The following is a 129616-nucleotide window of genomic DNA, read 5'->3' as shown; positions in this document are numbered from 1 at the left end:
TGTTTTTCTGGAATTGAGCTGCAGGAGTTGCTTGTATATTTTTGAGATTAATCCTTTGTTGCTTCGTTTGCTATTATTTTCTCCCATTTTGAAGGCTGTCTTTTCACCTTGCTTATAGGTTCCTTTGTTGTGCAAAAGCTTTTAAGTTTAATTAGGTCCCATTTGTGTATATTTGCTTTTATTTCCAATATTCTGGGAGGTGGGTCATAGAGGATCCTGCTGTGATTTATGTCGGAGAGTGTTTGCCTATGTTCTCCTCTAGGAGTTTTATAGTTTCTGGTCTTACATTTAGATCTTTAATCCATTTTGAGTTTATTTTTGTGTATGGTGTTAGAAAGTGTTCTAGTTTCATTCTTTTACAAGTGGTTGACCAGCTTTCCCAGCACCACTTGTTAAAGAGGTTGTCTTTTTCCATTGTATATCCTTGCCTCCTTTGTCAAAGATAAGGTGTCCATAGGTTCGTAGATTTATCTCTGGGCTTTCTATTCTGTTCCATTGATCTATATTTCTGTCTTTGTGCCAGTACCATACTGTCTTGATGACTGTGGCTTTGTAGTATAGTCTGAAGTCAGGCAGGTTGATTCCTCCAGTTCCATTCTTCTTTCTCAAGATTACTTTGGCTATTCGAGGTTTTTTGTAGGGAAATCTGATTTTTAAATGACGGCCACTAATTATGTCAACAAAATGCCGCAGGCTGTGTTTCACAGGGCCTGGGAGCCTCCAACCTGCCACGTCTAAAGGCAGCCAGCAGGCCTTTGGGGGCCAAGCCTACGGCAGTCAGGGTGAGCACCCTGGAGGCTCCTATAGCACCGGGGGCTCCTGACTCCCACGGGGATGTCAGCTAAGATTCCAATGACCTCTGCACTTACTCCTCCTCTTCAAAAGAAGAAGGGGCTGAGCCCAAGGCCAGCTGTTCTCCAGAAGGTTCTCACCTGTGCCTTTTAGATGCCGAGCTCTCCTGGCGACCGAACCCGTGGCATTTAAGAATTAGATGTGATCCCATGGCACTTCCAAACCTGACTGTTCCAGAAGACAAGACTCTGGGGAATCTCTTACACCATTTTCTTTTGGTCAAGCCACATGGCATGTGGGTCCTTGGTTCCCTGAACCGGGATCAAACCTGTGCCCCCTGCAGTGGAAACACAGAGTCTTAACCACTAGATCGCCAGGGAAGTCCCCCTCTGATACCTCTTTTTGCCTTACACATTATTGAGGATTTAATTGTCTTAACATAATTTCGTCCCCTTCACCCAAAGATGCATGCATTGCATGCTCAGTTGCTAAATCCTGTCAACTCCATGGACGGTAGCAACTCCATGGACTGTAGCCCACCAAGCTCCTCTGTCCATGGAATGTCCCAGGCAAGAATGCTGGAGTGAGTACTTCCCAGGTGTTGCAGTGGATAAGAAAATGCCTGCCAATGCAGAGGACACGGGTTCAAGCCCTGGTCCCGGAAGATTCCACACGAGCGGAGCAACTAAGCCCATGTGCCACAACTACTGAAATCTGTGTGCTTTAGGGCCTGCAACAAAGAGTGGCCCCCACTCTCCGCAACTAGAGAAAGCACTCACACACCAGTGAAGACCCAGCACAGCCGTAAATAGATAAAATTATTAAAAAAAAAAAAAAAAGAATGCTGGAGTGGGTTGCCATTTCCTCCTCCAGGGGATCTTCCCAACCCAGGGATCAAACCCGAGTCTCCTGCTTGGAGGCAGATTCTTTACCGCTGAGCCACCTGGGAAGCCCTTCACCCAAAGATAAATGAATCCTTTTCCAATGTCCTTTGAGGGCAGAGACCATTTTTATATCCCCAAGAGCACCTGGCTTTAAGATTCTCAGCAAATATTTGTTGTGTTGAACCTTGTAATCCAGTCCCTTCAGGCTTACTTGGGAACATCTGTCTTTTGTGTAGAAAATACAGACTTAAAAGGTGTACAGAGGCCCAAGTGTTCACTAATCCAGGGTGAAACCTGGAAGTTATGCCTTCGAATAAATCCCCTGCCCACCCACTGTTTTTCTTTTTCTGACTGTGGTTTCCTGAAATAAAATGCAGAAAAAATTCCACTTGTTGGAAGGTTCTGCTTATTTAATTGAGTTCTGGTTAACTGACTGTTTCCTTAACTTGAAGGGATGAGATCATTATTGTTGTCGCCGCTGTGTTTTAAGTATCCAAACCAAGCCCAAAGCAAGCAGAAAAGGACGCCTGTTGTACTTTCAAATAATGCTTTAATCCTGTTTTATGTGGGCTGTTCTCTGGACAACCCTCCAAACCCTCACCCCATCTCCCTGCAGTCTGCCTAGCCTGGGCCCCCGCCCACCCCTCTCCCTCCGCTAACACGAATGTGAGCTCAGAGATCAGCTTTCTAATTCTGAGAGTTTGGAAGGCCATAGTTTGAGCCTGCCCACCCTTCCCTGATATGGGGTCCCCTGTGCCCTCAGCCTTCTCTCTGGCCACCTTTTCAGCCTTGGAGCACACATGAGCCAACAGTTACCTCCAGCTCTCAACGCCACCAGCTCCCAACTCCCTCATCCCAGGCACCCACCTGATGACCGCCTTGAGAGGCAAACAGCACGGAAGTGCCCGACTGCCAGGGTCCAAATCCTGGCTCCAGCCTCTGAGCGGCTCCGCAGCCGTCCCTAAGCTACAGAACTTCTCATAGCCTCAGTCTCTGCTTATGTAAAATGGGAGGGCCCACGGGAGCCCCTGCAGAGATTATTCGCTTAAAAAGATCAAGTGAAGGTGGCAGGTATTCAGTGCCTGAAACACACACCATGCTGTCATTGTGAACAGCTGACAATCCCACACGTGCTCAAAACCATTACACGTCCAAGGAGCCAAACTGTAAAATTCCCCCTCTGACCACAACTTTCTCTCACTCCCCAGGGGCTGACTTTTCATCTCTGCAGGGATCCCCCAAGACTCCTGATCTCCCCCATAATGCCCCAGCCCCTCCGCTTTCACCAAGGAAACTTCCTCATCCTCAACTTTGTGTGGTCTGTCCTGTTCGACTCTTTGTGACCCCATGGACTACAGTCCACCAGGCTCCTCTGTCCATGGGATTTTCCAGCAAGAATACTGGAGTGCGTCGTCATACCCTCTTCCAGGGGATCTTCCCAAGCCAGGGATCAAATCCACATCTCCTGCATTGGCAGGTGTGCTCTTTACTGCTTTTACAGAAGTATTTTCTGATCAGTATCCATCCTGCCCCCTCCATCCCAGGACAGAAGCCTGTTATCTCAAGAGGAGGAGGAGGAGAGAATGATAGGTGGTAAAAGGGGAAATAAAATTACTTAAGTCAAGGTCAGAAGGGTCTAACTGGGCTTTTGTTTAAATTCAAAGCCACTTTCACAGTTCTGGGCCCAGCTCACATCTTGTCTCCCCCTGTGGAGGGAAACCCAGTAGGTTTGCATGGTATGTGCTTGAAAGTTACCTGAGGAGGTCTTAAAATGCTCAGAAGGCTGCCCTGGTCCCATGACATGTGGGTTTAGATTTGGAGTGGGGCCTGGACATGATTCAGGTTGTGGTGCTGGAGAAGACTCTTGAGAGTCCCTTGAACTGCAAGGAAATCCAACCAGTCGGTCTTAAAGGAAATCACCGCTAAATATTCACTGGAAGGACTGATGCTGAAGCTGACGCTCCAATATTTTGGCCACCTGATGCGAAGAACCAACTCATTGGAAAAGACCCTGGTGCCGGGAAAAACTGAAGGCAGGAGAAGAGGGCGACAGAGGGTGAGATAGTTGGATGGCATCACCGATTCAATGAACATGAACTTGGGCAAACTCCAGGAGATGGTGAGGGACAGGGAAGCTTGGCATGCTGCAGTCCATGGGGTCACAAAGAGTCAGACACGACTCGGCAACTGAACAATAACAACTGGACGTGAACTTTACAAAGGAAAATCACTGCTCTGCCCTGGTTTGAGGGATTCACTGGTGACTCAGCTGTAAAGAATACGCTGGCCAATGCAGGGGATGCCAGAGATGTGGGTTCGATCCCTGGGTTGGGAAGATCCTCTGGAGTAGGAAATGGAGACCCATTCCAATATTCTTGCCTGGAGAATTCCATGGACAGAGGAGCCTGGTGGGCTACAGTCCATGGGGTGGCAAAGAGTCAGACATGATTTAGCGAATGAGAACATCCTGGATTCATAAACTCCCGCACAAGGGCCAAACCTGGCCCACTTCCTGTTTCTGTAAATAAAGTTTTATTGGAATGCAGCCATGCTCACTCACTCTCTGGCAAAGCTTAGAAAATATTTGCCCAGAACTCATGCCAATCCCTGCTCTAGATAGGCAGGAAGAATTTGATGATGAAATCAGGCTCCATTCAAGACAAACCAAAATGAATCAAACTGCCAGTAATGACCTCTCCCCCCTACTTCACCGCCTACTTCCAAAGCTATAGGACAGGAGCTGCCCGACTGGCAGAAACAATGGATTGTGCTAGAAGGCAGAGCGGTGAAGGTAAGAGGGGCAGTGACTGATACACAAGAGGGCTTGTGATGCTGGAGGCGTCCCACATCTTGATCCGTCACGTGCATCTATATAAAAACTCACCCACCTGCACATTTAGGATGAATGCGATTTACTGTATGTACGCTGCTCTGCTGCTTCGTCACTCGGTCGTGTCCGACTCTGCGGCCCCATGGACCGTAGCCCACCAGGCTCCTCTAACTGGGCAAGAATACTGGAGAGGGTTGCCACGCCCTCCTCCAGGGGGTCTACCCAACCCAGCGAGCAAACCTCTGTCTCTTACATCTCCTGCACTGGCAGGCAGGTTTTTCGCCACCTGGGAAGCCCTTTAGTCGTAACTGCCCCCAGTTGGAAGCACCAAGATGTCCTTCAATAGGTGGATGGATACATCATAGTACATCCACACAAAAGAATGTGGTATTTTCGGCACAAAAAAGAAATGAGCTCTCAAGCCATGAAAAGACATGGAGGAACCTTAATGCACTCTACACGGGGAAAGAAGCCAGGCTGAAAAGACTACATACTGTATGGATCTAACTCTATGACATTTTGGAAAAGCCTCAGCTACGGAGACAGGAAAAAGATCAATGGTTGCCAGCGTTTAGAGACAAGGAGGATGAATAGTTGGAGCCCAGGGGATGTTTAGGGCAGTGAAACTGGTCTGTGTGATACTCTCCTGGTGGATACATGCCATTATACATTTGTCAAAGCCTATAGAAGGCATCAGTGACTCAATCAACATGAGTTTGAGCAAACTCTGGGAGATGGTGAAGGACAGGGGAGCCTGGCATGCAGCAGTGCATGGAGTCACAGAGAGTCAGACACGCTGAGCAACTAAACAACAATGGAAGGTACAACACCAAGGGTGGACCCTGATGGAAGCTATGGACTTCCGCTAACAATGCACTGGTTCATCACAGCAAATGTATGACATTAATGCAAGATGTTAACAATAGGGGGAACTTTGGGGTGGGGAGGGGCTCAGGGGAACTCTCTGTACTTTTTGCTCAGTTTTTCAGTAAACCTAAAACCACTCTTAAAAATGGTCACAGGTTGGGGGTGGTGCTCTGTCTAGCCAGAGTAAAGTCAGGGGTGGGGCTGGAGAGGACCATGTACCCCAGGCACACACATCCCCTTCCCAGCAAACTTCCTTTCTTTTAAAGATTTTTTTTTTAATATAGGCCATTTTTTAAGTCTTTTTTGAATTTGTTATAATACTGCTTGTTTCATGCTTTGGTTTTTTGCGTGAGAGCCGTGTGGGATCTCAGCTTCCCAACCAGGAATCAAACCCACACCCCCTGCAGTGGAAGGTGAAGTCTTAACCACTGGACCGCCAGGGAAGTCCCCCTACAAACTTCTAAAGCACATTCAAATTGGGGGCAAAAGTTTGATTTAATTCTCCATTCCGCAGTAATTTAATAGTCTCTTTAAAAGTTGCCCTTTATTGGTTTAAAATACTTTGAAAACTAATTCTTTATCAAACATCCTATTTTAAATACTGCTATCATCTTTCAAATACTCTGACAAGCCTTCTGCTTTCCACTGTGGCAAAGGTCTGAGGAAAGACAGTATCTTTTCTCCCTCCTTTACTTTGCTACAAAAATAGCATCTGAGATGATGTCTAGAATTTGCTCCAAAATAAGCTGGGGGCGGGGAGTGGGCGGGGGTAAAGATGAAATAGTCTGGCCACGTGTTGATCATGACTGAAGCTGAGCAATGGGAACATCAGGGGCATTGTTCTCTGTACTTTTATGTAAATCTAAATTAAAAAATAGAAAAATAAAGAAATCATCAGAGGTAGATTCGACTTTGCATTGAGGCAAGGCACGTTTCAGAGAAAAAAGAATAAAAGGTCTATAGGTTGCTATTCTGGGGGCCATCTGTGGTCAAAAAAAAAAAAATTCAGACCTAAAAATCCCCAGTTGAGTAATTGGCTGCTACAGCTGGAGGCATGAGGAAAACTCCAGAAAGTAGGTCCTTTCTTCTGGGCTTACCAGTTCCTCTGCAAAAAAAAGAAAGGCCACCCCTCTCTATGGAGTAAAATGCCCACCCACCTCCTAATTGGACAGTCAGTACAGTGAAAGACAGAAAGCTTCGATCCACACTCACGCTCCATCCTTGCTGTGTCCTTGGTCCTGGACAGGGCACTAAACCGCTCAGAGCCTCAGTTTACTCATCTGGAAAATGGGAGAATAGCATTTAACCGCAGATGGCCAAGGCTTCTAGGAGGAAAAACACCTACGGTGCCAGACCAGAGGGGGGCACATTGTTAATATCACTCTACATATTGTTTGACTCATTCATGGTCAAAAGTTTTGAGAACAGGAGAAAGTGAGAAAAAGCCTTGGCTGGTGATGATCTTTTTGGATGCTTTCCATTAGATGCTTTTTCCTCATTGTTGAAAAGCAGCAGGATGCTACTATATATTTCTTCAGCCCTGACACCCACTTAGAGTCAGGCGGCTCTCGCGCTAACAGCAGTGTGTCACCAGGAAGATGTGGCAGGGAAGGGGACCCCAGAAAGTGACGACTAAGACCATATCCACCTGTTCCCTCCCCTCGTGCCCCGGAGCTTGTTAGCAATGCAGGAACAGTGGCCTACCCCAGGCCTTCGGAGCCCAAATCTTCATTTTAATGAGATCTGCATGCTCGTTGCCATCCAGGAGTCCTCCTTTGTTCCATTTTCAAGGTAAACTCAGTCACGAGGACAAAGATGGGGGAAGGAACCCACACTTAAAAAAGCCTTGCTAACCCAGCGGGTGAGCCATGGGGGCTAGACGGACTTTTCTAGATGTAACATTAGCGCCATCACCCTTCAGACTCCAACTTCTTGTTTCAGATGACAGCACCCTTGCCCAACACCTGGGCCAGGAAGGCAGGTCTGGGGCTGCTGGGATGTCTCAACAGATGCTGGTTGCTAAGCGCTCAGAGCTTTGATTCAAAGGTCAGCACCACAGAGGTCTGAGTATGGAAGTGAATAAAAGAACAGACTTCCCTCTGGCCACCACAGTTTTCCCCTCTAGTTTCTGTTCTTTATTTCTTTTTAAAGAGACATCCCATCTTTATCAGCTGGGTATAGCGGTTGAGTCGCTAAGTCGTGTCTGACTCTTGTGATCCCATGGACTGTAGCCCACCAGGCTCCTCTGTCCATGGGATTCTCCAAGCAAGAATACTGGAGTGGGTTGCCATGGCCTTCTCCAATCAGCTGGGTATGCGGAGCTGCAAAATGCTGGGCAAAGGGAACCCCCAGAGATGGGTCAGCGGGCCCCTGGCCGCTCAGCCCTGGCTGGGCCCTCCGTGGGGACCCGCGATTCTCTTCGAGGGGCACCAGGGCTGATTCCTGCCCATGGACCCTAGCTGCTGCCCACTCCCTACCATTACTTGAACCATGGACCAGATTCCTCAGAGACCCAGCATTTTCAAATGAAATGGGAACACAGAAGAGCTGAAAACAGGTCTTCAAACAAAACCTTGCACACGAAGTTTCACGGAGGCAACGTTCACAGTCACCACGAGGCAGAAACGGCCCAAAAGTCCCATCAATGGACTGTCCGTGCGATGGGGCGTCACTCAGCCATGAAAAGGAATGAAGCGCTGAAACCTGCTCCAGTGTGGGCGAACCTCGACAACCTCAGGCTCAGTGAAAGAGGCCAGACGCAAACACATAGATACTGTAAGATTTCACTAAGTAAGCTACCCAGAAGAGGCAAATTGACAGAGACAGAAAGCAGAATATAGGCTCCCGGCGGCTGGAGGGAGGAGGAAATGGGGAGTGATTGCTTCACAGACACAGGCTCTCTGTGTGGGGAGGTGAAGGGGTTGGTTCTAGAGGCGGTTGGTGGTGATGGTGACACAACAGTCTGAACGGACTTCTTGCCACTGGCTTGAGATGCTTAAAATGGTAGATTTTTTTTTGTCATGCATATTTAACCACAACTGAGAAAAAAAAAACATGAAAAAATTATTGGAGTACTGATGCATGCAACAACACGGCGGCACCTTGAAAACATGCCAAGTGAAAGAAGTCAGGCATAAAAGGTCCCAGATTGTAGGATTCCATTCTTGTGAGAAGTCCAGAATAGGCCAACTCATAGAGGCAGAAAGCAGGTAAGTGGTTATCGGAGGCTGGGGACACTGCAGGGAACAGAGAGTGACTGTTTAATAGCTATGGGGTTTCCTTTTGGGGTGATGAAATTATTCTGGAATGAGACAGTTAGGACGGCTGCATAGCACTGTCAACATCCCAAATGCCACCGAATCAATCACTGTATTGCTTTTTTTAATATTTATTTATTTGGCTGTGCCAGGCCTTACCTGTGGCATGTGGGATCCAGTTTCCTGACCATGAATGGAACTCGGGCCTCCTACAGTCAGAGCTCCGACTCAGCCACTGGACCACAAGGGAAGTCCCGAATCGTTCATTCCCAAATGGTTAAAACGGTCAATTTGATGTTATGTGTTATTTTACAATTTAAAAGGGAGACGAAATTGGGGTGGGGAGGAAGAGAGACGCTGCCTTCATTGGCTCTCCTTTGGGGGGCAGGCGAGGTGAGTAGAGAGGGTCCTGGGTACAAATTCAGAGACAGATTCATAGATTCAAACCTCAGCTCCACCCCTGAGGACCTGTGTGACCTTGAGTAAGTGACTTAACCTCTCTGTGAGTCCCAGTGTTCCCATCTGTAAAATGCGATAAGAGTCAGGACTGCTGAATGGCACAGGAGGCGTCATACAATCATTGATGGTGTGAGTCGTGTTCCCTGGAGTAAGAAGTACCAACTGCACGGAGCTGCCAGGAAGATTACGTGAGAATCACAGGCAAAGAAGGACTCAGTATACTGCCTGGTGGGCAATGAGTTCAATACCCGCTGTTATCAGAAATAACTCTGCATTTGCCCTGGAGGCTAATCATTCCTGTTATACTATTGAATGACGCAGTGCTTTTCTACATACACACCACCTGGATCTCTCGCTTTTTTTTTTTTTTTTCCCTTTTCAAGGCTTGTGGGATTTTAGTTCCCTGGCCAGGGACTGAGCCCGGGCCCTCAGCCGTGAAAGCACAGCGTCTTGGTCACTGGACCGCCACCACCTGGCTCACTTGTTAAAGGCAGACTCTGATTCAGGAGGTCTGGGTGGGGCCCAAGAGTCTGCGTTTTAATGAGCACCCAGGTGATGCTGACGCTGCTGGTCCATTGCCCACCCTCAGAGTAGCAGGGAATACAGGAAAGTGCTGTATTTGTTTCCCAGGGCTGCTAGAACAAAACACAGCAAACTGGGCAACACCAAGACCATGTTGTCTTAAAACCCATCATTTCATTGTGCTCAAAAAAAAAAAAAAAACAAGAAAGCAAAGCAAAACAAACACCAAAATCTCTGTGTCTGCAGGCTTGGTTCCTTCTGGGGGCTCCAGGGGAAAACCCATCCCAGGCCCCCTCTCCTATCTTCTGACATCAGCCGGCACCCTCAGGGTTCCTTGGCTTGTATCTACATCACATCAACCTCTGTCTGAGTTGTTGCGTGGCCTCCCTCATGTGTCTGTCTTCACAAAGCTGCCTTCTTTCAAGGACACTAATCATTTGGGACTAGGGCCCCAGCCTACTCCAGGATGACTTCATCTTAGCTAATCACATCTGCAAAGACCCTAATGCCAAGTGAGGTCACATTTTGAGGCCCTGGAGGTGAGGACGTCCACATATACCTCTTGGGAAGAATATAAGTCAACCCACAATACCTGCCTGGGGAAAAATGAGCCCAGAGAACATAAGCGAGGCTGGAAAGGGACAGAAAGCCATTCTGCAGTTAAGGGGTTGGAAGCTCAGGAGGTCTTGAAGTGAATTGCCCCGGGCCTGGAGCAAAGAAGCAGTTGTGCAGGTGATGCCGCTACAAACATACACATGCTCAGCTCTCCAGCTGCAGGCCTTGGAGGAACCATCTGCCCAAGGAAGGGTGGAAGGGTCATCTCTTCTGATTTGCACAAAGGTGCCCTACAGGCTAGCAGCTGCTCTGAGGGGCAGAATCCGCCCAGGTTTCATCACTGTCCCACCTGTCAGCTGTCTCGCAGAGACCCACAGAGCAACTGAAAGGGGACACATGCTTGGTGACAACAAAGACTCCCCAAAATACATCCACTAAGAGATGCTGTTAATATCAGCCCTGCCCGATGCACCCCCTGGTCACAGAGCCGGAGAGCTGGCGCAGGAGACAAACCCAGACTGTGGCTTCTAAACTCCGCTCTCCAAAGGAGCCACAGCTCCCTGGAGAAGTGATGCCTCCAGGCACAGATGGAGAAATGAATATGATAAGAAATGAATACGGGATTGGAACATCCCAGATCACAAGGAAGCTGTCAAAGACTCTGAGAGCCAGGTCAAAACCTCAGAAGCCAACGGGTAGATGCTCCCATTGGCCAAAGATGGGAGAACCTGAACAGCAATAAGAATGTCTGAATCCATGAGTCATGTGATACTTATGCAAAACCCTCAGTGGTCACTTATGGGGGATGCTGGGGAACAAAACTCATCACTTGGAAAGTGGAAAAATGAAGGGCAAGCATGGAGCATTTATTATGCCTTTTTTCTGTATAGTATATCCTGCAATTTATTAGAAGAGGCGGAGTTTCTCTTTCTAGATTACTTCAGCTCACAGATGGAGATGGAATGATAGTATGCTTAGAATGTCACCACGCTGCAGCCCACAATACATTCACTCGCAAGCAGCTGCTGTGAATGGACAGCCAGGCATTGGGAGCCCCTGATGGAAGAACTTGTAGCTCAGCTGGTAAAGAATCCGCCTGCAATGCAGGAGACCCCAGTCCGATTCCTGAGTCGGGAAGATCCCCTGGAGAAGGGATAGGCTACCCACTCCAGTATTCTTGGTCTTCCCTTGTGGCTTAACTGGTAAAGAATCCACCTGAAATGTGGGAGACCTGAGTTCGATCCCTGGGTTGGGAAGATCCCCTAGAGGAGGGCATGGCTACCCACTCCAGTATTCTGGCCTGGAGAATTCCATGGACAGAGGAGCCTGGCAGTCTACAATCCAGGGGGTCACAAAGAGCTGGTCACAACTGAGCCACTCTTCATCATTATTCCTGGCCCAAGAGAGTATGTCAGAGGCTTGGAGTCAGTTGGCTGACTGTTCCTTTGCACTTTGTAAAGTGTTTTACTATCCTAAGGAGAGAGACATCTGTATTGCAATGCTAGGGAAAATGTGAGGATCCATTAACACAATCTGTGGCTGTTTCTGAGTCATTCTGAAAGCCTCCTTACTCCCGTAATGAGTGAGGAGTGAGTCATTGGCTATGGAACACCCAAGGCTGAGCCCCTGTGTGAAGAGAATTTCCTTCAGGCTGGAGTAGGGCCAGCCCCAGGCCATTCCCCTTGGATTCCAACCCAAAGTTATTGAGCCAGTCTTGGTTAAGGAGATGTCAACAGCATCACTTGCCAGACTATGTGGCTGAGCCTTGCATCAACACCTGCTGTTGTTGCTTAGTCGCTCAGTCGTGTCGAACTCTGTTGTGACCCCATGGACGGTGTAGCCCGCCAGGCTCCTCTGTCCCTGGGATTTCCCAGGCAAGAATACTGGAGTGGGTGGCCATTTCCTTCTCCAGGGGGTCTTCTCAACCCAAGGATTGAACCCAACCCACATCTCCCACATTGCAGGTGGATTCTTTACCGCTAAGCCACCAGGGAAGCCCGTTATCAATACCTACCCATACTATAATGAAGGTGAACACACACGCATGCACACACACACACCACTCCCTACTTAATCCAGAAATAGACAACCTAGAAAAATATGCCAAGTCGCTCAGAGCAGAATCACATTGCAGAAGCCCGTCACACCCATCTCAACACCTACTGACTCAGCATCTTTGGGGATGGAGGCCCTGAAGTTTTGGTCCTTTGTTTGCTGAGATCCCTTGGGAATGCAGGCCCAGTGACAGGCGTCTGGGACCTGCTGCCTTCGCCCTTCTCTGTCTAATCTCAGAAGTCCCAGCAGGTGGCAGAATTGGGACAAAGGTCAATTTAAGCCAAGCTCCCATGTGTGTCCCTGGAGTCCAGCCAGTCCGAGCCGGCAGCATCTTTCACCCTGGCCCCTTCACCAGCCTCCTAACATCTCTCTGCTCCCGTTCTTGCCCTACAGGCCACTTGACAGCCACCGGGAGCATTCTCAAGGGTCAGCCAGACCATGCCTCTCCCCTGCTCAAATCCCTCCAAAGACTGCCCATCAAAGCAGAGCAATTCCAATTTCCCATCAGAATTTTCAAAGCCCTAACAAATCTCCAACTGCCTCCTCCTCCCACTTCCCCACTTGCTACACCCTGGCCTGGTTCCAACAATCCCTAGACTATACTCCCACCCCAGGGCCTTTGCACTTGCTGTTCCCTCCGTCAGAAGTCTCTTCCTGTGCATCTTCCCACGCCTGGCTCCTCCTCCACATTTTGGTCTCAGTCCAAATGCACCTTCTCAGGCCTTCTCTGAGCCCTCTAGAATCTAAACGGGTCCCCTGGACCTGGCCCCCTGTTCTCATGGCACTTACCACCCTCTGATATTACTTTGTTTAGATATTTGCCAATACGTTCACTGTCTCTTCCCAATTAAAATGTCAGGTCCATGAGGACAGGGACCATGCCCATCTAGTTTTCTCTGCGGTCCTTAGAACAGTGCTAGGCACACGAAGGTCCTTGAAAGGTGTTCTTGACTTAACGAATAAATGAGTGAGTGAAAGAATAAATCAGTGGCTCTCAAATGGGAGGTGATTTGGGGTCTCTCGCCAGCAGCGTCTGGAAATGTTTTTGGTTGCTGCAACTAGGGGACTTTTCTGGAATCTAGTGGATAGAGGCCAGGGATGCTGCTAAACATCCTAGTGTGCACAGGACAGTCCCTGCAACAATGTCCAGCCCCAAATGTCAATAGTGTCAACCCTGGAATAAATGAATGACGAGTTGAACACTCCTGGTCCACATGGTCAAGCTTGGAACATCAAGGAACCAACGTCTGACCACCACCTCCTCCTGGTCCCCGATGCCTTCCTCCACACATAACTCAATTGTGTGAGTTATGATGGTTCAGGAGAAATGTCCCTTGGGCGACTGTATTGTTGGCATCGCTTATGCAATCAATTTCATGTTAACAAGAAACATAAAGAAGGGGAACTAATGAAGATGGAGATGTAAGGGGTTAATTTCAAAACATGTAATTCCGTGTCCTAATCAAAGAGAACTGAAATTTGTCTAGTTCCTTGATTCTGCGGGTTATTTTCCTTGGTAATCGTGAACCTTCCTTAAAATTAAACAATCAGCCTTTTGTGAGACCTGCTTATGTGTCATTATTTCTAGATTTTTTAAATAGATTTTAGAGTGGGGACGGGCAGCGTGATCTGTCGCACAAAGTCACAGGGTGAGGGGTCCTCACTTATTGAGGCGATCAGACGTTCTCACAACAAAGAAAGAACAAAATTATCCTTCTCATCTGTGTGTTGTAGCACGGTGAGTGTGGAACAATCAGAGATGTCCCTGTGTCGATTTCTGGGAATAATGGACAGCCACTGAGGCATATCTGTACCATCACCTGCCCCCTTCCTTCCTTGCCCCGCCACACCATCAGCTTCTCATGGGCCAATGTCAAACACAGAGGTCTCAAGCATGCTCTGAGTCCCCTTCAATGCAAGTTTAATTTCTCTAAATCCAAACCCCAGAGAGAGCAAGAGAGTAATCTAAACTGCATTCTCAGCCAGGGGCGATTCTGCCCCAAGGGCACATCACTTGGCAGAGTCTGGAGTCCTCTTTGCTTATCACAACTGGGGGCGGGGGGCAGCGTTACTGGCACCAAGTGGGTGGAGTCCAGGGAGGCTGCCAAGGTCCTGCAGCACACAGGGCAGCCCCCACAAAGAATTAGCCAGTCCCAAGTACCCACTCCAGTGTTCTTGCCTGGAAAATCCCATGGACAGAGAAGCCTGCAGGCTACAGTCCTCAGGGTCGCAAGACACGGTTGAGTGACTGAGCACACACATGTATCAGGGCTGAGAAAGCCTGCTCTGCAAACCAGGGGCAATTCCACACTCTCATCTGCACAAGGAAAATATGAAGCACTCCCCGGAGGAAGCAGACAACAGAAGGCCTGAGACTACCGATCCCAGGACAGTGCCTGTCCCCAAGGACTCCCACCTGCCTAAACATCTGCTCCCCAAAGCACAGTCTAACCGAAGATGCCACTCCAGAGCCAGATCTAATGGTTCAAATCCCCACCATGCAGCTGCACCGCTGTGTGACCTCGGGCCAACCCCTCAACTCTTTCCTGCAATTTCTTTCATCTTGAAATTAATTTTTTAAAAAATCACAGTATCGACTTCATAGGTTTGTGAAAAGGTGAAAGTTGCTCATTTGTATCCAACTCTTTGCGACCCCTATGGACTGTAGCCCACCAGGCTCCTCTGTCCATGGAATTCACCAGGTAGGAATAGTGGAGTGGGTTGCCATTTCCTTCTCCAGGGGATCTTCCCAACCCAAGGATCGAACCTGGGTCTCCTGCATTGCAGACAGATTCTTTACCACCTGAGCCACCAGGGAAGCCCTTATAGATTTGTAATACAGCTTAAATGCATATTATGAGTAAAACACTGAGAACAGTGCCCACGTATAGTGAGTGTTTGCTATTATTTTTCATTCAATCTAACTTCCCCTAAAAAGCAGCCAAGAATTTCATCTGGAGCTCATTTTGAGGAACAACTTTGCATGTCTATCATGGAAAGATGAACGGACAGTGGGTAACTTTTTGAAAAACAAAACATTATCCTCCTTGACAGGCTAGGCGCGGATTTTGATTCCACGTGATTTCTGCCTTGGGTCCCAGCCCCACCAAGAGGTGACTCCTAGTGGTGCCTGAGACCACCGGTAGTGTTCCCCTCAATTTAAGGCCCACTGGGATGAACAAGGACCAACCATGGAACACTGACCAAACCTCACCAGCAAACCAGCCCTGACAACTGAGACTATCCTCAGACCCAATAACTCTGCCTGGAGCAAGAGGACATCATCCCACTTCAGATGGGAATCCATTGGAAGTCACAACATTTGGGTCCAAATGAATTTTGTGAAGACAGTGCTTTGAAAGCATAAACCAAACTCTCCATCCGAGGGACAGTCCCCAGCTCCAGGGACAATCCCAGTGTGATATCCTGTTGCAACCGAGGACCTGGCTCCACCCCAGCCCCGCCCAGAGTCAGGACACCAAAGTCACACTTATGATCAGAGAATAGGTACATTTACGAAGGACACACAAGATGTCAGTGGTCCTGCTGGCCTGGTTACATGTTATACTTTCTTCACCCAATTGAGTTCTCCTTACACAACCTGTGATGGAGCTAACCTCATCCCCATTTTACAGATGAGAAAATAGGAGGGAGCTGCAGAGTCCCTCAATGAGATGAAGATACTGTGTCTCTGACTTGTTTCCTTCTAGAGAACCAAGTAAACAGGTATGTGTATGTGTGTGTGTGTGTATGCATGCATGCACACTCAGTTGTGTCAGACTCTTTGTGACCCCATGGACTGTAGCCCTCCAGGCTCCTCTGTCTGTGGAATTTTCCAGGCAAGAATACTGGAGTGGGTTGCCATTTCCTACTTCAGGGGATCTTCCTGACACAGGGCTCAAACCCATGTCTCTTGTATCTCCTGCATTGGCAGACGAATTCTTTATCACTTCGCCACCATATATGAAAGCCCATTTGCATCTTGTGAGGAAACCCACAACCACAGTTGGTTGGCTGGCGAATGGTGTAGCCAGGACCCAATCCTGGGTCTGTCTGAACTTGAGTCCAGGCTCCTCCTGCTCCTCAAGGCTGCTGGCAGCCCAGAATACTCACTAAAAGTTGGTCTGCAACACAGCATGGCTAAAACATAGTTACCATTTGGCCAAGCAGTTTGGCTTCTAGGCTGTTGCCCAAGAGAACTGAAAACATATATTCAAACATAAACGTGTACCTGAATGTTCATATGTGTGTGCGTGTGTGCATGTGTGCACACTCAGTTGTGTCCATCTCTTTATGACCCCCTGGACTGCAGCCTTCCGGGCTCCTCTGTTCATGGGATTCTCCAGGCAAGAATACTGGAGTGGGTTGCAATTTCCTCCTCCAGGGGATCTTCCTGACCCAGGGCTCGAATCCACATCTCCTGTGTTGGCAGGCGGATTCTTTACTGCTGAGGCACCCAGAAGGGGCCCACATGAATGTTCCCACGTGAATAATTCATAAGAACCAAGAGAGCAGAAACAACTCAAATGCCCAACAACTGACGAAGGATAGAGAATATGTACTCTAGCCAGACAATGAAATATGATTCAGTCATAAAAAGTAGTGAAGGACATGCCAAAACATGGATGAACCTTGAAAACATGATGCTCAGTGAAAGAAGCCAGATAAAAGGCCACATACTGTATGATCCCATTTACATGAAATGTCCAAAGTAAGCAAATTCAAAGGGATGGAAAGTAGATTAGTGGTTGCCAGGGGCTGGGGGAGGGGAGAAATGGGAAGTGACTGCTTGAAGGGTCCAGGACTCCCATCCAGGGTGATGAAAAATCCTGGGACGAGACAGTGAGGATGACTGCACAACCCTGTGGATATACCAGAAACCACACTGGATTGTATAAACTGTGAGTTTATGATATGTGAGCATTTCAGTAAAAACATACCACACACACAACATGATACCGAAAGCAAAGACAGCAAAAGTGAAAATCATAAATGGAGCTACATAAAATTTAACAACTTTTGTTCACTGAAGGACACCATCGATAGGTTGGAAAGGTAACCAGTGACATGGGAGGAAACATCTGCAAATCATACATTTCATAAGGGCTTAATATCCAGAATATATTAAAAAAAATTCCAACCACTGGACAACAAAAAAAATCCAATAACCCATTAAAAAACAGGCAAAGGACTTTGGACGGACATTTCTCCTAACATGATGTGCAAGTGGCAAATATGCACACAGGAAGAAGCTCAACATCACTAATCATTAGGGAAAGGCAGTCAAATCTATAAGATACCAGCTCGCATCCATCAAGATGGTTTCTCTGAAAATAAATAAATAAATAAAAATGAAAAAAAACAGAAAATAACAATTGCTGGTGAGGATGTAGAGAAACTGGAAACTTGTGCATTGCTGGTGGGATTGTAAAATGCTTCAAGTGTTATGGAAAATAGTATGAAAGTTCCTCAAAAAGTTAAAACCAGAATTACCATATGACCCAACAAGCCCATTTCTGGGTATCTATCAAGAACTGAAAGCAGGGTCTTGAAGAGATATTTGTACATCCATGTTCATTGCAGTAATATTTACAAGAGCTAAAACATGGAAGCAACCAAAGTGTCCACTGACAGATGAACGGATGAACCAAGTGTGGCCTGTACACACAATGAAATATTCTTCAGCCTTTAAAAGGAAGGAAATTGACATATGATAGAACATGGTGAACATTGAGGACATTATGTTAAGTGAAATAAGCCAGCCACAAAAAGACATATTCTCTATGATTCTATTTACATGAAGTATCTAAAGTTGTTAAATTCAGGGACTTTCCTGGTGGTCCAATGGCTAAAATTCTGTGCTAGCAATGCAGGGTGCCTGGGATGGATCCCTGCTCAGGGAACTTGATCTTACATGCCACAACTAAGAGTTCACTTGCTGCAACTAAAGATCCTGTGTGCCACAACTAAGACCCAGAGCAGCCAAATAAATATATATTAAAAAAAAAAAAAAGACTCCATGCTTCCACGGCAGAGGGTGTGGGTTTGATCCCTGATGGGGTAGCTAAGATCTCTCACATTGCAAGTCATAGCCAAAAAGCAAAAAAAAAAAAATTAAGTTGTCAAATTCAGAAAGACAGAAAGAAGGGGTTGGGGGGAGGAGGGAATAGAGAGTTGGTATTGAAGGGGAAAGAGTCTCAGATTTGTAGATGAAAAAGTCCGGGAGATCCGTTTTACGACAACATAAATATATTTAACAGTACTGAACATTCAGAAATGGTAAATTTTATGTTGTGGGTTTTTTTCCACACTAAACAAAGTAAAAAAGAAAAGAAAAAAAAGCAGCCCGCTGGGGAAAAATACACACAGCATCACTATTAATAACATTTCCTCTACCTGCCCACGTGTGCTGCAGAGAGTCACATCCTTCACTGATTCAGCAAGGTGCTCTCCCCACCACACTGCACTTCACTGACCTGGAACCAGGGACAAGAAGGGAAGGGGCCAAGTCTCCATCCCCAGGGCTTAGCCAGCACCTGTACACAGATGCTGGATAAATATGTACTGAACAAACCGTAGAGCAATCACATAGGGAAGTCAGGTAGGTACAAGTACCCTCTTTTCACAGATGGGTCAATGGCAGCTTAGCAAGGCAAGATGAACACTGTCCAGAATCGCAAAGTCAGCAAGCAGTAAAGGAAGATGTAGCCCTGAAGTCCCAGGCTCCTGCTACAGGGCCCCTTCCATAATCTCACCTCCCTTCAAAGTCAACCGGGAATCCATTTTAACATGGAATTTACAAATAACCATTCTCACCTGATACTAGTGAGCCTTAACTTGTTTGGATCATGGGCCCATTTGATCATGTAATTAAAGTCTGAGTCCCTTTCTTAAAGCAACACACATGTGAAACTTGGATAATAGTTTCCAGAGGGTTCCTGGACCGTGTGAAGCCCATCCACAGGTTCCAGTTAAGAACCCCCTTCTCCATCCTGCTATCTGGGTGATTTTATCTATGCTCATGATTTAGAGCTATCTCTATATTCTTTTTTTTTTTTTTAATTGTAGCTGAGTTTTAGTCAATCCAAAAGGAAATCAGTCCTGAATATTCACTGGAAGGACTGATACTAAAGCTGAAGCTTCAATACTTTGGCCACCTGATGTGAAGAACTGACTCATTGGGAAAGACCCTGATGCTGGAAAAGACTGAAGGCAGGTGAAGAAGGGGGTGACAGAGGATGAGATGGTTGCATGGCATCACTGACTTAACGGACATGACTTTGAGCAAGTCCAGAAGTTGGTGATGGACAGGGAAGCCTGGCATGCTTTAGTCCATGGGGTCGCAAAGAGTCGGACACACCTGAGTGACTGAACTGAAGATAGTTGATTTATAATGTTGTGTTAGCTTCAAGTGTTCATTAAAGTGAATCAGTTATACACATATCCACTCTTCTTTAGATTCTTTTCCCATATAGGCCATTACAGAGTATTAAGTAGAGTTCACTGTGCTATAGAGTAGGTCCTTATTAGTTATCTATTTTATACACGAGTGAGTGAAAGTCGCTCAGTCGTGTCTGACTCTTTGTAACTCCATGGACTGTAGCCCGCCAGGCTTCTCTGTCCATGGAATCCTCCAGGAAAGAACAGTGGAGTGGGTTGCTATTTCCTTCTCCCAGGCATCTTCCCAACCCAGGGTTTGAACCCAGGTGTCCCACATTGCAGGCGGCTTCTTTACCATCTGAGCCACCAGGAAAGCCCTATTTATGATAGTATTTATATTTATATATGTAGTATGTATATGTCAATCCCAATTTTCCAATTTATCCCTACTCCCCCTGGTAACCATGTTTGTTTTCTACATCTGTTACTCTATTTCTGTTTTGTAGATACATTCGTTTGTATCCCCCTTTTTTTTAGATTCCACATGTAAGTGATATCATCTGTATATTCTTGAGTATCAGAATCAACTAGAGATGCCCATCCTGTGGGAATCTGGTTGAGCAGGTCCCGGGCTGGACCAGAAATGTGCATTAGGCACACCAGAGGATTATGGGATTGGAAGGGCTCAGGCACACACAGGTCCATGACCTGCTACCTCCCAGATCGCTGAATGCAGCCCACGTGACCTCCCCCATGCCCAGTCAGATCCAGCCTCCCTGCCCTGCAGCCAGTCAAACCTGGCCATTAGAGCATTCCACCACAAGCCAACAAAGACAACCCTGGACTCAACGTCTTTCCCACATAAGTGCCCTTCCACCTGGGTCCCCAGGTCAGAAGACTGGGCATCACCCTTGACTATACCCATCCACACCCCACACCTTGATTACCACCAAGGCTGGCTGATTCTGCCTGCTCTGTGCCCCTCCACTTCCTTCCACCAGCCCTGCCAGCACCCTGGCCCAAGCTCCCAGCTTCTGTTTGGTGATTCCTTCTGCCTTTCCCACCCACCCTCTATCCTGTAATTCTGATCATGTCACTGCACTGTGTGAATTCCAACTCTAGAATCGCACTGTCCAATACGGTAGCCATGTGTGGCTATTAAAATTAAACATTCACACTTCTGTCCCTCAGTCACAGTAGCCACATATCAAGTGTTCAACAGCCTTGTGGCTGGCAGCTGCCACACCCAGACAGCCTTGATGTAGAGCATTCCCAGACGTTCTAGTGGACAGCGCAGTTCCAGAGCATCCCTTCTGGGTGTGGCCCCAATCTCTGCTCAAATTACTTTCCAGTAAACCAGTCTCAACTCCTTAAACTCTTGCTTTCACCTCTAAGCCTTTGTGTGTGCTCACTCCACGTCTCTTAGTTAACTCCTACCCATCCTTTGGGCTCAGCTTAGCTGTCACTTTCTCCCCTGGCCAGCATAAATGCCCAAGCTTTTGCCAATCACAGCATTTCTTTACTTTTTTATATTTACATGTGTTTATTTTTATTTGGAGGATAACTGCTTTACAATATTGTGTTGGCTTCTGCCATACATCAACATGAATCAGCCACAGGTATACATATGTTCCCTCCCTCTTGAACTTCCCTCTCAACTCGCACTCCATCCTACCCCCCGAGGTTGTCACAGAGCCCCGATCTGAGTTCCCTGCATCACGCGGCAGATTTCCACAGGCTATCTAATTTTACATTTGGTATCGTATATGTGTCAAAGCTATTCCCTCAATTCATCCCACCCTCTCCTTCCCCCTCCGAAATCACAGCATTTAAAACATTGAATCATAACAGCCACGGGCATGCCTATACCCTACACCCCAACACCAATGGTTTCCAACCTGGGGCAAGTTTGCCTCCCAGGGAACACTTGGCACTGTCTGCAGACCTCACTGGTGGGATGCTCCTGGCATCTGGTGAACAGAAGCCAGAAATGCTGCTAAATATCCTAAATGCACAGGACATCCTCACAACCAAGAGGAACCTGGCCCCAAATGTCAGCAGTGGCTGATGTGGTCAGAGGCTGACCATCCCTGCTCCAGACCAGACCACGCCATAGAGGTAGGGGGTGTGTCCTGTACACTACGTGTCCCCAGCCACCAGCCCAGATGTGGGCATACAGGAGGAGCTCAACGGACACTGAGCCAGCTGTAGTGAGGTGAATGAACCTAGAGTCTATTATGCAGAACAAGGTTAAGTCAGAAAGAGAAAAACAAATGTCATATATGCACGCATATACATGGAACTAGGAAATGGTACTGATGAACCTATTTGCAGGACAGAAATAGAGACACAGCCGTAGAAAATACACTTGTGCACACAGCGGGGGAAGGAGAAAGTGGGACGAATTCAGAGAGTACACTGACTTATATACGCTGCCATGTGTAAAACCGACAGAAAGAAACTGCTATATAACACAGGAAGCTCCGCTCGGGGCTCCATGGTGACCTAGAGGGGTGGGCTGGGGCAAAAGGAGGGTGGTCCGAACAGGATGGGGTATATGTATTCCTACAGTTGGGTCATATAGTTGTACAACAAAAACTAGCATGACACTGTAAAGCAATTATCCTCCAATTAAATGTTTTAAAAAGTCACTGAACACATAATGAGTTTAGATGATCTAGAAGATACCCCAGGATTCCAGTTCTCTCACAGCATCTTTCCTTAAAGACAATCATCGGTCATGATGGTAGGTTGAATAATCCCTCAATCCAGGGCCCTAACCGCTGGAAACTGTGAAAGTCACCAAGTTGTTATGGCAAAGGGGCCTCTGTGGGTGTGATCAAATTAAAGATCTTCAGGTGGGAAGATGACTCTGGATTATCCAAGTGGGTCCATAAATGCAACCACAAGTAACCCAGTAAGAGGAAGGCAGAGGGAGAGTGACACGAAGGAAAAGGCGATATGAAATAAAAGTGAGGCTGGAAGATGCTACAATGCTCGTCTTGAGAGGGAGAGGAAGGAGTCACCAGCCAGAAAACCACCGGAAGCAAGAAAAGGCAAGAAACAGATTTTCCCCTAGAACCTCCAGAGAAAGTGTGTCCTGTAGACACTTCAGTTTCAGCCCAGTGAAACGGATTTTGGACTTCAGAACTGTGAGAGAATAAATCTCTGTTGTTTTAAGCCAACACTACATCTGGCTGGGGGCTTCCCAGGTGGCTCAGATGGTAAAGAATCTGCCTGCCAATGCAGGAGATGTGGGTTCGATCTTAGGGTCGGAAAGATCCCCTGGAGAAGGAAAAGGCAACCCACTGCAGTATTCTTGCCTGGGAAACCCCATGGACAGAGGAGCCTGGTGGGCCACGGTCCATGGGATTGCAAAAGAGCCAGATACGACTGAGCGACTAAAACAACACTATCTCACTGGCTAGAGTTGAAAGAGGGACAAGAATAAAAATTCAAGCCCCTGTCCACCTCTCCAGCCTCCTGCCAACCCCTGTCTTCTCCCCCACTACCCTCCAGACACAGTGGCTTTCCTTTGACCTTCTAAACACAGCCCCGGGCCCTTAAACCTGCTTTTTCTTCTTCAAGGAAGGTTTTGGTCAGAGCCTCCCATGACTGGCTGCCTCTCATAACTCAGTTCAGTTCAGTTCAGTTGTTCAGTTGTGTCCGACTCTTTGCAGCCCCGTGGACTGCAGCACGCCAGGCTTCCTTGGCCTTCACTATCTCCCGGAGTTTGCTCAACTCATGTCTATTGAGTCAGTGATGCCATCCAACCATCTCATCCTCTGCTGCCCCCTTCTCCTTTTGCCTTCAACCTTTCCCAGCATTAGGGTCCTTTCCAATGAGTGGGCTCTTCACATCAAGCGGCCAAAGTATTTGAGCTTCAGCATCAGTCCTTCCAATGAATGAATATTCAGGGTTGATTTCCTTTAGGGTTGACTGGTGTGATCTCCTTGCAGTCTAAGGGGCTCTCAAGAGTCTTCTTCAGCATCACAATTAAAAGCACAAGGAAGCTAGCCTCCCCCAGTGACTTTCTCTTTCATCACCCTGTTTTCTTCTCAACTCTTCTCACACTAATTATCTTGTTAACATCTTTGTTCACCTGTTAGTCCCCCTCCCCCCAAGACCACAGACTCCAGGAGGGCAGGGCCTTGTCTGATCTGTCCAGGGTGTGTTGGGAGCCCTATGCCTGGCACACACCAGGTACTCAGCACATCCTGAATGAATGAACGTTAATGAATAAATCTGCAGCACTGAGGGGTGCCTGCCGGGCGACCCGGTCAGAACGCACCTGATCTTGGCTTTCCGAAACGCCAGCTCCTCCTCGTTGCCAAAGTCCAAGGACACATCCTCAGTATCATCCACCAGGGCCTGGGGACATCAATGGCGGGTGACAGGCCCCTCCCAGCGGAGCACAGGCCCTCTGGCCACGACCCTCTCTGCGGGCGGGGCCCCTCCCCTTCTCCACTCTCCCGCCCACTCGGGGTCCAGCGCAGGCCCAAGCCCCGGCTCCCGCATCCCTCCCCCTCCTCCTCCTCTTCCTCCCAGCTTCTCCCAGCCCTCCGGAAGGCTCCCAGCATCCTTGCCATCACCCTCCCATCTCCGGCATCCCCGCGGCCATACCTGCTTCATCCTTCCCAGAGCCCCCACCTGGAGCCCACAACCCAGCCTCCGGCTGCACCTCTCGCTGCGGAAGGGCTGGGATGCCTGGCCGGCAGCAGTGGTGGGCGCGGGGTGGGTCGGAGCCCGAGCCCCCGGGTGCAGCCTCCTCGCAGGTCTCCGGTGGGGGCGGGGCGCGCGGGCCCCAGAGCGCAGTCGCCGGTGGGGGAGGTGGGTTCGGCTGCCCGGGCGGGGGCGGGGCTTGGAGGGGTCCCTCTGCCCCGGGCTCGCAGGGAACACCGCCTAGGAGAGAAAGCTGACTCCCAGTGCGAGGATGGAGAGTGAAGACGGAGCGGCGGCAGGGAGGTGACGATTCCGGCTCAGAGGCGGACTCGGGAACCCAGATCGGTGATCCTGCGAGGAGTAGAGCTGGTGGATCGGTGAACCTGGTGGATGTTCCGTAGATGTCGACCGAGGGAGGGAGCGAGTGCAAGAATGAATGTCCGTGTTGGGCAGCCTCTCTCAAAGCTGGAGAAGGCCCGTGTTTCCCCAAACACTCCATCCCAAAAAATTCCATAGGGCCTTAATTAAAAACAATTTCCCAGGCCAACCAGGGAGACTCATAATGCCTGGAGTGGAGTCCCGGATTCAGCCTTTTAACAGGTGAATCTGCTGCAGCCCTGGCGTGGGCCCCACTGCCGCCCACCGTGATGCTGCCTTCATCCTGGTGCCAGACACACATTGTGGACAAAGAGTCTATTATTAGCAGTAGTATTGTTTCTGCTTCCCTGGTGGCTGGGTAGTAAAGAATCTGCCTGCCAATGCAGGCAAGGCAGGTTCAATCCCTGGTCCAGGAAGCTCGGCTGGAGAAGGAAATGACAACCCACTTGAGCATTCTTGCCTAGAAAATCCCATGGACAGAGGAGCTGGCTACAGTCCATGGGGTCCCATAGAGTCAGACACGATTTAGGGGCTGAACAATAGCAACAACGACAAATGGATACGAAAGCCTTCCCAGTTATCTCCCACAAAGGAAGGCTTTGTCACCACCAAAGCTTTTCCTGGCCTGGGACAGGGTCACTCCCCTCTACTTTCTGCCTTCTCCTCCTCCTGGCCACCCACCTAGGAGCAGAGGTCAAAGAGTCTAGATGCCAAGGCCCCTAGTCCTGCCCTTTGCCCACCCGCCAAGGGCAGTAGGGACCTGTCTTCCATCTCTGGTGACTCCGAAAAGGGCTAGTGGTTTCCAAGGTCCCGACACAGTTCACTCCCCGCTGGTCCCCGCAGGGGTGGGTGGCTGCCAGGAGGGAGGGGTAGGGAGCAGAGGGGCAAGGAGATACCTAAGCTCTGAGCCTTGGGCAGGCACCCCCCCCCCCACTCCATTACCTAAACTGATCCCACGAAGGGTCTGCCAGGTGTGTGGGGAGGGAGGGTACTTCCTCCTGGGATGCCATCTTGGGAGTCAGGGGGTCTGGGTGGGGCCTGAGGGGCTGCGTCGATAACAGCACTCAAGTGATGCTATGATGCTAATGTTGCAGGCCTCTGGACCGCCCTTCGAATTGTAAGGATCTCAACCACCAGAGAGTTTCCTTGGTGGCTCAGCAGTAAAAAAAAAAAAATCCACCTGCAATGTAGGAGATGCTGGGTTCGATCCCTGGGTCAGGAAGATCCCGGAGAAGGATATGACAACCCATTCCAGTATTCTTGTCTGGGAAATCCCGTGGACAGAGGAGCTTGGTGGGCTATAGTCCATGGGGTCCCAAGAGTTGGACACAACTTAGCAACCAAACCACCATCAAAGCCTGGCTTTCTGGAAAAGCCTGTTGGCTCTTCCAGCCCAAAGCCTGCTCCAGGCAAAGAAGAGTGTCACGCTGAGAGGCTAGGGTACCCTAAGCTGCCCTCCCCAGATTGGCTGCAACTGCCTGGGAGGGATAATGGGGGCAGGGGAGACAAGGGTCCACAGCAGAGGGCAGGTGAGGCTGAGAAGCCGTTACAGAACATTTAGGGGCTTTTTCTCTGATTCTGAGAATCACCAGCTGTTGGTGTCTGTTAAGTTGGGGCTCAGAGAGTCCTCAAGGGGGTGAGGATGTAGGAAAGCCCCCTTGGAAGCCCCATTTGGGGTCAAACTGTCATTCTCAGTCATCAGGTTGGGGGTACCTGGAGAAGAGTCTCAGCCCCCACCACGTGGAGGCCACATGCTCCTGAGCTGTCCTCAGGGGGCCACCAGCTGAGAGTGCAGAGGTGGGGGCCAGAACTAGGGGCTCTGGGGAAAGCGCCCTCCCTCTCTTCCTCCCACACCTGGATGATCCTCTGCAGGGTCAGCCTGTGGAGTTTCAGAGTGGGCAGAGAGCCTGAGGATTCTGCAGAAAATTCATCATTGGCTTTGAAACCAGCTGCAGTGGTTTAACCGGGGTCTGCGAGCTCAATCGTGTGTGACTCTTTGTGACCCCATGGATTGTAGCCAGCCAGGCTCCTCTGTCCATGGGATTCCCCAGGCAAAAAACTGGAGTGGGTTGCCATTTCCTCTGGGGGATCTTCCCAAAGCAGGGATCAAACCCAGGTCTCCTATGTCTCCTGCATTGCAGGCAGATTCTTTACCCATTGAGCAACAGGGGAAGCCCAAAATTATTTGAAAGGCTGATAACTGTAGAAATGGTCACATAATATATGATATATAATTATTGTTGTTTAGTTACTAAGTCATGTCCAACTCTTTTGTGACGCCATGGACTGTAGCCCCCCCAGGCTCCTCTGTCCATGGGATTTCCCAGGTAAGAATACTGGAGTGGGTTGCCATTTCCCTCTCCAGGAGATCTGCCTGACCCAGGAATCAAACCCATGTCTCCTGCATTGTAAGTGGAGTAACCTGGGGCTGCAGGTTAAATGCAGTTTCCAGGGCCCCTGAAGCTCTGGGGCCAGTCCCGGGAATCTGCTTTTAATAAGGACAGTGGGGAATCCTTGGGTTCAGAGACTTCTGGGAAACACTGATCGTCTCCCCTCACACTGGCATCACTGAATATGACCACTGAATCCTGCCTCGCGTCACCTCTGCTGGTCTTGGCCCAGGAGAGGCTTAGGGAACAGAGCTTTGAGAAACAGCCCCCAGCTCTGGTCCCTGCAGTGTGGCTTCCAGCACTGAAGCCAGAACAACTGAAGGGAAGGGGCTCCAGGCTCAGGCAGGCACTGGCCTCTGGATGGTTCTTGGAGGTGGACCTGTAGAGTCAGGCAACCCAGCTGGGAACGTGGCTCCACCACTCCCTGGCTGGGTGGCCTGGGGCAGGAGGCTTCAAGTCTCTGGCCTCAGTCTCCACACCTGTGAAATGGGACCACACCTCCCCTCACCTGGCTGGGATGATGCAAGGACTAGAGAAGACACATGTGAAGTGCTTTGCTCAGAGTAGGGATTCAGGACATAGTGGCCCTGGTAATACTGGCTGTGGTCATCAGGAGAGGAACTTGGGGCCCAAGGAACCCCTGTGGGCTGGATAGCTATATGTATAGCTCTTGGTCCCCCCATTAAGGTGGATATCCCTCAGCAGAAGGAATGACTCTGGCCTGAGGCTCAGGCCCTGCATGTGCTGCCCAGCCCAGAGGGCTTCCTTGACCATTCCCCATCTGTGTGTGCCTGGGACAAATTGCAGCCAGAACAGAGTGCCTTGCATGGCCCTGAGACAGGAGCCCACAGGGCTGGACCAGAAGGCAAAGGCTTGGATTGGATTCATATGGCCAAACGTGGGAGCCTGGCTGGGAGAGGTGGGAGGGGTCGGCCTGAGTGGACCATGCTGGGCTCCGAGGCACAGACTTTCTGCTCTTTATTCTGCAGGACACAGGTGGGTGACACGGAGGGTTAGTAGTGAGTACGGGGAGGGTGTGTGTGACCAGGCCTGGGGCTGGCAAAGGCGCTGAGCTGCCCTCATCCCCTCTCAGGCAGGGGGAGCAGCAGCCCCTTCTCACCCTCTCGGCCTGGCATTCCCACTGGTTCCTGAGAGCTTCCCACCTGGCACCTGGCAGCGGTCCTGCTTTCCCCCACGTCAGGTTACCAGATCTAGCAAGTGAGAGTCAGGGGCCTACAAGAGAACACAGCGAAACTTCTTCTGACATAAATCATATCAGAGTTTTCTTAGGTCAGTCTCCCAAAGCAATAGAAACAAAAGCAAAAATAAATGCCTAATCAAACTCATACGCTTTTGCACTGCAAAAGAAACTGAAAACAAACAGAGGAAACAAGCTCCAGAATGGGAGGAAATATTTGCAAACGATGCAACCGACAGGGGTTTAACTTCAAGATAAAGAAGCAGCTCATACAGCTCAAAATAAAAATAAACAAACAGCCCAATCAAAAAATGGGCAGAAGACCTAAATAGACATTTCTCCAAAGAAGACATACAGATGGGCAGCAGGTCCATGAAAAGATGCTCAATATCACTAATTATTAGAGAAATGCAAATCAAAACTACAACGAGGCATCACCTCGCACCGGTCAGAATGGCCACCACCAAAACAAATAATAAACACTGGAGAGGGTGTGCAGAAAAAGGAACCCTCCTACACTGTTGATGGTAATATAAATTGGTGCAGCCACTGTGGAGAACAGTTTTAGAAGTTCCTTAACTGAATGTAGAGTTTCCATATGATCCAGCAATCCCACTCCTGGGCATATATATCTGGACGAAATTCCCATTTAAAAAGATACATGCACCTCAATGTTTGTAGCAGCACTGTTTACAATAGCCAAGACATGGAAGCAACTTACATGTCCATCGACAAATGAATGGATAAAGAAGGTGTGATATATATACTACTCAGTCACAAAAACAAATGAAATAACGCATTCTACACCAATGTGGATGAACCTAAAGATTACCATACTAAGAGAAGTAAGCAAGACAAATATCATATCTTATCACTTATGAGTGGCATCTAAAAAAAAAAAAACAACACCAATGAACTTGTTGACAAGACAGAAACAGACTCACAGACATAGGTTACCAAAGGGGAACTGGAGGAGGGAAAAATTAGGAATTGGGATTAGCAGATACACCCTACTACATATAATATAGATGAAGAACAAGGTCCTATTGTATACACAGAAAATTATATTCGATATCCCGTCATAAACCATAATGGGAAAAAGTGTGTAACTGAATCACTTTCTGTATGCCTGAAACTAACATAATATTGTAAATCAGCTATATTTCAATAAAAATAAATAAATAAGAGTCCTGGTGAAACTGAACTTAAGGTAAACAACTTTTTAGTATAAGTACGTCCCATGAAATTTGGGGGCTGTACTTACACTAAAAAAATTGTCAGTTTTCTCAACTTCAGATTTATCTGGTGTCCTCTATTGCCTCTGGCACCCCGTGGCTCCAGGTCAGAGGGCATCCAGGCCCGTGAAGCCCGGGGCTCCCACCCTAGGGGGCTGCCCAGCTGCCCCTGGGCCTCTGACCTTTCTGCTTCCCCGCAGACGCTGCGCCCACTTCACAGGCCTCCTCGCACCTGACCTGGGCCCCGTCCTTCTCCAGCCACGGCCGGTGCCCGGGAAGGCAGGGCAGAGAGCTGAGGGAGGAGATGGGCCCCTCTTGTGGGCTTTCCTCAGGATCTCCGTCCACCTTGCTGGGGTGACGGCGCCTGTGGTGAGCCCTGGATTTCTACTCACTTGGGGGCCCCAGCTGTGCCCAGGCCTCTGACTCCCCATCTATGAAACGGGCAGAGATTCATCGCCCTGCACACTCCTGGGTCCTTCACTTGCTCAGCCTTCACGTGCTCTGTGCTTGACACGCTGGTCTAGACACAGGGACATAGCACTTGGCAAGACACGAAAGGTGCTTGCCCTCTTTGGGCCAACATTCCAGTTGTAGATGGATGGTGTGGTATTTAGTCTCTGAGTTGTGTCCAACTCTGTGACCCCATGGACTGTAGCCCACCAGGCTTCTCTGTCCGTGGGATTCTCCAGGCAAGAACACTGGAGTGGGTTGCCATGCCCTTCTCCAGGGGATCTTCCTGACCCAGGGATTGAACCCTTGTCTCCTGCATTGCCAGGCGGATTCTTTACCACTGAACTACCAGGGAAACCTGTAGATGGATAAAAGCAACCAAAAAAAAAAAGTCACAAAAGTTGTCTGAAAAGTCCACTCAATGCCCCAAACAAATGTCCCTGTCCAACCTGGGAAGGCACTATGGAGCCGTTGAAATGGGATAAGACCGGATGGAGATGTTCTGTCAGCATCAGATATACACCAGGGTTTGAAGGATTAGTAGGAAAAAAGGATGTAATATATTTTCTCATAATTTTTAAGCTTCTCCCATACTGAAATGATTGTGTTTTGGCTATACTGGGTTAAAGTGCAATTAAAATCAACTTGCCCTGATTTTACTTTTTTAGATGTAGCTAGGAGTACATTTCATATGACCCATATAGCTCGCATTGCATTTCTATTCTAGAGCGTGATCGTCTGGGAATTCAAAAGGAGGACAGGGAAGTCACTCTGAACTGAGCCTCAGCATTGAAAAGAATTTTTATGCCCAGGTTGAAACAAATATAAACAGTGTAATAAACACTCGTGTACTTGTCCTGGTAACAAAATTCTCAAAACAGCTCTTCTTTTCCGTATTGATCCATTCCCTATTTCCTTCTTCCGTATGATTTGTGTGTGTGTGTGTGTGTGCCAGGTGTGTGTTTCAGCAGGAAGGCAGGCTTAGTTGCCCTGCAGCTTGTGGGATCTTAATTCCCTGACCAGGAATTGAACCCATGTCTGCTACATCGGAAGGCAGATTCTTTACCACTAGACCACCAGAGAAAGTCCCCTTCTTCTGTATGAGTTTGAAGCAAACCCCAGTGAAATCTTTCAGTGGATCTATCATTTCACTGTAATACTTTGATGCTTAGCTCTGAAAATGGACTCTTGGAAAAACAAAGTCGCAGCAATGCCGCTCCTAGGTACAGCCCCAAGAGAACCGAAAACATGTTTATAAAGTACCTTGTACAGGAATGTTCAGAGAGGCATCATTCTTAGTAGCCCCAACGTAGAAACAGCCCAGATGTCGGTCAGTTGATGAGGATAAACAAAACTCACACTATCCATATGATGAATAATTTGCAATAAAAAGGAATGAAGTGAAGACTTCCCTGCTGGTCCAGTGGTTAAGAATCCACCTTCCAACGCAGGGGATGTGGGTTTGATCCCTGGTCAGGGAACTAAGATCCCACATGCTGTGGGGCAACTAGACCCCGGCACCGCAACTAGAGAAACCCACGGGCACTGCAATGAAGACCCAGTAAAAAAAAATCGAAACGGAGTGAAGCGCCCATACCTGCTACAGCCGCAATGAAATTTGCAAACGTGATGCTCAGTGAAAGAGGCTGGATGCGCATGTTACCTGATTCTATTTATATGAAATGTCCAGAATTGGCAAATCCATAGAGACAGAAAGCAGGTTAGTGTTTGCCAAGGGCTAGGGGATGACTTTTCATACTGTTCATGGAGTTCTTGGAGCAGAAATACTGGAGTGGTTTGCCATTGCCTCCTCCAGTGGACCACGTTTTATCAGAACTCTCTGCTATAATCTGTTTGTCTTGGGTGGCCCTGCATGGCATGGCTCATAGCTTCATTGAGTTAAGGGAGATTGCCGGGAGAAATACCAACAGCCTCAGATATGCAGATGATACCACTCTAATGGCAGAAAGTGAAGAGGAACTAAAGATGAGGGTGAAAGAGGAGAGTGGAAAAGCCGGCTTAAAACTCAACATTGAAAAACTTAAATCATGGCATCCAGTCCCATCACTTCATGACAGATAGAAGGGGAAAAGTGGAAACAGTGACAGTTTTTATTTTCTTGGGCTCCAGAATCACTGCTGACAGTAACTACAGCCATGAAATTAAAAGACACTTGCTCCTTGGAAAGAAAGCTATGATAAACCTAGATAGCATATTAAAAAGCAGAGATATCATCACTTCGCAGACTAAAGCCCAAAAGCTATGGTTTTTCCAGTAGTCATGTATGGATGTGAGAGTGTGAGAGTTGGACTGTAAAGAAGGCTGAGTGCTGAAGAATTGATACTTTAACAATGTGATGCTGGAGAAGACTCTTGAGAGTCCCTTGGACTGCAAGGAAATCAAACCAGTCAATCCTAAAGGAAATCAACCCTAAATATTCATTGGAAGGACTGATGCTGAAGCTGAAGCTCCAATACTTTGGCCACCTGATGAGAAGAGCTGATTCATTGGAAAAGACCCTGATGCTGGGAAAGATTGAAGGCAGGAGGAGAAGGGGATGACAGAGGATGAGATGGTTAGATGGTATCACTGACTCAATGGACATGAATCTGAGCAAACTCCAGGCGATGGTGAAGGACAAGGAAGCCTGGCATGCTACAGTCCATGGGGCCACAATGAGTTGGACATGACTGAGTAACTGAATAATAAGGGGATGACTGCCTATTAGTACAAAGTTTCTTTTGTGGGTGATGAAAATGTTCCTGAATTAGATAGTAGTGATGATTTCACAGCTTTGGGAATATCCTAAAACTCACTGCATGTTACACTTTAAAAGGATGAATTGTACGTGATTCAAATTTTATGTCCATTTTTAAAAGCTTCAATATCATCACACCTAACTCAATGAATAATAATCCTTTGTGTTAGAGATCGTATCCAAAATCCTGTCAAGGTTCATTTCCTGATTGTCTCAAATATTTTTATTTCCCATAGTTTGTTCCAGTCCCATCCCAAGCAGGGCCACGCCATGCAGGTGAGTAATGCACAAACTTGTTAATTAGTCACTAAATTGTGTCTGACTCTTTGCGACCCCATGGACTGTAGCCTGCCAGGCTCCTCTATCCATGGGGTTTTCCATGCAAGAATACTGGAGTGGGTTGGCTTTCCTCCTCTAGAGGATCTTCCCGACCCGGGAATCGAACCTGCTTCCCCTGCTCGGCAGGCGGGTTCTCTACCATGGAGCCAGCAGGGAAGTCCTCTACACAGATAGATCTCTAAACCAGAAGGTTCCTCTCCCCTCTGTTGTCTTACAATGTGTTCGTGAAGGACCCAGAGTCTTGGTCTTTTGCATCTTCTCATGGTCGGTGTCCTGTGGCTTCCCTGGGGGTGGGGGACCCCACATTCTCAGACTGCTATGTAGGGCATTGCACCCCACCAGCTCTCCCCCAGGGGCAGCTGACTTGCCAAAAAAACACCACTGCAAGGTACGGACCTGCACAGAGCTAAGTGTTCAGTCAGAACACACGGAGTGTGCGGTTCAGTCATGTTCAGCCGCTTGGCGACCCCATGGACTGTAGCCCAGCAGACTCCTTTGTTCATGGAATTCTCTAGGCAAGAATACTGGAGTGGGTTGCCATACCCTTTTCCAGGGGATCTTCCCCACCCAGGAACTGAACCCCAGTCTCCTGCACTGGCAGGCAGATTCTTTACCATCTGAGGCACCAGGGAAGCCTGGGTGCTGGATAAACAGCAAGGACTAGGTCTTATCTACAAACTGTTACAGGAGTCTCATCAGAGCCCCCAGCAAACAAGACTTTTCCCAAGCCCTCTTATCTTTCCGCTTCGCACAGGTTTCACAGGGCTCTCCACCCCTCCCATTTCTGCCGCCAGAGCTGTACCCTGCCCTGTGCAGAGGTGGGAGCAGGAAACCTGGGTCTCCATCCTCAGGGAAGTGGTTCTCACCTTCCTCCTCCCATCAGGTGGACCCCAGACTCCCACGCTAGCTCATACAGCTTTGCAGGGCAGGACAAGCTCCCCTCTTTCAGCTCAGAGGCTCACTTTGCGTCTGCGTGCTGGCCAGATTCCACCAGTCATCACAACATACCCGCGTGGGTCTTTCCTTCCTCAGGGCCTTTGCACAGGCTGTTTTTGGTTTTGTTTTTGTTTTCCTGCATCAGTGTTCCCTCTTGCACACACTGATTTATCATGGTGCTGATAACAAGGAGGCTCCAAGCCTCCCTTCCAGACCCCCAGCCTGATGACCCAACTACTGTCTCTACACCTTTTGCTGTCTCTGTTTTGAGTTCTTGAGGGACTTTTCACATGCCCCCTAATTCATCCCTCCTGCTTGCTGTGTTTGGTCATTGATATTCTCTGAGAACTAGAATCTCAGCTCTGGGAGGGAAGGACCCTGTGTCTAGACTCACACTCGGAGGAAGTGGAAGAGCAAGTGAGTGAAGGCCCCGGGGGTGTGTAGGACAGCGATTCTCTCTCTACCCATCTCACAGATGGGGAAATAGAGACCCAGCCACAGCTGAGGTCCATCTGAATAGAAATCGAGGACTCCATTCCGTGTTCCACCTGCCATCAAGAAGGTGTGTGGGCGCCCCACGGGCAGCCCATGGGAGGAACCCACGTCCCTCCTCGGCTCTCTGCCCTACCTTCCTGGGCACCTGTCGTGGCTGGAGAGGGACAGGGCCCGGGTCAGGTGGGAGGAGGTCTGTGAAGTGGGTACAGCTTCTGTGGGGTAGCAGGAAGGTGAGAGGCACGGGAACAGGTGGGCAGCCTCAGGGGCCTGGAGTCATAGGGTTCCCAGGTGCAATAGAGGACACCGGGTAAACCTGAAGTTGAGATAAATAACCCATAATTTTTTAGCATAGGTGTGTCCCAAATGGGCTTCCCTTGTGGCTCAGACAGTCAAGTATCTGCCCGAAATGTGGGAGACCCATACTCGATCCCTGGGTCAGGAAGAGCCCTGGAGAAGAGAACAGCTTCTCACTCCAATATTCTTGCCCAGAGAATCCCATGGACAGAGGAGCCTGGCGGGCTACGGTCCATGCGGTCGCAGAGTCGGACATGACTGAGTGACTAACACGGTTGGTGCCATGTCCCAAATATTGCATGGGACATACTTATCCTAAGAAGTTGCTTACCTCCAGTTCAATTCCACCAGGCTCTCTTCTTCTTACTTGTTAGATCTGGAGCCCCAACTTGGGATGGGGGTGCAGGGGGACTGCCAGGTGGGCAGATCTTAGGGACCAGCGGGAGTGCCCGGCTGAGTGTGAGAGGGGCTGCTGGCCTGGGAAAGGCAGGCCTGGGGCTGCTGCTTCCTGCCCCTGCTCCTGCCTGGTGGGGGATGGGGGCAGCTCGGGGCCTCTTCCAGCCCCGGGTCTGATCAAACCCCCTCTGCTTGCTGCTTAACCCTCTGGCCAGCCGCCCTTGACCCACAAGATAAAGAGCAGAAAGTCTGCAGTGCTTAGGGCCTGGTGAGGTCTGCGAGTTACTTACCTGCTGTCCTAATGACACGGACCCCTGCCTGGTGGGGAGGTAAGAGAATTAAAGAGCCGGATGCTTTTGCTCCTTCCTGCAGCTGGCTCACTGCCTGTCCTTTCACATGAGCCCTGCTGGCTGCTTAACCATGCAGAGGTCTTCTTCTCTCAAGTCCAGTGATCCTGCCTCATTGTGCCAGGAGCTTGCTCTTTGCTCTGGTCTCTGCTCTCACACGGAATGAGGTGGGAGGCCTTCGCTAGGCCAGCAGGCCACTCCCCAGAGAGGGGAGATTCCAAAGCAGGGGACAAAAGGGACAGGCAAGCTTTGATATGTCCGACCTGGCCTCCCAAGCTATCTGAGATCTCTCCAGGCTGTGGAGGAGTCAGACAACAGGCCAGAGAAGAAGGCCTCTTATCACTCAAGGGCTGGGCCAAGGGCAGAAATGTCAAGTTCACGGCAGGGCTGTTTCAGGGAGAGCGGGTGGAGGTTGGTACTCATCTTGAGCTCTGGCCTCCTCTTGGAGTGCTGGGAGCTTGGCAGGTCCCTCCCACGAGTGCAGTGCTGGGAAGATCACAATGCTGGTCTTTCTCCCAGCAGCTGGAGGTCCAGTTTGTGTCCTGCCCCCGCTGGAGAAGATGATGCAAGTGGACTCTGCTTGATGGGGCCCTACTGATCTTTTCTGTCTCACTCTCCTCCACCCATCATGCTCTGGAACCCTGGGCCAGAGTCTAAGATTTCCAGAAGCACCATTCTTCTTCCTGCCTCAGGGCCTTTGCACCTTCTGTTTCCCCTTCCAAGAGTACCCTATCTCCCCAGATTTTCTTAGGACTGACAATATGATGAGGTCTCTCTTCAAAAAGACTTTGCTGACTCCCAGCCCATGTTCCATCCAATCGCTCACTTTCCTCCCAATCACTCAATTCCTCTCTAGGGTCTGGAATCTAGAAACGTTTTGTCCTCTTTCTAGCACTTTCCATGATGTCTAATTATCTTGGTTTCTTATTCATTAATCTTTCTCCTCCACTGTCCACCACTCAAATATTATCTCCGTAAGAACAGGTGACCCTGGGATGGTGGTCCAGGGGTTAAGACTTCACCTTCCAATGCAGGGGATGCTGGTTTAGTCCCTGGTCAGGAAGCTAAGATCCCACATGCCTCATGGTGAAAAAATAAAAACATAAAACAGAAGCAATATTGTAAGAAATTCAATGAAGACCTTAAAAATGGTGCACATAAAAAAAAAAAGCTTAAAAAATAAAAACAAATGTCCCTTCTGTCCACTTAGTAAAGGGTCAGGCATACTCTGGACGTTGGAACAGTGTCTGGTGAGTAAGCGATGAAGAGATGAGAGACTCTGGGGAATGTGCCAGGCAGCAGATATCTACCCACTGTGCAGAAGATATTTCGGGTCAGGGCAAACAGAGGCCTGGATTCCACTCCCCGCTGGGTGGGTGTGATCTGAATCCAAGTTTTTCTCAGAAACGCATGCATCACGGACACAGATTGGAATGGGACGGGTAGTGGGGCCAGGCAGCCGAACTTCCAGTTCAGAAGCACGGGTCTCGTGGAGGAGAAGCCCACGTGTTGTCTGGCTGCCAGCCCTGGCAGGTCAGAGAGCCAGCAGGCAGAAAGCCACCACTTACGGGAAATGCTCTGATGAGAAGAAAAGGGCTGAGAGTTGTTTGGATCCAGCACTGGCCCTGGTCCAGATGGGATCAGGAAGCCTGCCCCACCGCATCAGCCCAGCTCAGTTCCTCCTGGGAGTGGCTGTCAGCTGAGAGAGTGCCTTAAGAAAAAGCCAAGGGGCCCCACCCCTCCATCCCTGCCTCCCCGCTTGCAAAAGAACGCAATAAAAAGCAGTTTGTAAAATATTTTAGTGAGTCCTGAGAGGCAGCCAAGTGTGGTGGCTGAGAACACAGACTCACAGCTTGACCGAATTCAAAGCTCAGCTCCTCTGCTTATCAGCCAGGAGATCTTGGGCAAGTTATTAAATCTCCCAGCCTCAGTTTTCTTGCCTGTAAATGAGGATACTTGTGGCATCTCCTTCTGAGCACTGATGGGGAGAGTGAAAGAGTTAATATTTTACTATGTGCTCAGAACATTGCTGGTCTATCCTGTATGCTGAATAAATTATGTCAATCTGTCCTATGACCACGCCAGGAGACAAGCTGGACTGTGTCCATTCTATGGATGGGGAGACTGAGGCTCAGAGAGGGTTTTTAGAGCAGGGGCAGAGCAAACACGTTGTAAAACCCCGAACAGATCTCAACTCTCCTGCCTCTTGATCAGAGTTCTGCTCGTCATGTAATGCTGGGCTCTACAGCCAAGCTCTTGACCCAAGGTTGCATGGCATTGGCCAGAGTGCTGAGTTTTGTCTCCAGGCGTGTTTGGGTCAGACCCGAGTCACTTAAAAGAGCCAACAGATGGAGTCTATGGAATTAATTGCCAATATTTAAAAATCAGATGTCACCTTCTTTTTTTTTTTTTTAATCCTTATTTCTGGTTTCTCTTGAGAAATTGGGCACCCAGGCAATGTAGAGTCTGCCATCCCCCATGGCAGAGCTAAGTGGGGGCTGTCCCCCTCTAAATGAGGTCCCCTATAGCCAGCAAACAGTTTGTTCATTTCTGTTCGCTGTCTGCTCCCGGTAGGTTTGCTTCTGCTTAAAACCCACTGTCTTGGAACTTCCCTGGTGGTTCAGTGGTTAAGAATCCACCTGCCAATGACGCGGGCACGGGTTTGATCCCTGGTCCAGGAAGGTCGCATATGCCGTGGGATGCTAAGCCAGCATGCTGCAACTGCTGAAGCCTGCGTGCCCTGGAGTCCGTGCCCTGCAACGAAAGAAGTCACTGCAGTGAGACGCCCATGCACAGCAACAGAGGCCCAGTGCAGCCAAACAAAACACAAAGCAACAACCATAACAGAAATTAAAACAAAGAAAAAACCCACCGTCTAAGGTGGGACTCCCCAGAAGCAGACCCTACCCACTGACAAGGATTCATATGAGCGTGAGGTTTTAGAGCAGAGGGAAGAAGACAAGGCAGACGTGAGATGTTAGGTAAAGTCCCACAGAAGGTGTATTATCTTCCTGTTGTTGTTCAGTCGCTCAGTTGTGTCTGACTCTTTGCAACCCCATGGACTGCTGCGTGCCAGGCTTCCCTGTCCTTCACCATCTCCTGGAGTTTGCTTAAACTCATGTCCATTGAATTGGTGATGCCATCCAACCATCTCATCCTCTGTCATCCCCTTCTCCTCCTGTCCTCAATCTTTCCCAGCATCAGGGTCTTTTCCAATGAGTCAGTTCTTCGGGTCAGGTGGCCAAGTATTAGAGTTTCAGCTTCAGCATCAGTCCTTCCAATGAACATTCAGGACTGATTTCCTTTAGGATGGACTGGTTGGATCTCCAGGGGATTCTCAAGAGCCTTCTGCAGCACCACACTTTGAAAGCATGAATTCTTTGGCACTCAGCCTTCTTTATGGTCCAGCCCTCACATCCATACATGACTACTGGAAAAACCATAGCTTTGACTATACAGACCTTTGTTGGCAAAGTGTTGTCTCTGCTTTTCAATATGCTGCCTAGATTCATCATAGCTTTCCTTCCAAGGAGCAAGTGTCTTTTAGTTTCATTAATTTAGTTAATTTCCTACGGCTGCCACAATGAAGTACCACAAATTGGGCAGCTTAAACAACAGATTTTTTTGTCTCTCAGTCTGGAGGCCAGAAGTCCAAGGTCAAGATTGTCCATAGGGCCAGGCCCCCTATGAAGGCACCAGGGAGGGGTCTGTCCGGGCCCCTCTCCCGGCTGCTAGTGGTTCCTAGGCTTGTGGCGGCATGACTCCATCCTTCTCATGGTATTCGCCCTGTGTGCGTGCTTCCCCTTTTTAGAGGGATACCAGTCATGCCGGATTGAAGGCCCACCCTACCCCAGTGTGACCTCATCTTAAATATTTACATCGGCCATGGTGATTTTACTTCCAGACAAGGTCTCATTCTGAGGGACTAGGGGCTGGGACTTTAACATATATGAATGTGGGGAGGGAGGGAACAAGGCAGCCCAGAAGGTAACTGTGGCTCACTCAGAGTCTCCACGAGGGGGAAAGGAGTGGAAATATTTGTACCCGCCCCTACCCGCCACCACCACGGTCCCCTGCCATGCATCAGCCAGCCATTGGATAAGGGCTGCCCCCAGCAGGGTCAGGAATTCCTGGGCACTTGCAGCTCCGGCCACACAAAGGCAAAGCAGGTTCCAGCAGCAGGAAGGTCGTCCTCCAGGAAAGAGGAGTGGGTGGTGCTGTTGGGAGTGAAAGTTCACAGGGGGCTGCTGGGCATGAAGGTGGGAAGGGATCTGAAAGCTGTGAGCCTCTGCTGTGCTCACCATCCATGGGATACACTGAAAACAGAGCCTTCAGCCCACATCTGCCACCCACGTGCGTGGTGTGGATTGGTCTCTCAGGGTATTCCTTTATCCATATGCGGACCACGTTAGCTGGACTGGAGCTGCCGGGGTGGGCGTGAACTGTACACATCCGCCCCCAATCCATGGGTCCCCTGACCCGGCTGGTACTCAAGGACAGGTCGCAGGTGGCTGTGCAGAGCCCTCATACCTGCCAGCCTCACCTACAGAGGGGCTGAGGAGCCCTGGGACAAATGGGACTCCCAGCTCGGAAACCACAGCTCAAGAAATGTAGCATCTGTAGGCAGGAAGTGCAGTGTGGATGCTCAGTCATGTCTGACTTTTTGCGACCCCATGGACCATAGCCTGCCAGGTTCCTCCATCCTTGGGATTTTCCAGGCAAGAATACTGGAGTTAGGTTGCCATTCCCTTCTCCGGGGTGTCTTCCCATACTGGGCTCAAACCTGGGTCTCCTGCATTGAAGGCATATTCTTTACCTCTGAGTCACCTGGGAAGCAGGAAGGGACACCAGAAATGAGGATAACTTTGGGCTTCCCTGGTGGCTCAGATGGTAAAGAATATGCCTGCAATGCAGGAGATCCAGGTTTGATCCCTGGGTGGGGAAGACACCCCGGAGAAAGGAATGGCAACCCACTCCAATATTCTTGCCTGGAGAATCCCAAGGACGGAGGAGCCTGGAGGATTATGGTCCATGGGGTCGCACAGAGTCAGACATGACTGAGCTACTTTCACTTTCATGAGGAAATGTGGTCCTCAAGTGGTGAATTTGATTCAGCGCTGAAGGAGGGGACAGAAAGGAGTGGTGCTATGGTTGCATGTGCAAAGGTGATAAAAGTGGTCCCCACCCCAGTCATCTGAACACTTAAGATGCTTATGTGCGGGTGGCTGGGGGTCCAGGCAGCCTTGCTGTGGATCACCTGCTGGGAGGATGTCTCGAAGAAGAAGGCAGCGGTGTGGTCTGGGAGATGCTCACAGACACCGACCCCAGGGAGGAACTGTGCCGTGGTGGCAGGTGGCAGCCTTGACCTTTGAGAACCTCAAGGTTTGAACTAGAAATCCCAGCTTGACCAACAGCACTAGCCGGTCTATCTGTGCCCTGTGCAGCTCCATGGGTTCATGGTGGCAGCTGTGAGACGGCCCCAATCCCACCCTCTGCACCCCTGACACTAAACCTGCTAGCAGCTGAGGGTGGTTGAGGCCAGCAGACATGGAAGAATGAACTGAAGCTTGGTGCGTGGGGGTGTCGCTGCTTGTAGGGCCAACCTCGAGGCCGCACACCAGAGCACATCACAGCTGATACCCCTGGAGTCTGACAATCTGGTTCCTGTCCCAGCTCTGCCACAGCTCTGAGCATTGGGCCTTAGCCTGGGCTAGGCTGTTTGAACAAACAGACCTTACATTTTCTGAGCCTTAACATGATAGAAATTCTCTCCTGCTCCCTTAGTAGCCCTGAGTTGATGTTCAGGCTGGCAGGGTAGTTCTCCACTTCAAAGAACCCAAGCTATTTCTGGGCTCCTCTGGGGGCTCAGAGGGTAAAGAACCTGCCTGCAATGCAGGAGACCCAGGTTCGATCCCTGGGTGGGGAAGATCCCCTGGAGAAGGGAATGACAACCCACACCAGTATTCTTTACTGGAGAATTTCATGGACAGAGGAGCCTGGCTGCCGACAGTCCGTGGGGTCACAAAGAGCAGATACAACTGAGCAACCAGCACACACACAGGCTCTTTCTGTCCCGTGGCTCCATTGCCCTTGGACCTTGTTGTCTTCCACACCCAGAAATGGAAGGGGAAAGAGAACACGGGGGAGGGAGACCCACTCTCTTAAAGGACCCAGGAGCGGCAGAGATGCCACTGGAGCGAACTTGGTCACATGACCACACACAAATGCAAGGGAGGCTGGGAAATGTGGTCCAGCTGTGTGCCTGGCTACAATCTTACTTTTTTTTTTTCCAGTCAAGTTTTTTAAGTTATTTATTTTTAACTGAAGGGTAATTGCTTTACAATATTGGTTTCATTTCTACCAGACATCAACATGAACTAGCCGTAAGTGTACCTATGTCCTCTCCCTCTTGAATCCTATGTTTATAGAGAATTGAGAAGACAGCTTTTGATGGATATTTATCAGCGTCTTCCCCAAGGTGAGTTAATGCCTCTGGGGTCCCATCTTCTTGACTAAAAAATAAGAATGACAGCCCTCCCTCATGAAAAGTGCTTAACGCTGTGCCTGGCATATGACAAACCCCTGAAAAATGAGCATCCAGCATTACCAGGTACCTGTCGCCACCACGGGGGTTCTTGGATCTGCTGGGGGAGAGGAATGATAGACAAGGCTGGACCTCCTGGTAGGCAGGAGGGGTCGGGCAGATTGAGATTTGGGGCATTAACTGCAACATGACTACACTTGGACTCCATCTGGGGAAACCCAAATGTCTATAATTACTCAGCTTCCCTCAGAATTCAGCGCAACACTTTGCACGTTCAGGTGTGAATGTTGAGTAAGTGCGATATTGCCAGTTTCAGAGAATAATCAACATTAGCTCCTGTCTTTCAGAGCCCCGAACGAGGTGAGCAGCCAACCCCCAGGCTGGCTGGACGTGGCCAAGGGACATCAAAGACTCAATCTTCACTTCTCAGACTCACTTGGTCTTCATGCCTCTAAGACACGGCCTCAATTCATAGTTTTAACTAAGTTCGCTTTTGGAAAAACCCCAGCCACCCAGCAGAGACCTTGAGAAAGGCCCCACCTTGAAGCTGATTGACCACTTCTGCCTGAGGGGCTGTGTCAAGGGCCCCCTACTGTCCCCAGCACAGCCACGAGGTCCTCCCCCAGCTGTGCTCAGGGCGCTTCTGCTCCCGGGACCTCAGCAGCATCCCCAGACGTCCTCCTCCAACCAACAGGACTCAGCTTGTGGCCTTCATTTTTCTGATGGAAGCTCACACCCGGGGAAGGGAAGGCATTGGCCTGGGGCCACGCTGCTGGACAAGAAAGAGCCGGACCCCGATTCACTCAGTCTCTCCGCTTTCTCTCCTTCTCCCCCTCCTGCAACACACCTTCTGGCCCTCACTCAAGGTGAGAGTGTTGTCAAACTGTAACTGGATCTTGTTGGACTCCCGCTTCAGACTCTCCAAAGGCTTCCCATCCACATAATCCGATCTCAGCTCTGGGCTCTGTGTGATGCCCCCAGGAGATGCCTCCACCCGCTCCTGCCGCCCCCCACCCGCTCCCCAGGCAACTTCCATCAGCTGTACTTCCTCCCCAGCTGTACTTCCATCCTTGTTCTCTGGGCTCAGAGAACTTACCTCTGCCTGGGGGGTGTGGGGGCGGAGGGGGAAGTTGCTCTTTCTTCTGTGCCTGATGTGTCCCCAACATGTCCTGACGTGCTTATCACAGACCAACAGTGTCACATCCTTCAGGTGGCTCCTCAAATGTCACCACCTGGAACAGCCACAGTTGGTGCCCACCCCCCACCCCGCACCTCTGGGCGCTTGTGGTTCCCAGCCTGCAAACACCTGCCATTCTTTGCTGGGGGCTTTCTCTGTCTTCCAAAAGCCATCAGGCCCAGCAGTGGGGCAGTAAACCCCTAGGAGCTCCCTGCACCAATGACTTTCAAGAGCTGGTGTCTAAATGCCTCAATACCCTCATCCCTGGGTGGATGGGTGTCTCTGACGCTCTGGTTCTGTGCAGCCTCCTGGGAGCCCCAGTGGGATGGATGCCCGCTGTTCAAGGTCTCTCTTCCCTGCCTCCCAGCAGCACTTCCTGCCACCCCACCCCACCCCCCCATTCCTTGGGGTCAGCTTCTGGAACACTTCACACCCAGACACACTCTTAGAGGCCTTCCTTGCCCAAAATATCTGTAGGAAGTTGACTTGCAGCCCCAGAGAAGATCTGTCCACATCTTAACCCCTGGAATCTGAGAATGTGACTTTATTTGGAATAAGTGTCTTTGCAGATATAATTAAGGATCTGGAAATAAGATCATCTTCCTGGATTACCGATGGGGGACTGCTGGGGGAAGGAGGGCTAAATCCAGCAACTGGTGTCCTTTTAAGAAGAAGAGAGGACACACACACACACAGAAGAAAGTCTTGTCAAGACACAGACACGGAGGAAAAGGCCATGTGCGGATGGAAGCAGAGACTGGAAAGATGCCTTCACAAGCCAAGGAACATCAGTGGCCCCCAGAAGTTAGGAGAGAGGTGTGGGGCAGATTACCCTCTAGAGCAGGGTTCCCAGACTCCAGACCATGTACCAGTACCTCCCGTCAGTTCCGCAGCAGCATTAGATTAGAAGTAAAGTGCACAAAAAATGTAAAGGGCTTGAATCATCCCCAAACCATCCCCTCAACCCCCCTACCCCCTGTCCATGGAAAAATTGTCTTCCATTAAATCAGTGCCTGATGCCCAAAAGGTTGAGGACTGCTGCCCTAGACCCTCCAGAGGGAACCAATTCTGCCAACACCTTGATCTCAGACTTCTGGCCTCTGGAACTGTGAAGGAATGCATTCCTGTTGTTTTAAGCCACCCATCTGGTGGTCCCTGATGCTGGGAAAGATTGAGGGCATAAGGAGAAGGGGGCGACAGAGGATGAGATGGTTGGATGGCATCACTGACTCAATGGATATGACTTTGAGCAAACTCCAGGAGATAGTGAAGGACAGGGAAGCCTGGCGTGTTGCAGTCTATGGGGTCGCAAAGAGTAGGACACGACTTAGCGACTGAACAACAGCAACAAGTTAGTGGTCCTGTTACAGTAGTCCCAGGAAGCTAAGACAGTATCTGAGTTGCTCTGCACCCCACAGACCCCAGTAATCAACACATCACTCAACTGAACATTGCCATCAGAAAGCACTCAGGCGACCTCTCTGCTTACTGTCTGTGTCCCCCACTGGAATGAAAGCAGGTCCTAACTGTCCTCTTTGCCCCACCCTGTATCTCAGCCCCGACACGTCACCTGACCCGCAATAGGCCCTCAGTCCAGAGCTGGTGAATGAATGGATGAGCCAGTGACCTCAGCCAGGTCCTTGTCCACTCCTCCTCAGCTCCCACCTGATCTAGAAGACCAATATCCACCCCCAGCTAAACTTGGCCTCATTCTCTCATGGCCTGGAGCTCTCAATCCAGCAGCATGTTTAGAGTCCCCTGGAGATTTTTTCACAAGACCCTGGCCCACAAGATCCCTGAGACTCTGGACTGGTCTGAAGTAGGACCAGGAGCATTTTTCTTAAAAAAAAATGAGCTTGTTGCCTTACCCTTTTTTTTTTTTTTTTTTGGTTTATTTATTTTTGGTTGCTCTGGGTCTTCATTGCTGTCTGGGCTTTTCTCCAGTTGTGGCGTGCGGGCTTCTCACTGCAGTGGCTTCTCTTATTGCAGCGCACGGGGTCCAGGGCGTGTGGGCTTCAGGAGTTGCCGCACATAGGCTCAGTAGTTGTGGCTCCTGGGCTTTGGAGCTCAGGCTCAGTCGTTGCACTGCACGACTTTGGTTGCTTCACGCCATGTGGGATCTTCCCAGATCAGGGATCAAACCCATGTCTCCTGCATCGGCAGGCAGATTCTTGACCCACTGGGCCACCAGGGAAGCCCAGCGGCCGTTTTTTAAAAAGTCCTCCAGGTGATGCCAATGGGAAACCAAGGTTAAGAAGCACTGGTTTAGTTGGGGGCAGGTGGTGGAGAAACAAACCAGGGTCAGAGCTCTGAGGTGACACCCCCACCCCAGTTTTCCTGGTCAGAGGGAGTTCCAGAAATGCAGGACTTGCAGCCCCAATCAGGATGAGTTGGTCTAAGTGTTGAATGATATTCCAAGTAGCAAGCCACACCCCATCCTGTTGCTTTTAGAGGAAGGAAACGTTACCATCGAGAACAGAAGCCGGTAGGTATCTGCTCAAGCCATAAGGACGTCAGAAAAGAGGGGCAGGGCCAACGGTGGGACAGTGTGGGGGAAGGGTGGGAGCTGGGGCTCAGGCAGCCCATGCTGATGACAGATAGGCAGCCCCCCACACCCCCCGGCAGGCACGATTCTAATAGAAGCATTTTCTGGTAAGGATTCTAACAGAAAGACTTTCCCATGTGGTTTGTGGGCACTGCAGACTCATTATGAGAGTCTTTTGGGGTCAAGTTGGGTTTGTTTCCTCCTCGGGGTCCCCTACTAGGGCCTGGAACATAGTAGGTGCTCAGTAAACAGAGGTTGCATGAATAAAGGCATGTGAGAGACAGATTAAAAGGCAGAGACATCACTTTGTCGACAAAGGTCTGTCTAGTCAAAGCTATGGCTATTCCAGTGGTCATGTATGGATGTGAGAGTTGGACTATAAAGAAAGCTGAGCACCAAAGAATTAATGCTTTTGAACTGTGGCATTGGAGAAGACTCTTGAGAGTCCCTTGGACTGCAAGGAGATCAAATCAGTCAATCCTAAAGGAAATCAACCCTGAATATTCATTGGAAGGACTGATGCTGCAGCTGAAGCTCCAATACTTTGGCCACATGATGTGAAGAACTGACTTATTAGAAAAGACCCTGTTGGTGGCAAAGATTGAAGGCAGGAGGAGAAGGGGACGACAGAGGATGAGATGGTTGGATGGCATCACCGACTCAATGGACATGAGTTTGAGCAAACTCTGGGAGATGGTGAAGGACAGGGAAGCTTGACGCGCTGCAGTCCATGGGGTTGCAGAGTCAGACACAACCGAGCGACTGGACAACAACAAGAGATAGATAATCATGTCTGCTGGGAACAACTAGGCCTTTCCCGACTTCCTCCTGCCCCAGGAGCAGCCCTGCAGTGGAGGGTAAACACCCAGCTCCCTCGCCATGAGGTGACCTTTCCTCCTTGGAATAGCTTCGCAAATAAACATTCCCACCCATATCCTTTTTTCATGGTTCCTTTCTGGGGAGCATACTGGTTGGGCCCCCTTTTGTTTCCGTTTCCTGCATTCAAGATCGTAGAACCAGTTTGTGATCTGAAGTCTTCCTGGGCCTGAGAAACCAACAGACACTCCTGTTTGCCCAGCAGCTGGGGTCATCTGGTAGGCACCAGTGTAGCCCTATGGATGTGCCTGTCTGGTGTTCATTCTGATGGCCTGGTACTCTTTCTAATGCTCTGCCCTCCCGAATTATTAGACCAGACTTACTGAGGTGTTATTCCTATACTATAGGACTGATTTACTTAAAATATGCAATTCAATGGCTCTTAGTATATGAACTGCGATGTCTAACCGTCACCGTAGTCAACCTTAGAACATTTCCAATGGTCCAAGTTACACTGTATACCCAATTCACTATCCCCCCAAATCTTCTTCCTCCCCAGCCCAAGGCACCTGCTAATCTATTTTGTCTCCATGAATTTGCCTATTTGGACATTTCATATAAATGGAATCATACAATATGTGGTGTCTGGCTTTGTCCTTCCGCTCTGGCTACTTTCACTTAGCATGGTATTTTCAAGGTTCGTTCATGTTGTAGCATATATCAATGCTTCACTCCTTTTGAAGGGCAAATAATATTTGATTATATGGGAGTTGTTGTTGTTGCATGGGTAGATCACACTTGATTTAGCCATTTGGGTTGTTTCCAGTTTTTGGCTCTTCTGAATAAACTGTTATGAACATTCCTGTATACATTTTAGTGTGGAAAGATTTTTTATTCAATTCTATTGGGTATATACCTAGGAGTGGGATTGCTAGGTTTATATATCTTTCGAGAAACTGCCAGATTCTTCTCCAAAGCCATATTGAATAAAAAAAAAAAAAAATTTTTAAGGGGCTTCTCCGGTGGTCCACACTTCTAATGCAGGGGGCGTGGGTTCAATCCTTGGTCAGGGAATTAAGAACCCACATGCCTCATGGCATGGCCAGGAAAAACTAATTAAAAAAAATTTTTGATGGAAGTCGAACCTAACAATACATACAGAAAAGTGCAGAATCATAAGTGTACAACTTCATGTGTTTTCACAAGCAGAGCAGCCCCATGTCGCCAGCTCCCAGAATCAAGATGCATGCTGTTTCCAGCCCCCAATGCCCTCCCGCAAGGGGAACCACTGTTTTGCCTTTTCATAGCACAAGTTCATGTTCCTTTCTGGATGTAAAATATCCTCCACCCTGGTGACCCATCTTCATAACCAGGACTCCCTGCCTCCCTGCAGCACAGAGGAGTCCTCTTCTCTCCCTGCTCCCCTCCCACCAGGTCAGAGCACTGCCTTCTCTGTACATCAGAGAAGGGCCAGACCAGCTTCGAGAAGGAAGCAGATTGCCTCATCTCTCAGGAATCCTTTATTCTGCTTCCATGTCTCGCAAGAGGAGGCAAGAAGGCCCAAGAAGGAGACTGGTGACCTCAGGCTGCTAAAACACCCCCCAAATCTGGAGCAAGGGAGGCTAGCAGTGGGGCTTCATGCAGCTTCCAAGCCTCTCCCCTCACCCCACCTCCACCCCCAAGCCAACCGACCTCTGGGACTTTTAGGGGGTTTCCTGAAAGTTGCAGAACCAGGAGACGTTTCCTTGATCTCAGCTTGGCCTTGACCTCCCACACTCAGCCTGAAACCGAGAGCTGGGGTTGGTCTGAGCTGTGACTTCTCCTCCGGGATTTGGATGCAGGCCAGACACAGGAACTTCAAAGCCAGAACTTGTGTGGCCTGAGGGCATGGATGGAGCCTCTTCCTCTGTTTGACACCCTGGAGAGCTGGGATGGCTTAGCCTGGCTGAGACACACAGTGGATGGGAAGGGGGTCTGTCACATGGATCACAATCTCCAGGGGCCGGGGCAGGTTAATGGGGTGGAGGGGGGTCATTTCAAGATGGTGCTGCTGAAGCAAAGCCATGACATGACTGCTAGGCTGCAGTGAGAGGACCCCAGAGGAGGCAGAGTGTGCCCGCTGTTGCCCTCTGCACGGACCCTTCTGCCTTCATCACCTCCCACACTTGCTCTGCACAGGGCTCTGACCCTTAAGGACCATGTCAGCAGGCAGGCTCTGAGCCCCCCAGCTTCCATTGGCCAATCTGGGACCCCAGCAGGAGATCAGAAGATGGAGAGACCGAGCTCGCCCCATCAAAAATCAACAAAGCGGGACATGAGTTAAAGCGGCACACGAGTTAAGGCGGTGAGGATGGGTTTTATTCAGCAATGCTCTCGTAATAAGGAAGAAGGATACTGTAGGATGGGAAGGGCTTTGTTCATGGGATTAGGTCCCCTGAATTTGTTAATGGATGTCTGTCTGGAGGAGAAAGCTGAGCAGGTAAATAAGACAGGTGGACCTCTTACCTGTTCTCTTTCTAGAGAGGTCTCTATGAACAGGTTTCATCAGTATAATATATACAGGAATGGATTTTTAAAAAAAGAGAGAATAGTGGAAGGAAGATATGGAAGAGGAGATAAAAGTGGATGTGGGAAATCCATGCATTTTTGGCGGGTTAAAGATGGTGAGTCTCACCTCTGCAAAACGGAAATGGAGTGCTAGCCAAATCCATCAGGCAAGAAAAGAAATTGGAAAGGAAGAAGTAAAATTACCTCTGTTCACAAATGATATGGTCTGATATGTGAAAGTGAAAGTGAAGTCGCTCAGTTGTGTCTGACTCTTCAAGACAACACCATGGACTGCAGCATACAAGGCTCCTTCATCCATGGAATTTTCCAGGGAGGAGTACCGGAGTGGGTTGCCATTTCCTTAGAAAACTCTAAATAGTCCATGCCAAAAAATGGTTAGAATTAATAAATGAATTCAGCAAAGTAGCAGGACACAAAACCAACACAGAAGTCAGTGGCATTTCCATATACTAACAATGAATGATCCAGAAAGGAAATTAAGAATACAATAGCATCAAAAGGAATAAAATACTTAGGAATTAATTTGACCAAGGAGGTGAAAGACTTGTACAAGCAAAACTTCAAAACATTGCTGAAAGAAATCAGAGAAGACATAAATAAATGGAAATACAATGTGTCCTATATTCATTAACTGGAAAACAATATTGTTAAGCTGTCAGTATTTCCCAAATCAATCCACAGAGTCAATGCAATCCCTATCAAAATCCCCATGACCTTTTTGCAGAAATAGAAAAATCCGTACATATGGAATCTCAGGGATTCCAAATAGCCAAGATAATCCTCAAAAAAAACAAAGCTGGAGGACTCACACTTCCTGATTCCAAAACTTCCTACGAAGCCACAGTAAGCAAAAGTGTGGTGCTGACAGAAACACAGATACGCACACCAAGAGGATAGAATAAAGCACGTAGACTTGAACCCTCATGTATGGTCTTCCCTGTTAGCTCCAACAGTAAAGAATCCATCTGCAACTCAGGAGACCCAGCTTCTATCCCTGGGTCAGAAAGATCCCCTGGAGAAGGAAATGGGAACCCACTTCAATATTCTTGCCTGGGAAACGCCATGGACAGAGGAGCCTGGCGGGCTACAGTCCATGGGCTCACAAGGAGTCAGACACGACTGAGCAACTAAGCGTGCACACATATATTTGGTCAAAGGTTTTCAACAGGGGAGCCAGGACCATTCAATTGGGGAAAGTCAGTGTTTTCAACAAAGGGTGCTAAAAAAACCCTGAAAGAAAAAACCTGCCAAAGAGTGAAGTTAGACCTCTACCTAACACTATATATAAAATTAACTCAAAATGTATCAAAGACCTGGAACTAGTTTTAACTCCTGTAAGAAAACATAGGGCAAAGGTTCGCAACACTGGATTTGGCAATCATTTCTTGGATATGACACCAAAGGCACGGGCAACGACCACCAAACTATAGACAAACTGATGTGAACGAGAAAAGTGTAAATTGTGCCTCCAAAGGCCACTATCAACAGAGTAAAAAGTAATCCACAGAATGAAAGACAATTTGCAAATCATGTGTCTGATAAGGGATTAATAACCAGATTATTTGCAAATCATGTAACTGATAAAGGATTAATATCCCGATTATATAGAAAATTCCTAAAATGCAACAATCAAAAACCCAAACAACCCAATACAAAATGGGCAAAGAACTCAGTCATTTATCTGAAGAGTATAGGCCAATAAATGCATGAAAGGGAGCTCAGCATTAGTGATCTTTGCTGTGGCTGCTGCTGCTGCTAAGTCGCTTCAGTCATGTCCGACTCTGTGCAACCCCGTAGACGGCAGCCCACCAGGCTCCCCTGTCCCTGGGATTCTCCAGGCAAGAACACTAGAGTGGGTTTAGTGATCATTAAGGAAATGCAAATCAAGACTGTGAGAGGGACTTCCCTGGTGGCCCAGTGGTTAAGATCTCACCTTCCGGTGCAAGGGGTGTGTGTTCGATCCATATTTGGGAAACTAAGATCCCAGATGTCTCACAGTCAAAAAAAAAAAAAAAAAACACACACACAAAACAGAAATAATATTGTAACAAATTCAATAAAGATTTTTTAAATGGTCCACATCAGAAAAATCCTTTAAGAAGAAAAGCCTGCAATAAGGTGTCACTTTATACTCACTGCATGGCTACTATTTTAAAAGAAAAAAAAACGGTTGCTAAGGATGTGGAGAAATTAGAACCCTTGTGAATTGTTGGTAGGAATGCAAAGCGGTACAGCCACTGTGGAAAATGGTAAAGCAGTTCCTCTAAGAATTAAAAATAGAGCTACCAGATGATCCAGCAATCCCACTTCTGGTTATATACCCAAAAGAACAGAAAGCAAAGTCTCAAAGTGACATTTGTACACCCAGATTCACAGCAGCATTATTCACAATAGCTAAAGCATGGAGGCAACCTGTGTCCTGTGAATGAGTAAATCAGCAAAACGTGATACCTACCTACAACAGAATATTATTCAGTCTTAAAGAGGAAGGAAATTCTGACCCATGCTAGAACATGGGTGAAACTTCACAGCACGATGCTAAGTGAAATAAGCCAGTCACAAAAAAGACAAATCCTGGATGATTCAACATGCTTGTTGATTCAAGAATGGTGGACATTTCTTCCTAGATGGGAGCAACCAGACGTTGCTGAAATTGGGGTGATCTTTGTCCACTGCCCTGTCAGATTTGAAGAAGCAGAATCATGCATTTACTTGGAAAGGAGAACTCACCCCTGTGGTTTCTCCATCTTGGGAGGAAGTTCCATGAAAACAAACCAAAACTTGTTTTTGAAACACTTTCTCCAAAAATATGTTGGATACTTAGAATTACCACTCGCTTCCCTGAGGATGCCTGGAGGGTCACTGCCAAGCCTGGCTTGGGGATGAGGAATTTCCAGGGTTGTATGAGTTTAAGCAGCAGCTCAGCCACCCGCCCTTCTCAGAGTCTCCATAGCTGGCCATCAACGCACGTTTATTAACACCCATTCCGAAGGTGGCAGCTTCAGATAAACACTAACTGGGCGCCTGTGAATGCTGAATATTTTGGTGGTGGGGAGAGGGGAGACAAAGTATGTGAAAGGCAAATTCTGGGCTAGTTCCAATGAAGACGTTTTCACTTTTTGTCATGAGATCACGAGCAAGTGGCTTTGCCTCTCTGAGCTTCAGTTTTCCTGCCCTCAGCCTTGTGCCTTACCCGCCTTGTGGGGTTGCTGGGTGACTCAAATGAGAAAGCCTAGGTGAGTGTGCCTTCAAAAGTCAGGAAGGCCCAGGAAGCATGGGGCGTTGTCATTTCTGTTGGGGGAAACTCAAAGTCGCAATGATACACACGCCAATGAGCGTCAAGTGAAGTATCAGAAACGGATCCCCAAAAAGATGTGGTGGAATGGAGCGGAGAGGCCGGAAGCTGGGTTTCAGTTCGTTATTGTGAGTTTCACAGATTTTCCACCCCCGTGCTTCTTGGTTTCCTTTTCTGTAAAATGGAGATCAAAGTATCTACATTTGGGGCCATTTTGAGATCATAGTAATCAGTACGAACCTGGGCTGGACCCTTACTCTGTGCTGGGCTCAAGTGTTTCGTTCACCATGCCTCATGGCAGCTCCAAGGGGTAGGGACTTACTTTGACTTCCATGACACAGATGAAGCTCAGAGAAGTCAATCAACTTGCCCAGAGTCACACAGCTTGGGAGAGGTTTACCAGGCTCCCCAACGTGTGCTAGTCAATGTGTGAAAATGCTTGTAAAATGTCAAGCTTCGAACAAAGCTGCAATGTTGTCACTGATTGCAAGGGGACAGGGAGTGGAGGTGAAGAGAACATAGAAGTGGTGAGTGGTGAGTGGGTTAATCTGAGGGGCCTTCCTGGAGGAAGCAGATGTGGTCAGGTCTAGAAGTAGATAATGGCTATTGACAAGTAGAGAGAAGGGTGAGGGAATTCCAGGTGGGTGGATTGACAGGGGCAAAGGCAGGGAGGGGGAATTACTAAGCTCTGTGCGTGGGGTGAGAAAGAAGCTTGTCTCTGACTGGAGATTACTGACAAGAGGGCTGAGATGAATTGAGTGTGGTTAAAACAGTACGTGGGAGGACATTAAAACTGTGTTATAACCACAATTGTGTTAGTATTACTCGAAGGCTTGCTTGGTACTGGGTATTCTGACCAGCACTTAGCTCAAACTTCAGTTTTCTCATCTGAAAACAGGTTAAATACTTGTCTATCTCTCAGGGCTGTTATGAGCATTCTATGAAAGTGTGAAGTGAAGTAAAAGTTGCTCAGTGCTTCTGACTCTTTGTGACCCCATGGACTATAGCCTGCCAGGCTCCTCTGTCTGTGGGGATTCTCCAGGCAAGAACACTGGAGTGGGTTGTCATGCCCTCCTCCAGGGGATCTTTTCAGCCCACAGATTGAACCCAGGTCTCCCGCATTGCAGGCAGATTCTTTACTGTCTGAGCTACCAGGGAAGCCCAAGAATACTGGAGTAGGTAGCCTGTCCCTTCTCGAGGGGATCTTCCTGGCCCAGGAATTGAACCAGGGTCTCCTGCATTGTAGGCGGATTCTTTACCTGGCAGAATAGGTGTCCAACTCTTGTAAGCCTAGAAACATATTCCATACCTGCGGCTTCCCGGCCCCCCAGACTCTTGGGGCACACCCTGGGTACGCTTCATTCATTCATGCATTCTACAGCATTTCCTGAGTGCCCAGGGCTTCCCAGATAGCTTGGCTGGAGGGTCTGCACAGGACAGGGAGGCCACTCAAACCACCCACCTCTTCTCCCGGCCAGTGTGGTCTCCCCGCCCCACCCTCGCCTCGGCATCCCACCCGGGCTTGGCTCTAACTAAACCTTTGTACAGTCAGTAACAATTATAGTAGCTATGCCAGATGTCATTCCCACTGTCCCCACAAGGTTCTTAGGAGACCGAAAGTAGGACAAAAATAGTTACGTGATCTCCTGGTGAAGTCAGGTTCTCTCTTCCCTGGATGGGAAGCGTCATCATCACGGAAAACAGGATTTCCTTTTTCTCTTAAAAGACTTCGGCTTTATGGCCTTGCACTGTAGCTGAGAGTGTGAACAAAGACTCAACCTTTGGGAGGCTAGATCAATACTTACCAGCAGTGTCTAGGCACTTAAAGGTGTTATGAGCCTTGCAGTGTTGTAGGTAAAGAAAACCAAAGTTACATCACTGTCCATTCTTAAGAGGAGCTGGTTAGGTCAACAATGAAACATTGTACACATTTTGTACAATATGATAGCTCTATCAAAAACAAGGAAAGAGGGCTTCCCTACTGGCTCAATGGTAAAGAATCCGCCTGCCAGTATGGGGGACATGATTAGATCCCTGATCTAAGAGGATCCCACATGCTGAGGACAAACTAAGCCCATGCCCACAGCTATTGAGCCAGTGCTCTAAAGCCTGTCAGCCACCAACTTCTGAAACCTACGTGCCTAGATCCCGCGGTCTGCAACAAGAGAAGCCACTGCAATGAGAAGCCCGTGCACCTCAGGTAGAGAGTAGCTCCCACTCGCCGCAACTAGAGAAAAGCTCACGAAAATCAGCAACGAAGACCCAGCACAGCCATAAATAAATAAAGATAAATCTTTTTTTTTTTTTTAAAGGAAGGAGATTTGCAGGCAGGGAAATTGAAAAATATCCAAAATACATTAAATGAAAACTTCGAAAATCTAGCTGCTTAACAGTATGTGTGGTGTGATATTAGAAAACCTCCCTTGATTGTCTCTTGGGAGAAGGACAAGCGTGGCTAGCAGGATTTATTTTTTATCATTTTGGAGAAAAGAAAGGGCTTCCCAGGTGGCGCAGTGGTAAAGAATCCACCTGTCAGCACAGGAGATGCAAGAGACTCAGGTTTGATTCCTTGGAAGGGAAGATCCCCTGGAGGAGGAAATTGTAACCCACTCCAATATTCTTGTCTGGAAAGTTCCATGAATAAAGGAGCCTGGTGGGCTACGGTCCACAGTGTCACAAACAGTCGGACATGACTGAGCACACACACACAGGAAAAAGAAAGAAGTAAAGACAGTGTAGGAATTGATCCTTGACTTTGAGGATGGAGTGTTGAGTACCCAGGGTTTGAACCCAGGTCTCCCACATTGCAGGAGTACACAAATCCCTAACCACCTCTCCTTACCAAACCTGAGGCTGAGCTGTATGGGAAAGAGGTGATTCTTAGCTACAGGGCACTTTCCAGGGGGCAGTGAAGATGGCTTTACCCAAACTAGGCTTTCCCAAACATACCACTTCTGAAATTCCCCCAGCCCTCCTTACTGATTACAGGGCAGCAGGAGAGCTGTGTGAGCAAATACCATCTGCTTGCATCACTAAGAGCAAGCAGAGTAAATCCTACAAGCAGGCTTCCCATCACCTGTGGCAACTACAGTTACATCGGAAACTCCAACCAAGCCACCTCTCAGTTCAGTTCAGTCACTCAGTCGTGTCTGACTCTTTGCGACCACATAGACTGCAGTACACCAGGCTTCCCTGTCCATCACCAACTCCCGGAGTTTACTCAAACTCACATCTGTTGAGTCGGTGATACCATCCAACCATCTCATCCTCTGTCGTCCCATTCTCCTCCTGCCCTCAATCTTTCCCAGCATCAGGGTCTTTTCCAGAGTCAGTTCTTCTCATTAGGTGGGCAAAGTATTAGAGCTTCAGCTTCAGCATCAGTCCTTCCAATGAAAATTCAGGATGATTTCCTTTAGGATGGACTGGTAGGATCTCTTTGCAGTCCAAGGGACTCTCAAGAGTCTTCTCCAACACCACAGTTCAAAAGCATCAATTCTTTGGCACTCAGCTTTCTTTATGGTCCAACTCTCACATGACTCTCTCCAAACATGACTACTGGAAAAACCATAGCTTTGACTAGATGGACCTTTGTTGGCAAAGTAATGGCTCTGCTTTTTAATATGCTGTGTAGGTTGGTCATAACTTTTCTTCCAAGTAGCAAGCATCTTTTAATTTCATGGCTGCAGTCACCATCTACAGTGATTTTGGAGCCTCCCAAAGCAAAGTCTCTCACTGTTTCCATTGTTTCCCCACCTATTTGCCATGAAGTGATGGGACCTGGTGCCATGATCTTAGTTTTCTGAATGTTGAGTTTTAAGTCAGCTTTTAAACTCTCCTCTTTCACTTTTATCTAGAGGCTCTTTAGTTCTTCTTTGCTTTCTGCCATAAGGGTGGTGGCATCTGCATATCCAAGGTTATTGATATCTCTCTAAGCAATCTTGATTCCAGTTTGTGCTTCATCCAGCCCAGCATTTCACATGATGTACTCTGCGTATGAGTTAAATAAGCACCACCTCTAGAAGAAACCAACATGGCACTGCCCTTCTCAGGGCTTAGCTATGCCAAGACCAAATTAGAAGCCTAGTCTTCTAATCCCCTTGTTCACATCTTCAGTCATTTATTCACTCACTAGGTTTTTATCAAAGGCTTAATTTATGCTAGCTCTTATGATGGACCTTGGAAATAAAAAGATGAATGAGATCCATTCTCAGCCTTGAAGGAGCTCACAGACCAATGGGAGAAGGTAGGCAGTTAAGTAAATAATTATAATTTTATGAAAGAAGTTAGTGAAAACCCAAATATTTTGTGAAAATCCCTACTCCCCAACTGGTGATGCTCAGGAAAACAGTAGGCATCATCACAAGAAAATTTTAATGAAATGTCTGGCCCTTTATAAGTTTAATTGATAAGTTTAGTTCTCATGCATTTAGTCTGTGTTTCCTTAGGCTTCCTCTTGGCTGTGAATTATTTTTCTATTAGTAACTTTTTATTCTGAAATAATTATAGATTCATAAATTGTTGCAAAAATAATATTAAGCAGTGTGCTGTATCCTGTATCCAGCTCCCCCCGTGGGCAACTTCTCACATAACTAAAGTGCTTAGTAGACCCAGGAAACTGACACTGGCTTGATAGAATTAATCAGACTACAGCCCTCCTCTTGCCCACATGAATGCAGCATCTGGCCCTGCCCATAACCCTCTTTCTTGGGTGCTGATCAGTCTGTCTGAGTGTTTGTCACTGTTGGCAAAATCAAACTGCCATTCTTGCAAAGTTACAAAATTCCAGAAGTTGATCTAAATGATACTAGAGAACCATTCAAAGCATCACCAAAGACATTGACAAATGAGCATATGGCCAATGACATTCTTAGACCAAGACACCACTATAGAAGGGGAAATGATGAGAAGAAAACAGAACAGGTGCTTGAAAAGAGGACAACTTCATTATGAAAAGACTAAGAAAGGCCTTCCGGGAAACTCAGAGCATCTAGTAAAATTTTTGCAGATATGACTTTCTGTATGATCTGGTCTGAAACTTGTAGTAAAGGATGTCATATCACACTTTCAATCAAAATTTTTTCAGGAAATTATGCCTAAAAGAAAAAGAAATATCAGCCCTGACTTCATCTATTTAGTCTAAGAATTAGTACAGAATTACAATTGTAATTTTGTTGACTAAAGATAGAATAATGCCTGTAAATTTTAGTTTCATTTAGTTTTCATTTCTAAAGGTGGAATTTCAATCAAATTCTTTTTTTCCTCTTGACATTTACCATGACATTTTAGTTTCATTCTAACTAGATTTGCTTTTACTTTACTTTTTATGGTACAAATGATCCTCAAAAGTGAAAAGTTTCCTGAGAAGTTACTCAAGGGCAAAGGACACAGTGACTATTTCTTCCTGGGAGTGGTCAGGAAGTTCTTCCACTAGGTAACTTTTGAGATGGGTATTGAAGGATGTGTAGGAGTTCACCAAGTTAAGGAATGGAGAAAGTGTATATAGTTAGAGAATAGTGTGAGTAGAAGTCAATGAAGGATGGAAGAGCATGGCTTCCCTTCAGATACTGTGAGTGGGCCACTATGACTACTGCAGAGAGGGATGGGATCAGGAGTGTTCTTTGTCATAGGAGGTGAAGCCGTGGAGGCGGCATACATGAGCCTTATTGAAGAGCTGATGCTTAATGCCAAGGCAGTGGGGAGCCGCTGAAGGGTTCTGAGCTGAGGCAGAATGTGATCAGTGTTGCAATTTAGAAGGACCCCCTTGCCACTGTGAATTAGTGGTGGTGAGGCTGAAGGTAAGAAACAATTTTTGTTCTTTTTTTGGCCACACCATGGGGCTCGTAGGATCTTAGTTCCCTGACCAGGGATTAAACCCAAGCCCTCAGCAGTGAAAGTTCAGAGTCCTAAGCACTGGGCCAGGAAAACAAAGTTAGAGAGTGGTGGCTAAGACATAGGTCTAGATTAGGCCACTGCGTAGAGTCAGGCTCCACCCCTGACTAGCCCTGGGACCCTTCCTTAACCATTACCAGCCTCAGCTTCTTCATCTGTATAATGGAAATTTAACATTCCCCATCTCATAGGATTATCAGGAAGATTAATTGCCAAATAATCTGCTATCAGATAAGGACCACCCTGGAGGCTAGTTGATGAGAGATGATGGTTATATTAAGTGTTATAATTTAGGCTTGATAGAGATGAAGGACATGAAGTTGAGCAAACTCCACGAGACAGTGGAGGACAGTGAAGTCTGGTGTGCTATAGTCTATGGGTCGCAAAGAATCAGACTCGACTTAGCAACTGAACAGTAGCAACAAGAGATGAAGGATGAAAGTGGATGAGAAACTCCAGAAACACATTGGTCATGTCATCCAATGACCCGAAACAGATTTTGCAGGTAGGGGAAGGACGTGGTTCAGGAGGAACATGGACTCCGGGTCTTGGACCTGGCTGCCCGGGATTGGCGAGCATCGTTCTCTGACTCAGGGAACAAAAGAGGAGGAGCGGCTTTTGAGTTCAGAGTCAGTGGGTTTGGTGTTGAGCATGGGTAGAAAGATGAGATGCCCTCTCCTAGTTAGGGAGTTTTCTCTCTGTTTATCTTTAATTTAATGCGAGTTTGTTATAAATAGTTCCATAAAGAACTGGAGCAGCCATGGCGGCTCTGTCAACCACTAGAAGTTACGCCAAATGTTTATAGTTGGAAGAACAACAGACTTTGTTCAAAGAGGGAGAGGACAAAGAACAAAATTCTATGGAACTTCACACATCTTGAACTCATTTGTGTCAGAAGTAACAGAGGGGATTCCCTGGTGGTCCAGTGGTTAGGACTCTGTACTCTCACTGCGGAGGGTCTGGGTTCATTCCGGGGTCAGGGAACTAGAAAAATCCCACAAGCCACACAGGTTGGCCAAAAACAACAGCAACAAAAATATTTTGACGTGTTAGGGGTCAGGAACACCCTTCAGTCTGTAGTAAAACGTCATTATTTAAAAAAAAAAAAAAAAAACAAACTAATAGAGAGACGCCTAATTCTAGCTCTATGGAGGAATAGATTCCCTAATATTCCACCCACTGAAACAGCTGAAGTGCTGCATAAAATGCTTGAATGCATCTTTTAAACATTTTGCTGATCTAGCATCAAGGTAAGAAATCCACGAAGTCCCCAGAGACATGAAGTTAGGCATACCGGGTGGTGAGCATCCATTAAAGACCAGCTTTTTCCCAAGGGTTTGTTTCAAACCCTGGAGAACCTGAGCTTCAACTTTAAAGGTTGCAGTGGGTAAAAGGGCAAGAGATAGTCTAGAGGACCCCTCAATTGAGAATTTTACAGTAGATTCATAAGAGAGCTGAACCCCAAAGGATTAAACACTCTCTAAGAGGATGAGTTATCAGTCCTGGGTGTTCATTGGAAGGACTGATGCTGAAGCTGAAACTCCAGTACTTTGGCCACCTCATTCGAAGAGTTGACTCATTGGGAAAGACCCTAATGCTGGGAGGGATTGGGGGCAGGAGGAGAAGGGGACAACAGAGGATGAGATGGCTGGGTGGCATCACTGAATCGATGGACATGAGTTTGAGTAAACTCTGGGAGTTAGTGATGGACGGGGAGGCCTGGTGTGCTGCAGTCCATGGGGTCACAGAGTCGGACACGACTGAGTGACTGAACTGAACTGAAGAGGATGAGTGAGAAATATACCCTGCCAGACAGAAGAGAGAGCTACTAATACAAAACTTGTCTGTCTCAATCATGGGGGGAGTACGACAGAAAAAAAATGTCACCTGAGAATTTGTCATTACAAGAGGGTCCTCACTCAGGCTTGTAACCCAAAGTATGAAAGTAGTTAAAAAAAAAAAACACTCAAGCAAATAATGTAATTTAAAGACAGTCACAAGTTGAAAGGAGTGTGTGTCCCCAGGGATTAGCAGAAGTGACGTTGACTACTCACTAATGGAACTTAACTTTACAACAGAACTCAAACGTCACCTACAACAAAGTTCTAAAAAAATATGAATAGCTCACAGTCAAAAAAAAAAAATCATACACGGGGGAAGGAAGAACAGCACCATTAGTAGAAATGTACATGGATCAAACTCTCCTGTCAAAAGACAAAGATTTTTTAGACCAGATGTATTACATATAAGAGGTATGTTTAAAGCTTAAGAATTCTGTCGAGATTAAAAGTCAAATCAGAATTTCCCTGGCAGTCCAGTGGTTAGGATTTGATGCTTATGCTGCCGTATTCAGGTTCAATCTCTGGTTGGGGAACTAAAATCCTAAAGCCATGAAATATAGTCAAAAAATAAATAAAAAAGTCAAATGTTATGGGGAAAATAAAGTAAAACAAAGTAAAGTAGAAAGTCAACTGAAAGTGTTAATCGCTCAGCCGTGTCTGACTTTTTGCAACCCCATGGCCTGTAGACTTCCAGGCTCCTCAGTCCATGGAATTCTCCAGGCCAGAATGCTGGAGTGCGTAGCCATTCTTTTCTCCAAGGGATCTTCCCAACCCAGAGACCAAACCCAAGTTTCCTGCATTGCAGGCAGATTCTTTATCATCTAAGCCATATACAAAAATTGAAATGCTTATATTCGTGCCAGATAAATATAATCAAAATACAGTTAGTGTCACTCTATTAGTATAAGTCAAATAGACTTTAAGATAAAAAGATTACCAGAGGTCAAGAGAGTCATTACATAATGATAACAAATTCAACAAGCAGATGTAACAATTCTAGTTCTGTTCTTATATTTTTCCCTTTTTGAAGGAGAGGCTTATCTTACTTGGTTTTAATAGCTTTTCAGATATTTCAGATTTCAGTTCAGTTCAGTTGCTCAGTCGTGTCCGACTCTTTGTGACCCCATGGACTGCAGCACGCCAGGCCTCCCTGTCCATCACCAACTAACAGAGTTTACTCAAACTCATGTCCATCGATTCAGTGATACCATCCAGCCATCTCATCCTCTGTCGTCCCCTTCTCCTCCTGCCCCCAATCCCTCCCAGCATTAGGGTCTTTCCCAATGAGTCAGCTCTTCTCATCAGGTGGCCAAAGTATTGGAGTTTCAGCTTCAGCATCAGTCCTTCCAATGAGTATTCAGGACTGATTTCTTTTAGGATGGACTGGTTGGATCTCCTTGCAGTCCAAGGGACTTTCAAGAGTCTTCAAAATTCAATTTTGAAGCACAACTTAAAAGCATCAATTCTTTGGTGCTCAGCTTTCTTTATGGTCCAACTCTCACAGCCATACATGACTACTGGAAAAACCGTAGCTTTGACTAGACTGTCCTTTGCTGAAAAAATAATGTCTCTGCTTTTTAATATGCTGTCTAAGTTGGTCATAAAAATTTTCAGATTTAGCTTAAACTAATAAGACTAAGTTCCACGAGAGTAGGAATTTTTGTCTTTTTTTGTTCATTTTTATTTTCCCAATGCCTAGTAAACTTAGGGCCACACGAGGGTCAGGCACTCTGTAAATGAAACACTGTGTTGGAGGCTTACTGTGTGTCAAGTCAAGTATATTGTGACATCCAGTCCCATCACTTCATGGGAAATAGCCAATTCCAGCACCCCACTGGACCCAGGTCTCCTGACTCCAGCTTCTGACCCTCAGGAGTCTGGGCAAGTCATGACATCATCCTGTAAGCTACGTGTCGGTTCTCACCCCACTCTGCAGTCAGTCACAAGCCAGGGGAAAACCCAAGAAGCAAAAGCAGCCATCTATAGGTTCCCCAGTGGTGGTCAAGGTGACTCAGGCCAAGATGCAGCATTGCCCGGGTCTGCGGGCAGACATGTGGCAGCCACAGGGCCCGGTCCTGCCATGGGTGCGGGGCCCCGTGCACCCAGGAAGCTGCTCTCCTGGCCTCTCAGGAGGAAGCAGCCAGGACCTCTTCTTTCACAAGCTAGATTCCACCTCAGGATCCTGCTCAGTTTCTGCGATTTCACATCTCTGAGCCACATCTGTAAAATGAGATGGCAATGCCCACCTTGCACTGCCTTTGGTGATGACGAGATCGTACACAGAAAGTGCCTAGCTCCCCACTACTCTTCCTCAGGATATGACATCTGAATACTTTAATAAGTCATCATTACCAGCGGCGATCTCCAAGTCAAGGAGGAGGAAATAGTAAGAAGTTCACTGCCTCTTGCTCAGCAGGTAGACGTCCCCGGTGGCTCAGATGGTAAAGAATCTGCCTGCAAGGCAGGAGATCAGGGTTCCATCCCTGGCTTGGGAAGATTCTCTGGAGAAGGGAATAGCCACCCACTCTAGTATCCTTGCCTGGAGAATTCCACGGGCAGAGGAACCTGGCAGGCTACAGTTCATGGGGTCGCAAAGAGTCGGACACGGTTGAACAGCTATCTCTTTCACTTTTAGCAGGTAGATGACCTCGAGGACTGCCTGAGCCCTGAGCCTTGGGCATAAACACCTTGCATGTGACTCCTCTTTGCACTGCCTCCTCTCTGCAGACCCCAGGGTACCCTCTCACTCTCCCCCCTTCTAGTCTCCCACCACAAGTTTCTCATCCCCAAGGCTGGACCACAGGTCTAGTTTATAACAGAACTGTGACAACATTCACTAAATCAGTGCTTCCCATATGTGGTTCCTGCACCACCCTGATGGTAACCAGATAACAGGGGTGGAGGGATTCATCTGTAGGCTTTCAGTGACTGAATCACGTGGCAAGAGAGTTCCCTTTCAGCTCTTTCATAATCGCCATCATCAAGAAACTGATCATACCAGAGGATGTAGCTCTAGCTTTGAGCAGACAAATATCAGCAAGGTCACATGACTCAACCTAGCTGGATATTTTAGACATACAAAAAGTTATAAAGAATAAGAATAGGAAGAGCTATGCAATTGCAACTCTGCTAATGAAATAAAAACTTTGAAAGTGTTATCTACATGTATTCCCCATCCTGATCCCCCCTCCATGGCTGATTCAAGTCAATGTATGACAAAACCCACTACAATATTGTAAAGTAATTAGCCTCCAACTAATAAAAATAAATGAAAAAAAAAGTGTTACCTAAGTCCCCTGCGTCCCCCTCATCCCTCTCACGAACACATCACTTTGCTCAAGAAATAACCAGTCTCCTGAACTGACAGCTTATAATTTTCATGCACATCCTCCCCTCCTAGGTACCTCATCCCTAGATGGTACTTTGCAGGCTGTAGTTGGTTTTATACTTGTTATGTTGTTAAACTTGAAATGTTAACATATGTAGCCTTAGTTCATGTATTTTAACTACTGTGTGAGATTCCATTGTAGCATTATGCGGCCACTTATCTATCCAGTCTACTTTGGAAGAATATTTACATTGTTTCTAGGTTCTTAAGGTGATTTTTTTAATGGGTCAATGAAATGACTACCTTCTTTCATTGATTTTTGTTTATGCATGTTAAGTTTCAAGCTTGAATAATAAAATTCAACAGCTTTGATTCTATAATTGTAAAACCTTGCTTTATAGATCATTTTTACATCTCTAAAATCTATAGGTCCGTGCTAAGTCACTTCAGTCATGTCCGACTCTGTGGGACCCTATGGACTATGACCCGCCAGGCTCCTCTGTCCATATGATTCTCCAGGCAAGAGTACTGGAGTGGGTTGTCATGACCTCCTCCAAGGATCTTCCCGACCCAGGGGTGGAACCCGTGTCTCTTATGTCACCTCTCTACAGCCACTCGAAACATCATAAGGGCTAATTGACTCTACATTTGCTTCCATCACACAGGACAGAGCTAATTAAGTAAGTCACAAACACTCAAAGATGAAATTACAGATATGCACAGCATATTTGTCACCATTCATAAATATTGCAATGCCTTCCTCTCTGAGATAGACATTCTTCAGCCTTAGACATAATGCATAGAAATTTGTGATTAAATTAGCATTATTTATCATTATTAACATTAAACAATCCAAATTTGTAACAATAATCAAATAATCTTAAGAAACCCAGAATACAATCCTAATTGGAGATGGAATTTAGACTCTCTAAATAGCTGGCTTCCACTGGGCAAGTTTCATGTGGTCAGTTTTCCACTGTGGAATTGTAAAACAGAATCCACTTGAAGACATTATCCTTCAATATGCACATAAGGATGAACAGCACTTTTCTTTAAAATTATCGTTTTTTCATGGGAGTGCTGTCAGATAGACTTCCTGACACATAATCTGTGATGATTCTAAAAGGAATTATGGATGGGCAATCGTGAATGACCAATACCACAAAAGGTGTAGTGATTATACCATTAGCTGATCTCGTGAGAAGATTCTGGAATGCCTGTATCAGAATTCAGAGCCCTTAATAACCTGTTTTAAGGTTCTTTTCTTAGAAATATAACACCCTCGTGGATTTAGCAGCTTATGGACTCACTTTTATGCGTAACATCATACTATCCTGCAACAGAAGGAGACAAAATTGTAAAGACTCAACCATTAAGCCTTTAAAACTTACACGATACTCCAAAGTGTAACTGATTTGACTGACTCCATTTTTTTTAAAAATTACATTTATTTGGCTGCCCTGGGACTTAGTAGCAGCAGGCGGGGTCTTCTATCTTCATCGCTCCATGAGGGATCTTTAGCTGGGGTATGTGGAATCTGGTTCCCTGACCAGGGTTGGAACCCAGATCTCCTGCATTGAGAGAGCGGAGTCTTAGCCAGTGGACCACCAGGGAAACCCCGTCACCAAGTCCATTTTTAACAAACACTAAATTCCTTCACTCTGATTGGATCCATTGTGTTCAATCTGTTAAAGTCACATGTGTTCCAAGATCCTTAGAAAAGGCATTCATGTCTATTCTGTGTTGATTGTTATCTCTTAGGTTTTTTGGCCATCACAAATAATGTTGCTTTGTATATCATAATGCACATGTTTAAGACTTTTCCTGGGTTATGTAGTTAGGAGTGGAAATACTGGGTATGTGCCGCTCCCATTTCAATAGTTATTGCTCAAATGTTAACCTTAGGTGATGAAAGTATTCTAAGTGGTCTCTGGCCAAGTAGGAGAGTTCTTGTTTTTCTACATCCTTTGTTGTTATTGTTCAGTTGCTCAGTCACATCCGACTGTTTGAGACCCCGAAGAGTCTCAAAGACTGCAGAGACTGCAGCACGCCAGGCTTCCCTGTCCTCCACTGTCTCCCAGAGTTTGCTCGAACACAAGTCCATTGAGTCAGTGATGCCATCCAGCCATCTCGTCCTCTGTCATCCCCTTCTCCTCCTGTCTTTAGTCTTTCCCAGCATCATGGTCTACATCCTTCCCAGTAACTTTCAAAATTTCTACTACTTTTCTGATGCAGATAGCTTCGGCTAGGTATCGGTCTACCTTTAACTCCTCTGAAACACTTGCAAAGCATGCTTTGTCACCAAGAGACATTGGATCTCAGGATCAGAAACTTCCATAAGCAGAAGAATATAAACAACATTTTACTTCCCACCTGCTCGCCACTATTCTTAGGCAAGTGACACGAATTTCCGACTGAGATAAGAATGTGGAATTTCCTTTTATGACAAATAATACAGAGAAAATAAAAGAGGGGAATAATAACACATGTTGCATGTGATAATTGTAAGACAAAAATTTTACAGGGGGAGTTGGCTGACTGTAGACAGAGGTAATGGTATGCTCGTGACTAATCACGAGGGAACACTCTGAGACCAGCGGCTTCTGCAGCAAGCTAACACCTACCTGAAAACAGTAGCGTTACAGAAATGAAAGAAGTTCCAGGGATGGTATAATCTGACCTATGTTTCACATGTGATGAAACAGTGGGCCAGAGAGAGGAAATAAATTGCCTGTGGTGGCACAGTGAGTCAGGGACCAGGTGGAAGCTGGCATTCAGGTTTTCCTGACTAAGCATGTGACGCGGTACTAGACTGGGTTGGCAGGAAAGAGGAAGGTAGCCTTGGAAAGGGCTAGGAAAAGCTGCTCTACTTCCTGGTTCTGTGCCCCCAGTGGTTGCAGTTTAATCAGCCATTACCCCCACCTTGGGGTGTTAGATGGAGTCTCATGGCCTGCTCTTGATCCCCATCTCGGGGTGTTTGATGGAGACTCATGGCCTGCTTCTCCTCTCCATCTTGGACTCGTGGGGATGGATTCTCAGGCCCGGTGCTCTCTCTCAGGTGTCTCAGAGGTGAGGTACTTACGAACATGGTTTCCTTATTCCCCACAGCAACTGACCCACCTGCCATCTTCTCCACAACCATGGCTGATGATTACACACCAACTCTTCCTTCTGTTAAAATTCTCTTTTGCCCCCCACCCCCAGCCTTCTTTTCTAACTAATAAGTTTGAAGTTCTCAGACCTCCTCTTTTTCTCTCAGGGATAACTGATGGGCATTACCATCTTGTCCAAAGAATTGATGCTTTCGAACTGTGGTGTTAGAGAAGACGCTTGAGAACCCCTTGGACTGTGAGGAAATCAAACCAGTCAGTCCTAATGGAAATCAACCCTGAATATTCATTGGAAACATTGATGCTGAAGCTGAAGCTCTGATACTTTGGTCACCTGATGCAAAGAGCTGACCCACTGGAAAAGACCCTGATGCTGGGGAAGATTGAGGGCAGGAGGAGAAGAGGGCAGCAGAGGATAAGATGGTTACATAGCATCACCAACTCAATGGACATGAATTTGAGCAAACTCAAATCAATTTGAGCAAAAAATAGTGGAGGACAGGGGAGCCTGGCATGCTGTAATCTATGGGGTCATGACTAGCAACTGAATAGCAATAACCACCACCTTGTCCAAGAAACACTGTGGTCTTCCAACTGCTGGGAAGAGAAATTTCAGAAAGAAAGCGGAAGTGGGGGTCAAAGTTTCCTCTTTCTCCCTAACTACAGTAAAGCAGACACTGCTCTGCATCACAAAGTTAGTTCTGATGAAGTTGAAAACTTTTGTACAGGTATCTCGTCATTCTCTTGTCATGGGGAAGACCTGTGTAAAGCTGTAAAACTTTGTTTTGTGGTTGTAGAATTATTTTTATAAGTATAGGGTTGGTCAAAAAGTTCGTTCGAGTTTTTCTGTTATACTTTATGGAAAGACCTGAACCGACTTTTTGGCCAACTCAATATTAAATTTTTGGGCTTCCCTGCTGGCTCAGACAGTAAAGAATCTGCAATGCAGGAGATCCAGGTTCCATCCCTGGGTCAGGAAGATCCCCTGGAGAAGGAAATGGCAACCCACTCCAGTATCCTTGCCTGGAGAACTCCATGAACAGGGGAGCCTGGTGGGCTATAGTCCTTGAGGTTGAAAAGAATCGGACACAACTGAGCACTAACACTTCACTTCACTTCAGTATTCAATTTGTACAAAGAAGTACAAAATACCCAGCCTGCAAAAATTATTGATTTGCCCTGTGAATTATGCTTGAAGGCCTAAAAAGTATGCAATTTTGATCATCTTAATTGATAATTAGTTGCCCAGAGGGTATTTACCTCTACATCTCTGTTTGCTGCAAAGTATACTTTGTTAGGTAAGAAGAGCTTTAGAGTTTCTATCTTCTACCTCTCGGCCTTTATACATAACATTTATAATGTCATAGTCTTGTTGGACTGCTTATTCAAGCCCAGGGTTGAGTCTATCTCTTTTAAAATTCTGTAGTAATTCAAATTGCTGTTTAGCTTATGCCTTTTTGCGATATGTTTTAGTGGTTCTTCGAGGGCTATTTTTTAAGAGACACTTTGGATTTTTTTTTTAATTTTATTTATTTAATTTTGGCTGAGCTGAATTTTCATTGCTGCACAGGCTTTTCTCCAGTTGTGGTGCTCGGGTCTCTCATTGCGGTGGCCTCTCCTGTTGCAGAGCATGGACTCTAGAGCCTGAGGGCTCAGTAGCTGTGGCTCCCAGACTCTAGGGCACAAGCTAATAGTTGTGGCACATGGGCTTAGAGGCTCTTCAGCATGTGGGATCCTCCCGGGTCAGGGATCGAACCTGTGACTCCTGCATTGGCAGGTGGATTCTTTACCACTGAGCCACCAGGGAAGCCCCTCAAAGGCTTTTAATATATATTTTCCACTCTCTTAACCAACACAAAGGAAACATTATACCACTTAATATAAAGTACAGATTGCCACCATATGGGTCCAATAATCATGCTTTATGCTACACCATCCTTTATGTTGTATCCATCATATGTATTATATCTACATGTATTTAAAAATCACAAGATAATACCATACCTTTTGCTTTAAGCAGTTATGTTTTTAAATAAATTAAGAGAAACAAACAAACAATCTTTCAGGACTTCCCTGGCGGTCCAGTGGCTAAGACTCTGTACTCCCAATGCAGGGGACCCAGGATTCAATCCCTGGTCAGGGAACCATGTGTTGCAACTAAAAGATCCTGTGTGCCACAAATAAGATCTAGCACAGCCAAATAAATAAATTTTTAAAAAATAAATTAAAAAACGTTTATACTTACCTAAAGATTATTATTTCTGACACTCTTTAGTTCTTCCCACCTGGTATGTAACTGAGTTTCTAACTGGTATCATTTTCCTTCCATCTAAAGAACTTACATAAAGATTATTATTTCTGACACTCTTCAGTTCTTCCCAACTGGTATCTAACTGAGTTTCTAACTGGTATCATTTTCCTTCCATCTAAAGAACTTATTTTAGCATTTCTTAAAATGCAGGACTACTGCAACACCCTTTTTTCGTTTTTTAAGTCTAAAAATATCTATTTTTCCCACATACTTAAGGGATAGTTTCACTGTATTTAGAAATCTGGGTTGACCATTTTTTTCTTTTCAGTTCTTCCAATATACTGTTCCACTGTCTTCTGGTGTCCATAATGTCTATTGAGAAGTCAGTGATGATTCATGTGCCTCCTGTAATGTGTTCTTGTTTTGTTTTTTTATCTTTTGGCTGTGCTGTGTGGCATGTGGGATCTTAGATCCCTGATCAGGGATTAAACCTGCACCCCCTGCATTGGCAGTATAGAGTCTTAACCGCTGGGCCACCAGGGAAGTCCCTGTAATGTGTTCTTTTGATCTGGCTCCTTTCACAGATTTCTCCTTATCTTCAGTTTTCAGTTGTTTGACTATGATGTGCCTACGTGTGGATTTCCTTGTATTTGTCTTGCTGAGCTTCATGGTTTTCATGCTGTTTATTTTTCACCAAAGTGAGAAATGTGGGGCTTTATTTCTTCAAACTTTTTTCTACCCCATTCTCTCACTTCTTCTGTCATTCTAAGTATGTATAGGTTGGACCTTTTGACACTGTCCCACAGATCCTTGAAGCTCTTTTCTTTTTCAATCTTTTTCTCTCTGTTCTTCAGATCAAATAATCTCTATTGTGACAGTTTAAGGTTTCTTCTGTTATCCCCTTTTTGCCATTAATCCAATCCAAAGACTTTTAAATTTTCATACATTGTAATTTTCACTTTGATCATTTCCATTTGGTAATTTTCAGTAGTTTCTGTTTTTCTGCCGAAAGTTTCTGTTTTTTTATTTTCATGAGCATGTTTTCCTTGGCACCCTTTATGTCTATTTCATTCATGGTTAGAGTCATTGCTTTAACAAATCCTTGTCTTAGGACTTCCCTCGCAGCCCAGTGGTTTAAGATACCGCCTTTCAATGCATGGGGTACAAATTCAATCCCTGGTCAGGGAGCAATGCCTCAGGGCCCAAAAAACCACATGCCTTGGGGCCCAAAAAACCAAAACATAAAACAGAAGCAATATTGTACCAAAGTCAGTAAAGACTTGAAAAATAGAAAGATTTTTAAAAGTAAAAATAAAAAGATTTTTTAAAAATCCTTGTCTGCTAATTTCAACATCTGGGTCATCTGGGGGTCAATTTCCATTGATTGTCCTTTTCTCCTGAGAATGGGTCCCTTTTTCCTATCCCTTTATAGTCAGGTAATTTTGGATATGTACAGCCCATCACAATATGTGGTAAATGAAGGAAAGTTACACAGCTCAAAATAGCCTGGAGTTAAAACTCCCCTCTGGGTCCTCCCCACCATTCTATGCAAAACAAAGAACTCTCTCACCTGAAGAAGAAAAATGGACATTAAGGTTGATTACACCCAGTCCCAGCCAGTCCCACCCTTTGGCTGATCTCCAGAATTCCTTGCCCCAGCCGTTTAAGAGATAACTACTCCGAACAACCTTGGAGAAGAACAGGCCCCCTTAAGACAGTAGATTTCCACGTATATGCCTGTATATACTTGCTCTTTTCCCGGGTTAGGGCAGCAGCTCACTAATCTGACTGCTGCCCCTTCTTGCCTCATTAAAGGTGATCTGTTCCTGTAAAGTGCTGCTCTCGTTCTTTTCCTGAACCTCGCCTTCTCTAACTGCGTACCCTACAGTAAACACTCTGGATTGCGTTATAATCTGAACAGGGTTAATTTTGTTGTTGCTGCTGTTTCAGCAGGCTCCTATCTCTCCCGCCCTCAACACAACCCCCATGGTAGGTTACAACTCAAGTTTCAGCCCAGTTCCTTTAGCCTTAGTTGAGCTGTTTGGAGTCACCCGTGAATGCATGAATGAACAAGAACTTGAATGAGCCGTGAATGCAGGGTTCAGAGGTCAACCACACATTTGGACAGTTTATACCCAGAATTTGGAGCAGCTTCTCTCTATCTCTCTCCTTCTTGGAATGTCTACTCCCACTTTCTAGCAACTATTGTTATCTCAAATTTTGTCCTCTGGTTATTCGGGGCAGTAAAACTTTTTTTTTTCCAAACAGAATTTTACTTGCCCGCAGAGCACAAACTGAGACCTCCTTGAGCTAAACTCATGAGCTGGGAATTCACCACTGATATTCTTGTCTTCCACATATTAACTCCTGTCCGGGGTCTGCCTGCTCTGAATGCTCCCCGGGGCCTTCAGGTAGTTGTTTTTTATACTTTCCTCTGCCTCCCACCATCAGAGTTTATAGTTGTCATTGTGCTAGTGTTGGTCAGATAGGAACTCTTACCCATACTGGAAGTGGAAATCCCTATTTGTCTCATTGAAATGAACAATGCAAATGGTCCCATCTGAGAGATGGTAAAATGAGACCAGGAAAGGAAACAAAGTCACAGTGTGTTTCTAGAAGAGCAATCAGCTATGATATAAGAAAGCGTGGGTTGAGGTTTTTCAGGGTAGAATCCTACAATAGACTGGCTTGTATGCAAAGCTTGCTTTCCTTGTTATTAATTGGGGATAATATTAGAATATAGTCAATTTTCATGAAGTGCTCATTAGGATCAGCACTAAGCCCCTTATACATACTATCTCTTTTAATCCTCAAGAAAACTTGATGAGATTGAATTACTTTTACCGGGAGATTTTTCAGAGGAAGGGACTGAGGTTTAATGAGGCTGAGCCCAAGGTGACACAACTGTTTACATGATTAATCAATAATCATAATGGTTCATATTTATCAAATTCAAATTTATTGAATTATTATCAAGTTGTGGACGATGTGCTAGGTACTCTCTAGGCGTTATCTCACTTATTCCCCCCTACAACTCTAAGATGTAAATACTATTATTATCACTCCATGTTTTTTGTAACAGGGAAGAGTCAATTTTGACTTTTCCATGCAAGATCTCTTTAGCTGCTTTTGTTATCATAATGACACATAATGGCCTGCCTCAGAGAATCCTGTCCCTCTGCCTGTTAAACTAAAATGCCTTTGTTCAGAACCCTGTCCACCTGTAGATGGCAGGAAGGAAAAAATTAACACATCTTCCTGCCTGAGGCTTGCCCTTCTGGGAGATACTTATAAGATTAAATGGCCTCTTTACTTTGTTTCCTCACCTCCCTGCCATCTCTGATACATAAAACTCCCTGGCATCCAGACCGGGACAAGATGGTTATTTTGAGTCGTTAGTCTGCCATCTTCTCCATCAGGCTTTCGGAATAAAGCCTTATTTATTCCTTGCCTCAATACCTCGCCTCTTGGATTCGCTGGCCTGTCCTGCCATGAGCAGAGTGAGCTTGGACTTGGTATCATTTTCAGATGGAGAAATGGAGGCAAGGAGAGGCTAAGTAACTTGCAAATACCAAGTAATTGGGGATTTGAACCCAGCAGACTGGCTCCAAACCCAACTGCTTAATTGCTATGCCCCAGTGCCTTCTTGTTATGATGCAACATCCGAGAAAGCCTATCACCTTATAGGTCCTCAAAGAGGCAAGCCTTGTTCCTCTTAGTAAATACTGGATTGGGTCTAAAGGAATCCACAAAGCCGTGAGCTTCTTTGGCATACACACACACATGGTATGCGCATAGCTATGGGTTTAAATCAAGACCAGAACCCACTTCCATCAATTCATCAGGCAACCCCAGCCTAACGTGCAAATGAGGAAATCCTCCTTAGCAGGAATAAGCTGCAGAGGTTCCCCCATCCTGATTTTCACTTCACGTTTTGGATGCTACAGGCTGGGTGAGCAGAGATACCAGGCGCTGGCCCAGGGGAGCTGCCCTGCATCTGAGCGCTACCATGAATCACTTCCAGACCATCCTGACTCAGGTCCGGATGTTGCTCTCTAGCCATCGGCCGAGCCAAGTGCAGGCGCTTCTGGATAACCTGCTGGCAGAAGAGCTCCTCTCCAGGGAGTACCACTATGCCCTGCTCCATGAGTCTGATGGTGAGGCTCTGGCCAGGAAGATCTCCTTGACCCTGCTGGAGAAAGGAGACCCAGACTTGGCCCTCTTGGGGTGGATCTGGAGCGGGCTGCAGGCCCCCACAGCCGAGAGGGACCCCAGCTACAAGGACCCTGGTGGTAAGTTGCCATCCATCCCTTTTTTCTCATGAAGCCATGCCTGGCTGTCAGCAGCTCCGGGCTTTTCCTTCTAATCTCTGAAAGGGAGGTCCTCATGTTTGTCTCTGTCCCAAGCTGAGAAGGCAGAGTGGACAGGAATCAGGGTCTCTGGTTGAGCTGACAGGAGCAGCTAGTGCTTAGAGAGCTCAGGCTGGGATGCCGAGAGCATGGGCAGAACAGCGTGCTTCCCACTCTGCTTAAAAGTAAACCGTCCTGGAGGCACGCAGCCAAATGCCCACTGGGTGCGCTCTCTGAGCTGCCTGGGTACCTTAGGCACGCGCAAGGCACTGGTGAAGGGCACAGATGGACAAAGCAGCCACTGCCTGCAAGTGGGCAAGACGGATGCCGGCACAATCAGTGTATCTCAAAGCTGAAGACATAGGTTGCCACAGAGAGGAAGGGCTGAAGAGCTGGAGAGCAGAGATCACTGTGTGTGCACATGTGCATGTGAGCATGTGTGTAAGCACTGGTGCAGGTTTGTGTGGGCGTGTGTGCGTGCATGTGCGTGCACGTGCCTGTGTGTGCGTCCGGGTCATGGAGAGAGAGGGAAGCTGAAAGACAGGGAGGGAGAGAAAGGGAAGGAGGGACAGGAGAGAAAGAGAGGGAAGTAGACAGAAGGATGGAGGAAGGGAGGAAGGATGGGAGGAAAGAAGAGAGAGATGGAGGAAGAAAGAGAAAGAGGGGAGAGAGAGAGAGACAGAAGAGCAACCAGGTTGGAGGGAGAGAGTGTCTTGTTTTTAAAGGGTACTGCTAACTCCTGATGCATCTTAAAGCGGGAAAAAAGCCTATGCCATACCATTTCCACTCGCATCCTTAGCTCCTCAAACATTTTTGATCTTCCTTCCCACTTGCAAGAAGCTTCTCACTTTGTTGCAAACAAAAGTCTTCTTAATTTTTAGTTTTGGACTTGCCACGCAGCTCGCGGGATCTTAGTTCCCCCAACCTGGTGTGTTAAACCCAGGCCGCCCCCCAACCCTGACCGGGCTGTGAAAGCGTGGAGTCCTAACCACTGGACCACCAGGGAATTCCCACTAAACATTCTTCCTAGAGACACTTACTTTTCAGCCTCCTTTACATAAACCTGTGCTTTCCCAATTTTATGAGCTGGTGTCATACATTTTCGTCCTTGGTCCTTTTAAGGCTTTGGAGTAACTTGAAACTTGATATAATCACAATTCACATTTACTGAGTATTTAGTTGCTTGCCAGGCACACCTAAGCCAGCGGGTTTTCTCACATCCACCCTAACCCTTTAATGATCTACAGCCTTATATTACACAGGGAGAAAAGACAGAGATTGCCCAGAGGTGACCAACTCCGGTCCCCAAGCAGGAAGTGTTGAGGCTGGATTTGAAAGCAGACACACTTTTGGCTCAGTCTGGTCTTAAGGGCTATACAGCCTCTTGAGGATTTTGCCATGGGCTCCAGGGCAGTGTAGGCATTTCTCCAACTCTTCTGCCAAGATACATATTTACAAGGGGTGGGCTGTCTTCCTGGGCGAATTTTCACCCAGATCATCTCTGTCTGTTCCTCGGACACATAATTTACTCTCCCCCTCCTAAAAGACCCCAGGGGGGCTGGGACATCTCTGTCACCTGAATAACCTCCCTGATTTCTTAATGGGAGTGCAAGCCACCTATGGGGTCATTTTTAAAACTTTTTTATTTTATATTGGAGTATAGTTGCTTTATAATATTGTGTTAGCTTCAGGCATACAGCAAAGTGACTTGGGGATACATATACATGTAAGGGGATGACAGAGGATGAGATGGCTGGATGGCATCACCAACTTGATGGACATAGGTCTGGGTAGACTCTGGGAGTTGGTGATGGACAGGGAGGCCTGGCGTGCGGCGATTCATGGGGTTGCAAAGAGTCGGACACAACTGAGCAACTGAACTGAACTGAACTGAACTGAACTCTTTCTTCAGATTTCTTTCCCACTTAAGTTGTTGCATAATATTGGGCAGAGTTCCCTGTGGCATACAGTAGGTCCTTGTAGGTTGTTCTTGTTGTTGCTAAGTCACGTCTGACTCTTTGCATCCCCTTGAACTGCAGCACACCAGGCTCCTCTGTCCTCCACTATCTCCTGGAATCTGTGCAAATCCTTGTCCATTGAGTCAGTGATGCTATCTAACAGTTATCTCATCCTCTGCCGCCCTCTTCTTTTACTTCAATCTTTCCCAGCATCAGGGTCTTTTCCAAAGAGTCGGCTCTTTGCATCAGGGTGCCAAAGTATTGGAGCTTCTGCTTCAGCAGCGTCCTTTCAAGGAATATCCAGGGTTGATTTCCTTGTCCGTTATCTATTTTAAATACAGCAGCGTGTACATTTCACTTCTAAAGATGCTACCAAAAAACTACTAGAGCTCATCAATGAATTTGGCAAAGTTGCAGGTTACAGAATTAACACACAGAAACCTGTTGCATTTCTCTACAATGAAAGATCAGAAAGAGAAATGAAAGGAACAGTCCTATTTACCATCACATGAAAATGAATAAAATACCCGGGAATAAACCTATGAAGGAGGCAAAAGACCTGTACTCTGAAAACTGTAAGATGCAGATGAAAGAAACTGAACAGAACACACATAGGCTATGCAGTCTTGATGTAGGTGCAGATGCCAACTTCTGTGGATGTCAAGGCCTTCCTCTCTCCTTGACACACCCCCTGCAAACGGCAGCTTCCTCCACTCCGCTGGCTGCCCACACCTCTGCCCCTCCCTCTCGCTGGTTCCTGTTATTAAACTCCGTTTCCTCCCAGGGGGTGTAATATATTTATTTCTGATGCCGTGTGACTCTAGAAAGGGAACTGAGCTCCGTGCGGTCTTCAGGAGGCTGGGAGACAAGGAAGGATAAATTGCTTCCTTACCGTTTTTGCTCCCCGCCATCCTGTTCCAGGCCAGCTCTTCCCAGGCCTGTGAGACTCCAGCTGTAAGGACTACGGGCAGGGATGCAGCTAGGGGGCACGGGAAGGGAGCAGTCTTCCGACGGGGACAAGGAGAACAGGGGGAGGAGAAGTGTATGGTTTGTATAAATAAAGGGCACTGACTTTGAGTTTCAACGGGGCTTCAGAAAAGGAAATCAGAGTGTGAAGTTTTTGTAACTCTCTCTACAACCCTATCGTGATCTTCACCCTCTGCTGCCCCATACTGGCTTCTCGTGTCACTCAGAGGAAAGCTAAACCCGGTCGATTCCCATGAAGCCCTTCAAGATCTGGCTTCATCCCTGCTTTGGTCCCACCCTATACTCCTGCCGTCTTATCTTCTCCAGCCATGCTGGTATCCTTGGGGTCCCTGGGACAGGCCAGGCACACTCCCTGCCACAGGACCTCTGCACATGCTGTTGCTTCCATCTGAACACTCTTTTCTCCAGATATCCTCTGGGCCAACCTCCTTGAATCCTTTAGCTCTTTGCTCAAATGTCACCTTCTCAGGGAGGCCTACCCTGATCATCCTATTTAAATTTGCAACTCCCCCTCCACACTCTGAGCACCACTCCCCACACTGACGTGTTTACCTTCGATACACTTTACTTTTGTTTTACGTTTGTTGTTTGATTATTTATTTAGTCAAGCTGCACGGGCTCGTGGGATTTTAGTTCTCCGACCAGGGACTGAACCCGGGCCCTTGGCAATGTGAGCACAGAGTCCTAACCACTGGACCCCCAGGGAGGTTCCTTTGTTTGCTGCCTATTGTCTGACTCTCTCACTGGAAAATAAGCACCCTGTGGGGAGGGATCTATGCTTTTATCACAGATGTATCCCAAACACTTAATACAATGCCTGGATAGGTGTGCAATATGTGTCTGTTGAATATTAGACTACTGGATGGTAGGTAGATGGATGGGTGGGTGGGTGGGTAGATGAATGGTTGAAGGGTAGGTGCGTAGGTGGCTGGGTGATGAGTGGTGGGTGGGTAGGTGGTTGGGGGATGGGTGGGTGGGGGCATAGGTGAATGGTTGATAGGCAGGTAGGTGGATGGGATGGATGGATGGATGGATGGGTGGGTGGGTAGGGAAGTGGATAGGTGGATGGGTGATGGGAGGGTAGGTGGGTAGGTGGCTGGGTGATGAGTGGATGGGGGTGTGGGTGGGGGCATAGGTGAATGGTTGATGGGTAGGTGGTTAGGTGGATGGATGGATGGTGGGTGGGTGTGTAGGGGGGAGGATAGGTGAATGGTTGATGGGTAGGTGCACAGGTGGATGGGTGATGAGTGGGTGGGTGGGTAGGTGGCTGGGTGACGGGTGGATGGGGAGACGGATGAGAGTGTGGATGGCTCGTGTTTACCATTACTCTCACTCTACAGATGAGTACGCTGAGGCACAGGGAGGTGAGTGGTTGCCTCGATCATGGCCTGGGGAGAGGTGGCTATTAGATCTCATGGGCCCAGATCACTCGTTGCATTTTCTGGTTGGCTGCCTCTTTTGAATAACCCAAAGGGATACCGTAAGTCTACCCGAAGCAGGCTGACCATCTTCAAACTGAAACCAGCCTGATGATTCAGAAGTCACCTTTGGATATGATTGATAATGCTTCAGCTGCAATTGTGCAGGAAGCCCATCGTTGGGGGGTTGGCTCTGCTGCACAGAACAGCATATGTCATCCAGCCCCTGGCAAGCTCGGAGGAGTCCCAAGAGTCTGGGCAGAACTCAGCTGCTTGACTGGGGACAGTGAGTGACAAGCCCTGGAGGACAGTCAGAGGCCAGAGAAGACAGAGGTAGCGTGGCAGTGAAGGAAGGAGAACTAGGCCGGAAGCCGAACAGCTCTAGGTCTGCGGCCATGCCCTGCTGCTTACAAATTGTGTGTCCTCGGCCACGTGTCTGAACCACTCTGACTGTCAGTTTTTTCATCACTAAAACGGGAGTGATGATATAAACCTCCCAGGGTCATAGCAAGGGTTCAATGAGATGGTAGCTGAGAAACCATCCCAGGAAGTGCTTGGCATCAGACAGATAACCCTAGGAATGTCAGACACATACATATTGTGGTGTGCTCAGTCACTCACGCATGTGTGCTTAGTCGTTTCGGTTGTGTCAGACTCTTTGCGACCCCATGGACCCACACGAGCCCGCCAGGCTCCTCTATACTGGAGGAACTGTCCCAGGCAAGAATCCTGGAGTGGGTTGCCATTTCCTTCTGCAGGGGATCTTCCTGACCCAGGGATTGAACCTGCGTCTCTTACATCTCCTGCATTGGACGGGGGGAGGATAAACCAGGGAGTTGAGTCTGCAGTCTCATTGGGGGCTCCATATCACATCTAGACACCTACTCCAGTGCTGAGCATGTGGCCGCTATGTGCATCTGAGAGTTAATGTGACTCCCATCCTCAAGCTGGCACATTGGTTAAGCACATAGGCTGTGGCCTCAGACAGCCTCGGTGCCAGCTGCGACTCCCTGATTCCAAGGGCTAGGATGCCGATCCCTTCCTGGGATCCCTCGGTTTCCCCATCTGTAAAATGGAGGCGATACTAGCATCCAGAGTGGCTATTCCGAGAATTCAATGACATCATCCAAAACACACGCATTCCTGCCAGGAGGAAAGCTCCTTCAGACTCGTCAGCCTCCAGGGTGGCATTCAGGGCAACCACAGACTCAAAGTGAATGGAAGGATGACCGGTGGCAAGGTCAGACCCAGCCGGCCTCAGGTTTGTGGATGGAGGTGCAGCGGCGCTCTTGGGGCGAGCCTTCTCAGAGGCTACGGGACACTCCTGCCGTGGCTTTACATATTACTGTTTCCTTTGGCTTTCCTTCACTGTTTTGTCACTCTGTGTTTTCACAATGCGGTAGTTTTGCCCATGAGAACCCTGATCTAGGAAACACAGAAAAAAGACTCCTTCTTGGATGTTGCCTGATTTATTGGAAAGGAAGGGACATACCCTAGACTGCTAAGTTCTTCCTGCCACTTCCTTCCCCATCTGGTCCTTAGGATGAGAGTCGCCCGAGCCAAGACCCAGAGAGGTGGAAGGCTGCACGCTCCCTTCTTTCTCCCCCTCTTCCCTCCCCAACCTCGTTCCTGCTCTGATCCCTGAGAAGCGAGTCTCCTCTGACACCTGGAAGGAGATGTGTTGGCAAGGACCACTTGCTTTTCACCTGGAGTGGCTTCCCAGCCAGTCAGACTTACTTCACCTTCACCCACATGAGCTGCAGAAGTAGAAACACCTGCAACCGGAAGTTGGCAAGTCCCCATGGGTTTTCCCAGGGTTGACCAGGGGCCTGTTCTATATTCGGCTCGGCTCCCAGTCTGGCGCCTGACTCAGCCAGGGATGGTTTCTGTTCTTTGTTGTTACCTTGAGCAGCTCACCTGTGTCCTTACTTTACCATTATTGGTCTCTCCAGCCACCTTTTCTCAAACTTTCCTGGTCTACCCAACTGCCTACTGTGTGGGCTTAGTCACTTCAGTTGTGTCTGACTCTTTGTGACCCCATGGACTGTAGCCCACCAGGCTCCTCTGTCCATGGGATTCTCCAGGCAAGAATACTGGAGTGGGTTGCCATGCCCTCCTCCCGGGAGTCTTCCCAACCCAGGGACCAAACCTTCATGTCCTACATCTCCTGCATTGGCAGGTGGCTTCCTTACCAACTAGTGCTACCCGGGAAGCACCAACCATACTAATATCTACTAATCAATTCATCAACTTACAACTACTATCTAATTCTATCGACTTATCAATATTTCATTTCTCTGACTGCCCATATATTTATGTATCAGCTTATTCACCCACCTTTCTACTAACCAATGCACTTATTTACCCACAAACAGGTCTATGTTCTCAGGTACCTTCTGACCTGCCTAATTCGCCTTGATGTTGTTCAGTCGCTAAGTTGTGTCCAACTCTTTGTGACCCGTGAACTGCAGCATGCCAGGCTTCTCTGTGCTTCACTACCTCCCCGAGTTTGCTCAAACTCATGTCCATCGAGTCGGTGATGCCATCCAACCATCTCATCTTCTGTCATCCCCTTCTCCTGCCTTCAGTCTTTCCCAGCATCAGGGTCTTTTCTAATGAGTTGGTTCTTTGTATCAGGTGGCCAAAGAATTGGAGCTTCAGCTTCAACATCAGTCCTTCCAATGAATATTCAGAGTTGATTTCCTTTAGGATTGACTGGTTTGATGTCCTAATTTGCCTACATATTAGCTTTTTTTTCCTCTCTACTCCCCCACGTCTTGTCTGATCTCTCTTCCTTGCTTTCTCACATCCTTACTTCGCTCTCCCTTAAGCATTTATTTAGCATCTGCTAGAAATGAGGCAGGTCACCAAGAAGGGTAAGAAAAGATACAACCTAGTACAGAAGGACCCTCCATCCATTTAGAGGTTGTCTGCCTTAATCAAATTCAAACGTCAACCATTCACTCAACCGATCTTGGCATCCTGTGTCATTTCAATAAGAAAGTCAGACACATTAAGACAGATATTAAGGACTTTATGACCTCATCAGAGGCAGCAGGGGGCCATACTCATGAAATAGGAAGTTCATGATGTATTGCCAAATCCATGGCTGCAAGTTTGCTAAAAAGAGGAAAGCAGAAGATTGTTGTTAGCTGGAAGGGTGATGACGGTGGGCCTTGAAGGATGACTTAAATGCAGTCCAACAGGAGGAGGCAGGAGAGTGGTCCTACAAGGGGTGGGGTGGGGGACGCTGCTTGAGCAGAGATAAGCAGGTAGGGCTGAGCAAGGTCTGTTTGGAGAGGTTGCCGCAGGGGATGGTAAGCTCGCTGGGATGCTAATCCTACCTGCAAGGTTAAGTCCCCTCATCTCCTCTCCTCTGTGCTTGGCTGGGGACCCCAGACTGGTACCTTGAACGATGCTTCTGCCTGTAGCTTTGTCATGCTGAATTCTGACTTGAGACAAAGAAATTCAGGTGCCCAGGGCAGGTACTGAGAGGGCTGCCCCAGTCAGGAGGGAATTGGTTTCATCCTGGGCTCAAGAGAATGAATGGTCACCGCCTCTGGGGGAGTTTTGAAGAGGAGCTTCAGCAGGCATGCTGGATGCTCTAAGAGGGAGAGACCCTGGCGCCAGATTAACCCTTTGGCCCCCTCCTAGGCCCGTCCACTCAGGCCTGGAGGCTTGTCACTTCACCTCAGCGCCCCATCTCCTCGTCTCCACTGCCTCTGCTAGAATTCGGACCCCCCTGGGCACCTGGCGAGGCTCCACGGTGCTCCTCTCCTGGCTCCGTATTCGAGGCCCTCCTGGTACCAGTTGGTGGCATCTGCCATCAGTCAAAATGCAGGCTGGCACGTGTCATCCTCCCAGCTCAGAAACCTGTGTGGACACAGGCGTGATCGGAGTCGGGTCTTACAGAGCATGGGTCTGGGGTGGGGGCGGGCGAAGGAGGATACGGAGAGACCAGGTAGCAGGTAGTCCAGGTGAGAAATGACAGCACCCATACAGGCGCACCCCAGGCCCGGGGGACTCTCGTTCCAAGCTTGGCTCGGCCACGGAGCTGGTTCCGAGCTGCCGTGGCCGCGGCCGTCAGAGCTGGCTCCCTCTGAGAACAGAGGTGTCCTTGTGGAATGGCCAGGCGTGCCAAGTCATAGGAAGTTGAGACTTCTCGGGATTTCTAATACTCATCATGTCTGTTTTATTAGCCTAACAGAACAAGACTGTTTCACATTGACTCTCAACAGTCTCACGTGTCTTCCTACTTCCCCTCCTGGGACTTCTGAAAGCAGAAACTGCCTCGAAAATAATCACCATACAAATATAGGCATCATTGCCCTCGCTTCACACACGGAGAAACCGAGGCCCACACGATGGAAGTGAGGGGTCCGAGGTGACCCATCTGCTAGTAACCGTGGGGGCTGGACCACGGGGTTGCAAATTCCCAATTCAGTGTTCTTTCCACAAAAATGCTTGAGGCACTGAAGTCATTGTTTCCAAAACGTCATTCATTTCGGTACCAACCTCATGATTGTTCTGTGCCCTCCACGCTACCGCTGGGCTTCCCAGGTGGTGCTAGTGGTGAAGAACCCACCTGCCAATGTGCAGGAGACATAAGCGATGCAGGTTTGATCCCTGGGTCGGGAAGATCCCCTGGAGGAGGGCATGGCAACACACTCCAGTATTCTTGCCTGGAGAATCCCATGGACAGAGGAACCTGGTGGGCTACAGTCCATGGGGTCACACAGAGTCGGACATGACTGAAGCGACTTAGCACACACGCACACTACTATTAGCTCGACAGGTTTGGGTTTTTTGGTTTTTTCCAAACTACTCACATTTTTCATTCAATTTTATTTCCCAAGGAAAGTTTATATCCAACATAAATAAAAACGAATGCCACACACAGAAGGTAACTTTGAAACAGGAGGGCAGAGTATTGTCATTGCATTCTGGCCAGACACTGCTGTCTACTGACAGCTTGCAGCTGGGGGCTGCTCTTTGTGAGATGGGTTGATGATGCATTAGAAGAGGCGTTAAAAGTTCATTAGCCCCCACACTGAGACTTTCTTCTGGAGGCTTCCAGAAGCCTGGGCAGAACCTTGAAAAGACACTAACTTTCTCCTGTGATAGTCCCTCTGCTGCATATATCTGGTACCCCAAACTATGTGCATCTAAATATATCATATTTGGGGTAACACTTTCTAATAAGTAATTTATATTTCGATCCAATATCTTGGAATAAGAATGATGAGTGGATGATTCTTTTTCTGGGGAAATTCAGGGCAGTTTGGTGTGCGGGTGGGGTGGGGGATGGCAATGGAATCCAGGGAGCCTGCAGAACTCAGCAGAGGCTTTCAGCTTGTCTTGAGGCATCTGTGAGGCTCTGGCCCTAGTCCCACCCTACAGAAGATGGCATATATTGGCAACTGGCACCAGCGTGGTTCCACTGTGGTCAACACCGTTTCAGAATGACAGTGTGATGAAGACCCTCCAACAGTCAACTCACTATCTTTCCTGGCCATCACCCCATTTGGTCCACAACAGGGAACCGAAATTAACATCAGGCAAAGGGAGTGTTTAAGGGAGCGTGGGCAAATTAGAGCGTGCCTAGTGAAAGAAATCTGGCAGCTCAGATCACCTGGTAAGGCGAGAATTTTCTGCTGGTCCCTTACTTGCTTCTTTTGCATGTTTGCTTAGTCTTGGCGGGCTCCTAACCTGGTGTAGGGAGACTGGCCAGAGATGAGGCTGCCTGCTCCTGAGTTGGGCACCTGAAGACATCGCTGGGCAGGCTGTGGGCACCAGGAGGGGCTGCCAGAATCCGGAAGTTGCTGCCTCCCTGCGTTTCCCACACCATGCGTTGCCTGGCTCCACGCCCTGCCGGGTCCTACCTGCCAGAGCCCCAAGGTAAAAAGGCGGGTGGGGGATATTGGGGCTGAGAATGCTTCTTAATTTAGAGTGATGTCCCGCCATCCCAAATAAATGGAGACATGGCTCTGAACTGGGGGGTGAGGATGGCGGGAGGGGGGTCTTTGGCCTGCTGGGGCTTTTGGAAGAAGTGAGGTGGTTTGCCACTTCCTTCCACTGAGGGACCTGCAGTTTCACTCAGGTGTCTGGAATGTAAGAGGACTTGATCAGCCTGAAGGGTACTAGAGGGCTGACTTCCAGGGGGCGTGTCGTCATCTCTCAGTGTTGGTGGCTAGGCTCTGCCAACCGCAAGGTCCTCTCTCTGCCAGGTAAACACTGAAGCGTGCCCTTGAACGGTGGAACCCCTGCCAGACCCACCCCATCCCCCAGGACGCAGGGACACCAAAGCCAGCGTCAGCCCATTAGTCTAGACATTGAGCCTGGTGGGCAGTATCCGGGTACCTGGACCAATGCTACCCTCTCTCTCATTTCCAGCTGGCGCTTTGTGGAATAGTGGGGGACAGGGGACAGATGCTGAGAGATAACAGAGTACAGACATCTGGTATCAGCTCTGAAAGCAGCTTGAACCCCAGCTGCGCTGCCTGGCTGGCTGTTAAGTAACACGGGGTCCCCAGACTATCCTGAGTCTGAGCTGTTTCCTGAGCTGTTAAATGGGATTGGGGGAAACTTTTATTTCAAGACCAAGGTGAGCGATCCAAGGTTCTAGCACACCGCCCGGTGCATTTTAAGATCTGAAGATCCACACAGGAATCCAATAGTATTGGTGTTGCCTTTGTTGTGTGGTTGAGAGTGTGAGACACCTTTGGTCAGATGCTGCTGAAATAAATGCTTGGCTTCCTCCAAACTTGCAGGCTGATGACGTTTGCCGGCTCTGAAGGTAGCAGCGGGAGCTTGGGCAGGGGAAGTTTTCTAAGGAGAGAGAGAGGTCAGAAGTCACCTTGAAGGTTCCCTCCTCAATTCCAGATGAGGAAATCCAAGCCTGGGAAGGGAAGTGACCTCTCCAAGGCCTCAGGGTGGATGGAGCAGGGGTGCAGGACCTGTGGAAGAAGAAGGGAGGGAAGAAAGCTGTCAGGAGGTGTGTGGCGGTGGGGGGCGGGGAGGAGGGGAATCAAGGTTCCCCGGGGTGAATTTCCCTGATGAATTTCCTCTGCCTTCCAGGGTAGCTGGCACCTCTCGGGAGTGAGTGGCTGGGCTAGCTAGTCCCAGTGGCCTGCAGGGATGGCTTGTCAGTTTCAAGGTGGGGCTCAAGTAGAGAGAAAGGGAGGGCCAGCTTCCTCCTAACCAGGGCTTGTGTTTCAAATGACTAAGGGCAGGCTACCTCGCCAAAGCAAACACTGGCTATTTTTAGGGGCTGATTGGAGCTCCGGTGGATGGCTGGACTAGGTGCTTCTGAGAAACCACGTGGTTGGTGCAGCAAGGGGCAACTTGGGTGTCTGCTTACTCCCCAGTTCTGTGGCTCAAGCCCCGTGGTGCAGAGAGAAAGTGAAAGAGAAAAAAGACAGCCACGGGGGGCGGGGGGTGGCCCGAAGGGGTGGAGGGGAGGTGGCCCAGCGACTACCCATCCCCGCCCTTGCTCAACTCCAGAGCTGGCAGGAGGCAGAAGCAGAAGGCAGCGCGTGCAGGAGTTCTGGGGACCAGCAGCAGGTAACCCAAGGCCCCTCTGCGGCCCCCGAGGTGGGGCTGGGAATAGAGTTCAGAGACTGGTAGCTACTTGCCCGAGGTCACACAGCAAGGCTGGAAGCCGGGGGACGGTAAATGTGCAGAGTGCACACTCAGAAAACCCCTCATCTCCGGCATCCCTGGAAGGATTCTACGCAGGAAATGGGAGTGGAGACCCTGGAGCTGGGTTGCTTTGCCCAGCGCACCGGGGCCCAGGAGCCGCGGCAGGGAGAGCCGGCAGGAAGGGGAGCGTCTGCAGAGACACGGGGATGGAGAAGAGGCGCTCAGAGCAGGCTAGCGCGCGGCCAGACGCTGGGTAGCCACACTGGCTGAGCGTCCTGGAATCCGAAGATGCGCGTGGGGGCACGGGAGGGAATCACAGGCTTCCCTTCCACCCGGAGACCTAGGACCCGGGCTGCACTTGTTTGAGCCTCAGTTTCCCTCTTGAGTCACGTTCCCGCTCTGACTCTGGAATCTGGGTACCCGGCCCTCTTAGTGGGGTCCCCAGTGCTAGAGGGGCGGGGGGTCTATGAGGAGACCTTTAACCAGTGGATTGGAAGGATCCTCACTTCTCTTTTAGCATCTTTGGGGGCAGGGGCATTTCCGGACTGTGCTTGACCGTTGGCATCTCTATGGCAAGTTGGGGTCCTAAGCCACGTCCTCTAAGGAGAGAAACTAAGGGCCCCCAGGAGACGGCTTGGGGTGGGGCTCCCCGGGGTCCAGAACATCAGAATTGGAGCCACCACGCCTAGCTCTGTCTGGGACCCTTAATGCCCGCGGTTTTCCCTTGAGTCCCGCAGCCTCTCTCTCCACCCTAGATGACACATGGGAGGCGACAGAAGTGCCCCACCTCCCGCTGCAGCCGGGTGTTCCTAAATCTGGCAAGACGTCTTACACTGATAGGCCTCCCCGCTCTCCCCTCCCCGCTCCCCCCAAAGAAATGCCATTCCCAGCCAGTCAGAAGGCTAAAGAAATTAGTGCTTCTTGCTTGAGGGCCGGTGGAGATGAAGGAGAAGATGAGACCCCAGCAAACCACTTTCTAAATCCCAGTCTGCCTTAGGCAAGGACCTGGTCTCCAAGGTCCCAGAATATGGAGGGAAGGGTCCTAAAGACAACTGAGCCAGAGGCTCCGAGGCTTCCCACACGTGGGAATCACCCGCGGGAGGAGGGTGGAGGGGATGGGGGCGGCTGTTTAGAGGGCGGGTTCCCAGGCCACGCCCCCAGATCCCATTGGCTGGGTCTGCCCTGGGGCTCCCAATAGCAGGTTGACTGGCTATGGGTGGGTGGGTGGGGTGTGTGTGTGTGTGTGTGTGTGTGTGTGTGTGTTTCCTATCTCAGGGGCCTATGGGTGGGTGGGTGGGGGTGTGTGTGTGTGCGTGTGTGTGTGTTTTTCCTATCTCAGGGGCCCAGTGGTCATACATACGCTATGGGTGTGTGTGTGTGTATGGTGTGTGGTGTGTGTTTTTCCTATCTCAGGGGCCCAGTGGTCATACATACGTTGAAAGGCACTGATGTGGTCCAACCGCTGTACCTTCTCCATGTTAACAAACCTCTAGGGACTTCCCTAGGAGTTTTGTCAAAGACCCCATGGCCAGGTTGTTAGCAGACTCAGAATTTGAACCCAGGTCCCCTGAGAGCCCATCCAGTACCTGGGCAAAGGCATGAGCCTCCACAAATGCAGGGTGGGGCCTGGATAGTCAGAGGGAGGCTTGTTGATACTGCAAAGTCTGATGGCAGGGACCTGGCATCTAGTACCTTGTGAAGAGTAGAATCAGAAGGTTAGCACAGGTGCCCTGCTCCAAGGCCAGGGGTCTGTCTTGGGTGATTGGGGGGGCGGGGGGGGGGGGGGGGGGGGCCTGAGGAAGAGGGTGAAGCTCACAGACTTGGGTTTCAGACTTGGCATCAGTCCCCCTGGGTAAGTGACTTCCCCTTCCAAGAAGCATCTACAAGATGGATAAGATATGAGTGCTTTCCTGATGATTTCCTGCCTTGCACAAGACCACTTTGAATACACATGTGCCAGGTGTAACCCTCACAGATTCTAGCCGGATTGTATAGAGAGATCTGAGAGGTCATCATGGGCTCACACCCCCCGTGTCCCCACAGGCTTTGACACATATGTGGTCCGTTGTTTAGTCACTGAGTCGTGTCTGACTCTTTGTGACCCCATGGACTGTAGCCCACCAGGCTCCTCTGTCCATGGGATTTCCCAGTCAAGAATACTGGAGTGGGTTGCCATTTCCTTCTCCAGGGGATCTTCCCAGCTTAGGGATCAAACCTGCGTCTCCTGTATTGGCAGGCAGATTCTTTACCGCTGAACCACCAGGGAATCTGCAGGTGATCCATGATCCAAAGACAGTTCTCAAGAGAGATCTTGACTGACACTGGTTCTCATAGGAAAGACATCGGTGCTTTTCCGTTTCTCTTTTAATCCTCCTGTTTTGTGAGTAGGCATGTTGCTGTGCTGGGCTTAGTTGTTCAGTCATGTCTGACTCTTTGTGACCCCATGGACTATAGCCCGCCAGGCTCCTCTGTCCATGGGGATTCTCCAGGCAAGAATATTGGAGTGGGTTGCCATGTCCCCCTCCAGGGGATCTTCCCAACCCAGGGATCGAACCCAGGTCTCCTGCATTGCAGGTTGATTCTTTACTGTCTGAGCCACCAGGAAAGCCTGAGTAGGTATGTTAGCGGCAGTCTAAAACTAATGTTTCTTTTTAACAAAGTGGAAGGGCAGCTGACATTAATTTGATAGTGTTTTGTTTTCAGTGGCAAGTGAGATAGTGGTTTTGCTTTTTCTTTTTGTTTTTCATGCAAGGTAGCCATAGAAAGTTTTCTTCTTTTTTAAACATAAAATTTACCAAGAAAATCATTTTGAAATGTACAATTCAATGGCATAAAGTATGTTCATAATGTTGTGCCGCCATCACCACCATCCGTCTCCCAAACTTTTTCATGGTCCAAACTGAAACTCTGTCCCTGTTAAGCACTAACTCCCCATTCTTCCCTTGCCCCCAGCCCCTGGTAACCACCCTTCTATTTTTTTTTTAAATATTTATTTATTTGTCTGTGTCGAGTCTTAGTTGTGGCATGCAGGGGATGCAGAACATGGAGTCTCCAGCTGTGGCATAAAAGTTCCAAAGCACTTGGACTCCATAGTTGCTGCCCACGGGTTTACTTTCTTTGTAGCATGTCAGATCTTAGTTCCTCAACCAGGGATTGAGGAACTGTATCCCCTGCCTTGCAATGTGGATTCTTAACCACTGGACCACTAGGCAAGTCCCCACCATTCTATTTTTTGTTTCTATGAATTCGACTACTCCAGGTGCCTCATATAAGTGGAGTTATATTAATACAATATTTGTTCTCTTATGTCTGGCTTTTTTCACTTAGCATAACATCTTGAAGTTTCAACCCTGTTGTAGCACGTGTCAGAACTTCATTCCTTGTTCTGGCTGCATACTATTCCAGTGTGTGGCCATTTTCCTTATCCATTCATCTGTCAATGGACTCTTGAGTTGTTCCCATCTTTTGTCTTTTGTGAATAGTGCGGTTGCAAACTTTTGCATGCACCTAGCCATTTGCATTTCTACTTTCAATTCCAGAAAATTTTCTTTTAAAATAAATGTTTGGGATTTTTTAATGTTGATTTAAGGAAAATGCTTAGGTAAATTATACAACAGGTGGTGTGCAGATATGACCAAAAAATTGTAAAGGAGGCAGGTGAATGCTTGAAGTTTGGGAGACTTTGGGTTAGTAGAAAGACCTAGTAACTCTTGTAACAATCTAGGCCGGGAGGAGGGTGGGGTACTAGGTCAAGGGGCTGTGCTGAGGGAATTTGGAAGGAAATATGTAGGAATTGGGGACCAATCTGACTCCAGGGTTTCCAGCTGAGAAGAAGTAGAAAGGTTATAGAAATGCAGAGTCTGGAAGTTTCCCATGGAGGAAGGAAAAGCCATAGAACCATGCAAACTGAAAGTCAAGTGTAAACTTACCAGTGTAAACTTCTCAGCAAGTGTAAACTCGGGCTGCCTTGGAAATAAAGCCTATCTTAGTTTTCAGTCACCGCAAGGCAACAGTGTGTGTCTTGGGAGAAGGGGTGCCCAAGGGCGGTGCTCTTTAAAAATATAGATTTCTGGACCCCATCCCAGATTCCGTGGATGAGATATGGGCTGCTGTGTGTTTAGCACCCACTTCAGGCGATTTCGATTCACAGCCCAACTTGCTAGCTGTCGTCAGAGACTGGCAGCCAGGGTTGGTGAGTAATGTATTTCTCTTGGAGTCTCCAATACCCAGCAAAGCGTCTGCTGCTGGCTTAGGTGCCATGTTGGGCTTCCCAGGTGCAGCTAGTGGTAAAGAACCCAGCTGCCAGTGCAAGAGATGTAAGAGGCACGGGTTTGATCTCTGGGTCAAGAAGATCCCCTGGAGGAGTGCATAGCAACCCACTCCAGTAATCTGGCCTGGAGAGAGGAGACTGGCAGGGCTACAGTCCACAGGCTCTCAAACAGTCAGATGCAACTGAAGCAACTTAGCACACACACGTGGGTCAAGTTGGGGGTTAGGACTGGAGTTGGGAGCCTGGCTTTGTTCACTGCAGCCACAGGCTATTCGTTCCCCTCCCCGCCCCAGCACCCGGCTCAGATTTTCTTCCAGGAAAAGCTTGTTGGACTCCTTTCCTGGTCACTGACTGTAGCTGGGAAGGTTGGGGCATGCAGAGGAAAGGCCACGCGGAGGTGGGGGAGGCTGGTGTTCTGGACAAGCACGGAGTCCCCCTCCTCCCCTGGCTGTAGCTCTCAAGCTTTCTCCTCCTTCCCCCTTTCCCTCCCCCTGCCCCCGGCCTCTCGACCTCAATAACTGTGCCATTTACAGGCGCGCACATCAGCCAGGCTTGTCTTGTTCAGAGTTCCAAGATTTTCCAAGTTGTGATGAAGTGGATGTCCTCCAGGGCGTCTAAAAAAGATAGGTGGCTTGCTCAAGGGTTCAGAGGTAGTCTCTGTGGAGTCCTCTGGGAGATTTCCAAGCCCTACGTGGGGAAAAGCAGAACCAAGTTGTCTCAGGGGGGTGAGACATGAGTTCGATCCCAGGGTGGGGAAGATCCTCTGGAGGAGGGCACGGCAACCTACTCCAGCATTCTTGCCTGGAGAATCCCACGGACAGAGGAGCCTGGCGGGCTACAGTCCATGGGGTCGCAAAGAGTCAGACACGCCTGAAGCGACTGAGCACGCACGCACATTTTAGCCTGACGTTCTTATTTAATAGGCGAGGCCACTGGGGACCAGAGAGGGAAAGGGGCTTGCCTAGGGTCACAGAATCTGTCAGATGCAGAGCAGGGCCCAGATCTCAGTGTCATGGCTCCCTGTGTGGATCCTGTCTCTCTAGTCTGTGGTCAGCACGGCAGTCTCCATGGCCGTGCCAGCCCACTTCCTCTTCACTCCCTCCAACTGCTGAGAAGCGCTGTGGCCAGGAGCGGGGCCAATCTTGCTTCTACTTCCTGTGTTCCTGCTCCAAGAACCCTGTATCCTGGCACAGGCTGCTCTCGGCGCAGAGAGGCTGGGGGGCTGTGGTGGAGCCACCAAGATCCTTGAGGGTGAGGTGGGTCCAGTGGAGAATAGCTCTTGATGCCCTGTGTCCCCCAGACAGCTTATTTCCTAATCCCTTTTCAGATGGACCTGGCATGAGAGCTGGGGGAACACACCCGACACCCAGACACCACAACCCCCATGCTTCCTGCTCCTTCCTTTATGAACCTGGCCAGTTTGGGCACTCGGGGCCAGTCTCCTCCAAGCCTATCTGTTGGAAGACACCCTTCTGTGCATCCCGGTCCCACTATGGGGCAGGACAGAATCCAGTCCTGCCTCTCCCAGTCACCTATCCATCCCAAGCCATCATCTTTCCAGCAGATCAGAGAGAGAAGTGACCTTAGAAGGCCTCCAAGCCAACTCAAGTGCCTGAGGGGTCATCACTGTGCCAAATAGGACCCAGCAGAATGCAATGGGAAGTAATGGGGACTTTGGCAACAATTAATTGTGTACTCTCTATGGAGACATAGTGATTGTAATTAAGACACACACATACATACACACGTCCCTGGTGGCTCAGTGGTAAAGAATTTGCCTGCCAAGCAGGAGGCGTGGGTTCCACCCCTGGTTCAGAAAGATCCCTGGAGCAAGAAATGGCTACCCAATCCAATATTCTTGCCTGGAGAATCCCATGGACAGAGGTGCTTGGTGGGCTACGGTCTATGGGGTCACGAAGAGTTGGACACGGCTTAGTGACTGAACAGTAAGAGCAAATACACACACACACACACACACACAAATTGTCTTAGGAGACAAAACACCTAGGTCTATAGGCCTAACTCACCCTTCATTAAAAAAAAAAAAAATTGTTTATTTATTTGGCTGCTCCGGGTCTTGGTTATAGCATGTGGGATCTTCAACCTTTGCTACAGCACGCAGGCTCTTTCAGATGCAGCTTGTGGGATCTAGTTCCCTGACCAGGGATTGAATCCAGGCCCCCTGCATTGGCAGCATGGAGTCTTAGCCACTGGACCACCAGGAAAATCCCTCACCCTTCATTTTGATTCCATACTCCAAGCCAAGCCCCCTTTGGCACAGAGAAGCCTGCAGTTTCAGTCAGGCACAAAATCCAACCAATTACAATATTTTCAGACCTCTCCTTGTCTGGCCTGCTGGCTCCTATGACATGCTCACACAACTTGCGCGTGCACACACACACACACACACACACACACACACACCCCTTCCAATCTCCCTGCCTGGAGGAGAAATGACAAGAACCCTCAGCCGCCTTCCAGCCCCATTGTCGCGAAGCACTGCCATGTACCTAAGTTTCTGCTCTGTCTCTTGTGACCTCGTCAAGCCCCTCTGGGAAGTGAAAGTCTTGACACCAGCAGTTTCTAGAAGTCCTCTCTGTCTCATTTTCCTGGGTCGCCCATGCTGGACCAGCATCGGGGGCCAGAGGGCTGGGGCTTCCTCCTCTACCGACGGTGCCCACTTTTCCCTGTTCATCTCCAAGTCCTTCACTTTCTCATCTCCTCTTCCAGGACTGGGGGCTCCTGGGCCCCCATCCACCCATCCCTGGCAGTCTGCAGGGTGGCAAGAGGGCAGTTTTCTTTCTTTATTTGAGCATCTGGGTGTCAGGCCCTGTTTGGTGAGCCACAGACATACCCCACCCCAGGTAGCTTCCGTCATCTTTGGTTTTGTTTTGTTTCTCTTAAGCTTCAGGAGCCTTTTCCAATCTTGAGTTAACTACACACCCCACTTTGCAGTACAGTCTGATCTTTGGTCTACATGAGGCATCTCTCTTATTTAATTTCCCCTCTCCCCATTACTCTTTCCTCTTTCTGGGCACCCACTCTAATGCACTCAAGGTGTATCCTTTTGTTGGCATGTGTTCTAAAATACATGTTGCTTTCTTTTTCTTTCTGCGCCTGTATGTCACTCTGTACATCTAGAAGAGGGTTATCAGAGCTACTCTGCTTCATACGTTTCCACTCTCTACTGTGTTGTTAAGATCCGCCTCCATGTGCATTTGGACTGTGGCTTCTAATCACAGCATCATCCCCTGCAGATTGCAGCAGCTACTTGGTACCATCCTTCCCCTAGCAGCAGACATTCAGGTGGCCTCCAACTCCTGGTCACCGCAAACAGTACCGGTGGTGGGCAACTTCTGATGGGTGTCCTCATGGAGCTGTGTGGGCATTTCTTTGCTGTATATCCAAGAATTGAATCACTGAATTGTAGGATCTCTGCATCCTTAGGTATTCTAAAGAGTTCCAGGTTGTTCTGCAGGTGCCCCTGCAAACATCCACTCCCACCAACCCCTTGGCATCGTCCAGTTTTCTAGTTTTGCCACTTGTACGGTGGCAAGTGACACTTTGCAGCTCCATATTGGAGCTTACATCTTAGTAGTACTTCTTGGATATGTCATTTTAGGCAAGTCATAGCAGCCCAATGAGGGCTTCCCTGGTGGCTCAGCGGTTAAGAATCTGCCTGTAATGCAGGAGCCACAGGAGACTTGAGTTTGATCTCTGGGTCGGGAAGATCCCGTGGAGGAGGGCATGGCATCCCACTCCAGTATTCTTGCCAGGAGACTGCCATGAACAGAGGAGCCTGGCAGGGCTACATCCACAGGGTCGCAGAGTCAGACACAACTGAAGCGACAGAGCAACATGCACGCACGCGTTGCAGTCTCATGAGGTCAACACCGTGCGACCTAAGGGCAGTAGATTCCACAACTCAGAGAGACCGAGCAACTTAGCTGAGGTCACCCAGTTAGCGTGGAACTGGAGTTTGAACCCAGAGCTTGCACTGTACCATTAACCTCACATTTTGTCTCTTTTCTAAAATATCATCGAGGCCTATACTGCAAGCTTCTTGGCAGGGGTTGTGTTTTAAACCCCTCTAAGGCCCTCAGAGAACTGAGCCCAGTGACTTTCTTGTAGGAGATGCTCAGTAAATCATTGTTTTACAGATTAGGAGAGGAAAAAAGTGCAAGGTGTCTTGTCGAGTTTATCTGGGGGCCTGTAGGGTGCAAGAGGAAAAGAGGAACTTGTTTGATCCACTAAGATGCTGACTGGGAGCTGCTTATGGTAGATAAGTAACCCTGGGCTCCTGGCTTCCTGTTCCCATGTGGCATCCGGAAGCAGTTTATCATGAAGTTGGGGGGCAGAGTGGTGTTAGCAGGCTTTGGGGGAAAGGCAGGGAGGAAAGCTGGTATGCAATGAGGAATCTAGAACCCCTAAATGCCTCGTCTGAGTGGGCTTCTACACCCAGCTAACGAAACTAAGGCTCAGATGGGTAAAGAAAGGAATTCAAGATCAAAGGCAGAATTGGAAGTCAAGCCTGTGTTTCTAGACACACAGTTCAGAGATTTTCCACTTCTTCCTTGAGAGGAACTCACAGTCAACAAGTAGGGAAGTGTTTCTTCTCATGCTCTTTCATCACAGCGCAGAGCAGTGCTGAAAACTTCTGCTTCTCAGCGTCTCCTCAGATCCTCAAGGATATACCCCCCTCTCTGGGAAGAGAGCAACTGATAACTGAGCCTCACCTCATTGTCACCATCTGTGTAATGGGTACAGTGACACCAATCTCCCAGAGCTGCTATGACCCTTGATACAAGATAATAAACAGAGCACATCAACACCACCCCTAGACAAAAAAGGACTCTCCCCAGCCAATACAGAGCACAGAAGAACTGTAACAACTGAATATCAACATCTGAGCTAGAACATTCTGGTAATGTTTAATTTCCCTCTGGGGAGAGGGAAATGAAGCTTTATTTCAGGAACCACTTGAGTGTGTGTGTCCTTTCAAAACCTATGGTGTCATGTGAAGTGGAGATGGAAACAAACCCCCAAAGGGACTTTTGGTGGCAAAAGGATTAGGCACTTTTTCTCAAGTGGGATGTAGATGGTGGTGGCCCAAGGGGAAGGGCGGGTCCAAAGAGGACCTTCTAAAAATACTGCCCTTTAACCAAAAAGACACAGCTCACTCCTCGGCTGCGCCCCCAACAGCTTCTCAAAAGGAGAAATCGTCCTGCCACTCACGCTTCCGTGCGCCGCCAGGCGAAGGCACCTCCCCAGTGTGGCCAGGGTTTGGTTGCCGAGAGCCTGGAAGAAGCTGAGACTTGGGGCCAGGCAGCTGCTTCAGACCCCAGTCCTTTGCTCTTCTCTTTGAGCCTGTTTCTTCATCTGAGGAGTGGGAAGACAAATGACTATGGTGTGAGTTCAGCTAAAGAGGATAATACCTATAAACATGTCATTTGATGCCCAGCAATCAGAGGCACCAATGGATTCTAGCTCTGCGCCTTCTTCCCTGTTGATGGAGAGGGGTTGCTGTGTGTTGGGGCATGGGGGATAGGTGAGCAAGAAGGAAGATTCCTGCACTCACAGGGTCCCTTGCCTGGAGGTTCTGGCCTGTGGTGCGGGATCTGTAGGGGACTCTCTCCCTTGCAGTGGGGTGGTCAGGGCCCTCGGCCCCCAGCCCCCTCTGGAACTGCACAAGGAGGGAGGAGCCCAGTAAGGAGCCTCTGAAGCGCTTCCTAAGCCTATAGAGACACAGGAGACATGGCTATGGGAACACCAGCAGGTCCCAGGCCAAGTCGATTTTGGCATGAATGGGAGGCAGTATGGTACTGTGGGGAGCTCTAAAGTGAAAGCCTGGATTCTCAGGCTCCCAGTAGATTGGGCTTCCTCTTACCATGGCCTCTGGTGGGCCTGGTGTACCATGCAGGGCCCTTCCTGGCCTCTTGATGGTCCCACAAATTAAGTATCATTATCCCAATCTAGTGATGGGAAAGCTGATACTCCTAAAGGTTAAGTCATTTGCCTAAGGTCTCCTAGCCAGGATTCAAAGTCAAATTTTCCAACAGGATGACCTTGGACAGGCCATTTCAGCAAGGTGTTTGAGGATCCTCCTTCGTCAAGTGGGCATAATACTCCAACTGCCTCCTCCCTAGGGCTCTTGGTGAACTCAGATTGGGGGCTGGAGGCAGACATCTGTGTCAAGTTGCAAATCCTTGTCTATTCAAGAGGAAGTGTGTACAGTGTGGGCTTTGTCTTGGAGATGCAGGGAGGTGCTGACATGTATGTTTGGGATGTCTGACAGCAAACATTCCAGGTGGCACTGCTGATTTTAGGGCTTACTTGCTCCTGTGGAGGCTGTGGGATCCCCTTATGCAAAAGAACAGGAATCTTGGCTTCACAATGTTGAAAAGTAGGATGGAAGAGAAAAGATCTCCTTATCAATTTTGCAGAGGTTCAGTTCAGTTCAGTGCTCAGTCGTGTCCGACTCTTTGTGACCCCATGGACTGCAGCACGCCAGGCCTCCCTGTCCATCACCAACTCCAGGAGTTTACTCAAACTCATGTCCATTGAGTTGGTGGTGCCATCCAACCATCTCATCCTCTCTTGTCCCCTTCTCCTTCTGCCTTCAGTCTTTCCCAGCATCAGTGTGTTTTCCAAGGAGTCTGTTCTTTGCATCAGGTGGCCAAAGGATTGGAGCTTCAGCTTTAGCATCTGTCCTTCCAATGAATATTCAAGACTGATTTCCCTTAGGATGGACTTGTTGGATCTCCTTGCCGTTCAAGGGGCTCTCAAGAGTCTTCTCCAATACCACAGTTCAAAAGCATCAATTCTTTGGTGCTCAGCTTTCTTTATAGTCCAACTCTCACATCCATATATGACTACTGGAAAAACCATAGCCTTGATGAGACGGACCTTTGTAGGCAAAGTAATGTCTCTGCTTTTTAGTATGCCATCTAGGTTGGTCATAACTTTTCTTCCAAGGAGCAAGCATCCTTTAATTTCATGGCAGCAATTACCATCTGCAGTGATTCTTGCAGAGGTAAGAGGTGAATTAACAATAATCATCACCCATATTGTGCTCTCTGTGTGGCTATGTTTCCATTCCTTAAGCACTTACAAAGTGACAGTCATCTTCCTAAGGGCCCTACATGAATTAATTCACCTAGTCCTTATGGACTACCAATTTACAGATGAGGAAACTGAGGGAATTCCTTGGTGGTTGGATGGTTAGGACTCCATACTCACACTGCAGGGGGCCTGGATTTTATCCCTGGTCAGGGAACTAAGGGGCTTCCGAGGAGGCTCAGTGATAAAGAATACCCCTGCCAATGCAGGAGACTCTAGTTCAATCCCTGGGTCAGGAAGATACCTTGGAGGAGGAAATGGCACCCCATTCCAGTGTTCTTGCCTGAAAAAGGCCATGGACAGAGGAGCCTGGTGGGCTATAATCCACGGATCGTGGAGTTGGACACAACTGAGCGACTGAGTAAGGCACATGCAGGAAACTAAGATACCACAAGCTGTGAACGTGGCCTAAAAATAAAGATGAGGAAACTGAGGCTCCAAGAGATCTAAAAAATGAACTTTCCAGGTTATGGTGAGTTTGTAGATAAGAGTGATTTCAGAATCGGGCAGTTTGATTCCAAAGCTCAAAGGATTTGCCTTCTTTCTCGGCTGTCAGTGTATTTCCCTGGTATTGGACCACATTTGGTGTCCAGTGTTTGCAGCTGAGCTTGTCAATAAGCTAGGCTTCTTCAGACTCCTCCCCTCTGCATTTCCCTCCTTTGCCCTTCTGTGATAGGACCTGGTCCCTATTCCTGAGCCTAGATAAATGGGGGTGCTTAGTTAACCCGATACATTTTGATTGGCAGGGAAGAGCATGGACTGGGAGTCTTATGCTGGGTGCAGGCCCCATCACCAGCAGACTCTAGGGCCTTGTGCAAGGCACAGCCCCTCTCAGGGTTCCATCTTCTCCTCTCTGGGATGAAGGAGATTGAGCCTGAAGGTCCCTGGCAGTCCTTGTGGGAGAACTCAGAATATGAGTGACTTGGCTAAAGTCACACATTTTGTTTGTGGAATTGCTGGGGTTTGTCTGGATCTGTTGTTACCAGATCTCACTGTCTGGAGAAAGAGGCAGATGGCTAGCTATAATGTAGGCTGTCAATAAAGACTGCAGACTGGAAAAGGGAAGCAGGGCAGCAGGCAAGATTTGGGGCAGAGAGCTCTCTCTTCTCTCACCACCCTGGAGAGCACAGTAGATTGCTTGGTTGGCTCCCAGGACTTGTTGGGAGAAGTGAAGTCCTTCCCCCCACCTCCCAGCCTTGGCCCTGCTCCGAGAAAAGAGAGTTGGTGGCCCCATCTTTCAGTTCCACTTCCTCTAGACATGGTTGGCTGGGTCATTAACGCAAGCCTGCTATGTTTGGGTTCCTGACACCACCACCCAACCCATTATAAACAGTCAAGCCTGGCCAGGGTGTCTCGCTGAACTGGAAAGTTCACTCTCTGTGATATCCGGGTCTGTGTTGAGACCCTTCAGAGCCAATGAGAGCTGTTGATGACTGAAAGGGAAAAGAGCACCTGGGTGGTGGTGGTGAGTTGCATGTGTGTGTTTTCTCATGACCCTCCCGTTTCAATTCCATTTTCTTCTGGCCCAGGCTGAGCACTTGGAAGCTTATCTTGGATCTTCTGGCCATTGCTCTTCTCACCTCCTCCAGGAAGCTTCTTTTGATTCTTTCCAGCATGTATCTGCCTCCCAAGTATAGTGGGTTGAATGGTGGACCTCCCCCTCCACCTCAAAGATATGTCAACATAAAACCCCTAGAGCGTTGAGTGCTACCTTATTTGAAATAAAAATGTGAATGTAATTAAGTTAAAGATCTTGAACTGATATCCTGGTGTATCTGAATGAGTGAATGAAAGTTGCTCAGTCATGTCCGACTCTTTGCGATTCCATAGACTGTAGCCCACCAGGCTCTCCTAAGTCCATGGGGTTCTGCAGGCAAGAATACTAGAGTGGGTTGCCATTCCCTTCTCCAAAATGTACTCTTTAATATATTCATGGAATTCTCCAGGCCAGAATTCTGGAGTGGGTAGCCTGTCTTCTCCAGGGGATCTTTCCAACCCAGGGATTAAACCCAGGTCTCCCGCATTATAGGCAGATTCTTTACCAACTGAGCTATCAGGGAAGCCTGGTTTATTTGGGTAGACTCTAAATCAATGTCCATTTAAGACAAATGCAGATTAGGAGATGATGTGAGCACTTAGGCATAGAATGGAGTGATGTGGCCTCAAAGTCACAAGTCAAGGAATGCCATCAATTCCCAAAGCTAGAAGAAGCAAGGAAGGGTGTCCCCCTAGAGCATCCAGAAGAACCAAAGCTGCCAACACCTTGACTTAGACTTCTGGCCTCCAGAACTGTGAGGGAATAAGACTTGTTGCTTTAAGCTACACTAGCCCTGTGACACATTGTTGCAGCAGCAATAGGAAATGAACAGATCATGGCATCATAGACTACCAAAACTGGGGGGAAGGCAGGGCCACTGGAGCCACACTGATGGAGCTTCACACTGGCTCCAGCCAGCGAGAGCTGTACATCAGGGGTCTGCTGGGCCCCTCTGAGCCTCAGGCCACTCATCTGCAAAGGGAAGACCATAAAGCCTACCTCCCAGAGCCAGTGTTTTGTTTTGTTTTAACAGCTTTGTGCTGTGTTCAGTCACTGAGTCCTGTCTGACTCTTTGTGACCCCGTAGACTGTAGCCCACCAGGCTCCTCTGTCCATAGAGTTTTTCAGGCAAGAATACTGGAGTGGGTTGCCATTTCCTCCTCCAGATGATCCTCCCAACCCAGGGATCAAACCTGCGTCTCCTGCATCTCCTACATTGGCAGTTGGATTCTTTACCACTGTGCCACCTGGGAAGCCCCCACACTACTCTTGCTATTAACAACTTTATTGGAATATAAATCAAATTTCAGACAATTCACCCATTTAAAGTACATGATTCAGTGGCCATTTTAGTGTACTCACAAAGTTGTGCAACCATCCCCCATCAACTTTAAAATGTTTCATCATTCCCCCCAAAAGCCTCATACCCACTAGGATTTGTTCCCCATTTCCCTCCCCTCAAGTTTCCCCCAAATGTAGCCAACTATGAATTTGCCTTCTATCTCCAAAGATTTGTCTGTTCTGTACATTTTGTATAAATGGAATCATACAAAATGTGCCTTCATGTCTGACTTCTTTCACTTATCATGATGTTTTCAAATTTTTTCCATATTGAAGTAGTATCCATACTTTATTCCTTTTTATGTGTGAATACTATTCCATTGGAAAAGAGCCTGATTCTGGGAAAGATTGAGGGCAAGAGGGGAAGGGGGCGACAGAGGATGAGATGGTTGAATGGCATCACTGACTTGATGGACATGAGTTTGAGCAAATGCTGGGAGATGGTGAAGGACGGGGAAGCCTGGCATGCTGCAGTCCATGGGGTTGCAAGGACTAAGACACAACTACGTGTCTGAATAACAACTATTCCATTGTATGGATATACTGCATTTTGTTTATCCATTTATTCATTGATAGTCATTTGAATTTTTCCATGTTTTGGCTATTATGAAACATGCTTCTATGTACATTTGTACACAAGTTTTTGTGTGGACTGAGCCAGGGCTGTTTTGAAGATTAAATGAAGTAGAACCTAAGGTATTTGATATGTCCTCCAACAATTAGTATACTTCCTTGGTGGCTCAGATGGTAAAGCGTCTGCCTACAAAGCAGAAGACCCAGGTTCAATCCCTGGGTTGGGAGGATCCCCTGGAGAAGGAAATGGCAACCCACTCCAGCACTCTTGCCTGGAAAATCCCATGGATGGAGGATCCTGGTAGGCTACAGTCCATGGGGTCGCAAAGAGTCGGACACGACTGAGCGACTTCACTTTCACTTTTCAACAATTAATAATGAAAGATATTAGAGAAAATGTGCCTCAACACCTTCAATTTAGATATTAGGATACTGAAGCATAGAGAGGAGCACAGACTTGCTTGAGGTCACCCAAGGCAGGAAAGCCTAACACCTAAATACAGGTCCATGAGTCAGACTGCCCAGAACTAAATCCTGGTTGGGCTTAAGTTACCTTCCATAGGTCACTTCACCTCTCTGAGCCTCAGTTTATGCATGTATAAAATGAGGTTAGTAATAGTACCTACCTCATATGATTGTTGATGTGAGAATGCTACACTGTGTGTCTGGCAGAGACTAGGTATTCTGTGCATCTTAGCTCTTATCATTCATGGTAGTTGCTGACAGCAGAACTTAGGTCCCCTGGCTCCCAGGTATGAGATGTCCTGAATCTACACTTCTTTGGTTCCCTTTTCTGTATCATGGGCATCTTCCCACTGTGACAAAGATTCTTAGAGGAAGGATGTAGGGCTTCTCCTCCTCAATGTCCTGAACACATGTGAAAGTGTTAGTCACTCAGTTGTCTGATTCTTTGCAACCCCATGGACTGTAGCTCGCCAGGCTCCTCTGTCCATGAAATTCTCCTGGCAAGAATACTGGAGCGGGTAGCCATTCCCTCCTCTAGGGGATCTTCCCTACCCAGGGATCAAACCCATATCTCCCGCATTGCAGGCATATTCTTTGCCCTGAGCACGTAAGTAGTGCTGAATGAGAAGCCTCTGTTCACTTCCTTTGGCTCCCACCAACCCTCGCCCTCACCAAGAGAGCCAGCTGGGAACTGTGGTGGGTGTTAATTCTCTGCATCTTTCCAACACCCCATGAGCTGACTGCTGTGTCTCTCTTCCAGGTAGTGAACAGTGCCCAACCATGGAGCTGGGGCCTCTAGAAGGCAGTTACTTAGAACTTCTCAACAGCAGTGCTGACCCTTTGCAGCTCTACCACCTCTACGACCGGATGGATCTGACAGGAGAAGAAGAGATAGAGCTCTGCTCAGGTGGGCTGCCCTCCCTCGGGCCCCTTTCAAGGCCCTCCCCAGCCCTCTGCCAGCAGTGGAGATACCCACCCCCCACCTCCCACCAGGGGAAGAGCTGGCCGCGGAGCTCCGCTCAGCACCACGGACAGCTCCAGCTGCAGGCCAGGCTTGCTCCTGGTGGGGACCTCTCCCAGCCCGCCCTGCCTCTCCCTCCTTCCCCAGTAGCCTCCTTCCCAGATCTTTCCAGCTTCATCCAAGTGTCTTTTCCTTCCAGAGCCTGACACAGACACCATCAACTGCGAACAGTTCAGCAGGCTGTTGTGTGACATGGAAGGTGATGAAGAGACCAGGGAGGCTTATGCTAATATCGGTGAGAAAGCATTCTTAGTCCAGAAAAAGGACAATTGAGGGGAAAGATTCTTTTTTTCCCTTTTGTTAATGTCAGCCACTCACCAGGAGTGAACAGGCCCTCCGTCAGAAATTAGAGCAAGGAGGATGGGGAGCGAGGGTTAGGAGGACAGAGAATTGGGAAAAGGGGAGATGAACACCAGGCAAATAAATTTAACTTTCCCCATCTTCTGCCACCATTTCTATACCTTTTTCCATTTGCTGCTTTTCTTTCTTTCCTTCCCACAAAGCCCATATCATGTGCCCCTCCCTCCCTTTCTCCCCAGCTCCTAAGCTGAATTACTCTAGTATTTGTAATAGCATCCTGGGTAGTGGAGACAGAGTGAGAAAGGGTGGTTAGGAAGCTCTTGAGATAGGCGTCTGAAGTGAAAGTTTTGACTCCAGGAAAGTTAGGACTTGATTTACTGGCAATAGGGAGCCATAAAAGGCTTCTGAGTGAGTGATGATGGTGGTAATGGTGTTGATGATAGTGGTCTGGTGGTACCTAACACTTACACTTACTCTTTGCAAGTTCCTGTTCTAAACACTCTACACACAGAAACTTATTCAGTTCTCATAGTCATCCCACAAGGCAGGTGTGATTATTATTTCCATTTTGTACACATGGAAGCCGACGTAACTACCATTGTGCGGGGGGGAGGGGGGCATTTGTAGCCTACTAATCATGGTGTGTGTTATCACACTGACTCTTTACAAAAACAGAGGAAGTAGCTACTATCAGCATCTTCATTTAACAGATGAGGATACTGAGATTTAGAGAGACTAAAGCATCTACTCAAGGCTGCATTAGTGACAGTAACAGGCAGGTCTGAAATTCTAGCTTAGATCTTTCTTATTTCAAAGTCCTTACTTTTAACCACAAGAATGATAGTATCTGGAGTGGGGAGGTTTGCTAAGTCTTAAGCTGAGAGACTGTTTTGCAGCTTTAAATAGACCTACAGCTTTCAGACAAGGGCAGAACTCTTTGGGGAGGGGTGTTTCTGTTTTTGTTTTTTTTTTCCTGGCGGGGTGAGGTAAAGGATCCCTCCTTCCCAGGTTCACCACTATCTCATACACAGGCTTTGCTGGATTAGGAAAACAATGCCTCCTCTTCTTTTCAGGATGCAGCCCCTATTAAGAAGTAACAACTTCTTTGTGACAACCTAGGGGGGTGGGATGGGGTATGAGGTGGGACAGAGAGGCCTTTTGTCTACCTATGGTTGATTCATGTTGATGTATGGCAGAAAAGCAATTATCCTTCAATGAAAAATGAATAAATTTCAAAACAAAGAAAAAGTCAAAATAAGAAAAAAAAAAGGTGTTACAACTTGGATATCAAAGTTCAGGATGAATACCTGCACCCATTTACCCTTGGCTGGGCACCCTTGCACAGTGAATAACCTGCACAGATGTTCTTAGCGGCCCTTTTTCTGGTATCCCAAGAATCACATCACTTAAGAGGTCTGGCATGAACATGGCTAGTCTCTCCCCAGCACGTAGTTATTAACTCAGCATCATGCCTGCATGCGTGTGTGCGTGCTCACCTGCTAAGTCATGTCCAACTCTTTGTGACTCCATACACTGTATGTAGCTCGCCAGGGTCCTCTGTCCATGGGATTTCTTAGGCAGAAAATGGAGAGGAGCAGAAACTGCATGTGACTCAAAAGTTATAGAACTGAGAGCCTCCCTTCTTCCTTTCCTACCTTGGAATTTCCTTGGAAGAAGCAGAAATGCTTAGGCCTGAGACTATTCACATTCCCTCAGAGCTGGAAGCAGTAATGAATGATTTGGGCTTTTTTCAAATCACGTAGGCTTCATTTCCCCCGTAGGGGCATCTACACAGGAAGTGAGAGCAAGTGGAGGAGGCAGCTTCCTCCTCAAATCTGTGCTCGTGGCCTGTAGTCGTCTGAGACATCCCGAAGTATTACAGTGGCTACAGTATTACGTGTGTAAAATGGGGATAATAATCATGCCTGCCTTGTGGGATGACTGTGAGAATTGAGTAAGTTTCTGTGTGTATGTATTTAGAGCGGGATTGCAATAAGCATTCAGTAAATGTTAGGTACCACCCGACCACTACCATCAACACCATCATCATTATCATTTTCATTATCATCATCACCACTGTCATGCCCTCACTCAGAAGCCTTTTTTTTCTTTTTTTTCATTTCTTTTTATTAGTTGGAGGCTAATTACTTTACAATATTGTAGTGGTTTTTGCCATACATTGACATGAATCAGCCATGGATTTACATGTGTTCCCCATCCCGATCCCCCCTCCCACCTCCCTCCCCATCCGATCCCTCTGGGTCTTCCCAGTGCACCAGCCCTGAGCACTTGTCCCATGCATCCAACCTGGGCTAGTGATCTGTTTTACCCTTGATAGTATACTTGTTTAGTATAGAGATAGTATACTCTCAGAACATCCCACCCTCGCCTTCTCCCACAGAGTCCAAAAGTCTGTTCTGTACATCTGTGTCTCTTTTTCTGTTTTGCATATAGGATTATTGTTACCATCTTTTAAAATTCCATATATATGCGTTAGTATACTGTATTGGTCTTTATCTTTCTGGCTTACTTCACTCTGTATAATGGGCTCCAGTTTCATCCATCTCATTAGAACTGATTCAAATGCATTCTTTTTAATGGCTGAGTAATATTCCATGGTGTATATGTACCACAGCTTTCTTATCCATTCGTCTGCTGATGGGCATCTAGGTTGCTTCCATGTCCTGGCTATTATAAACAGTGCTGCGATGAACATTGGGGTGCACGTGTCTCTTTCAGATCTGGTTTCCTCAGTGTGTATGCCCAGGAGTGGGATGGCTGGGTCTTATGGCAGTTCTATTTCCAGTTTTTTAAGGAATCTCCACACTGTTCTCCATAGTGGCTGTACTAGTTTGCATTCCCACCAACAGTGTAAGAGGGTTCCCTTTTCTCCACACCCTCTCCAGCATTTATTGCTTGTAGACTTTTGGATAGCAGCCATCCTGACTGGCATGTAAGGGTACCTCATTGTGGTTTTGATTTGCATTTCTCTGATAATGAGTGATGTTGAGCATCTTTTCATGTGTTTGTTAACCATCTGTATGTCTTCTTTGGAGAAATGTCTGTTTAGTTCTTTGGCCCATTTTTGGATTGGGTCATTTATTTTTCTGGAATTGAGCTGCAGGAGCTGCTTGTATATTTTTGAGATTAATCCTTTGTCTGTTGCTTCATTTGCTATTATTTTCTCCCATTCTGAAGGCTGTCTTTTCATCTTGCTTATAGTTTCCTTTGTTGTGCAAAAGCTTTTAAGTTTCATGAGGTCCCATTTGTTTATTTTTGCTTTTATTTCCAATATTCTGGGAGGTGGGTCATAGAGGATCCTGCTGTGATTTATGTCGGAGAGTATTTTGCCTATGTTCTCCTCTAGGAGTTTTATAGTTTCTGGTCTTACATTTAGATCTTTAATCCATTTACTCAGAAGCCTTTTACGGCTCCCTATTGTCTGTAAAGTGAAAGTATTAGTTGCTTGGTTGTATCCAACTCTTTGCGACCCCATGGACTGTAGCCTGCCAGGCTCCTCTGTTCATGGAATTCTCCAGGCAAGAATACTAGAGTGGGCTGCCATTCCCTTCTCCAGGGATCTTCCTGACCCAGGGATCGAACCCAGATCTCCCACACTGTAGGCAGATTCTTTACTGTCTGAGCCACCAGGGCAGCCCAGTTGCCTGTAAAATGAAGCCCAAACTTTCCCCAACACAAAACTTTTACTGAAGACATCTATCTCAAGAGTTTCCTAGCCACCTTTCCTCACTCTGTCCACACTATCCAGGAAGCCCTCCACTTTCATCTTTCAGACTCTGCCCTCCATCTTTCAAGGTCTGGCTCCAGGATCCCTGCCTCTGGGAAGCCCTCCCTGATTACCCCAGCCCAAAAAACACCCTTCTCTTACCTCTTACTATGAGAGCTATCTTTCCATTGGCTCCAAGGCATGATCCACTTCATGTAATTAACCAGAAAGGGATAGCTACTCACTCCAATATTCTTGCCTGGAGAATTCCATGAAAAGAGGAGCCCAGCAGGCTATAGCGCATGGGGTTGCAAAGAGCCACACATGACTGAACCACTAACACTTTCACTTTATTGAGTGTTTACCGTGTCCTGGCTACTGTGTTGATTGCTTTAGATGCAGAGTCTCCAGTCCTCACCATCCACCCCTGGGTTGTAGGTACTATTTATCCTCATTACACAGATGAGGAAATAGGGGCCCAGAGAGGTTAAGTAGACCCAAGATTGTATAGCTAGTGGAGTGAGTAGGGAGTAGAGCTGGAATTTCAACTCAAACGCCAGACAACTCTGGGCTTCCATGGTGGCTCAACGGGTAAAGAATCCACTTGCAATGCAGGAGACCTGGGTTTGATCCCTGGGTTGGGAAGATCCCCTGGAGAAGGGAAAGGCTACCCACTCCAGTATTCTGTCCTGGAGAATTCCGCAGACTGTACAGTCCATGGGGTCCCAAACAGTCAGACATGACTGAGTGACTTTCACTTCACTTTCAAGACAACTCTGCTATGCTGCGATGTACTACTTTATAGCAATAGAAAAGTTTGCATGGATATATATCATCCCTTTAATTAGATTAAGAGCCCATGAAGGTTCAGTGTTCCTTCACTTATTTGATAATTTGTTCAGCACACATTTATTGAACCCTGCTGTGTGCCAAGTCTGAAGGGTCACAGTTCCCTGATACCCAGTCCAAGGCCAGGCATACAATAAGTATTTGGTGAGAAATAGTTGATTGACAATGCTTTTTCTTGTCTGGGCAGCGGAATTGGACCAGTACGTCTTCCAGGACACCCAGCTGGAGGGCCTGAGCAAAGACATTTTCAGTAAGTTGACCAGTTCTTGTTTTCTTTTTAACTTTTTATTTTATATTAGTTTCCCTGCTGGCTCGGCCAGTAAAGAATCTGCCTGCAATGCAGGAGACCTAGGTTTAATCCCTGGGTTAGGAAGATCCCCTGGAGAAGGGAATGGCAACCCACTCCAGTATTCTTGCCTGGAGAATTCCTTGGACAGAAGAGCCTGGTGGGCTATAGTCCATGGGGTTGCAAAAAGTCAGATGCGACTGAGCGACTTTCACTTTAACTTTTTATATTAGAGTACAGCTGACTAAAAATGTTGTGATAGTTTCGGGTGGACAGTGAAAGGACTCAGCCATACATCCACTCTCCCCCAAAGCCTGCTCCCATCCAGGCTGCCACATAACATTGAGCAAAGTTCCGTGTGCTATACAGTAGGTTCTTGTTGGTTATCCATTTTAAATATAGCAGTGTGTACGTGTGATCTCAAACTCCCTAACTGTCCCTTGGCTGGGGGGCGGAGGGCAGTTCTTGGCTCAGCCTGCATTTCCTTCCTTGTTCCTGGGGAGCACTGTAATACCCGAGGACCCCCCCTCAATGAGTGATCACATTCCCTCCCAACGGAGTGTCAGCGGGGACGTCACCTTGGACGTCCACTGACTATGTGTTGGTGTCTTTGGTTTTTCCCCAAAGTTGAGCACATAGGATTGGAAGAAATGATCAGCGAGAGTGTGGAGGTGCTGGAGGAAGCAGGGCAGAAAAGTCAGAAAAGACGTGAGTGAGCCCCCCTCCGCCCCTCCCCAACACCCTCCGCGACGCCCCCACTCCCTGATCTGACCCAGCCTTGATTGACTGCTGGCCCTGCCTCGGCTCTAAAACCTGGGACAGCTCCCAGTTGCTTCCCTCCTTGAGTCCTGTCTGCTCGGCCTGAGCTTGGGAGTCCTCCCACCTCTCCCCTCACTCCTGCTCCCTAGTGATGCAGGGAGGAAGCTGATTGCCCAGGATCAAATGGCCTCTTTCCTGCTGGGTCTCTGCCCCTGGCTGTTTTGGGGTCCAAACAGACCTCTGGGCTCTGGCTCCTCTTTCATCCTTAGTTGTCACCCCCTGTTTAAGGGAGAGCTCTTCAAGCACAGTTTTTCCCCAGAAAGATCTGGGTTTGAGTCCTGGATCTGTTATTTATAGTCCGTGTGAACTTGGGCAAGTACCTGCATCTCTCTGAGCCTCCTAGTCAGTCTCCCTGCCTCCTTAATCTGCCCTCATCTGGAAGCCAACCTGGGCTTTTAAATGCAAATCAGATCATATTGCTGCCCTGGTGACCTTCTGGGTTTCCACAGTGGCACAGCGGTAAAGAATCCGCCTACCATACCAGAGACTCCTTTGGTTGAATCCCTGGGTCGGGAAGATCCCCTGGAGGAGGAAATGGCAACCCACTCCAGTAATACTTGCTTGGAGAATCCCGTGGACTGAGAAGCCTGGCACACTACAGTCCGTGGGTTCGCAAAGATTTGAACATGACTGAAGCGACTGACTCATATGCACATTGACCCTCCAGTGGCTACAAAATACATACCACAGGCCTGTATGACCTGGCGCTTCCCACCTCTCCAAACTCACTGTGAGTCCCTATGTGCCAGTCACTCTGCCTTCTTTCCATTCCTGTAACCCATGTATCCTTTCCAGCCCCAGGGCCTTTGCACTTGCTGTTCTCTCTCTCTGAGATGCACCCCCTCCCCCATCTTCTTCCCATTATGGGCTTGGGAATCTCTCAGGTCTTGGCCAACATGTCACCTCCTTCTGAAAGCCTTCCTTGACTACACTTTCCATATAACTTACCTCACCTATTTTCACCTTGTTTGTGTCTCTCTGTCTCTGTAGCACTTGTCACAATCTGGATTTATTTTATTTATTGCCTTTGCTGAGTTCCCTCACCACGAGGACCTTGTCCTTCTTACTTAATCCCTACATCCCCAGCACCTGGCATGTGGCTGGCATGCAGAAACACCTCAATAACTATCCATTGAGTGAAAATTTCCATAAAATGGGCATAACAGTTGATCAAGTGCTTACTATGTGCCAGACCACATATAAGCCCTGAACCTATTTATTGAATTCGAACAGGTAAGTGGGTGCATGACATGCAAATTCAAAATGTGCAAAGAATATTCAGTGGGAAAAAATTCTCCCTCCCACCCTTTTCTCCCAGTCCCTCATTCTCCCTCTCTGAAGACAACCTATGTTGCCAGTTCCCTTTTGGTCTTGTTAGAAATATTCTATTTAGGCACTTCCCTAGTGGTCCAGTGGTTAAGACTCCACACTGCCAACGCAAGGGCGTGGGTTCGATCCCTAGTCAGGCAACTCAGATCCAACATGCCGTGCAGTGTGGGCCAAAGATTTTTTTTTTTTTAAAGAACTATTCTATTTGTCTAAAAGTCACCACTTAAAAAAATATTTTTTCATGCAAATGACCGCCTACACCCTTCTGTACCTGGCTTTCTCCATTTAATGTGTCTGGGAGGTTATTTCTTTTTTTTTTTTTTTGGGAGGTTATTTCTGTAGCACTGATGGAAAGCACATGGTCCTGCCTTCAGGGAGTTTCCCTCCCTTCCTTTCTTCTTTCTTTTCCTTTCTTGCTCCCTCCCATCCTTTCTCTCCTCCTTTCTCTTTTTCTCTTCTTCCCTCCTTCCTTCCTTATTTCTTTCTTTTCATTTCATAAACATTTCCCCTAATATTTTATTATGGAAAACTTCAACATGCAGTAAAAGTGAAAGAGTTGTACTACAAGCAACCGTATACCCACCACTTATATTCACCATCGGTGTTTGGCTATATCGGGTTTGACACGTCTCTAGCCATCCCTCTATCCATCCACCCATCCACCCATGTTACTTTTGGAGCATTTCAAGGTAAACTGTGGACACCAGTACCACTCCATACGTCCTCCAGTGTCCTCATTATTTTTAGGGTATTTCACTGGGGGATGAACTATAATTTGCTTCATCAGCCCCTTGCTAAGGGACATCTAGGTGTTTTCTCTCATGTGTTACATGCTTAATACTCACTCATTGATTTCCAATGCACTCCTGAAAAGTAGGAATCCCTGCCCCGTTTTAGAGATGAGAGAGCAAAGACTCAGAGATGCTGTGTTACAGACATACACAGCTAGGAAGCTCCAAAAGCAGGTTGATTATTATTATTATTGTTATTTTAAAACTCAAACTCCTCTTAGGAATTCCCTGGCACTCAAGTGGTTAAGACTCCGCGATTCCATTGCAGGAGGTGAGGGTTTGATCCCTGCTCAGGGAACTAAGATCCTGCAAGCCTTGCAGTGCTGCCAAAAAAGCTTAAAAACTAAACAAAACAAACCTCCTCTGTGTCTCCTCTGTGGTTCTGCCTCTCCCTGCGCTTCATTGCCCCGGGTTCTTCAAGATGGGGTTCCGGCTTAAATAGGGGCAGAAATGGTTGGGGTCAGGGGAGGGAAAGGGACCCGAAAACCACTTCCCAGCCACTTAAGGCAAGGCCTGCTGCGGCCCATGAGCCCCTCCGGGCTTGGAACACCCCTACCCTGGGGCTGATGACCGTGGTGTTCTCTCTGCAGCCTTCCCAGAGGAGGTGCCTGTGGATCTGAAGCACCGGAAGCTAGGTGAGCAGGGCAGGTGGGCAGGAAAGCGGGGGCCCCTTAAGGTTCGCACAGAAACTAGCATTTGAAAGTCGGGGTTCAGAGAGGCGAAGCCACTTGTCTGAGATCACACAGCAAGTGAGAGGCAAGGCTTGGATTCAAACCGAGATCATGATTCCATAGCCCCTTGCTCTGAAGTTCAAGGACTCCTGGGAGATTCCACTCCTCCTAGGAAGCCCCTCCAATGATGCCTCCCTCCTCTTAACTCCGAGTGAGAGCTGAGACCCCCACCCCCCACCCCTACCATCTAGTTCCACTGCGCCTGCAGGTCACATGTCTCCTTGCAGAGTATAGTCACCTCAGACCGGCTGGTTACCCAGGGTCCTCCCGCCCTCCTTACAGGCCCCATGCCTCAGTGAGCCTCTCCTCAGCATCCCCACCCCACTGCCCACCAGATGCTTCCTCCCCTCCCCTCCCTTCCTCTCCCCTCCCTTCTCCTCCCCTCTCACTTGGTTGTTTTTGCAAAGCTGGGGAGACCAGCCTGTCTGTGGGGAACTGATTGAGGAACAAAAGCCTCCTAGTCTAACAGAGGAAGCCTGGTCCCTGCCCTCAGCAAACTCTAATGTGATGGAGAAGTCAGGGATCCAGCCCACGAAGATGATGGAGAAATAGTCTCTGTCTTCAAGGGAGCTCCCAGTCTGAAGTGGGAAGGCAAGTGTCCGCCCTCCAAGGACTCGCAGTTAAACAGAGGAGATAAATTTCTGCCTCAGGCTGATGGGCAGTGTTGGGGTCTCTTAGGGTCCCTGGGGACTCAGTGACTGGCTGCAGAGGGTGACAGGGGCCTGGGCTAACAGGACTGCCCACCCCTAGATTTCCATGGTAGGAAGCGCTCAGGACCCAGCCATAAAGAGGAGGCTGGGGCTGGTGACTGAAATGAACAGAGCAGTTGCTGAAATGAAACCAGCTTCACCCAGGCCTGAGGACAGGTGTTTCCTTCCACTGCCAGCAGAAAGATCCACCCTGCCCTCCTCCACCCCCAAGAAGGCCCCTCTAGACACCACCCCCCCACCCAGATCTCACCCAGCCTCTAACACGCCCCCTTCCTCACAGCTGAGCCCCTCACCATGCCCGTGGTGACTGGCACTTTCCTGGTGGGGCCAGTGAGCGACTCCTTGGCTCAGCCCTGCCCGCCGCCTCCTGCTCTGTTCAACACGGAGCCAGCATCCAGCCAGACCCGGCTGAAGGACCCGGGTATGTTAGGGGCTCCAAGAGGGTGGGCTTCCCCGCTCCCTGGAGGTGCCCCAGGAGTGGCTGTGGCAGCAGGGATGGAATTCCTCCCCGCGCCAGTGTCTCCTCCACTTCTGTCCCAGCAAGTCCGGTCCTCGCGTCCCCATCCACTCAGTCTGTGCTGGAGAGTACGCCTGGGAGGAAACGCATCCCTGGGAGATACAGCAGGGAATCCCCGCCGGTTAGGGAATTCACCCACCGGCCCTGTGCTTTCATCGGTTGTCAGCTGAGCACCCTCTCTGTGACAGCTACTCTGCTGGGTGCCAGCAGCACCACCAAGGGCAGGCCAACACAGCTGCGGCTCTCTGGTAGACCCAAGCCCTTTATAAGGGAGTCAGATATTCACTGGGGCTTCCCTGGTCACTCAGACAGTAAAGCATCTGCCTGCAATGCAGGAGACCCGGGTTCGCCAGGGAGGGAATGGCAACCCACTCCAGGATTCTTGCCTGGAGAATTCCATGGACAGAGGAGCCTGGCGGGCTACAGTCTACGGGGTCACAAAGAGTCATGACTGAGCGACTAACACTTCCACTTTTTTTTCCACTAGACATTAACTCAGATGTTAATGAAGGGACTTCCCTGATGGTCCAGTGGTTAAGACTCTGCGCTTCCAACGCAGGGGGGTGGGGCTGATCCCTGGACCAGGGATCTGGGAACTAAGATCCCACATGCTGTGTGCGGTGCTGCCAATAATAATAATAATTTTTCTAGATAATTGAAATATATATATATATATATATTTAAAGATTTTAATGGAGAATCCCAAATCACCTTCTCTGTCTCTTGCAGCGCCCCCTTCCAGTTCCTTGTTGAGCTGCCTGAGTCTTCCCGCGGGATCCATTCAGATTATCCCCACTCTCCCCACTCTGCCCCAGGGGCTCTGGCCGATCTCAGGGACTGGGACAGGGGTCTCCAGTATACTCATCTACCAAGGTGAGTGTGTGAACCCTGGGGTCCTCTGCCTGTGACCTGACTGCTCCTGTATCCCATGCCCCCCCCACTCCCACCCAGGTATTTGACAGGTGTAGCCTAGCACCTTTTCATGATCTTCCTTCCCCAGGACACCCTTCTCTGTCCCCATTTCCCAAAAATCAAAGCAGAGGAGCAGAGCTCCCCAACATGGTCTGAGTGGACCCACCACCCACCAAATGGCTAAGTGGCCTTTTTTGGGTCACTTTCCCCCACTAAGCCTTCTTTTTTTTAAACAAACAAACAAAAAAACCCACTCTATTATATTTTAAAATCACAACATCATTGCATGCTAATTAACAAGCCACACAACAATAACACATACTTACAAGAGTTCCCGAGTCTCTCCCCCACTCTTTTGGTATACCGTTGTGAACAGTTTGGTATGTACGCTTGTATAGCTTTCTCTGAACTGCCTTGTTTCCAGGTCAGCAAAGTGGTCCCTGCTGACCTGCCCCGTTGAAGGGTTTTAGATTGTCCAAGGGAAGGGATGCGTTGGGCTCTCAGGGAGAGAGAATACACCTAGGAGAAGCTTCCATTTGATTCAAGAACTTCCTTTGAAAGTTGCTTGCCAGTCTTTGTATAATGAACTGGTGCTCCAGGAGCAAGAGATATCTAGGAAAACGAGCTCTGACCACATAGTGGGGAAAGTGCCTAGTAGTATTTGCCCTTAAGCTCCCTATGAGATGATTGTTCCCATTTCACAGATGGAAAACCAAGGCTCCAGAAGCTAGCTGTAATTCCAGAGCTCTTTCCTCAACTCCATCCTAAAATGACTTCCTTGGGAAGTTTCCATCCCCTTTCTCCAGCCCCACAGCCCCACAGCCTTATTTGGAGAAGGGGTGACCCAAGTAGGCTCCTAGCTGATTCTATAGTCCTTTCCCATCTCCTGTAGGTGAGATGCCCCCGGCCAGCCAAACACCCCCGTCCAGCGACCCTGCTGTCCAGAGCCTTCCCAAGTCCCCAGACCGGCCTGGCTCCGCCAGCCCCTTTGCCCCGTCTGCTGCTGATCTCCCCAGCATGCCTGAACCAGCCTTGACCTCCCGTGCAAACCTGACAGGTAGGAATCAGCCTGACCTCTGAGAGTTACCAGAAATAGAACTAAAGGTTCTGGGGGAAGGAATTGCCTCAGACAACGAGATCCACCCACAGAGTTGCCTGTAGGGACTGGCAAGTTGTGTTTGCGCAAAACAGGACAGGGTGTCCCGGGAGGTGGCTGCATGGGAGGGTGGGCGAGGGGAACAACAGGAGAATCCATGTCAAATCTCAGCAGCTTCTTACATGCAAGAAAATAGGCTCAATGCAGCCTGATCTGAATTGCCAGCAGAACCTGGAGATTTTGATTTCAGCATACCTATTACGATTTCTAAAAGACTGGTGAAAATTTTAAAAGTATAGCCGGCCAAATAAAGACATCTTTGAATAGGATACAGCCTCAGGTCACCACCTGGGGACACTCAGCCCATGTCAGCTCTGCCCTTGGCATACTCAAGGGACTGATGACCCAGAGGGAGGGAGGTCTCCGGGGTGCCCCTCACCGTAATTCTAACACTAGCTTCTTCCCCTCCAGAGGATGAGATGTCCCCCACCAAATGCCCGGCAGCTGACAGGGCCTCCAGCAAACTTCCCAAGTGGCCTGGTGAGTGCTGGCAGGGTCCCTTATTGTTGGCTCATTCATTCATTCTTTCACATGCTCATTTGGTCCCACCATCATCCCATCATTCATTCCACCAGTTACACCTACACTTAGAGAAATGTTTACTGAGGACCTGTCCCCCATAAGCCCATACAATGTGTCGACATTTTCTTGTTTGCAAAGCTGGGAGAATGAAGGAGGGAAGGGTGAGTGACTGAGAGAATGGATGAAGGCAAGAGTGGGTGATGAGCGTGGAGAGGGTAGAAATGAAAGGGTGACTTAGAGAACGGCCAGACGGCTGAGTCGGACTCCGTCCCAGATACACTTACAGACACATGAGATGTAGTCAAGTTGCCAACAACCCCAGTATGATCTGCGTTTTACAGGTGAGGAAACTGAAGCATAGTGGGGTACCTCACGTGCTCAAGAGAACAGTAAAAAGTTGAACCAGACACATGGATTCTTCTTTCTTAGCTCTTAACACCCCTTCCCCCATGGCCTCCCTATGGTGAGCAAATAAAAGAACGTTAGCAACAAGGTCCTGCCGTCTAGCACAGGGTCTTGCTCAATGTTATGTGACAACCTCAACAGGAGGGGAGTCTGGGGGGGAATGGATCCATGTACATGTCTGGCTGAGTTGCTTTGCTGGGCACCTGAAACTATTGCAATATTGTTGATCAGCTATACCCCAATATAAAATAAAAAGTTAAAAAAAAATGAAGGCTAGTGAGTGAATGGAGTGGATAGATAATCAAGTGAGATGAGGGTATGACTGGGTGTAAGAAGGAATGAATGAGTGGGTAACTGAGTGAGGCCACTAATCAAGAAAGCGCTCAGGGAAGGCTGAGATGAATGGATGAAGAAGCTAGTGACGGGGGCCGGGCTGGCCTCACAGTGGCCAGTCCTGCCGCGAGCATCCTCCCCTTTCCCCCTCCCACACCCTTTGACCTGCGCAGAGAGCGTGGAGCAGTTCTACCAGTCGCTACGGGACAAGTACCAGGCCCAGCCCGCCGGCCCGGAAGGCACCCTGGTGGAGATGGAGCTGGTGAGGGTGAGGCTGGAGAAGAGCAGCGGGAAGAGCCAGGAGAGAGAGCTGGCCACCCTGGACTGGGCAGAGCGGCAGCCGGCCCAAGGAGGTCTGGCCGAGGTGCTGCTGGCTGCGCGCGACCGCCGGCAGCCGCGTGAGACGTGGGTGATCGCTGTGCTGGGCAAAGCGGGGCACGGGAAGAGTCACTGGGCCCGGGCCGTGAGCCGGGCCTGGGCCCGCGGCCAGCTACCGCAGTACGACTTTGTCTTCTGCATCCCCTGCCACTGTTTGGACCGTCCGGGGACCTCCTACCGCCTGCAGGATCTGCTGTCCTCCCTGGGCCCGCAGCCGCTGCCGGTGGACGACGAGGTATTTAGTTACATTGTGAGGAGGCCCAACCGCGTCCTGCTCATCCTGGATGCCTTTGAGGAGCTGGAAGCCCACGACGGCTCCCTGCACAGCGCAGGGGGCCCCGGGTCGGCAGAGCCCCGCTCCCTCCGGGGGCTGCTGGCGGGTCTCCTCCAGCGCAAGCTGCTGCGGGGCTGCACCCTGCTGCTCACGGCCCGGCCGCGGGGCCGCCTGGCCCAGAGCCTGAGCAAGGCCGATGCCCTGTTCGAGGTGGCCGGCTTCTCGGCCCAGCAGGCCGAGACCTATGTGAGGCATTACTTTGAGTCAGAGGGGACCGCCGAGCACCAAGAGAGGGCCCTGGCGCTCCTGCGGGCCCGGCCATTCCTCCTGAGTCATAGCCACAGCCCCACCGTCTGCCGGGCCGTGTGCCAGCTCGCGGAGGCCCTCCTGCAGCGGAGTGGTGAAGCCCAGCTGCCCTCCACCCTCACGGGCCTCTACGTGGGCCTGCTAGGCCCAGCAGCGCGCGACAGCCCCCCGGGGGCCCTGGCAGGACTGGCCAGGCTGGCCTGGGAGCTGGGCCGTGCGCACCAGAGTGGCCTGAAGGAGGACCGCTTCCCGTCGGCGGAGGCAAGGGCCTGGGCCGTGGCCCAAGGCTGGTTGCAGCCCACCCCGGGGGCCCCGGAGACTGAGCTGGCCTTCTCCAGCTTCCTCCTGCAGTGCTTCCTGGGGGCCGTGTGGCTGGCTCTGAGCGGCGAAATCAAGGACAAGGAGCTGCCGCAGTATCTGGCCTTGACCCCGAGGAAGAAGCGGCCCTATGACAACTGGCTAGAGGGCGTGCCACGCTTCTTGGTCGGACTGGTCTTCCAGCCTCGCGCCGGCTGCCTGGGGGCCCTGGCGGGGCCGGCGGCCTCCGCGTTGGCGGACAGGAAGCAGAAGGTGCTCACGAGGTACCTGAAGCGGCTGCAGCCCGGGACGCTGCAGGCGGGGCGGCTGCTGGAGCTGCTGCACTGCGCCCACGAGGCGCTGGACCCCGGGCTCTGGCAGCACGTGCTGCAGGGGCTCCCGGCCCGCCTCTCCTTCCTGGGCACGCGGCTCACGCCTCCCGACACCCACGTGCTGGGCCGCGCCCTGGAGGCGGCGGGCCGAGACTTCTCCCTGGACCTCCGCAGCACTGGCGTCGACCCCTCCGGACTGGGGAGCCTCGTGGGACTCCGCTGTGTCGCCCGTTTCAGGTGGGGGCCGGGGACAGGAGAGGGGGCTCCTTGGCCTTGGACACCTACAGTGCGTCTTGGTGCTATGCCCAGTGCTGACTCTGTGGGGTGGTCTCGTTTAGAATGAATGGCAGCCAGATGAGGGCAGACGTGATTCCATCCTTTTTTATTAAGATGAGGAAGCCGAAGCTCAGAGGGGGACAGTAGCTTGTCCGAGGTCACACATCCAGGGAAGGACAGCATCATTCTTTCAACCAGAATGTGAAGACCGGCCTTAAGCCAGGCACTGGGCCACGTCTAGAATCTAAGACTGATCTGGGTTTGAATTCATTTTCTTCTCTCCATCCCTTGAGATGGAAACCCCATCAAGCCACCATTTTGTCATGGTGGGATTAAGGCCATAGCCTCCCTCAACCTCCCTGCCTCCATTCTCCTGTTCCACTCCACGTTATATTCCACCATCAGCACAGTCTCCCTAGAAATTGCATCTGATCATATTCCATCCTGGCTTCCAATCTTTCAGAGGCACCCTACCTCCCTCAGGATGAAGGAAAAATTCCTTAAATTAAGGAATCTAAATCCTTTGGTGATCTGTTTGATCATTTAATCACCAGAGGATCTCTTCCACCTTCCCCCTCAGCATAATTTAACCATGCAGTAAGGTCTACAACATTGTCCTTCAACTGAGAATTTTCCACTGAGCTTCCTGGTAGCCAAAGCAAAAAGGGAAATAAAACCATTGGGAGAGTTGAGTAAATGGAAGAAGTGATAAGGGCTTGAGTGGTCATGCAAGACTCTCTAGAGGAAGTAGGGGTTGTGTTGAGGAAGGAAAGTATCTAAACAGGTAGGAGGTTCCTTCATGGAGCTGCTCGCCCACCCCCATCATGGTCTAGCCTGGTCACCGTGCCTGGGTCTGAGGCCCTTCCTTCACAGGGCTGCGTTGAGTGACACTGTGGAGCTGTGGGAATCCCTGCAGGAGCGTGGGGAGGCCAAGCTACTCCGGGCGGTGGAGGAGAAGTTCACCATTGAGCCTTTCAAGGCCAAGTCCATGAAGGATGTGGAAGACCTCGGCAATCTCGTGCAGATCCAGAGGTGAGGGGGAGGGGGCATGGGAGCTGGTCCAGGCCGCACAGGACTTAGTATTAAGTTTGTCATGAGCACTTCCAGTGCCTCCTCTTTTGGGGGAACCTCCCAAGCCCCTCTCCATCCCTGGGCAATGACCATCTAGAACCTCTCACTGTGGTTGCCACCCAGGCATCTATCACTGTGTCTACTTCAGAACTTGCCATCATAGACCCACTTCTTTCCCAGCTAAATCTAAGGACACACTTTCAGGGATGTCCTCGGCAGTCTGGTGGTTAAGACTCTGCCTTCAAATGCAGGGGACGTGGGTTTCCCTGGCCAGGGAACTAAGGCCCCACATGCTGCGAGGTGCAACCAAAATTTTTTTAAAAAATAAATAAATACAGCCAAGGGGATATTCTCTCCTGCTAAGTGTTCATCCAGTCACACAAGTGACACCAAGGCCAACTTTCAAGGCAGCCAGGACCAGCATCCCCATTTTATAGATGGCAGAGGTCTAAGGTTGAGAAGGTAGAGGAGATATGACTGCAGCTGTCATCCCTCATCTCTTCATCATGCATTGTTTGAGCACCTACTGTGCTCTGTCTGGGGTGGGTGTGGGTAATGCCTCCTCTAAGGCTCTTTTCTGTGAAACATACAGTGATGCCTTAACAATATCCTTTTCGGAAGTTCTTTCCTTTTTTAACAAGGGGACAATAGGAGCCCAAGGAAGGCTGTTCTTCCAGGAAATTCTGGGCACTGGGGCATTAGGACACGGAGGAAGGGGCTCAGTGACAGTACGGTGCCAACTCTCCACTAACATTGCCTGCTCTCTCCAGGACAAGAAGCTCCTCTGAAGAAGCAGCTGGGGAGCTCCCTGCTGTCCGAGACTTAAAGAAGCTGGAGTTTGCGTAAGCCAAGGGGTAGATCGTCTTGGGTTCCCACGAGGTTTCTCCTCCAGCATTAGCTAGGCTGGTGCCACCAGAATTCAGATCAGCCCTCAGAGTCATTCTTAGCCTCTCGTCCCACCCCCCGCCCCACCCCCCGCCACTCTGGAAACCAGCTTCCAGCAGCTGGGGCATGGCCGGTCCAGGCTAGTCCTGGAGGGTCTCATGGGGTGAAGATAACCAGCCCATTTGCTGGTGAAGATGCTCATTTGCATCCACTCATTCAACAGATCTATTCCTATGGCTGAGGCCACTGTTCTCAATCAGCTTGCTGTCCAGTGTAAAATTACCACCTGCTACTGTGATTAGTGGCTGGAAACTCAAGGGCTATGAGAATGCAGGCTTAGGGGGCTTCCTGAAGGAGGTAATGGAAGTATTGAAGCTAGACAAAGGAATAGGAATGACCCATGCTGGGTGGAGAAATTGTTATTATCTCCCCATTGTACAGAAGCAAACCCTGAGGCCTAGAAGGTGTAAATTGTTTGTCCAAAGTCACAAATGTCAGATCAGCCTGGCTGGCTCTTGCTCCAATGCAGGAAAAAGCTAAATTTGTAGTTGGATCTTCTTAGGGATCTTAAATCATCTGATGATTAGGAAGGAATTATTAAGCACCTACAGTGTACTCGGTGCCGTTTGTATGTAATCTCTTTAATTTTAAGAGCTGGGAGATAGTTATTATTGCCCCCATTTTACAGATGAGGAAACTGAGGCCTAGTGAGATTAAGTAACTTGCCCAGGGTCCTCGACGGGGCTCCCACAAGCTGCCTGCTCCTCCTGATCATGGCTTCCCTGGCCCTCCAGAAAAAGCCAAGCATTTCTTCTTTTGAACAGAGAAAGACAAGATGCCAAATTTGTGCAGAGGTAAAAAAAAAAAAAAAGTGTTGCTGAAAAGAGGAAACATATGAAAACAACTACCAAGGGCCCATTCTGGCTTTGAATTATTTTCAGCTTCAAAAGCCCCTAGCTTGAGGTCGGAACTGTGCTCTGGGGAGCAGCAGCCGTCGGGTAGAACACAGTCCAAAACCCGGAGGCTAGCCACCTGCAGGCCAGAAGCCCCGAGAAGTTCTGAGGAAAGAAGGAAGGAAGGAAGGGACTATTTTGGGCGTCTGACTGGCAGGTACCATGTCCAGTGCCCTGTCGGTCTCACCTGCCTATCGATGAGGCCGCTCAGCCACTCGGGACCCCGCAGGGGCTGTGCTGGTGGACGCTTCTCCTGATTCAGGCCCCCTTTACCTCTTCAGCCTTGCCTCCTGCAATCTGCAGCCACGTGCATCCTCTTTATGGTCCAACCCCTGGGCCTTTGCACTGGCTCTGCCTACTGCCCAGGACTCTTTTCCCCAGGTGTCTGCATGGCCCATGCCCACACTTTTCTTCTGGTTTTCAGCAAGAGAGATCTTTTCTTTCTAAAAAAAACTTTAAAAGATATTCACTTATTCATTTTATTTGGCTTTCCCAGATCTCAGTTGCAGCCCGAAAGATCTTTGTTGCATCATGCGGGATTTTTCCTTGCGGTGTATGAACTCTCTGGTGGTGGCACGCAGGCTTCATTTCTCCATGGCGTGTGGGATCTTAGATCCCCCACCAGGGACTGAGCCTGTATCCCCTGCACTGCAAGGGGCAGTCTCAACCACTGACCCACCACGGAAATCCCTGGGAGAGGCCTTTTCTGGCTCCCGTATTTGAAAGTACAATTCTGCCCCGCTTGCGCTGGACTTTTCTCTGTATCTCTTATAATCTCCCGTACCAGACAGTTTGCCAGTTTCTCTGATTATCCATCTTGCCCCTTGGTATGTTAGCTCCACAAGGGTTTTGACTTTTGTCTGTTCTGTTCATGGTGATCTGTGTTGACAGGTTTGATGGGCCTGGCACCCGATAGGCAAGCAATATTTGGTAAATGAATTCCTTAATCTTTTCAAAAACCTTCTAAGACTAGGACTAAATTTGAGAAAATGGAGACTCAGAGGTGAAGGGATTTGTCCAAAAGGTCCCAGAGAAGCTAAATGAAAATTGTTAGTCACTCAGTCATCTCTGATTCTTTGTGACCCCATGGACTGTAGCCCACCAGGCTCCTCTGTCCATGGAATTCTCCAGGCAAGAATACTGGAGTGGGTTGCCATTTCCTTCTCCAGGGGATCTTCCTGACCCAGGGATGGAACCCAGGTCTCCTGCATTGCAGGCAGATTCTTTACCATCTGAGCCACCAGGGAAGCCAGCCCAGATTCAAATCAGCTTTCAAATCACCCCATCTCATGACCTTTCATTAAGGCTGGTGATTCCCAGACTTTGGGGTTTCAAAGATTGAGAATATTTTGAAGTGAATTTCGGTGACTCTGTGCAGTTACCATCTTTTAAATTTATATCAGGTATGCTCATTCAAACAAGTGAAATAACCACTGATGGCACCATCATTTTATCAAAAATGAAACATTATAATGTCAAAAAAGTTCAAAGGATATAATTTCAGAATAAAAGATGGTTGTTTGCCTTGAGTAATTTAATCATATTTTAAAAAAGAGAGAGAGAGCCCTTTGTTTTTATTTTTCTCATTCCCTTGAAGCCTGTTCTAAATGCCCATCCAGGCTATGTGGCCTTATGTGAGTTAGCTAACCTGTCTGTGCCTTGGTTTCCCCATCTGTAAAAATGGGGCTAAGAAGGGCTCCTAGTTCAGAGTCATTGTGAGGATTAAATGAGATCTGAGTGATGAACCCGCCATATTCTTGGCATATAAAAAGTGCTCAGGAAATGGTTCTGTTTGTTATGAAATAGCAGTGGAAAATATGTAAGTCATCTTTCTCAGGGCTGGAGGTGGTTCCTCAGGCCAACATTTGGGAACCATTTCCCCAGGCCAGGGTGAGAGAAGGGCGCACATGGATGATGACAGGAGTGAGACCTGGCTCCCCAGGCAGAGGTGAAGGCTGAGGAGCCCCTAGCTGGGAGCCCAGCCGGCCTCTTGAGTGGGTTTGTGAGATCTGCCTGAAGTAGAAAGGAGCGGGGTCCCAACAGGTGGGGCAAGGACGAGGTAAGGTCTCAGGGGGGCCTGCCTTCTGCAGGGTCAAATAGCAGGCCCATGGCTGTTTCAGGGTCTTGACTCTGCCCTTTGCCTCCTAGGCTGGGCCCCGTCTTGGGCCCACAGGTTTTTCCTAAATTGGTGAAGATCCTCGAGGCCTTTACTTCCCTTCAGCACCTGGAGTGAGTATAAACCCTGGAATTTCTCCAAACCCTGGCCCTGTTTGTCCCTTTCTCCCTGCTTCCTTAGTGTGGCTGGTGTGAGTGACTGGATGCCCCCACTGCAGGGAAGGGACGAGAGATGGAAACAATAAAAAGAAGTTGAATCCTTTTGTGACCTTTGAGACTCCCCCTCTTGTGCTGCTCCCAGCAACCTCACGGGGGATGTAGGGGTGAGGAATGTGATCCCAGTTGTACAGTTCAGGTCTTGAGAGGTTGGGGCACTTGCCCCAGCTCATGGGGCTCCCAGAAAGGAAAACAGAGATTCAGGTCCATGGGGAGTCAGAACCTTGTCCCCTGATTGGCCACCTGGTGCCCCCAGGTGATGAAGACGCTCTCATATTCTCGGAACTCAGCTGCATCTGGCCATGGTGTGTCCAGGAGTGGGGGGATCAGAGGAGGCTGCTGCTGGGTTGGAGGGTGGGGGAGGGTCACGTGGCCTCTGGGGTGCTGTCTGATGCCCCCCATCTGGTTCTACCTGCAGCCTGGACTCGCTGAGCGAGAATAAGATCGGGGACGAGGGTGTCGCCCAGCTCGCCACCACCTTCCCTCAGCTGAAGGCTCTGGAGACACTCAAGTGAGTGGGCTGGGCTTGCCCTTCCTGCTGCATTTGTCCCTAGAGTCCCACCTTTTAATTCTTTCATTCCCTCATCCATTCAGTCATGCAGCTGTTTAGTCATCCACCCATCCATTCACTCAGTCAGTCATTTCTTTAATCAGCCGTTCTACTAATTAATCAACAAATATGTAAGAAGCATCTATTTTGTGCAGACGCAGTTCAAGGCCCTGGAGACCCAGCTTTAAGCAAAGCAAAGTCCCTGACCTCCGGGTTCTTCTAGGGAGGGGACACAATAAACCAGCAAACAAGAATCCATAATTGTGACGTGTGCAGTAATGAATGTAAGCAATGTCTCATGAGAGAAAGTTAGACCGAGGGCGAGACAGGAGAGCTAGGTTAGGATTTATCTGTAAAACATTATTAGCAAGATAGTGAATTTTGATTTAAAAAAAAACTGTTCTGGGTTTGAGGGAGTGGGAAATGGATATGAGGCAGGAGGGTCAGCATGATTTCTTTTTACCGAACCTAGAGGGATCGTTAAAATTCATGCACACTCTATTCCACAACTGTGATCAAGGAAGCCACAGGATTCACCAGAACCAATTAGGGATTTCCTTGATGGAGGGACACTGAGACTTCTTAAGTAATTTAGAGTGTTTAAGGAAATAATGTGAGTAAGCGAGATTTCACTCCCACCTTCCTTCCTTCTTTCCTTCCCGGATTCCTCCCTCCAGCTCCGTCTCAGTCTCCTGCCTTTCCTTCCTTCCTTTGTTCCCCACTTAAGTATTTTCTGAGCACCTCCTTGGCTCTAGGCACATGTTTACAGTAATGAACAAAACAGATCCGACCCCTTACCTCAAGGAGAGGAGCTCAAACAAATAATGTGAGCCCTCACGTAATGACAGTCCTGAAAAGTGGTCCAGAAGGAAAAGAAGAGATGCTATAAACTCATAAAACAGGTGTGGGAGGAGTGCAGTCTCTCTCTCACCTGCATCCTCACCCCGTCATCCTGCTCAGCTTCAGCATGTGACTGCATCCTCTTATTGGTCCAGTTTACCCACAGTACCCTCACAGAGCTCAGCACCCAAGGCTCTCATCCAGGTGGGCTGCCTTGCGTTTGCTGCCCTGGGCCGCCCTGTGAGAAAGAGGAGGTCCCCAGCTCTGCGCGAGCCTGGGGCACGAGCGCTGGTGGGTAGGGGCATTCAGGTTTGGCCCTGAGCCCTCCCCCTTGTGGTACCCCTGCAGCTTGTCCCAGAACAACATCACCGACGTGGGTGCCTGCAAGCTGGCCGAGGCTCTGCCCGCGCTGGCCGCGTCCCTCCTCAGGCTGAGGTGAGTGGGGTCCCCATCCTTCAGGTGCTGAGCTGGTGGCTGGGGGGTGGGCAGAGAGCCCCCTTGGTTACCAGCTGTGAGGTCCCTGGAAGCAGTCCCTACAGGCTGTTCTGTTGGGTTGGTGTTGCACAGCTTGGTGGGGGTGGGGAGTGGGGGGCCTAAAACCCACCATGAACACACCCCGCTGGAGTTGGGCGATGCCACCACCCTGGACAAGAGGGTTAGCAGCCCCCGGAGGAAGGGCAAATTCTGGGCAAGTTGTTTTCTTGCCGAGTCTCTGTTTCCTCATCTGGAAAATGGGTACCATCTCTATGGCCTACAGAAAATGCTTGGAGCAGTGCCTGGCTCTGGTGCTTAATAAATATTAGTCCTCCTTCCCAGGGGATGGCAGGACTGAGCCGTTTCTGGAGTCCAGGGTTAGTGATTTCTAGAAGGCTGACTGTGCACAGGCAGCCGTGGCTGGCTCTTGTCACTGACACTGGTCCGTGCCTACACTGCCACCTTCTGGTGAGGCTTGGAATAGCACATCTTGCTTTTGATTACTTCCAGCCTGGCCCCTGGCCTTCCCCTGTGGCTCAGCCGGGAATCTGCCTGCAATGCGGGAGACCTGGGTTTGATCCCTGGGTTGGGAAGATCCCCTGGAGAAGGGAAAGGCTACCCACTCCAGTATTCTAGCCCGGAGAATTCCATGGACTGCACAGTCCATGGGGTTGCAAAGAGTCAGACATGACTGAACGACTTTCACTCACAGCCTGGCCCCTGGTGGTACCCGGGACTGATGGTCCTTCCAGTCCATTAGCCTTCCAGCCAGGGTCCCTGCGTGCCGTTGCATAGGTTGTGTGCCGTGCAGCTTCTATAGTCTTTGTTGGCACTGCCTAGAGTTGTGACGGCATCTAAGATTCTGGGCCAGAACCTGTGCTAGGAACTAGAGATACAGCTATGAACAAAACCAGCACAGGTCTTACTTTTGAGCTCCTTGCATAATAAATAAGCAAATGAGTAAACAAAGTAAAACGCTGATTCATGCTGGGAAGGAGGAAACTAACAAAGGCCAGGGAGAGGACAATAGGGAGGACTGAATTCACCAGGGAGGTCAAGAGCTCTGAGGAGGTGACCCTCCCCCTTCTGTGGGATACTGTCAGGGAAAAGCATTCCAGGAAGAGGGAACAGCAGATGCAAAGGGCCTGAGGTGGGAAAGAGGTTGAGTCCTTCGCCAGAAGTGGGGTGGGCCCCTGTGGCTGGATATAAGGAACTAGGGCCAGAGGGTGGGAGATGAGACGAGAGAGGTCAGGGGAGGCCAGACCATACAGGGAGGCCTTCGCAGAGTCAGGAGGGAGACTGGGGGTTTTCTGGTGTGAATGGAGAAGCAGGTGGGGCCGGTGGGGGTGATATGTGACCTGACTGACACTTTAAAAAACCTCGTATTGGGAGTTCCCTGGTGGCCGAGTGGTTAGGATTCTGGGCTTTCGCTGCTGCGGCCCAGGTTCTATCCCTGATTGGGGAACTGAGATCCTGCAAGCTGCACGGCACGGCCAAAAAATGAAAAAAAGAAACCTCGTATCATAAGGACTTTAAGATGCCTTCCATTGGTAAGACATCATGAAGAGGACAAAACGCTGTTAACTAAAGGATGACATCCTTTGATTATCAGACACATCCTGATCTCAGTGATTTTCAAATGTGAACATGTACATCTTGGCATCAGTGGAATATGGGAAGAATCCTCTCCCTGTGGGGGGAGGAAGGGCCCCCTGGGTTCTAAGGTCCATCCCAGGAAGGGATTGCAAAACCTCCCCCTGCTTCCTGCCCTGGTACCAGCCGACTCACGACATCAGGGCTCCCCGGAGTTTAGCTTGAATCCTCTTTGCTGCAGTGTAGACCTGCTGCTTTTACAGGCAGGCCTGCAGTGTTGCCCTGAGGCCGGGTCAAGGCAAAGTCATGGCCTTGAAATTAGAACCGCGGCCACACCTGGCTTGTTAAAAAGACTCTTGTTAATGAGGCATCGGCGACACCCGTGGTTCTATTTTTGACACTGCTGATGGTGACTGAGTACTCTATAGAAACCCGAGCCTGCCCAGTGACTCCGGGTTTCACTCTCCCCTGCCATATCCCCAATGCCGGGCACACTACAGTAGCTGATATAACCTACAACCCCCCCGGGGAGATATAATAACCATAGTTAACAAGTCGTTCATTCCATGTGTCGGGCCCTGTTCTGGGTGTTTTACCAACACTAACTTATTTACTTCTCCCCATTATTACTCTAACATGCCCATTTTATGGAGGCGCAAACTGAGTCACAGGGATGCTGAGTAACTTGCCAAAAGTCAGGCAGCAAGCTGCAGGACTGGGATTTGAACTTGAGATGTCTCTGGCAGGAAGCTACCTCCGCTCAGTCCTGCTGCCTCCCCAGACTCACTGAGTGACCACGGAGAAGTTACTCAGTTTTCCCCTCTGTCACATGGGGCAGCAGTCCCAGCTGGTGGGTCTCCCGCTAGGCCCCGAGCCCCCCAGCACCCCCGGCCCCTGCTCTGACCTCTGTCTCCCACAGCTTGTACAACAACTGCATCTGCGACGCGGGAGCCGAGAGCCTGGCGCACGTGCTTCCGGACATGGTGTCCCTCCGGGTGCTAGAGTGAGTGTGGGAGCCTGGGCAGTGGGGCAGGGCTTGGGAGGACCGGGGGTCTCTTGCTGGCATCGTGGGAAGGGCCGGTTGTCGAGAGCGTGGTGCTGGCCTTGGTCTGGGGCTGGATGGTCCCCGGGGCCAGGATCCACAATGGCGCTCTCTCCCCAGCGTCCAGTACAACAAGTTCACAGCCGCTGGGGCCCAGCAGCTTGCCGCTGGCCTGAGAAAGTGCCCTCAAGTGAAGACACTGGCGTAAGTCTTGGCCGAGGCGGAGGGGGCGTCAGCGTGGGGGTCACCTGAGCTCAAATCCCACTCGCCCCTCTCCAGCGTGTGATCTGGGGCAGCAGACATGTCACCCCACTGGCCTCAGTCTCTCTTCTTTTTTTTGGCTTTAGCTTGGGGGATCTTAGTTCTCTGACCAGGAACTGAACCCAGGCTCTCAACAGTGAGAGTGCTGAGTCCCATCCACTGGACTGCCAGGGAATTCCCTGGCCTCAGTTTCTTCATCTGTAAAACGGGAGTGATAATAATATTTAGTCTGAAGCAGTTTTGTGGGGTCTAAATTAGTCAAGATACTTAAGACAGTGTCTGGTCCATGGAAAGACTAAATATAGTAAGCCGAACAATACGAAATCACTTTTATCTGTTGATCTATGTGCTGTGCTGTTCTTGGTCACTCAGCTCTGTCTAGCTCTTTTCGACTCTTTGTAACCCGCCAGGCTCCCCTGTCCATGGAGATTCTCCAGGCAAGAATACTGGAGTGGGTTGCTATACCCTCCTCCACTGTTGACCTATACAATTGTCAATTTCATATGATTCAGACTTATTTATTATTACATCACTATGATGTCCAGTGTCCAATACTATACTTGATAATCTTTCAAAGCACTGTTGTCTACATAATCACTCACATCTTCTAAGAAGAGTAGGGCGGCTCTTGGAAGACTCATTATGCAGATGTGGAGAATAAGGCACAGAGAGGTTAATGAACCTTTCTGAGATCACACAGCAAGTTCTCAACAGTTGTGGTTCCATCACTCAGCCGTGTCCGACTCTTCGCAACCTCAAGGAGTGCAGCACGCCAGGCTTCCCTGTCCTTCACTATCTCCTTGAAGCAGAATCAAGTTTAAAAAGGGGGGGGTCACCAGACTTCTGGTGTCCCTGTGACCCCACACTAAGCTGGGTGGGAGGAGGAATTTGGAGGAAGCCTGCCTTGGGGACTCTGGACCACCCCCAACCTCTGAGCTGGCCTCCATGTGCCATGCCCCCTCACAGGATGTGGACGCCCACCATCCCCTTTGGCGTCCAGGAGCACCTGCAGCAGCTGGACCCCAGAATCATCCTGCGATGATCCAGGCTGTGGCTGGGAAAAGGGAACTGAGGTGAGCTTGGGAGGGGAGGGCCCCGGGGGGCTTCAGGGACAGGGTCCTGTGAAGTCAGTATCCGGAAACGGTGGGCGGGGCAGCAGCTAGGAGCTGGGTGACCCCTCCTGGACCCGTGTTCTGTCGGCCGCCCCCCTACCCCGCCTCCTTCTCTGCTGGGGTGTCCTCTAAATGTGCTGAGGGCTTGGGCCTTGGGGATCCTCCCTGTGGTCAAGTCTGGGGCCCTGGGGAAGGACAGGCAGGTCAGCGTGCACACCCCGCAGCCCTCAGCCCTGGAGGGTCTTCCTTCACGGATGCCCCGGCTAGCCTGGCTGCTATCTCAGTCCTCGGGCTGCCCTGTTGCTCGGCCTTGTCCTCAGAGGAATTCATTCTACCGATTTCTGTGCACGTGACTGTCCTCTCGCTTCCATGCGCCCCCTCCCCCGCCCCGACCTGGGATGTCCCCTTCTCCATCCCCACACCCCTCCCATCCCCGGGCTCAACCACGCTCTCGCCGTGTGCTGACCTGCCCTGTCCTAAAGCTTCCTCGTCTCCCCCCTCCCAGCCTCCCACAGCACGCTCTCCGAGGACACCGACTGTGCTGGACCCTCGCCTGGTGCTTTGGGGACACGGCTTTTCTCGGCCTGTGTCCCGTGGGACGTGGCATTGTGATGCCCAACCCCGGTGACTCAGGGTCGGCTCCTGCCCAGCTGGAGAGAGGACCCACTGCCTGCTCTGCGGACCGACCCCTCCCTCGGTTCCCCGGGTGGATGTCAGCCCCGCTCAGCCACCGCGGCTCTGGCAGGTGGGCGGGCGCCCGGGGGCCGCTGCTGAATGCCCGGGAGCCCTGAGGCATTCCCAAAGGACACTGCAGACAGCCGTGGCCAAGGCTGGGGCGATGGATGAGGCGGCCACATATCTGCCTGCCCAGGTCCCTTGTGGCCTGGGGGGAAAGCACATCTCCACGCTGCTCTCCTAGCAGGACCGGCTCCAAGGATGCCTGTGAGCATCATCCAGCCTGTTCATTCCCAAAGCGCGACCACTGGAAATTCTCGGCAGCTGCCTTCTGTCTCTGGGACTCACTGGTTTGCACTGACTGTTTTGGCCGAGGCCAAAGCTAGGCCTGGCCAGATGTACTCTTTCGCGAGTAAAGAGATGACGATATACACTAACGGAGGAGGGGCGGGGCCACGGCCTGGACCACATTTGCCTTTTTGCCTCCATTTCCTGTTTGTTTGTTTTTTCCACTACATATAAATCTGTCACTTAATCCCATGGGCAGGTCCTGAGTTTATGTTGTGATTACTAAATTTGGGGTGCACACTTTTCTGGATAGCTAATGCATCACAAGCCACCCTCAAAACGTAGTGCCTTAAAACAGCACCGACATTTATTCTGCCCTTAAACATCTGTCTTTTGGGCAGGGCTTGGCGGGGACTGCTCGTCTCTCTGCCCGGCTCCGGGTCAGCCTGGCACCTGATGCTGACTGGGGGCCTCGGTACCTCTAAGGATGTGGGGCGGGGGCCTCTCCATGTGGGGGCTTCCTCACGGCCTGGAGGCTGGGTTGAAGGGTGATCATGCCATCAGGAAGAGAGGTTGGGAGGGGGAGACAGAGACCACGGTGAGAAATCGTGTCCTTTTTGTAAGCCAGCCTTGGTTGTCATGCAGCATCACTTCTGCCATATTCTACGGCCAGTTGACCAGGACCCTTGCTCTCCTCCCCTCCCCAGACCCCTTCAGCCTCCCACCCCCACTCACCCACCCAGCCCAACACACACAGCAGAGTCCACTTT

The 129616-nt window shown here is 48.9% G+C and overlaps 2 protein-coding genes and 1 non-coding gene across 11 annotated transcripts in view; 2 read left to right on the top strand and 1 right to left on the bottom strand.

Moving 5' to 3' along the window:
• Positions 1–24808, bottom strand: part of TVP23A (trans-golgi network vesicle protein 23 homolog A) — a 33385-nt gene extending 8577 nt beyond the window's left edge. The window contains exons 1-2 of one of the 3 annotated variants that reach the window (XM_043456098.1): positions 24225–24781; positions 23893–23972 (exon numbers count right to left, since the gene is read on the bottom strand). In XM_043456098.1, coding sequence (XP_043312033.1) covers positions 23893–23972; positions 24225–24233 — 89 coding nt within the window. In that variant the 5' untranslated portion in view covers positions 24234–24781. Of the gene's footprint in view, positions 1–932; positions 1130–23892; positions 23973–24224 lie in introns of those variants that run through there. The other 2 variants (XR_006267071.1, XM_043456097.1) reach the window with 2 other exon arrangements.
• A 47863-nt stretch (positions 24809–72671) lies between these two features.
• Positions 72672–129098, top strand: CIITA (class II major histocompatibility complex transactivator). Of its 7 annotated transcripts, XM_043456215.1 has the most exons (21): positions 85099–85118; positions 94135–94390; positions 101261–101407; positions 101661–101756; positions 106585–106647; positions 107311–107391; positions 110213–110257; positions 111344–111484; positions 112310–112453; positions 113385–113549; positions 114060–114128; positions 115082–116732; positions 117645–117803; positions 118613–118684; positions 121829–121909; positions 122430–122522; positions 123750–123836; positions 126388–126471; positions 126631–126714; positions 127738–127844; positions 128389–129098. In XM_043456215.1, the coding sequence occupies exons 3-20, from the start codon at positions 101281–101283 to the stop codon at positions 127811–127813; spliced, it is 3318 nt and encodes a 1105-aa protein (XP_043312150.1). In that variant the 5' UTR covers positions 85099–85118; positions 94135–94390; positions 101261–101280; the 3' UTR covers positions 127814–127844; positions 128389–129098. The 7 variants fall into 7 exon arrangements, with proteins under 7 accessions (XP_043312147.1, XP_043312146.1, XP_043312145.1 ...); XM_043456210.1 differs by lacking the exons at positions 85099–85118; positions 94135–94390 and adding an exon at positions 72675–73135; XM_043456213.1 differs by lacking the exons at positions 85099–85118; positions 94135–94390 and adding an exon at positions 82504–83453.
• TRNAC-ACA lies at positions 100192–100263 on the top strand. The gene has a single exon. It is a non-coding gene; the product is annotated as a tRNA-Cys (tRNA).
• Positions 129099–129616: the final 518 nt, after the last annotated feature.

The sequence above is a fragment of the Cervus canadensis genome, chromosome 32, assembly GCF_019320065.1.
Source record: "Cervus canadensis isolate Bull #8, Minnesota chromosome 32, ASM1932006v1, whole genome shotgun sequence".
In the NCBI taxonomy this organism is placed as follows: Eukaryota; Metazoa; Chordata; class Mammalia; order Artiodactyla; family Cervidae; genus Cervus; species Cervus canadensis.
This window is presented reverse-complemented; position numbering and strand designations above follow the sequence as displayed.

Excerpts from the sequence above, each read along its gene's own strand:
- CIITA (XM_043456210.1), top strand. The coding sequence starts at position 72,853 with ATGAATCACTTCCAGACCATCCTGACTCAGGTCCGGATGTTGCTCTCT. Across the intron at positions 106,648-107,310 it reads CCTGAGCAAAGACATTTTCA|TTGAGCACATAGGATTGGAA; the intron begins GTAAGTTGACCA and ends TTTTCCCCAAAG. Across the intron at positions 107,392-110,212 it reads GCAGAAAAGTCAGAAAAGAC|CCTTCCCAGAGGAGGTGCCT; the intron begins GTGAGTGAGCCC and ends TTCTCTCTGCAG.